Source organism: Megalops cyprinoides, chromosome 16 (assembly GCF_013368585.1).
Source record: "Megalops cyprinoides isolate fMegCyp1 chromosome 16, fMegCyp1.pri, whole genome shotgun sequence".
Taxonomy (NCBI): domain Eukaryota; kingdom Metazoa; phylum Chordata; class Actinopteri; order Elopiformes; family Megalopidae; genus Megalops; species Megalops cyprinoides.
Window position 1 is genome coordinate 9,231,143 of NC_050598.1, and position 126,358 is coordinate 9,357,500.

General features: G+C 43.9%; 1 protein-coding gene across 5 annotated transcripts; it reads right to left on the bottom strand.

The window, feature by feature from the left end:
- Positions 1–221: 221 nt before the first annotated feature.
- On the bottom strand, positions 222–72,591 carry gria1a (glutamate receptor, ionotropic, AMPA 1a). 5 transcript variants are annotated; one of them, XM_036548402.1, is made up of 16 exons: positions 72,186–72,591; positions 71,662–71,796; positions 53,937–54,176; positions 46,949–47,133; positions 43,521–43,574; positions 37,739–37,897; positions 37,133–37,300; positions 35,281–35,385; positions 34,671–34,781; positions 32,193–32,399; positions 26,657–27,093; positions 9,194–9,392; positions 8,596–8,843; positions 4,377–4,491; positions 2,249–2,383; positions 222–409 (listed from the first exon to the last, which is right to left on the bottom strand). In XM_036548402.1, exons 1-16 carry the CDS (start codon positions 72,265–72,267, stop codon positions 242–244), a joined length of 2,748 nt encoding a protein of 915 aa, XP_036404295.1. In that variant the 5' UTR covers positions 72,268–72,591; the 3' UTR covers positions 222–241. The 5 variants fall into 5 exon arrangements, with proteins under 5 accessions (XP_036404295.1, XP_036404290.1, XP_036404291.1 ...); XM_036548397.1 differs by lacking the exon at positions 4,377–4,491 and adding an exon at positions 5,122–5,236; XM_036548398.1 differs by lacking the exon at positions 4,377–4,491 and adding an exon at positions 5,122–5,236 and having other exon boundaries at positions 337–409; positions 2,119–2,383.
- Between the last annotated feature and the right edge of the window lie 53,767 nt (positions 72,592–126,358).

Consider the following 126,358-nt stretch of genomic DNA (forward strand, 5'->3'; position numbering starts at 1 on the left):
CTTTAGAAAAGTTTTTCCCCTCTCCCCCTCCCCCCCGGCAGTTCGTAGTGAGTAGTCCGTGAGTCCATTTGGCAGTATGTCTGGGGCCGGTTGGCGGATTGGCGCGGCGGGGGTGTGGCGTGGTTTCTGTCCCCTGCTCCCTCCTCCCCTTCCCCCCGCCCCGCCCTACCCAGGGGGTGGGGTGGGGTAGGGTAGGGTGGGGGGGGGGGGGTGTTGGGGGGGGTTCTCTCCGCCCCCCCCCTCAAATGCCTGAGGCACCGAGGCCCATGCCGGCCGCGTGGCTCATACACGGCAGAGTCTGCACCGCTTTGGGGAAGTCGTGCGTCACTATCCGCCCGTTCTCACCTCCGCTCCCGTTCCCGCTCATCCTGGTCAAGGTGGAGCTCCTCATGGCGTCGTTAATGGATTGCTGGACGGGGGTTGGAGGGTTGGGAGGGGGGAGTGGGGGTGTTGGGGGGGGTGGGGGGAGGGGGAGTGAAAATACGCATATGAGAAATGGGCAACGAAACAATCTCAGCACGTTTGCTTTCTGCACTTTTCAGAAGAAAAATCTTGGTCCAGGTCTCCCTTGAAAGAGAGACTTTAACCTCAAGGGGATAACCTGGTTAAATAAAGCTCAAACAATTAAATATATAAATAGTCACACTTTATTAGAAGGGCCCGTTACTCTGCTAGAAATAGCTCATGCTATGCTCTGCTGCTTTGTATTTAACACTGACTTATTTCTTAGAAGAACTAAACTAAGAACTAAAGAACTCATACATATTTAATCTGATTTACCAAACATTTGCTAATGATACATGAAGACCCTTAAAGAGTGACCCAATACATATATATTACATATATGCTACATACTGTATATACATTTTATAATTACACATTAAACATATTTATTTTACACATAGAACATTTGACATATGTGATGAGCAGTTAGTATGTTCTGCACTATACATCAGTTGACTGTGTTTGTATAATGGGATTTTCTATCTGACATGCTCTCAGTAGGCTTAAACAGTTTAGAATGCTGCTCTTCAGTTTCCTATAGTAGATCTAAAGCCTCGGTTGTAATGAAAGCAATGAAATTTTTTATTTTGCTTACAGCCTACTGAGTACATCGTCTTCTAATGAAAGTCAGTGGGTTTTGAAAGTTGAAAGTGTAGTTACTGATCTGTATGCTCAGTAGTGTGCCTTCAATCTGCAAATGATTTAGTTTCAGTTCACTTCAGTGGGTTTGAGGGATTATGTTCTTCGGCTGATACAGGCAAATTAGTTTATTCACAGCAACGATTATTGCTCTGATATTATAAGCAACGGACAGCTAATGTGACTCCCGTCACGCAGAGGAATTGAGCTTAAATATCATAAACACAGTTATGAAGCACTACAGCATATTCGCTGAAGCTGTAATGATCATAAAATGTTTTCAAGAACATCATGTAGATTAAAAAGTACATGTGTGGTAGGCCGTCATCACATATCAGCAGACATGGAATTATCTTTTTAAGCAAACGTAACAGAAATAAATGACAAAACAGAGTTTCATGAATGGCTTGTACATTAAGTTGGCACTTTGGTGAAGTTTTGGCTGTGGATGGCGGAGACACCGAATCCACAAAAATGCGCCTGAATCATATGCTGGAATACTCTTTACTGTACCTGCCACTGAACGCCACGCAGGGAAATGACAGGCGAACTAAAACATGTGCTCCTGAAAATAAATAAATTTGGTCTGTGGTGTGTCTTTTCGCTCTGTGGGAATCCCTTCACACCTCAGTGAGTGACTAACCAATCCACAGCTGCGCGGCTGTGTGATACCCGGGGCCGGCGTGGCGGAGCCGGCGGGGTTCACTGACGTTACGCATGGAGGGAATGAGCCCGGGGCGCTAGCCCTGAGGGGGGGTGGGGTGAGTCAGCGTGCTGTGTAGCTGGAGGACAGATAAAACAATGCTCATCTAAAATGGGCCTGCTTGGGGGAGGGGGGGGGGAGGAGGACAAGACAGCGCGGTTAGCAGAGGTATACAAACAGAGATACAGCGGAAGCCAGTGAGTGTGTTGCTCTACTGCGATCACGGTTAGATGGGCGGGGTGAGGCGGCTCCAGACAGTTCAGCGTTCCTACCCCATGGGCCTTAAATCTTAACACTTTCCGTTCCGTATAGGCTGTAATTCTGCAGCTCAGTATAGGGGGCGGTAGCACCCGAGCTGTCTAACGCGGAGGAGTGAAAGGCCTGAGCGGCATGCGCGGACACCTTCATTCGCCTGGACTCGGTTCTGGACTTGTAACAGAACTCGACCAGGGCCACGAGCATGGCCAGGCCCAGCCCTCCAATCAGGATGTAGAAGACTCCGGCCACATTACTGAGGCTCAGAGCGCTGGTCTTGTCCTAAAAGCACAGAGAGACAGGGTCAGGAACACAGAAACACACGCAGACACACAGCACATGAGTGCTAACCCTAAAACTGCTAGCAAAGAATAATCCTCAGCTACAACATTTTGCTGTTTTTGGTTAGCTGCTACTGTAATGATATCAAGTGCTTGGAAAAAAAATCTGTTGTTATAATCACTTGTTTTCCTTAAATCAAGAAAAAGCAAGACAGAATGAAACATTCAAACAAACAGAGCTAAACTGTGGCTGTCACTTTTGCCAGTCACATTTTTAAATGATACATCTAAGCTTTTACAATCATAATTTTCATGATACCTATGACAAGTTATAACTAAAGAACATTACAGGGCTATTAGAAAGGTTTGTGCTTCTATTATCTAAAAGATCAAACTAATTTTTATTCTTCAGATCCGACAAATACCAACAGGAACATGCAGTCATGCACTAATCACAGGCACAGAATCAACATAATTATTTTTCATCTGCAGATTATAGCTGGCTAGTTACCATTTATCTCTCCTCAAGTCATAAATCTCCAATCCATTTAAATTACTCAGACTGGTACAGATGAATTTTGCTCATATCTCTACGACAATACACAGAATTGGGGTTGTGGGATTAGGACATTGGGAGTTCTCAGTGGTTGGTACCATGCAGGAAGACAATAAAATATAGTATCAACTGATTTTGACTACAGCTCTGGGGTTTACTCGGGGTTCACACCAAATATCCAATCCATAAACAACAGAGAGTAGGGGGAGGCTCCTCTGGCACTTGTACGGACATGGCCACTGAGGCCATGAGGTCATGACATCACAAAAGAAAGGGGTGTGGTCATCATCAGATTCATGCAGTTGGGTTTGGTGACCGGGTCTTAAAAGGCTTTGTGGACGGTCATCAGAATCCGTAAGGGTGGCATCCAAAAGCATGCACAGAAAGAGGATACGGCACAGTGACGAGGGGAACAAAGGGTAGGCTTTTCACTTAGAAAGTGCCCTCATATCAGTGTCTTTCTCTCCACACTGACATTTAACCATCCGTTAGAAGATTACGCGAAGATGATTCCAGAGTCAAATCAATTACAGGGATGACTGCGTGCCTTGGATTGTTAGTTCACGGAATATTTCAAAGGATGTCCTGCGGATATACTGCTGACAGTGTAACTTTTTTAGAACTGTACTTTTGTTTCCATATCATAGTCTTGGAAATTGATGATAAATTGTGACCATTACATTATAAAAAGTGAAAAAAAAACAGGTACAGCTTCCTCCAAAAAGGAGCTTTTGAGTTTATTTCAGGAAACTACATCTTATGAACTTGCTTTCATATGAGGTAAATTTTCATATGGTTTGTTTACATATACTGCTACTTCAAATGCTACTTCAAATTTTCAAACAACATTGTTAGTAGGTAAGATACACATCACAAACAAAGTGATCGATTTAATAAAATTACTCTCTATAACATGGTAGGCTAATTTATTTTTCAGGTGTCTGTGTAATTCATTAACTTGATTCAAAAAGAGGTTCTTCAGCTAGCAATTCTTGGATACATAAGCCAGAAGTCTTCAAATTTCAGCTCTTTTTGGATTGCAACCACGTTTTTAACCGGACATCATATTTCTTTGGTAGTTTTGGCACCTGTAGGTTGTAGACATAACCATTACAGGAAGGAAATCTAGATGGATTTTTACACCAGGAAATGGATTAAATGAAGCGACTAATTTGGTAAATATTTATTCAAGCATGATTCAGGTTTTTTGCCAAGTAGTAATACTTTGAAAAGCTGTCCTTAGCAAAAATTTGAAACGATTCAACTCTGAACCATAATGCACCAGTTTACCTGGCCTGTGTGCCCACCAGAGGGCGATATGTCAGTTAAGTGACAGGCTGGAGAGAAAGCGGTCAAAGTGCCCAGTGCCAGGATGAGTGAGCCTCAGAAGGGTGTATAATTGATTTTGGTGTTAAGTAGGACCAACTTGTGGACTAACCTTTCTTCCGGAGTCCTTGCTTCCACACTCCCCCTTATCGTACCACCATTTGTTTTTCAGTTTGTCTAAGACGGCTTGCTCATTGAGTTTCAACACCGCTAGGTTTACAGGGATTCTTCAACCAGGGAAATAACATAAATAACATTATCCATGTTATTTTATGTTATTCAGCACATAGTAAACATACACCCATTAATAAGTATGTATTTCTTTTATAAGTATATCATTAGAACGATAGAAAGATAGCACAATCATAATTTGATAGTTCAGTGTCAAAGTGATATGCATTAATACTCCATCTAGCTTTGTTGCCTTTCTCCCTACTGCAAGATGTGTATTACTATATCACTTTGGGTAGCCGGCAAACTGCAAACACTTGGTTATGCAATCAGCATTTTAAATGTAAAGCTTAAAAGCAAGCGTCATAGAGATGCTCAAGTACAACTGGCCTCTAGGTGATGTACAACAGCCCATATTAACATAAGACTGCGTGTATGCTTGTATACTTTGTTCATAACACAATTTAAAAAACAGTGACAAACCAGATTTCTGTATCAGAATTTTGCAAATTTCTATGTTTCGATTGAGAAATTTGCTCAATGTTGCACATTTGGGCAAAATCTCCCCCCCCCCCCCGGCACACTGGCCGGATGCTGGGGCGTGGCCTAAGCATTTGCGCAGCTGATTTGCCGGTTACCCCCCCAATGGCGTGGTTACCAGCTGGGTCGCTCATACTGGGGCTGACCTTGGAATCACCTCCCCCGCTGCCGCACTCTCCCTTGTCGTACCACCATTTGTTTTTCAATTTGTCCAAGAGGCCCTGCTCGTTCAGTTTTAACACTGCCAGGTTTACTGGGTTTCTTGAAATGATAAAATAATACTGGTCAGTATTGATTGAGGTATGTTATGGTGAGATACAGCGTTATATGAAAACAGAATTGTTAGAAATTATCCTTGGTTGCTTGATTACATGTTTTTTACACAACACAGGCTGCTTCTACGGCTATGCATTACATATTAGAAGGCAGTTGTGTTGTATTGGGTCAGTACAATAATTTTACTGCTTTCAATGAAAAATAATGCTCTGCGGTCATACTTGAGACAGATTTTACCAAGAAAGACATGGGACACAGACTCTGAAGGAGGAGGCAGATATCAGCTATGTGTTGGATTCTGGGTGCTGCCTATTGGATATGTTTTCCCTTAAACTGCTACCAATAAGATTCAAATCCCCTAACTCCTTACAACTCCTTCATTGATTTAAAAGATAAAATAAACTTGAAAATATCTTCATCATTAAAAATTCCTACAAGCATTTTTCATCATCAGCAATACTATGTGTATATGTAGTAACACTCAAAATCAGACAAAATGTTTGTTTCTATTTTCTATCAAAAGATGAAGAACTTTTGTCTTCATTTAGGCCGATTGGATTTTTTTGGCTATCAAGCTTTTAAGATACATTACACAGCCCCTTTCAGTTGTTTACCTTTTATTTGTATTTCTGATCTGGTTCCAGAAACTTCTTGTTCTGGATAATAACATTAATGAATTCAAGACAGAGGAACTGAGATTATATTCACTGCAAGCATTAGGTTGTGTCTCTCATTGTCCTGAAAGCAAATTCTGCAAATACATACCAGCATACAAAAGAAAGTAATGCTGTGGAGTTGGAGTATGAAAGTTCTACACCAGAGGCAGAGGCTTAAAATGTCAATTCAAATGCATTAATGCACTGTTTAACAATATTAATTTTCTGATGTATACAATTTCAGAAGAGGGTGTAACTGTTAAATAGTTCTATCTTTCAAAAAATAATAGGACTGATGGACCTGAAAGGACCATAGAAAAAACAGCAGCAGAACCACTGAAATATGGTGCTGCTTGCAAGCCCAGAGAGGCTTCACTGTAGAGATCTCTGTGTCCTATCTTCCTGATAAATTTCTAGTTAAGTTCTGATGCTGAAATAATTCAGTCGTAACGTGGGCCCTCCCTTCCTTTCCCCCTGAGTTTGCAGTGGGTTGTAAATTTTCATGTAATCGGAAGGGAAACCCGGGGTAGCTCAGCCTCACCATCGTGAGCGTTACCCAGATATCAGCTCCTCTGGCCTCCTGGCCTTCAAGCCCTGCTTCAAGCCGGCCTGCTGTGGACAGAGCTTTCTTTGCATTGCGCTGGGCAGCAATACAAACAATCTTGGCCACGGTAGCTTTGCGCCGGCAGAAGTGTCTTTCTCAGTAAAACCCTCGAATTCTTTCTTATCCCGAGACAACCAGACAGAAAGAAGTCTTGGCGCGTTTATGGATGATCAACAGAAACCCACATCCAGTTTGGGAGAACTGATGAGAGCTTGACTTTGGAGGCGGCAGTGTTCTGGTGAGATGATTTTGTCAACTAAAAGAAGACATGAATGGGATTCGCAGAAAACACACAAGCCAGAGGATGGCTAGAGAAAAAGGCAAGAGAACCCATGCCAACATAATTTAATGTAGTCTTTCCTTACATTGATGTTGTGTTAAATCATGAACTATGAATGTTTTTCCTTTGCATATATTTGTATGCATGGCATGAGGGGTGTTCAGGACGTGCTGAGGCTGACAGAGAAAAGAAACACCTAACACTGTACTCGAAAATGTTCTCCATTTAAAAAATGAGATGAATTTTTCTCGCCTGCCATTTGCCCTTAGATAATAAGGGCAAAATCAGCAGTTCAGCATTGTCTCTTTGTTCACATCCAATACACTTAATCTCCAGCACACATTAGGAGTAAATGAAATCTGTCTTTCCTGGCAGCATCAGATATCACTGAATGCCCCCCCCATACTGTAAATGTATGTCATAATCAACAAATTAAATCTCAAATATGGCTGCTAACTGCATGCATTCATTCCCACCAGCCCCAGGGTGAAGTAGAATTACACATTAACAAATTCATCTTACGTTTTTTTTTTTCGCAATGGCTGATATAAAGATAGCAGTACAGTATTCTAATTTGAATACTGCCCTAGGTGGCATGTTGGATGTCTTTAATTTCCATTCACTGTCAGATGTTATCCTTCCTTTATGCTAACTGCTCAATAAGGTGAAAGACTGCACAGTAGTTTAACGGTCCTCTCCCAAGGAGGTTACATTATTATAAGCAAAGGGCAATTAAAGATTTGTCAGGTTGTTTTTAAACCTTTGACGCCCTATTCCATGCTCTGCATTGCATCTATGTATGTTTTGAGTCTATATAAGACAGATCACTGCAAGTGAAATCACTGTGTTGAGCTAGAGGGAAGAGGATGCAAGCTGTAGTGCCAGCATTCTCTCAAGTCATTCATCTCATTCACTTTTCAAAGCATGTTTCTTATGTCCATATTCCCCCATTGGCAGTGACCCTTAAACTAGATTTACATTTTACACACATTAATCACTGAAGGACTTGTATAAGTGCAAAATGTGGAAATATTAGATGCTAGCCCCCCTCATAAAGATCCTGGCTTGATTTTGATTGTGCTGTCCGTTTAGCCAAAAAGCGGCCTCTCCATTAAGAAGAATTAAGAACCAAGCACTAAGTAATTAAGCATGAAATTAAGAGCATACAGCTGCTCGTCACACTTACAACAGCCTTCAAAGGCCATGTCACATTTTACGTCTGCTATTCCTAAGGCCCTGAAATTCATAGGCGGTGAAAAGGACATTTCAAAACAAGTGAGGATGCTTTTTGAGAGGATAAGGATAGATAATATTTCCACCACCAACTTATGCAAGTACTCTAATGAAGCCAGCAGCAGCAGCAGCGGCGGTGGCGGCAGCAGCAGCAACTTCTCTAGGATCTGTGCACAAAGAGACTGGGGAAATATGCTCACACAAACATACAGATCTGCTCCGTGGTGAGGGAGGTTACGTTCCACACAGCCAGCCATGCAATTTGAAACAAAAAACTGTCGACTTCATATGGCACTGCTGCTGCTATGTTTAAGTTCAGCTCTACTCAGTTTCAGTTACTCCGCTGAGCAAAGGATGAGAAACAATTTCTACACCTAAGCTTTTTTTCACTTCGCTGCTGTTCCTGCAGATGGATGTTGCGACTGCAACTTTCAGCATAACGTCCCTCACCACTGAACCGCCCACATCGCGCAGGCGACATCATCAGTGATTTCATGTTTCAGTCGTTACATGTGAGTGAAGGTCATGCAAATATTCAGTGAGGTAATGACACCACCACAATGATATTTACCTTAACGGTGACCCTTTGGGGGTTGCGATGCCGTAGCCTTTGGAGTCCAGGTTGCCCCCCACCTTCATGGTGTCGCAGGGTTTGCGCTGCTCGATGTACTCGTTCATGGTGGACTCCAGCAGGTAGGCGTACTTTCCTTTCGACTTTCTCACCCGCATCACGCCCTCGTCTGTCGTCTTCACAAAGACCGAGGGGTCTGCGGACTTCATGTAAGACCACATCTTCTCGAACACCGCAATCTTCGACCTCTGGAGGGTGGACCGCGGCCGTCGACAAAGGGAGTGACAAGGGGATTTTAGCACGGTGGGAACCCTGCACCACAAAGCTTTGGGATGTCTGATCACCCAGAGTCCTGGATCTGTCCTAAAAGGCTTGCTGATCACTTTTTAGCTACAGAGAACATGACATGTCTTACATGTCATTTACTTAGACTTTGCATTTGGTGCTGTAATGTCAGTAATTTTCTAAGACAAATAAATAGGTTGACAGTAATGTATAGAGATGTACGACATGTGAAAAACAAAACATTCTATCCTTATGGGAAAAAAATCACAGATTTTGGTCACCACTGAAAGTGTGGGTCACCAGCACCCCTCACCCTGAAGAACTCCTTAGTGGAGCCAGCGTCCAGGGTGCCGTAGGCGATCTCTGTCTGCTTGGCTAGGTCCTCGGCGCTCTCAATTGGCGACACCATCCTCTCCACCGTGAGGAAGGCCGCAAGGTTGGCCGTGTAGGAGGAGATGATGATCAGGGTGAAGAACCACCAGACTCCCCCCACTATGCGGCCAGAGAGAGACCTACATAGAGATGAGTGCGTAGAAGGAGAGGTGATCAGAGGGACACCTACACACAGACAAGCTTGTAACAGAGGAACAGATGAGAGAGAGAGACGTACACACAGACAAGCACGTAACAGAGGAGCAGATCAGAGTGAAACCTACACACAGACTAGCACATAACAAGGAGCAGATGAGAGAGGGATATGCGCATCACAGAGGAATGGATCAGAGAGAAACCTACACACAGACACGCAGAGGGAGAGGAGGCAGATGGGCACTGTCTCAGCGCAGTGTGTGCTGGACACGAAGCTCAGACCTGAAGGTTCTCACTGTCCCCGCCAGATGGCATACATTGAGCAAAGCAAGCTTTTTAGGAGGTGCTGACACGAAAGTACAAAGAAGATTAGCTGTTTACAATGCATAAGGAAAGCGCAATGACCAACAGCACCTATTTATGTTTGGGTGACACCATATTGAAGCTAAACTACTTTTTCTTCTGGGTGTACTTTGTGCATTCAAAGACAAATTAGTGTGAGGTACCGCCTTACAGTATATGTTGTAAGACAATGGAAGGTGAAAGGTTTGTCGCGATACTGGGAAAATGGTACTATATCCTTGAGCTATATGCTGTGAAATTGAAGTGGTACAACTATGTTCCAGAATAAGTTGCTATAAATATAAAGTTACTTGGATGAGAGCATGCTATGGTGCAAAAAAATGGAATGTCGCATGAATTCAACAGTATGTTTGGCATGCAGTACTTGAGCAATATGAGAAATGTGTAGAAACAATTCATTTAGGGGACAGGAAATGACAATTTATTATCACTGTGATTTCCATCACTGAAAATGATCAAATGCAATAAAAGGAAAACGGTTCAGCATTAAAATGTGCAATTCAGCACGGCAACATCAATAAAGGGTTTCCCTATCAACACCACTTCATGACTATGTTATGGATTAATTTTTAATGTAAAAAAACATTTCGCCATTTAGTTTTAATCTTCCTTTACCTGCGCCCCATGCTGTTTCATTTGCTATTGCTGCGGTCTGGGTGTTTGTGGCATGCATTTCTGCGAGCATACAGCTCTCCATTCTCAGTGAAATGTGTTGAGACATGATAAGGAGGATCACAAAGGAAATTTGCAAGAGCATGTTAATCTCAGTTTCGGAAGAAACCCAATGAGTTTATGAAACATGCATATTAATTACCAGGGATTAATACCAAGGAGAGTGAGTACTCAGCTGCTACTGTAATTGCACTTAAAAAAAAAAAACAACAAATCGCCGATTTGTACAGTAATCCCAGAGGACCTGCTGCTTCTCCCTCGAGTGTGTACTGAACAACAGCAAAAAAGAGCCCGCACAAAGCCCACTGGCATGTGAAATATAGAGAAAAGGGTCTTGTAACAGAAATGAAATAACTCTCCTCAAATATGTTTCAGGCTTGTGTTAATGCTCAATTAGTATGACAAAATTGGGTCAGCAGGCTAGATGAGACAGATATGAAAGTCCAGTGTGAGATGATTTGGAGGTTTCTGAGAGAATGATCAGACCCTGGCAATCAGAAAAACAAAGGCAAAGATGCAGGAACCTGGAACGCACAGAAAGCAGGCCTTTGAATGTCCGTGAAAGGTTTTCCCTCTTTCAGAGAGTTGGGGGAGCACATGGAGGTATTGCAAAAATAGCAAACTGCTTTGTGCCAAGCGACCGGCTGCGGGTGCTGATTTTGTGGGTAAAACCAAAAAGTCCGCCAAGGACAACATTCTCACCCACGGGACATTCCAAATTGGGAAATCATGACAACATATGCTTTTGGAACGCTTCACCCCGCACCTTTTTATCGCTGTGAGTCACTACTGCACAAAGCAGCATACACAGACGTGCACACACACACAAACACACACACACACACACACACACACACACACACACAGGAATATAAAAAAGAGCAAGGAGAGTCAAGCCCTGGGGAGAGCATCTGAAAATCGCCTTTCCAATGCAAGCAAAGGACAACAACGGAAAGCACATTTCACGTTCTCCTCTGGTGCCTGGAAGGCAGCAGGCTCTGTCCTCTCTCAAGCTGGTACGCACACGCCAGCACTGCCTGCGAGCCAGTCTCTGGGGCAGCTACCTGGCAGTCTTAAGCCCCTCTGTGGCAGATGCAGGAAGGGAGTTCCCAGCATCCAGGCGGCTCTCTCCAGCCCACCTCTCCAGCTCCACTAGGGGCATACACACCCTGTGCTTCCAATCTCCTGGCTCTGGAATCCTCCATCCAACCACCCTCATCCATCTCAGCTGTCCAGCTCCCTGCACACTGACTTTCAACCTGCTTGTCCAGCCATTACACCCCCCCCCAACCCCCACCTCCCATCACGGGGGAGGAACAACCCCTTGTTATGGGAGAGGCAGTAAAAGCATGGGATTGACAAACAGGGGGAATCGTGTGGCGGCCAGCCCTGCTACGCCTGGCGTTACAGCTGCCATGAAAGCCTGTTTTTTGGATCCAGCCAGAAATGCTCAGGCTTACAGGGCTCTGGAGAAGCTGTGTGGGCAAATCCCCTGCATACTGGACACAGGCAATTACAGAGACATCACGCGGAAGCTACGAGAGGAGGAACATGCGGAGGGCCTATGCGCCATAAGGTCTACAAGGCTTTAAGCTAATCCGTCCAGCGCTGCGCTCATCACTTCTCTCCTTACCTGTCAAATTCCCACTGCCTCTTTTTCCTCGTCCGCACAATGCCTCATAAATATTCAATCCCAAACACGCCGGATGTCAGCTCATGTGTCCTCACCCACTCACCAGGCTTCATATCTTTAACTCTGATTCGATATACAGTAAGTCCTGCTTCACACCTTCTGAATATAACCTGACCTGTCCAATTTTCCGCATTCTCTCTTTCAAAGCATTAAAGAAAGTGTTCTGGTTGATTTAAGTCTGGAATGAATCTTTTGACCGATTACATACAATGCAAACAAGGAAAACTAACAGATTTCATTGTAAAATCAGATGTAATAGTATAATTACAATATACAATTCATTTTATTATAAATCATTGTTATTATATTTGTCAGCAACAAACTATATAGTGCAGGGTAACATTTTTATATTGGATTTTGTGGCAGTTACTTAAACAGACACACTGCTGCAGTTTTCATAATCCTCACTGAACACTGAGTATACACCCTGACAAGCGATGAGAGAGAGAGGGAGAGAGAGAGAGAGGGAGAGAGAGAGAGAGCGAGACAGAGAGATATATATATATATAAATTCTACATTATGCAGGGATGAGGGCAAGATCTCTTCCTAAAAGGACAATCCCAAGCACCGTGCATTAGATAAATACTCCCTGGGTGACTGATATGCTCTAGTAATTTTTTTTTTCCTTTTCCTTATTACAAAACAATGGAACCACAAGCATAGTAACCTGTCTAAAATTCTGCCTTGTGAGTGATTTTACTGGTTTCTCTCTAGGCAAACTGCAGGGCACTGTGCTGGCTCTTTGATTTCAGGTCTTCACTTTTCAGACACTTTTAAGCCAAATTCCCAGCTCCACACTATGAGATTAATTGGGGCCAGAGATGGGAGAAGTCAAGCACTTCCCTGCTCAGGGTCCAGTGTGTGGGAGTTTGTCATGCTGAACTACAGTGCCCCTGGTGACAAACCTCTCCACTTACCATGCTGTCAGTTGTGCTACGGACACTGTGATAATGATTCCCCGCAGTAATTGCAGTAAACATACTGTTAGGCATTTGAGAAGTGGGATGTTTGCCACAGATAGGATTACGTAACATCTTTCCATCACTGCATCTGTGCCACGTCTCAAAGGCCACAAGCTGAAGGAGAATTTTTTTCAGCCAAATGTAGCCTCCTTTTTAATGCCGTGCTGGTTCCCTGGCTCTACTCATTATATTTCCTATGATATAAAGAGGGCACTTCCTTCAGCACAGCAGCCAATCAGCCATGGAACATCATTCCATGCGATCAGCAGTAAACTTGGAATGAGTCCATAGTTAGATGTTATTAATTTAGGATAAATGATTTTAATTGCAATCTAACTCCACTAACTAGGCTAAAGAAGAGTACATATTGTGTCAGTGCTGTAACCCCTAAAACTGTGTATTACATTCACACAAGGATCAATGTTTATAATGGCATCTGAAGGCCTTGTGCCATCTTAGAACATGCGGGTCTTTATGTGTCATACATAAAGCATAAGTACAAGTGTGCTTGCTTGCTATCTGCATGCTGCTCATGTATCCTCTAATGCTCCTTATTCTACCTCTTGGACAAGTGTGTCAGGCAAATGAACACTCATCACTTTTCTTAGCCCTTGATTTTAGTATGTTTGGCTGAAGTACCATTGTGAGAAAAGCATATGTCAACGGGTCATGGATTTTGAGTGCTTTTTACAACAGTGGTGCCACTAACAGCGACAAGCCTGTCGTTGTTATTGGGTGATTGGCTGTGATTGGATGAATGTGCTCTGGTTGGTTGTTGTCACAGGGTCGGCAGTGATGTCACTTGCTGGTTCATCTACAGTACAATTACACACTCATTAGTGTGGTGATGTATGCCACTCTTGTTACGTCTTTGAGTTCACCTGGCGTGGAACGTTGTTAATACGTTACATATTACAATATAATCAATTATATAGCTTGCTTACTTGATCACTGGATACCACTGTCCAGACAGATGTAGCTAATGCATTTACATAGTATCCACTGATACAGGTGAATACTTTGCTGATGAGTGCAGCTATTTTATTGAATGTTTTTACTGAAGAAAAGTGACAAATCCACAAGTCCACAACAACTGTGCCTCGTCCATGTCTAGTTCTAGGTCTAGTCTATATCTGCAACCACTACATCACTCTACTGATGAATCAAAGATTTAAAAGTTCAGTTTTAATTTAAACACAAATCAGTTTTGGAGTTTGTTTTTTATTAGGAACCACTGGCATACAGACACATCTCCATGGTCCTCACTAATCTTTCTCCAGAACTCTGCAAGGGTAAATTAATCTAGAGCAAAGCACTACGTCAGCTGACGCTTAATTACATTGTATTTCCCAAGATTATCATGTTCCATTCGATATGTTAATTTGCATGGCAAATGACTGAACCAAGTGTAAAAATTAGCAATTAATGGAGACATTACAAGGGATTAGTCATTTGCTAAGTGCCGAAAACCGCGAAAAAGACGCTGATTCAGCTGATAACATCTTTTCTTTAGCTTTGCTTTTTATAAGTTGTTCCTAAAACCTATAAACAGATTTACCTATTATGCATTTGTAAGCTGTGCACTCTATATGGGTCTGCTTCCTGGAGGCTAAACAATATTGCTTCCTGCTCATTGTTATTGCGTCGCCACTCAGCTTTTACCTTATGACCCGCTTGAAAAGAGAAGTCTAACAGGAATTACTTGCATCATCAATCGGAGCTGTATGAAGTGCAAATGAAATACAAATTTCCATTAATTACTTGGCCTTTAAAATGCTAATTTCACACCGGCAGGTAATTGGGTGCGTGGTGCACTGGGGTGAGATGAGCCCTCCCTTCACTGTAAGTGAAGGGACTTTCCTCCGCCCCACAAGTGCTGCCTCTGCTATGGCAAAGGACAGGAGAATGAGGTGCAGGCAGAGACGCCGACCTGTGGTCAACACAAACAGCCGCCCCAGGCTGGTTTTTTGTGGTCTGACCAGAACAGGGCTCAGGGGGACAATGTCAATAAGATGCACTGAGCAGCCAAAGAATGTGATTCGGTTCAAATAAAATGTTCATGGTGTGGTTCACGTCACAGTACAAACACACACTTCAACTTTCACCAAACAGAAATCAAGGTGTAATGGCTGCAATTAGTATAAGGTAGCTTTGAAAAGAACATGCTGGTGCCTGTGTATACTGGATTAGGTCTTAGATCAGCACAGGGATTCCAGGGTGAAAGGAAGGATGGACAATGGAAGAGGGACCATTGCTTTGGATTTACAGGTTTCTCTGAGGGCAGAAAAATGTGGCCCAATTCTCTGAAGCCACGCGATTGTTTATCCCGTTTCTTCTGGCTGTGAGGAGGTCATCCAAGAAGTGACAGCATTCTCACTTACTGTGTCACACACGTCACTACATGCCTGGTGACATCCATGCTCACAAATGAGACAATTACTCATGTCCAGCTGTCATTTGTGGGAGGAGAGTTTCTGATTTAACCACTTTTTACTTAGTGTGGATTGCTCAATCATGTCATGATGAGGCTTCGTGTCAAGGTGGCCATTAATGCTGGAGGGTAAAGGTCATGTTCCATGTGAACAAATTTGCACAGTATTGCTTGCCATTTCCTGACCTTAGTTCAACACAGAAAACAATGGTCATTGCACTTGGCAATTGGCTAATTGGGATGCAGTAATACATAATTGTTTAATTGTTCATTGTTCTTGTATTACAGTTATTACAGCACACCAAAATAATTCATGTCCCATGCATGTGTGATTCATAGATCTACAAACAGAGCGGATGATGATGTTGAAGAGTGTTGTTTTTTTTTTCAAACCCAGCTTTTGAGAAACACAGGTAAACAAAGGCTAGCTAGGATAAAAATGAAGCTGTCAAGCAGAGAAGTCTAATGCAATGATTTTGTTATACATCTGTGTAGTGTTATCCGCTCGGGCAATCAGGCAGGCTAATGTTGGTAAATAGCATTCTGATTAAAAAGCTAACCTGTTAGCAAAACACACCTCTCAATTTCTCAACACTCCTTGTGTATGATGTTGTTAAGAGGCCAGCTTGCTAGCTAACAGATTCGCAACGGGTCACTTACGAGGTGTCTTTTTGTCAGATTCAACTTCACTATCTCACTTTCACAGGTGAATGACACAAGATTTCCCAGAAATAATTTAAAGACTAGTTACATATCCATGCTATGCATGCACATCATAATTTCCAATTTACATCTGTCAGCATGACTCAGCATGACACTTTGCATGGCAAAGTATAACTCTACATTCTGCATGCAAAGCGCTTTAATCAGATTGCAGTCACGCCTCCAAATTTTAGCCTCCAAAATCCGAGAAATAACTCTGCTGTTCCCAAAAGGTCAGTATTTACATTCTGCTCATAAAGGATCGAGTCATTATGCGTACGCTGTCTGCAACCAATGATGCCTTAAGCAAAGTCAGGTAATTACCTTTTTAAAGTGAGAGAGATTTTTTTTTACACTATGCTATGCTTTATACTTCTGATCGTTCCACTGCTTAGTAGAATGCCAAGAGCAATGTGGCTAAACTAACATTATTTTATGTGACAATCCAGGCGTATGGTTACGTGCCAAGACAGATGCATGATATTTTGACAAAAGGTCCTTTCTTAATTAAGGTCTAACTCTGTGTATCTTATACATACAAACACAGACTCACAAACGTCCTCTATACAAAGGCATGCATACTCTCTCTCTCTCTCTCTCTCTCTCACACACACAAACACAAGCACATATGCACACAGAAATATTATAAATTCATCCACACATGTACATACCCACTCACACACATGTAATAACAATAACAATATCTTCTCATTCTATTATTGATTACATTTCAATCATTTTATTGACGTCGCTATATGTAAGACTTATATTAAATCACCTCCAATTATACTGAGGGCCAGCTCTGTACAGACTCAGCAGGGACTGACAATTTGCGGGTATACCTCCCCTAGGACAATGGCATTTACAATTTAGCAAAGTAGGAAATTCTGAAATGTCATTTGATTTGTCATGATAAAAGTAGAACATCAGCTACAGTAAAAAATACTGGACATTCCCTCACCAATAACCTCTACTACATTTTTAATCCATAGACTAGGGCTGTCGCGGTGAAGGAATTTCCCCTGGGGTGATTTAGGGTGGCTCAACAGTGTGATATGCGGTAATATTACCTTTTTTTGCAAATAACTTCATTTATCCTGATTTTAGTGGTATATAACTAACCTTTATTGTTAGGCTATTATTAGGAATATTGTTGCTTTTTAAATGACAAAGATGACACAGTTTTAAAACAAATTAAACACTTGTTTATTGTTAAATGCAGTACACAGAAGGGCAATGAGGTGCAATAAGAAAGCAAGGTAGGCTACACGCCTTTTCTCCTTTATGAAAAAAAAGGATTAAGCCTAGCCTATAGCCTAGGCTAGATATATTGTCCCCCCCTTATCAGTTACCCACCGTCAACCGCGGTTCGAAAATATTAAATGGAAAATTCTAGAAATAAACAATTCATAAATTTAAAATTGCGTGCTGTTCTGAGTAGTGTGATGAAATCTCGCGCCGTCCCGCCTGGGACATGAATCATCCCTTTGTCCAGCGTATCCTCGCTGTATATGCTACCCGCCCGTTAGTCACTTAGTAGCCGTCTCGGTTATCAGATCGACTGTCGCGGTATCGCAGTGCTTGTGTTCAAGAAACCCTATATATTGTTATAATTGTCCTATTTTATTATTAGTTATTGTTGTTAATCTCTTATTGTGCCTAATTTACAAATTAAATTTTATCATAAGTGTATGTATAGGAAAAAACATTGTATATATAAGGTTTGGTGCTCTCTGCGGTTTCAGGCATCCGTTGGGGTCTTGGAACATATCTCCCGCGGATAAGGGGGGCCTACTGTAAATAAAGCAAATTGTTTAGGCTAAATCTTTTAAGTGCAAATCTACGGAGCCCCTAAAGGGACATGAGCAAAAAAAATTATTATTTTTTTTTTCAACCGAAATAGTTTCTCGTGCGTAGCGGTTATGGCTGTTGCTTGCCAACCCCTGTGGTTGTCTTGTCAATAGCGCGGTATTGCAATATTGTGGCTATTGCGACAGCCCTACCATACACAGCTGCATGCTTTACAGTATATACTTTGAAAGGGAATACTCTATAGGGTGTGGATGGAAGAATATCTGTTACAGGTATGTAGACTTTGCAAGTATGTACATGTATCCAATGAGACAGCACAGAAACAAATCCCTAAATAAATCCACTGGAAAAATCCAATTTCAATATGTTTGTTTCTCCCTCTCATTGCATTTGGCCCAGCGCCCTGATGATTCACTTTAGACAATGGCCTAGGGATTAATAACAAGCAAAAAGCATCTCCTTCACACACTGGGAGCACCAAACACGTCGAGGCCGAATGCAAAACGCTGCCAGATAAGCAATTAGAATGTTCGCCTTTTAGAAAAGCAGAAAATGTCCAGCTCGCCGCATTCAAAATCTGGACAGAAAATGGCCTTTGTACCATGCAATCTGTTAAAATATAGAATGGATAAAATGGTATATTACTATACCGGAACTTACTTCTGTTATTTATTTTAGAAAAAAAAACATTTATAGCCATGTTCTTATATGGCAATGCATGCATATTTTTTTATAATTTTCAGCAAGGAAGAATTACCTGTATTATTAGATATGCACACATATTTTCCATAATATGTGTGCATAATTCCACTTACTTATGTGCCGCAATACATCCTTGTACAGTAAAGTACATGCAAATGCCGACACATCTACACACACATACAGCAAGGCCGAACATGGTGCCCACTGCCCACAGTGAGTGCACGCTCTGAGTAAATTAAAGCCCCATGTCTTCTCATGTTGCCATGGCAGCACACCCTGCTCTCCAAACAAGCGTGTTGATCAGCAGAAAGAGCTTTCTGTTATTGCGGTCTCCTGTCTGCACTGTCTGGTGAAGTGTCTGTTCCAGAACCAGAAATGAGGGGGAGATCTCCCACCTGAGAGCCCCCCCGCCTGGACCCGGGTCTGCAGCATTGTTTTGGGAGGCTGAATACTATAGTGGAGGCTTCATGTAATTTATCCACCCAATCAATACTACTGCCATCTGAATTTTCCCCTTTGACTGTTCATGTGAAACAGTCGAGGCGGGGGCTGCTGGACATACATTTGTGCAAAGTGACACGGTCACGAATTACTAGAGCTGGGTGCCCCCAGGTGTGTGTGTGTGTGTACTGTTGTGGTGGAAGTGGTGTACGTAAAACTCAAGCTGAAGTGACAGACTGCACTTGGGGCAGAATGAAGGTGGGGGCGGGTAGGGGTCTGTGTATGCAGAGCTTTCCGCCTAAGGGCTGTTTGTCCCACAATCCCCCTCACCTCTTCATCCCACTCCAGCAGGATGTGAAGGAATGTCTCCCTGAGCCCTGCCTGCTCTGCCCTCTGCCCTTTCTCTACTGTACCACTGTGGCCCTGCCCCTTCACCCCGCGCCTCAAAAACACATTCAGTCACTGCTGCTCCAAGATGCAGTTTTAAAATTACCACCCTGTTGTACCACGGCAGTTTAATAATCACCAATCTCCTGTGCCAAGATACAATCTTAAAATTACCACCCTGCTGTACTAAGGTAGTTCTATGGTCTGCAATCTGCTGTGCGAAGATAGTCTTACGGTTACCACCCTGGTGTACCAAGATACAGTGTTACGATTTTTAACCCTGTAAAAAAGCAAAAAAATCGCAGCAGCTCTCCTTGAAACAACTCTCATCAAAGCCACCTTCCAAGCAGCCAGAGAACAAACTGCCATGCATAACATAACCATCTCCACCTTTCCTCATTAAATACCTCCACATCCCGCATATGCAGTTTGAAGTACATCACAGATGTGCGTCAAGGCACACGCATATATAGCTCCCATGATACAGTCCTGCAGTGGATCTCAGGAGGTACCATTAAAACAATGTGTGCGATCACAGCTAAGAATGGTTTATACTATAAGCAAGCCCAACATGGAGGTGCGCAGCATAGAGATGAATAGAAACAATGACTCTTAATAAGGGCACACTTGAATAAACCCTTACAGTATTGTAATACAGTACGCCTGTATGTCTCATTGTTTGCTGTGATTTATACACAGTTGCGCAGTGCTTAGTTGACTGTGGGTTCCGCTGGGACACTAGAATGCTTTAAGCAGCTCACATCATCACCATGAATCCAAACAGCATTTGAGGAATGTGTGAGAGCAGAGAAAGAGAGAGAGAGAAAGAGAAGAGAAAAAAAGCGCAAACACAGAGATGCCACCTAGTGCTGTCTCTCACAGTTGCCAAACTGTGTAATGCCGACCAGGTGCACTGGCTAAATCGTATGCAGATTTATTGTGACCTGAATTCATGCAGTGGGTGGTGCAGAGATACTCTTTGTCAGGTGGCAAGGAATAAATTAAGCTTGAAACTTGTGCCACGTTTGAGAGAAACACAGCACCCAGCTGGGGGGAAGGAGAGAAAGAGGGAATTAAACCTTTTGCAGGCACGCAATCATTGTCAATGTGGCGGTGCTTTGGATTCGGGTGTCTGTGGAAGGGCCGTTGCAGTAGGTGTGAGGATGGATGGCCCGGGAGGTACTTGACGAGAGACAGTCCAACAACAGATCATGGGTGGAGGCCAAGCAGTGCCTCGCACCCAGGTTTGGGGTGCTAACATCTGAGGATGTGCAGCACAAAGACTAAGCAGAAACCCCCTGGGATGGATCTACCAAGGGCAACATTTCCACTAATTCACACAAGGCCCCTGGGACAGCTCATCACACTGGTTGTTGAATTGTGGAACACACACACACACACACACACACACACACACACACACACACACACACACACACTCACAAAAAACCATGCATGTATGCTGTGCATACGCACAAAGACACATACACTAATATTCTCCCCCTCTCTCTTTCTTTACATAAACATGCACACACACACACACACACATACCAAAAATGAGTTACATATTCTTATATTTGTTAGCTCTACCGGTTTTGCAGTTCACATTTCCAGTCTATTTTCCACCAAATTATATAGTATATACAGTAAGTCATGGTACATGGACCATGGTGCAATTTTAATTCCACACAGCTCTCTGTAGCACGGTGCTACTCCTTTAGGAATAAAGTCTGGCAGATAATGTGTTACAGCCAAAAAAAGCTCTCAGAAGATATACAGAAGGTCTAAAACGCAATTTTGCAACATGTTCCCCTCAACCAACAAAAAACATTCCATATGCTGCCAACGCATTTCTGAATGCTTGAGTTAGCTTTGTACACAAAATCTGACACTGCCACTAAACCTCTCATGGATTACAAATGAAAATATATACCATTCAGCAAACCAGAAAGTCTGTGAAGGGAAAATTCGCTTGAGTGATTTCATTATGATTTTGCCCAGATAAAATATTAGATGTGATAAAATATTCAATACTGCATTATTTTGACCGATGAGCTGCAAAATTGTTGCTCTGACAGGTAGGCATGTAGACGACAACTCTGATTTATTTCGGGGGCCAGAAAAAGGGAGTCGATGGAGGAGAGGAGCCGAGGGAAAACTCCCCAGGGTGAACACAGCGGCGGCCGCAGATGGACGGACAGAGGCGTCGTCTCCCGCCAGCGAACCCCCGTCAGCGGCAGCGGCGTGTGTCGCCATGGGCAGCAGACACGGGGAGAGACACCGACCGCGATTAGAGTTAAAAATCGGTTTTCAGATGGACCCTTGTTTTGAAAAAGCATAATTAGAGGGGGTGAGCCAAGAAAAACCGAGGATCCCGAGCTGCTGACTAACAGACTGGTGAAATCGTCTGCAAAACCCCGTCCTGTGTGACAGCGAGGCGAATCGATCGTTTGGAGGGGGGGGCTGGGGAGAACGGGGACTGGAGAAAGGGGGGGGGGGGCGCGTGGCTGTGTGAGGGGGCCACCTGAGCCAGTGACCACCTGCCCGGAGAGATAAGCGAGGTGTGGAGTGGCACAAATTGCCGCAGGAGTGGCAGTCGTGACATTTGAGGAGACCGGAGTAAACAACAATTTGGAATGGGCAAATAGCATTGTGCGCACTGGGGCCAAAGCGCGCCTCCTTTCAGGGGAGCGTGTTTGATCCAGCCACCCCCCCGCCCCTTCATTAACCAGGAAGTGATGTCATGTCAATTTATGAGGAGCCCTGCTTTCTGGCATAATAACGCATAGAAGTGAACCTTCAGCCCATTAATCAGAGAGCCAGGGAGCTGTTAATGTTAATGTGACCTTTATAATTAAGTGCCGTCACACAAAACCGACGACTGACGCTAAAACATCTTGTAACAAAATGCAATGGTGTAATAAAATGAATTTATCCCTTAATCAGATTACAGTGACAACTGACAATTTTCATAGCTGTAATCACTCAAACTGTCCAAACAGTTGTAGTGACCCTAATACTAGGAATGAGCTTAACCATTTCCCTCTCTGCATCAAATTATAGAAATAAAGAGGAATTTTTTGCTCCATTTTCTGTGCGCCCAAACAAAGGGCCATATTATTAGGATCCTCCCATGCACATCTCACTTTCAGAGATGTGACCATTGTTTTTAGCTAACACCTAGTGTACTAAATAGCCAGAATCCAAGTCTAAGTACAGTAGCTTGCAATGAAAGTCTCTGAGTCAGACTGTGCCAACTTCTTGTTCAGTATTTTAACTCCAGTAAGGAACTAAGCTTTATCTGGAGGGAAGGAACACCGAGCTCAACCAGACCCAGAGGCCAGACCCAGAGACCCAGAGTCCAACCAAGGAGAATCACAAGCACCCACGCATGAGAAGGAACCACACCTCCCGTATACAGAGGGACAGGGAGCAACAGATCTAGCTGTAGCCTACACAGTAGAAGCAGACAAGAGATCCAGCCCTACCCACTAGGGCTGTCGCGGTGAAAGAATTTTCCCTGCAGTGATTTAGGGTGGCTCAACAGTGCGATATGCAGTATTATCACCATCTCTTATTGTGCCTAATTTATGAATTAAAGTTTATCATAGGTATGCATGTATAGAAAAAAACAGCATATTTAGGGTTCGGTAGTATCTGCGGTTTCAGGCATCCGCTGGGGGTCTTGGAACATATCCCGCGTGGATAAGGGGGGGACTACTGTAAATAAAGCAAATTGTTTAGGCTAAATCTTTTAAGTGCAAATCTATGGAGCCCCTAAAGGGACATAAGCAAAAAAATTAGGGGACATGAGAAAATTTTTTTGAAGTTTCTCGTGCACACAAGAAACTATTTGAATTTTTTTTTTTGCTCAACCGAAATAGTTTCTCGTGCGTAGCGGTTGCTTTCCATCCCCTGCGGCTGGCTTGTCAATAGCGTGGTTATTGCGACAGCCCTACTACCCACCTCACAGGGTGGACCAGGCCATATACAGCTTCCTGCTGTAGAGAAATGAGGAGGAATACTTTCAATGACTGGCTATAACACACCAGTTTGAAAGCTGGACAGTGTCTTTAACTGCTACTTTCTCTTTATTACGCTAAATACCAAACTGTGGTTTGTATTAATGCTATTATTACTTTTTTAACATAAGCTATTTACCACATTTCCACTTAAATTATATTTTGTATTTTTTTTTGCCTGAAAATAAACTTACTTTTTGTGTGTCTGAATTGTGTCGTTTTATTACTCGGTTGGCTGACTACAAATTCAATTTCCTCCGCCTTTAGATATGAATAATTTCTCAACAGAACAAATTCTTTAAATGTTCATGTAAAATTCCCAGGATGGTGCTTGATAAATTATAATGTGCATTCATAAGAGGAACAGTGCACTTAATTACACAAAAAACATCTTGCATTCTGAGATATCCACATTCACTACACGGTACAGGGTCTTTTAGGTGTAAACAAATCCACACTGATTATATACAATACTGAGTTTTAGCAAAACTTGAGATGTCTTTCAGACTGTAAATGTCCTCAGGGAACCTTCGTGTGGAAGCCCATTTGATACACCACGTCATCACCTGGTTGAGTCTCTCCATTATGAGCTGCCCCCCCCTCCCCGTAAGGATAGAATGGTGGTGACTCACCCCTCTGACTCAATCTACAGGATGAGCCTGGATCTCGAGCGCTCCCTTTGATGGTCTGATCCGGGCTTGACACAGAATGGCTGACCCAACACCTCTGAAGCTGGGAAATCAATCAATGTATTTCATCTGTGACTCAACCGATTCACGACGCCGATCCTTACTGTTAGTCTGAGGCCCGTCCGTAGCCCTGAGGCCGCTGCCGCCAGATCACACCGCCGCTGCAGTCACGGCTCGGGATCTGAGCCGAAGCAAAACTGCAAGCAGAAAAACTGCACGGGCTGATTTGCATATCTTTTACACAGAAAACTAGGCTACATGACAGAATATAACCGCGGGGCCTCCAAGCGCTCTAAGTAGCACTGCTGACATTTTACTACTATCGGATAGACTGCGAATTTGTCACTGGTGCATCAGCCAAAATCAATTCTTATTGGAGTTTCGTGATTCCCCCCGGGAAAAGAGTATACCTACCTAAATGCCAACTGCTAAATGCCAAACGAGCAATAACAGGAGCCAAGGCATGCATCGCTAACGAGGTGGCAGCTCTGGATGTCCACAAAGTTGACCTGCTTGAATTTGCAAGTAATGAATCCCAACAAAACAGACAAGTGGCCCCCTCGGCCTGAGGCTAAACGTGGCAGCACTGAAGCTACAGGAAAACAGCAGTGTGGTGTGCTGGTAAGGAGTGTGGCTCATAACCAAAAAGGGTTGCTGGTTTGATTCCCCACTGGGGCACTGCTGTTGTATCCTTGAGCAAGGTACTTAACCTCGGTAAATATCCAGCTGTATAAATGGATAAAATTGTAACCTACCGCACGTATGTCACTCTGGATAAGACTGTCTGCTAAATGACAATAATGTAATGTAACGTAATGAAAACATGGAGAGGAAACTCCAGGGAATACGTGGCTGTTGGCACAGAAGAAAGCACAGTTGAATTGCTCTATATAGTAATATAAAGCACAATAGCACAGTGAACCTGTTGAAGCTACACTGTAAACACTGCTCTGTCTTACTCTCACTCTGTATCCTGAACACTCTTGTGAGGAATAAGAGAACGAGAGGCCACTACATGGCAGTCTCGAACTCAAAGGTCAGCAATTAAGAATTCAATTAGCGTCAGGTGGGAATCAGTAACATTAAGTGGCTGACATTTACAACTTGTGTGAGTCTATGCTGTGTAAAGCATTGCTCTAAGAGAGAGAGGAGGCCTATGTTTTTGTGTTGCTGGCTGGTGCTATTGATAGTGTGCAACTCCAACAATCAAGGTAGCCTTGAGGCTTTACTCAACCAATCAATGAGAAATGCAGATAAAACATCCACACCACCCATGCCTTAGGCACTTTCGTATTCTGTATTACACCAACTCCACTTTGAGGCTTTATCATCCACTTTCCTGGATTACAGCACAGTAATCTTATGGCTATGTAACTGGCAGCATGGACAATTCAATATTCCTCAGATCGCTGCAGAAGTGACCAGGTGACCAGAAGGCCCTTACAGACTGGCGGAAATGGGTAGCAAAGATGCTGTGAGACCCCTGTGAAATTTCATAAACGGCCTGGTCGCTCTCTAAAATCTAGCAGCCTGGAAGACCCATGGCTTGCTGCCCATGAACTGGTTCCCTGCACCTGAAGAGTGGTATTCTTGATTCATGCGTAACCACGTTTGATCCCCTGATCTTCTTTCCTTGAAGCAGGCCTCCCTCACGTTAATTTTCCCGTTTGTCACCAGCATGCCCGAGCCCACGTGGTCGCAGCTTCCTGGCAAGGCCTGCCAGGTCTGTACTGTAACAGGCATACGAGGAATACAAATCCTCAGAGCATCAAGTTCAAAGTCACTACAGTTCCCCCCTCAGCAGTTCAATTCACCAGAGAATGTTCCATTATACAGACTTTCCCTCTCACTCTGCAGTGAGAGAAAGTGCACGTTCAATTACAGCAGTAATTCAGCATTAAAAAAAGCCCTTTCCACCAAGAAGAGAACTGCTTGTTGTGTTCAATGTCCCCGTGATTGCATGAAGTGTCATGCTGTGGCATGAAAGTGCTTACAAAATACAGAGCTCTTTACTCCCCAAGTTCAGTAAAAGCAGAACATCCTCTATGCAGAACTGGTTGGATAATGATGATGACTGTGGTGATGATAATAATGATAATGGTGATGATGATGATGATGACGATGATGTGGTAATGGTGACAATGATGCTGATGATGAGTTTTGTACATGATGGTGTCAGGGTTATGAAAATTGTGGTGATGATAACGATGCTGATTCTGATTTTGAAAATGTTAACAATTGTGAAGGTAGATGTAGAGGATGAAAATGATAATGTTGACATTGAAGACAAAAAACGACAAGGTTGTTCTTTGACGGCGATGAAGACAGTGGGTGTGGCGCCGGCAAACATGACACGGGCGACCCGCAGTACCTGGGCGAGATGTCGCACCCCTGCTGCATGAACGCCCCCAGGGAGAACCACAGGCTGTTGAAGATCCCGAACTCGTTGGTCTGCTCCAGTGCCTGCTGGGCTTGGTTGGGCTGGGAGGGCGACTGGCCGGGCTGGCCGGAGGTGGACGGCTGGGCCTGCTGTGGGTCCTGTCCGTCCTCCAGGTCCTCGGCGTGCCACTCGTACGGGCTGAAGCGGCTCACCAGGAACAGCACCACGCTCACGCCGATGTAGGCGAACACGATGCACATCCAGATCTCGTAGGCCAGCGGGTCCAGGAAAGAGAAGACGCCCGGCTTGGACTTCATGGGCTTCTTGATCATGATGGAGATGCCCAGGCTCATGAAGGGCTTGGAGAAGTCGATGACCTCCTCCCTCACCAGGGTGATGGTCAGGGGGGCCACTGCCACATCAGCTTTCTGCAGCAAACATGTGGGAAGCAACAATGCAAGGAAGTGAGATGTAACTGAGATACGTATGAATCACAATACAAAACCTCTGTGAGGGTAGCACAAAAAATGTTATTGAAATCTAGAATTGTTATTGAATTCTTTGTCTAGATCTTTGGTCATGGGCAATTTTGTACACACACAAATTTTTTACCTAGCATAACCATAAGGTCTAATGTACAAGGCTCTCTCGCCAAGACTGCTTCTTAGATGAACAATTGTGACTGTAGACCTACCAATAGTATACCAATGTATACTTCTGCCAATACATAATACTGTAAAACCAATGCAATTAGCAAATTCACATACATGTGTGGTGATTTCTTAGGACAGGTTTTAATCATGGTTTGTTTTTAGTTCTCTCCTTTTTAAATTTGAATTTAGGTATGGGAGTGCGCAGTGCTTTAAATTCTTCAACAGCCTATTATGAAAAAAGATGAACAATGAAAAGCTTTGAGATAAATATTCTGTTACACAATCCTGGAGACATCCCAAGTATCCCTAAGGGTACTCCTACGCCATTTTAGGAACCAATGATCTGTGGGAAGAGTAAAGTTTCTAAATGATATAATGTTAAAGTGATAGCCTGCATAAAATGTAGCCACTCAAGTCTTGCCTGGGTGATAAATATGCCTTAGCCTAGAGGTATTCATTTTTACTATTACCATCAAACTGAAATGACAGAATTAAATACAGCTTTTCAAGAAGAAATACAAGAGTTTAAGTCACTCTCCTGATGGTCATTCATTTGGCCAGTATTATGCATTGTTTATTTTCCCCCAGCTTTGAATCAGACTTGGATTGCTACTGCGGTTGCAAAGTTCCTGTTTTTTAAGGAAATGTGTGGCATTATGAATGGTTTCTCTGCCAACAGTGTATTTTATTAGGTTTATTAGTTTTTCCCTGGGCTTTTAATTTCCTGTTGCGTGGCATTCTATGAAATGCAAAGGTAATCTGTCACGTCAGTCACCATGGAAACCACCGATGATGTCTAGCATATGAAAAAAGTCTAACATTCTAACAGAGAGCTTGGGAGGCAGATACTGTTCTATTTTTCATTGAACCTAAACACCAAAATCCTTTTTTAAAAACAATAATGTATATTCATATATTTGTTCTTTTCAGACTCCTTTCAATTTAACTTGATTGAACTTAATTGTGGCAACCTTTGTGATTTCTGTGGTTTTAACATTCTCTAAAAATTCAGATTACTTGCATAGCAATTATGTCTACATACAAAGGTCATGATCAGTTCCTGAAATTTTAGCTCTTGATATGCTGCAATTATGATATTTATACCACACTTATTTCTGATAAACTTAGACTATTACAGCTAATAATAATAATAACAATAATAATAAAAGGATTTTGCGATGACAGGTAGGGAAAACAGAGTGTATCTGCTAGAAACACCACTTGCAATGGAATCAAAGATGTATTGAACCAAACTGGCTGAAGATTCTGTGGCCAGGCAGAGAGAGACAGTTTGGAAACTAAGTTAGGAAATGATGCAAATGTATTCCATAGCTACTGTGGGCTCTTATATGACCACAGTGAATGCGAACCTTAGTTTAATGCCTCATTTGGAAGTTGACACCTCCTACAGCACTTCATCCACAGGGAAGAGTACCCCCTACTGTTCCATACACAACATTTCCAGCAGCAATGGATTTACAACATTGTATCCTGGATATGCACAATTTTTGTCAAGCAACAAAAACTTGGCAAAAAATACATAACTAAAATGAAGCAAATAGAAAATGCATTTCCAAGGACATCAGTGCTTCTCTGAGGAAGGCATCTTATATAAACCCATAATCTGAGCACCGTAATAATCTATTCCTGCAGCATTATAAAACCTTCTACAGTAGAATATTCACAAAACCTAATTTAGTTAAATTCCAGGCAGCACTGTGATAAGTCCAAAAATGAGAGAAAAACAAATATGCTTTACACTTCTATTACACTCCTCTCTTTAAATGGGTTTAGTTAAATTGAAAAAACTGAAAAAGGAATCAAATCTTTGCAGGCAGTTCTGAAATACGTTACTGCGGATGTGACATCCATTTGGCCAATTATCATCCCTCTCTTCATAACGTGTCCTGGTGCACTTTTCAACTGTTAACAGCTATTTTATAGATAGAGTACAGATATGCCAGACCAGACACATGCAGTGGTAATGCTGTTTGATTGTACTGATGCTATTGGACATGCTGAGCACACAATATTGCCCTCACAATCCGGACACATTATGCCTGCTTGTTAGTGACACTGTGGCATACTTTGCCAACAATCCAGAATTATTTTTGCAACAGTTATTTGTCTACAGGATATACTTTGTCCTTAAAAATATTCTTCCTATCGGAAATTAAGCAATGTATGCATGGATGCCTGCCTCCAGACTTGATTATACAAGAGACAGAATTTCTGCAATCTGTTCAATTTCTGTAGGAAGTGAACAGGGGTTTTTGAAGAGAGAACAAAGTGGAATTTGATTTCATCACTTTGTCCAGATCATAAAAATGACTGTGAAAATTTACAAAACTCAGTACAGTAAATGAACAAGTCTGTAAGGACTGATGGAGCTCTGGGTTTCTGTCAGATACAAAAAGCTGAATTCAAAAGTGTGCCATGCAGGTATGGCCCACTCTGTCATTTACCAGATCCCTCACTCTGACCCTGGTGACCCTCAACTATAAATGAGAAGTGAACTCTGTCATATGGTATGGGTGCTGCATTCAAAATCATCAAAGACAGTCATTGTGCGTACTCAGTGCCTAACAAAGTTCCTCTTCGATTCAAACACTATAACTTTTGAAACAATAGATAAAAGAACAATAGATAAAAGTACCCCCCTCAAAAAAGAAGAAACAGCGATAAAGTTTTCCCTCCCTGAACAAACCAGCTCCCAAGCAAGGTGCATAGGCCCAAGGCCAAGAGGGTGACTGACTGGGCAATATGCACCTAGATAGACCTCTGTGTCCACCTGGTTTTCATTCTAAAATGATTGCATATACAGCGCAGGCATCTGTGCAATCAGTACAATTAGCTAGCTGTTTATACAGTGTAGCAAGGCATGTGTGAAAACACATCTGTATTTAATTTGGAGCACCTGAGTGGTGAGCTAATTATCAAAGGTGTCTGGATCGGTTTTGGTTTTAATACGACCTTCAGGTTACACAACAGCTTGCAGAAAGAGGCATGTTACATGAGCATGAAGCTCTATTAGGCACATTGTCATTTGAAAGAGTGCTGAGATTTAATTAACAGATATATTATGGGCTAACACTTTAGAGTATTGGTTGGCATATGTTGTTAGAAAGCCAGCTGGCTCTCCATGCCTATCTCCATGTGTAGTATTGAAACTTCTTGCAGGTGGTGTTGAATTATAGCGAAATCCATCAACAGTCAACTCAAGTTAAACTTTTGAATAACATTTGCAATAGAAATAGATTGTGCTAATATTTGAGCCTATTTTAGATGTTACAAACAGCAATGTGTAAATATGAGGCTAAAGGTTCAAATATTTCAGCATACTGCCTTTGTCAGAGAAATAGGGATACGTTGGCCATCTTTACCTAACTCTCATACATCACTACACATGTACAAATTAATTAGAGAGGGATTTCCAATCAGTACCAGTTTCCAAATCGGCTTTTAATGAGGTCCAGACTTGTGGCAACAAACTGAATTGTTCTCTTATATAAGCATATCAAATACATTTCTTTTTAATGCCATTTATGCATTTTATTTTAATTAATCTGTCCAGGATCCAGTCAACTTTGTCTAAAGGCTGATGTGATTATCAAATGTTGTAATTATTTCCCCCAGCTTCAACATCATTCCACAGATTTCTGCCACTAACACAAAACCGCATGAAGGATTCCAAAATACAATTATAGGTTCAGCATAAGAAATGATCTATTAATATATGTCCTAAAAGGCTATACATACTGGAGAACAGTACACATTGGAGACATCTTTTTTTGTAATTATTCATTTCAGGATGAACATTACTTCACTTTGCACGCCAAACTGTGATAATCTTTAAATTGACAGATTACAACTGTCAGCAATCATCATACAGGCCAATCCATCCTGACACTGAAGGGCGCTCGAGGAGAGTTAGCGCCCCCCCCCCCCCCCTTACAAAATACATGACCGAATGATAACAGTAAAAAACAGGACACAAAAGGCAAGCGCTCTGACTTTTTCACGTTGCCATGACGGTGTGACAAATGTAGTTTTCCTTTGCGGCGCGGCTCAGTAGAGCCCTGTTCGCGCAGAAATGATCTGTGTAAAATACTGGGCTGACTGTAATTGCTTTCACAGTGCCATTTAATAGACGTGTGATGAGATCTACCGCCATTGTCTGGGTGATGGAAAAATGTCACGCATGGCTTTATGACCGAGGGATATAAAAAGGAAATAATTCACCGCGCTCCAGAGCCTTCCCTTTTTACCACCGAGCGTCAGTTCCTCTCTCGAACTGCTCTTCCTCCCTTTTTAACCATGCTGGGGACCCTCCAGTGTCTCCATCTGCCTCGCGAGGGCTCTTTTTAAAAACCAATTTGGATTCTCGTGCGAATTTCGTCCTCTTTGGCGGAGGACGGTTTCCTGTGCTGTTCTTTTGTGCTCCCTTCGCGAGCTGCGAGGCTAAATAGGAATCATTAGGATGAAGGGGGACGGGTGTTGGTTGGGGGGGCTTTACCGGAAAATGAGCATGGAAATAATTCAGTTGCCTTTCCAAAATAGTAAATAAAGATGTCCCCATTGCCTGAGCCGCATGGGCTTTTTTCCACGAGCCGGTCTTCGCTAGCGGGGCGAAAGGAGCCGAAAACCAGCTGCCCTGGCAGCGCCGTGTCAGTGATACGAGTTAATAGGCAATGTTATTAACAGCCATAAATAAAGATGTGCTGGAAAAATAATAAACAGCAAAATCTATAGCGCAATTCTGGATGTCAAATGTAACGTCTCTTGTCCGCTGAAAGTATTTATTGCACCTAATTTATTATTAATCTGTTCCAATAAACGAAGATCCGTTTTATAAATCACGTGCGAGCGCTTACCCCGTAGACCAGCTCCCCCACCATGCCGTTCCACATCTTTGAGTCGGGGTCGCGGGCTCCGTACTTCCCATCACTCACGATCTCCAGCTTGTAGTTGTAGCCCACGTGCTTGGCGATCTCCGCCGCTAGCTCCACGCAGTAGCCTTCATACTTCTCATTCCCCACCAGCTGATCGTGGTTCTTCTTTAGCATCACATATGGAGACTCCTGTGCACGAGTGAAAAAATATATAAATATATTTGTAATATAAAGAACAGCACTTGACATGGACATTAGTCATGGGTTGCGTTGCGCAAGACTGTTCACAGTGTAACTGATGCTGTTTGAAACATATCCTCCACCACCCATCTGAAATTCACTAATACAAATATATTCAAAGTACAAAGATTGCGGTGCTGCAAACCTTCTTGCGCTGTTGGGGCACAACCAATACATTTCTGATGTTGTTAGGGTTTATTTATTGATTTCATTTCAAGGTACCAGCATCCCCAAATGCAGATGGACCGGTAGATGATCAATCAGAATAACGCTACTCAGTTCTATTTTTGCAAGGCAGACAGCGAGCGCCAGACAGACGCTCGATTGTTAGATTGGACGTCTAGAGGGGATTACAAACACCTGAGGTTCCCACACTCCAGGCTTGTTTAATAACACAACACATTTCACTTAGTCTTGCATTGAACAAAGCAAAAAATGGAAAAAAAAGGGAAGATGAAAAGCCGGAGTGGTTTGGACCGTTGTTTTCTGAGAAGGGAATAGGAAGGGCAGGCGTGTATTGCGTTACGGGCTACCGCGGTGTCGGAGCATGACATCTGGACCTTCACAGCACGGCGGTCAGCGAGCTGCATTATCATAGCTTGGAAATCCCGTTGGAAAACTGCTGTCAGACAACTGAATGTTGAGCTTAAACGTGAACGGATTCAGTAAATATACAATGGAATAGCTGAACAAGATATAAAGTGTTCCCTCTGACCGTTGAGTCTGGGGGAATGGGATCTGCACAACAAATAATTCAAGAAATAGGTGGCTTGCTTGTCTATTTTTCAGCAACTGACATCAGGTGTTCAGGAGGAAATAACGCCAGTTAATCAGGAATGTATGCCCTCATTTCATTAGTTGTTCCGCCCCTAGCTCAGGGACTCCTTAATAACAAATTCTGCACAGGAAGTGGTGAGGGAAAGGTCAGCCCCACAGGCAGCAGGCAGAAACCTTTCCTTGGGCAAGTCACGGACAGAGGTCCCACTGAGCAAAAATACGGCCTAATAATTGGTCCACTGGGAGCACCTGCAATGTAAGGAAGGAAGAATACCTGATCACTGAACCACTGTATGGTTACCTATTCAAAGCTAATGTATAGAGTTTCCTCCACATATCTTCTTTAGGAGGTAACCAATCTGAAAGGAAGTACAGAAGTGACTGCCTATTCCTAGAGCCCATATAGAAATAATCACAGCGCCACATATTTAGGTAATTCCTACTCCAATCCTACCAAACAACTAATATGGACACCATGGCTAGGGCTGGCACAGATATTAGTGGTGAACAAAACTCAGAAGAGCATGTGGTATTCCCAAACTACTTGTCAGAGAAACACTAGCGCATTTGCAAAGAAGGTGGGCTATGAAAAAAAAAGGGGGGGGGGGGATTAATTGGAGTCGTTGGTGAGATTTCATTCCCGCACTGTGCACAGCATGCTGGGAGAGCCCCTGAGAGAGAGATTAATGCCCTGGGTCTGAGCGCTGGAGCAGGGCTGTCATGCCAAAACATGCTGTTGTGTATGAGACTGCCTTTTCAGCACTACCCCCCATGCTCCTGTCTGTGAAGCCCCGCGGCTATTTTGTTGACGGAAACAAACCTATTGCAGACAGAGGGCAGAAGGCCAGCCAGACCCAAACATTGATCTGTCCACTTCATTAGAGGAGAGAGGCTATCTCAGAGTATGTTTGGCTTCCTTTACAACTAAGAAATTGGCAGTGGTTATATATAGTCTTTGGAGAGAAAGGCTAGACATCTCCAGCTGCATGTTTGCTATGGTTCGGAAGAACATGGGCTTACTTATAGATTTCCAGGTGGATAGTAAAAATAACTTAACTAAATGTAATGAAAAATGTTTCAGTTTTGGAACGCTACAACAGTGTGTGGGTATCTGGCACCTGGAAGTAAAAGATCATGTTCAACATTCATTTAAGTGGACACCGTTATAAAGGACAGCATACATTTTTACATGTAGACAGGTGGATGTCCACAGAAGCATTTCAGGAGCAATTAGGATTGAATACCTTACTCAAAGGCAGCAGGGACCCCACCCGAGATCTGAACCACTCACAGTTTTGTCACGTCCCAAACCGCCACACAGTACATCCCTCTACGCATGTGTTAGTGAAGCTTGTCAGAGCTGTTCTTATGCTTTTGTGGGCACAGGCTGTTCTATTGTTACAGTGTAATGGGCTCAATAGGAAAGAGTGATTCTAGACGTACAAGGATTGTGGTCACTATGTAGGTCCTGTTTTGCAGTCCGTAGGTGTCGTTACTGCCGTGCAGGTATGCCGCTGTGCTCCTGAACTTCTCATCCTCATTCCAGTAGCCAACCTAAGAACAGGAGACGAAATATTACTAGCACATAATAACAATAACAATGATAATAATAACACTAATAATAACATTGCATTCAGAAGATGCCCTTGCCCAAGGGGACTGACAGAGTAGAATGCCAACAGGAAATATGCAAGTGTAACTCCGGCCACTTGCATAACCCACAAGCACGTGAACATCATAAGGCAGCAAAGCAGTAAACTCAAATGTAAACTCAAACTGCCAAAGGCAGCAAATGTAATATACAGCAAAAAGACTAGCTGCCGTCTCTGTGCAGCAACTAAAGTAACTATAAGATACATTTTAACACTAGTCAGCAGACAGGAGATTTAGCAGACGTTCAGTCTAAAATCAGATGATCATGTGATATTGTTGCTGTTATAACACTGCTAATGTTGGGAAGTGAAGCTTACAATCCCCTGCTGGGAAAACATAGATGTAGATGTACACAACTGCATGTTGATAAAAGCTTCATTGCAAAGAGGACGTGACTCACTTTCTTTGGTCCGGTTGGTCTCAGCTCCATCACACTGACGGTGTAGTTGGTCCGTCTCCCTTTCTCATTAAACTGGATGTGTCCGGTTAAACCCTCTATCCGAACCTGAGACAGAAACCAGTTGAGTGGAGTTAATTAGCATGTTGGACTTAATAACACAGATCTCAACATTGCGACAGTGCTGTCAGACCAAATCCGCAGGCTTATCTATCCATTAATTCTGTTTATTTATTCATGTGACAGAGAATGTGTAAAATATTGAACATAAGTCGGAATACAGATGATACATTGTATTAGAATTAGCTGATATGAGAATAAGCATAGCATCACATTGATTAGCTTCACACATTGTTAAAAATGAAAGATGTACCTGCCACACTACTCTTTACTAAGGTATACTGCTATACTGTAAACAGTATTGACATATCAATGCACCAAATTGACCTGTACAGAAGAAATCACTGTAATTGACATTCTGCTGTAAATCTACACAATTCAAAGTAAGTGAGTGGAACTGAAAAAAGCTATAATGATGCTTCTCAAGTACTTCAAAATGTTTTTCAAAACGCAATGCAAGGATCCTCTCAGAGAATCTTGGCCCTGTGGAAAGGTCTAATGCGGTCAGAATGACCGCAGGGCACTGACTACATGCAATAGACAACAACAGAAGGCTGACAAAAATATGGTTTTATAACATTTATAACAACCTCGTTATGTGTCTCTGTAGTTGTTCCTGCCCTCGGAACAAAACACTCTCTAAAGCTGTCGGTAACGTTTCTTTTAATGATCCTTTTTTTTTCTCCAGTGAAGTGATCATTAATGGTCTCCCAGGGCTGTTCTTTGAAATATATACAATTATTATTCCAATCATTATTGCAATTGTTATATTTATTATAATTATTACGACTGTTTTAAATGTATGCCGGTCTAGTTCTCTGAGGGAACAAGGGAACAGTTCTATAAAGCACCTTCCCTGAGTTTTACTCTCTCAGATAATAACTTCTTGCCCTTTTTAAAACAAGACCTCATATCTCTGTCATGCATTCTCCAAATCTAACTGTTTCAATAAGTGTTTTTCTATCATCAATTTACTGTCTTTGCAGTCTGCAGAGCAGTACTGATATGGACTGATATCAATCAGGGACATAACCCAACATCAGCCTGCAGCAGGTAGTCCATAGTACAGAAAAACTCCTCTGAAAGAGGATATAATTGAAGAGATATAATTGAACAGAGGGTTTAAATTGTTTACTTTCCACGGATGCATGCAGCACTCTTCAAATGCAGCCTTATCTACACTCCACACATGAAAATATATTGATTTCGTGGTAAGACGCCACACAAAAATACGGCAGATATTGAGCATCGCTGTGGTTCTGAAGGTGATCCTGTGCAGTCCCTCGATGACCTGAGACCCAGATCTGACTGATTCCATCTGCACACACTGATAGAGAGCCTCAATTCATTCAGTTTTTTCCATTCCGATCAGGAAGATAGCTGCACACCCCGCAGCCAGAGGGATTGTTTAAATCCTGAAAGTGCTAGCCTTTAAGCCCTTTTTGCATTTCCCCTCCTCCTCAGCGCCGAGCAGTCCTAACTTAACTGTCGTGTTACATTTTACGGCCATTGTCAGCCGTCCCTTATTTCAATTTTCTGCTTGTGACCTCACATTTCGCCCAGCGAGTCTCTCTCTGTGGGACGTCGCCGTGAATGACAGTGCGCAGCATTGATATGAATTGATGGATTATGCTTTCCTGACTCTGTCGCCATAGCGCTCATGCCGCATTAGGGAACATGCCAGTCTCGCCGTGCAGATCGGTCCCTGATCCGGGCCCTCCCTGCTCCCGCTCACCTGTTGCAGAGCCCGCTGGATGTCGATGCCCTGGCCCCAGGGCGCCGGGGGGTTGGCCAGGCAGTCGCCGGCATTCCCCCGCCGGGAGATGTCGATCCTCTGCTTCCGGAGGTTCTGGAAGGCGGTGGACATCACGCTCACGCCGTCGTACGTCAGGGCTCCGGTGTACTGCGCAGACACGGCGATGAACAAGGTGTTTATATCAAAAGGAGGCAAGCAAGGCAAGAGTTCTCACATTCTGTCTCGTACTACATTACATTATTGTCATTTAGCAGACATTCTTATCCAGAGCGACTTATATTGGTTACAGGTTTTTTTTTTTTTTTTTTTTTTACAAAGTTATACAGCTTTACATTTTACTGAGGCAATTGTGCACCACCCTGGCCAGGAATCAAACCAGCAACCATTTGGTTATGAGTCCTGCGCTTTAACCACTATGCTACAGTGCCACCTTGATTTCTTCCTCTATTATTCAAAATCATAAAGGTCCTGAACGTGACTTAAACCCACAACCTTCAGGTTCACTTTCCATCACACTAGCCTTCACGCTACATGCTGCTCATTACGCCTTCCCGCCCGAGAGGATTGACGGCGGCCCCCTCGTACCTTCAGCCTCCTCTTGGGGACTTTGGCATCCTTGCTGTCGAACTCCAGCCACTGCTGCACGATCCTGGTTACGTTCTGGTCCGTGTAGTTGACCAGCTGGAACCCTGTCACATTGGCGCCACCGTTCTTAAAATCCGTCAGGTCAATGTCCAGAAAGCCCTGGGAGACAGGAGGCGGACACGTGTGGCTTAGAGACGAGCAGGAAGAGAAGCAGAGGACAAAGCGCTCGTCCGCAAAACACCATTGTTAAGGGTCCCCCTGGTATATAAAATTGGACTGACTGAAAAGAAAATGATATCTATTATGGCCTTTATGAACTCCATCACGAACTGTACCAAAAGTAATGATTGACAGGTGTTTGCTCAAACTTCCCTGAGATCATATCTGAGATGGTTAGCTCAGTGTAACGGACATCCAGGTAAATTTTGCCATTCAGAAACCACTGAGCTATAAATGATTGCTTTATAAAAGAACTCTGTTGCTCTGTTGCAAGTCAGTGTTTCCAGAATTTTGAGATGCTAGCTGGCATGGATTCTGCCCTGAAAAACCTCTCTAATGGCGCCAAGGCCAAGACGAGGCAAAAACCATTTCACACGTGGGCTTTAGGACTCTGAAGAAAAGCCGCCAACAAAAACAGCTTACATCTTGGGAGAGGTTATTTGCTATGTTTTGCATACGGCTGCACTGTGAAGTTGCGTGCAGATAGGTGCAGCTAATCCCCTGCAGCTTCACACAATCGATAACAGAGTCAAACCATTACTTGGACAGATAGTGGCACCTCAGAAAAAGATTCAGAAAGGAGGGGAATACACCTCTGCTGTAATTCAGCTGGAAAGCTAACTAGGCAGATGAACATATTTGGATCTTTACTACTAAAAAATGATTTTTACTCTGAATGGTGAAAGACATGGTCCAGAGATGAGGCCGCTACATCGAAGAGGAGAACATTGCAGCCCTGAGCTTGAAAAGAAGGGTAGTAGCAAGCCCGGGTCAGAACCGTAATGAAAAAGCTAATCTCGCTCATTCACTGAGATTACTTACCCAACAAGGCATGCCTTATCCGCAGAAAGCCCGAAAGGTTCTTACGGCTAGAATGGGGGAGTGAAAACAGGAAAACACCGGAGGGGGTAATGGAGCATGGATCTGTCCCTTCGGACTCCTTTGTTCCTCTAAGCTTTCTCCACATTGTAATTGCCCATCCAGAACAGGACATTACTGTACATTAGTTCTGCAACTTAAAGCCACTTCTCCCCTGCTGATACAGATCTACTCAGACCAAACGGACCGTATTGACAGTGCACACCGTGCTAGCCCGTGCTGTGAGAGCGCACTCTAGTAAATAGACCCAGCTGACAGTGCTCACTGACAGTGCACTATAGACTGGGGTCTACTAGACTGTGTTGAGAGACCAAGGTAACAAAAAGAGAACACAACCTCAGGGCACATTCTGATAAACAGGCTGTGATGTAACTTTTTGTTAGGTGTGCAAGAGGTTACCGGTGGTGTGCAACATCCAAGGGTTTAATAACGTCATGATTGATGGACCCATCTGGAAAAGTCTATTTTAATGGCCTTAGTTTTTACGTGTTCTCCAATGATATGCTTTAACTCAAAGCCGTGGTATTTAGAGCTGTGATGTAATAATAACACCTCACACAGCAGTGATGGGTGTGGTGAAAATGGCTTTGGCAGGTCTGTGTGTTGATGCCTCACACTCATGCTCACTCATACGCAGATATGCCCTGTTTAATCAGACCACCCTTTAGCATTTATTGACTTTTCTCCTTCTTATCCTATGCCCCAAAGATAAGATTTCACTACAATCATTTGTTGAACACACTGTGTGTGTGTGTGTATGTATGTGTGTGTGTGAGCCCTGCCTGCCGCTGCTCTCGCACCTCTCAGAGCTCAGAGTTCCTGTGAACATCTGCTCGACGGGGAACGGAACAAGCTGATACCCACAGAGAGCACACCTTCACAAGCTTTCCTCCGCTTCACCTGACTGCTGCAGAGCCGAGCCCAGCTCAGAGGGGACCCCAACTGTTAACACAGCACAACGTGCGCACCGGGAAAACAGACATGGGGAGACGCATTGCACAGTGCAGCGACGTGCCACAGACAACACACTGCAAAGTAGAGGAGTTTGGTCCCTCAAGATATGTTAATGACGGGTAAAAGACACCAGGGTCACACCATCTGCTTTCTCTCGAGCTGGGTCTACAGCATCAGATCCCTGAGACAAAGCATCGTCATTTTCTCTGCTTGCTTTCGGAATCCACACCCACTTTACTGTTGCATGTTGGGTGCGCTTTTTTTGTTAAATACTGTTAATGGGATTTTCATATTTCTCCAGATTATGGTTTATTTGAGTGAGTTCATTTCTTAAGGCCAAATGCTTGGCAACTACTGCATCTATGATCCGCTTTCTTCTAGCTCTTTCTACAGCCACATCGCTGGGCAATGTGTATGAGCAGTTGAACTGTAGCAAATGTAATTGTCTTCCTTCACAAAGAACAAAGATTCTAATCTACTCTCTACACGTATAGTAATTTTCTCGGTAAATGAAAATCTTCCCTTAGTAAAGGTAGGGGCCATATGCACTCACGTGGCCCACAGCTTAGCGCAAGAAGGCATTATTTACAAGCCATGGATATTTTATTTGGCTTGGATCCCAAAAAAGGGATAGCATCTGTCCGTGGGGCGAGGTTATTGACTCCCATGTGGATATTATAAACAGGGAAAGAAAAGGGAGGCGATGGGGTGGAGAAAGGATGTCGTGAACAGCTGACGTGGAAAGGGAGTGGTAAGCTGGATTGTTATAGTCATGGACGGGGCCAGTTTGTCTAGGTTCGATTAATTGCGTACGGGTTGTCTGAAAATTCTCCTCCCAAGTCTTAATTTGGACCTTCAATACATGACAGGTCTGGTGACACACGGTGTTGTGCAATATTAATACTGTCACAATTTGCGGGCAGCTGTGACCATTTGAAGTGACAGGCATGAACGCATCAATAATTACTAGGATGATGGACCTCATGCAGTCACTGCCAGCTGATGGAAGTTCTGAGTGGCCAATGCAATCTTTAGGTGACCACACCAACAGGGAAGATCTGTGTTCATTATGATGTGAGAGGCAGACATTCCTATGGACAGCTCTCTAGCAGGCGACTGGAGAGTCGCAGTACGCCCTTCTGAAGAGCACTTTTTTGAAGGCAACCATGGGAGAACAAGTATAAAGCAAAGCTAAGTGCTGCCTGCTTTGCCTCACTGCTCTAACACACAGATCAAGAGTGACACACATTGCCTGAGAAATGAGAGATAATAAGGAATCCCTTATGCAGCAGAAATTCTGAGGGTTGTAAAAAATGTTTAGGGCTGGAATTATGGCAGAGGAAATGTAAAGACATTAAAGAAAAATGAAATTGAAGTTCAATGCATTAATGGGAAACACTAGTAATTTACGAGCCCTCACTCTGATAAGAAAAATGGAACAGTGTTCCATTAGTTATGGCCTTAAGGGAAAAAAGACTTGGCAATACTAATTGTTTGAAGATTGGCAGGCAACTGGAAACCCGATGATGTACCAAGTACACAGCTGAGTCTTTCTGTAGCTCTCTGAGGATGCCTCAATGGCTGACCTACACATGCACATGCGTGCACACACACACACACACACACACACGCACGTTCGCACGCACGCACACACACATGCACACATGCAAAAACGCTCAGACACACATGCAAGAGCACACACACACACACACACACACACATCCACGTAGAGACTCCATCAACATGGCCCGTACTTTGATCGGGGGGGATTTGTGGAACAGGGGAAATTCCGAATGCGAGGAAAAGCTTATGGCTGCATTAGCATTAGAAAAGAAGCCCTCAGAGCTCGACGCCTCACAGGAGCAGAATCGCAGATTCAAAGACGCAGCTGTCTAAATGTTGCATCTCGGAAAAAAGGAAAGGAGCTACAAGACATCCACAAAGGAGGTGGATCAGCTGTCCTACTGATACACCATGCCACCTACATATTTGTCGGATTGGGGATGCGACCTCGTCTTTTCCCCTTCCTCTCTGAGACACTGCTAAATCACAGCGGCCGGCCACCACCATCACGCTTGGGTCTGTTCTCGCTGTTGTGCTTATCGAGTCATCTACCTCGGACCCCTTCCCCCTCCGCGGTGCCACTCGTGTAACACTCATGCCGATTTGCTGCTTCACGGTCTGCCGCCCCATGAGCCTCCCTGCTCTTGAACCAGGAAGTGAGCGTGTAATACGGCGGGCTGTGTCATGTGGAAAGCTGTCGAGAGATGGGATATCAGCCTTCCCGACAGCTTCCTCTTGCGGTGTCAGTTTACTGAACTGTGCAGAACACCCACAAGAGATGCACTGCAGGTTTCCTTACTTCAACAAGTGAGGTTTCCTCTTGCAAAGAATTGAATTTGCCACACACTTCTTTGCCGATTGGGTTCTGACTCCACTTTATACATTACCTTACCTCAGATGAAATGGAGAGATAACAGTCAGAAAGAGCCAGTCTTACTTCTCTCTCTCTCTCTTTCTCTCTCTCTCACACACAAGCATACTCACTCACTCCCTCCCTCACTTCCTTTTGCCTAATATACCTGTTACTGCAGGTGCCTGTATTCCTCGGATGAATGGATAAAGTTGTATCTTTTTCCGGTCCATGTGCTAGTAAGAGCAGCGCAGTGAGATGGGGAGGTTACTATAGAAACTGGCCTCCGCTGAAGCCTGGACTCGAGACGGTCACGCACCCTCTGCACTGCAGATAAGGCTTTGGAGTGGGTATGTAAAAGGCTGGAAAATGCAAACATATATGGATTTTCACATTGCTGCCAGAAATAAGTTCGAGCTATTATTGAAATCAGTTCATACTAATTTGTCACACTGTGGGGGGGAAGAAGCGGGGTGGGACTGTGATAATCTCCACACCCCAGCACCATCCCATTCACGCTGTTCTTTCCCCTGATGCTTTTCCAACATGGCGGATGCCTCAGCAACCATGTCTTAGCATGGAAGATTTGCACTGTGCCCTGTGCTGAGCTTGGACATACTCTCAGAGCCACTCCAAGCTTTCCTCAGTGGTTGGCAGTAATGACAGGTAAGGTGTGTTTTTACACATGTATATATAGGGCCTTTCAAGCATCTTAAAGCATTTTACAGTGATGTACATTTAGGTTAGAGCGGGGTGTGGTGCTGCTCTGTCGTCACAGTCACTGTTGTACAGCAGCCATTGAATGAGCAAGAATCCCCACATGGCAGATGAGACGAGGTAAGTAGGAGTTTCTTTAGTCTGTTAAACTGGCTGGTGTAGATGAGATGGCTTCATTTTAACTATAAGTGTCAGAACCTCAGTTTAATGCCTCATGTGAAATACTGAAATACAGCTTCTCCCACAACACAACCCCCCCCCCCCACAAATTATAAAGGGCCATCATTTTTCATCTTGGTTCAGAGGAAAGACTGCCCCCTACTGGCCTACCAACATCACCTCCAGCAGTATACTGGTTTATAGCAGAAGGGCTCCCAAGGGCTAACCAAGAACAACTTTATGGCAGAAAAATGCAACAGAGTGCCATAGCTTCTGATAAGAATATTCAGCCGGTTCACCACACTTTCTTCACCAAGTCAAATCTGTATTTTTCATGTGTAATCTACCATACCAGGGTGTTATCCTTGACCATCCACAGGCTAACTATGTCCACAGTGGATTTAATGGCTGGACATGATGTAAAAGAGGTTCTCTTCTCACCAGGTTCGCCAGGATGTAATGGTAGCTCTTCAGGTGCTTCCCTTGAGTGACAATCTAGAAAACAAAAGGAATACAGTTTAAATATTTAAAAAATTAAATATAAATATTAAATAATTAAATTTTTACATTTCTAAATAACCTACACAAACCAGAAGCACAACGCAACTGTGACCATGGTACACTGCACTATCCACATAATTTTATTTGACTAATGTTAATGGCCATTATCATCATTATCGTCATCAATGACAACATAAGAATAATGATCCTAATAAACACGATCTTTTCCTACTCCTATCATATCTGATGTTGCTGATATCATGAAGGGCTGTCAAATTTGATTCTGCGCTGGTGGAGAAGGTTCTGGCCAAGGTTGCCCTCCCCATCTTGATTAAATGAACTGGACTGTGGTGCAGTCGGAGGGCTCCTCTGAAGCTTGTGAGAGTGACACTCCACAGAGGGGTGATCACTGTCTTCCCCTCCTGATTTGTTCCCAGCACCCTTGTGCTCCCTCTCTCCAGAAATGAATTTCACACCTCCGGCACTGTCTGCCTCGCTGATCTCACCGCGAGTACTTGTTACTGGGGGGTGGTTGGGGAGGGGTGGGTAGTTGGGGGCAGAGGGGGGAGGAATGTGTGGAAAGGCCCAGTAACACCCATCCTCATGGGAGACCCATATATGGACTGAAGTACTAAAGTACTAAATTCAAGCAATTCAAGCCTTCATCTTAATAGCAGCCTCAGTAATCAGCACTGAGTTAACAGGCTTTTTTTTACAGTATACTTGTGCATCTTGCATCTTGTATTCTTGTTACAAATTTATTGAAATTCTAATTGTGTTATTTATTGGAGCTCCGTGTGAAGCTGCAGAATGAGAATTTTCAGACAATCCCTACACAATTAACATAACCTTGATAAAACGGTCTCATCATCAAGTATAAAAATCCCATTTACCACTTCCTTTCTGTGCCAGCTGTTCACGGCATCCCTCCTCCCCATCTCCCCCCTTTTTCCCTTTTTACTGTGTCCAAGTGAGGGGGGAGGGGGAAACAACCTCAGCTTTGTGTGATCCTGTCATCAGACTCCAGGGTAAAAATCAGTACCCCTATACCCACAGCAACTTCCACATTCTCCAACAGACACACTTGCACTATGTGGAAATTCATGTCTGCTGAATTTATGGTAAAGCTAGACTCCTAATGTATCTGCAATCTACTGCCTTGAACAATCACAGTAATAAGATCCTGCTACATATGACTGCACAAATGTATCTTTTGCTTTTTAATATGTTTAAGCATGTTATCTGTAATGGTATCTTATGACCTTTAACTGCGTCAGCATGAATTGCACAACACAGACAATATAGACTGAGGAGAGCACCTGTGGTGCTTAGTAAAATGGACAATACTTCATTTCACTATTCAAATTTGGCTAGAGATTAGTATTCACTATAAATTGCAAAACAGTAAAAGAACAAACTGAAAAAAAGCCCTCAGGAGAGTGTTTAGGTAGGTACAAGATTAGCAAACCCCAAATCGGCACCGTTTACTGGGCTGACTCATAAATGCATTGTACTTTAAACCAAATACTGTCTCATATTCTCTTACTGAGCCATAGAAGCACCATAGATACCTTTTAACAACTGTATTATACTCTTATTGCCTGATAGAAGCACCGTAGATAACTTTTAACAACTGTCTTATACTCTCTTATTGCCTCATAGAAGCACCATAGATACCTTTTAACAACTGTCTCATACTCTCTTATTGCCTCATAGAAGCACCATAGATACCTTTTAACAATTGTTTCATACTCTCCTACTGTCTCACAGAAGCAACACAGATACCTTTTAAGACCTACTATATCAGCATCAGAACCTGTGTCCAGATCAGCTGCCCTGTGGTGAACTACAGCATGAGTTGTAAGAGAATGGCGAGTGAATGAATGTGTCAAGCTCTAACGGAGGACAGCCACCCTGAGAGTGGCCACACAGTGCTGTGCTGCTGTGTCTTTGCGCAGCGATGCTCAGAAGTCTGTCACCGAGGCGTCTGTCTCGGCTCGAACCGGTGCCCGTGGAGGCGCGACGGAGTACCGTGCGACATACTTTAGCGCACAGCGCCGGGTAACTGCTCGTGAGGGTGTTGCATTATCACGCAGTAAGAGAATAGCGGCTGCGGCGAAAGTGCTCTCTCACAACAGACAGCAACAAAATAGCTGTGAAAACGGGCGTCAGCAGTTTATCCCCGAGAACCCAGAGCACCAGCTGGAAGCTGGGGAGTCTGTCGTGCGGGACATGATCTCTTCCCGCTGCCGTCACCGCGCCGGGGCCATCCCCGGGGCACAGCACAGCGACATTTGCTATTACCGGTGACCCCCGACGAAAGGCCCTCCCTGAGGTGCAGCCCTGGGCCGAGGGAATGAAATGGAAACACCTCTGGAACGACACGTCTTCCTGCTGCTAACGCATGCGTTCGCTCCCCGGACGACTCGCACAGAGACTGAACAGAGCAAGAGAAGCGGATCCCGCACTGAGTGCTTCTTGAAGCAAGCTGCTGGACGCCTTCTTGATCAGATTTTCAAAAAAACTCGGGAGCACCTTTGCAGCACAACCGCGTTACCTCACATAACACTTACCCCACACTTATACTGTCACGTGAAGCACTCTGTTGGGCAAACAGGTGCACAAGAGGACAATATTGACGGGAAAGTAAAGAGACAGGTATAAAGAAGCGCGCGAGGGAGACTGCGGAGAGCTGCGTGATGGACGACCGCTCTCCGGCAGGAGGAGAACCTCTCCGTCTCGAGTTTGACGCTGTAAATTGACAAAACAGGCGCAATAACCTTAACTCCGGACACCGGGCCATCAATAAAGATCCAAAAATGGAGAGGGCCCTCGTTCGCCGAGAGAGGAATCGGGGCAAGAAAACGCCTGTGCTGCCATTAATTACGGCCCCCAGAAAAGCGTGGTGCTCGACGCGGGAAGCCGAGCGGCAACAAAGCGGCGTTCACGTCAGAGCCGCACCAGCAGCTGTAAATGTCACAGCCATGTTATTTAGTCCCCCACTTGGAAGTCTCAGATGGTGTCTGGGATTGAATGCCTCCTTTAGATTACTGCTTTGTTTCTCTCTTTCTCTCTCTATTCCAGGCTACAGAGGAGATGTTCTGGGATGGCAAAGTGCCCGGGGGCGTGTCTAATTGCATTGCATGGAGCTTGGAGGCCGACTGCACCGGACACAGGGCTTCCAAGAAGTGACCAAGACAACCCCAGGCTGTGCGGAGCTGAGCTGTAATCATTAATGTGAGTATTTCGCAAGGTTGTGTGCTGAGGTGGTTCTCTTCTCCCTCTCCTTCTCCCTCTCTATCCCTCCCTCCCTTCCTTCCTCGCTCTCTGACTCAGATCAGACCAGAGAGGCAGGAGCCGGGGTTTACCGTCCGGAGGATGGAGGTAAGCTTCTCCACCTCGCAGTCGATAACGATCTGACCCTCTTTCTTCTTGTCCAGGTCCTGGAAGACCTTTAGGAACGCCGCCTCAGTCATCGTCTCCAGGTTGACAGAGGTGACCAGCCAGTTCTTCTCCGCCGCCGTGTCCAGAACCTTCTGCATCACCGACAGTCCTACGGCAAGAAAAGACGGGGTGAGAGGATGAGTGAGAGGATGAGAGAAAGAGTGAGAGAGTGCATTGCTTATTGATAGTCCTGTGTACTGTGATTCAGTCTGCGGTGTGGATTGTCACTACCACATTCCACATTCTCCAGCATTGGGACCACCACAAAACATCTATCTCACCAAACAAAGATAATAAATTAAATCAACTAAAATCTGGAATGTTTTGAAGGCTGTTGTCGCCATTTTGGCTCTGAACCAGAGGCATAAAAGGAAACCACAGGGGCACAATGTCCTCTGATGTGACTGTGACTGTCAACCTCGATATGGCTCGCGGCGCTCTCAGCATGCTTTTAATTCCCAGCCCAAATCTCTGTCCTCTCGGCTGCCATCAGGTGTTTAATCCGAGCTGGCACACTTATTGTGGGCAAATTTATGAGGACCTTCTCCTCCTTTGTGGCCATTAATTCCACTTGAATGAGGAGTCTATCTGCTCAGGGTTTTTTTAAGAGGACAGGAGGTTTTTATTTTTTGCCGGCTCGCCGCGGCCTGGTTCCAGGCCACGCGGTGACGCTCGCGGGGTTTAATTGGATGGTTGCCGGAGTCCGTCACGCCCGGGCTGGTTTACAGAGACTCCCTCTAACGGAGAGATGGACCTTTCCAAACACATTCCCTTCTGGTCCGCTGCGCGAGACGCGCTGTCACTTTACCTTCAGCAACGACAAAGGTGTGACAACCGGGGACCTGTGGCTCTGCTGTCTGATTGGCTTAACCTCAACCCGAGTTCAAAGCTCTGTCAAATCTCTGTTTGCCAAAGGCAGCATTTTACCTTTAGTGCTACACGCTCGTTTATTTTGACTGGTTGAGTTTTTCCTGTAGCTTAGCAGACATGACACAGGTCCTTAATAGAGAAGAAAAATTATATATTCTATTGTTTTATTATTTTCAATGGAAAGGGAAGGATTTAATACACTTTCACACCTATGTAACACTAGTCTTTAACACGTTCATGTAATGCAGTTGATTATGGTAAACCTAACCAGCTGTCAAGCTCCCATAAAGAATATGTCACCTATCAAACAATACACTGTATTCTGATTGGCCAGATTGTGGAGAGTAGGGTATAGGCCTGCTTTACAAATGAGTGACCTGCACCATGTGCTGTGGAGCCCTGAAATACTGTGAATATGCCTCTGTCGCCTTATGTAGTCAACAACACATTTACAAGTACCAACCAGCTGATCATCTACACAGTATATGCATTGAATAGGTCTCAACTCTATTGTATATAAGCAGCACTCTGAACCTATTAAAATTACCAGTGTATTACAAGCTTTGTTTTTTTTTTTTAAAAAAAAGACAGGCCTAATATTTAAAAGAAACAAACCTATAAACAACTAAACTAAGTCAGACAGACACCAGAGCTGCTCGAAGAAACATACCCATCTAAGGAGTAATGATTATGAGCAGTCGATTCAGGTGTCTTTAGCTGCTGCTAATGGACTAAAGTGCTGTTTTGACAAACAAAGATGCAATGGGAAAGCCAATAAGAGAGGCTTCCCGTGTACTGCAGTGAAATGAGACTTGATTAAGGGCCCATCGATCCCGGCGCTGGATTTACAGTTGGGCCCTGTTTAGGGCACATTACACCAGTCAGACTGCCTCCCTGGGGTTGAAGATAGCTGTTCCACAATGCACACAGTGGTGAGTTTTTACCACTGTGACTATCGCTGTTAATGACCCTGAGATGCACTGATGACCCAGACTTGCCACCACCCTATTACTGTGCAACCCTATTTTCAACTTGGCTTGTCCATGCTGTTGACATGGATGCACCTGTCTTTGAACTTTGGTCAGGTGCAGCAACGGGGGTAGTCATTAGAATCTGCAAGGAAAAACTTGCGGGCTGATTGTTTGAAACTTTACAATTTTAGTCACGTGACTGAAAAACATTCTGTTGACTGTATTTACTTGTGAAAGGCTGTGATGGCTTTTGAGAAGAAATATAACTGCCACGCCCCTGCCGAGACATTTTCAGGTTAACAAAATGTGGATCCCTCTGAATACACTGCATCAAATCAAAACTGTTCTACATCTACTAGCTATAGTCAGCATTCACTTGAAGGAGGGATGGTGTGAGCACCGTGGGGATGCTCTCCTTTTTAAGAGAACTGCAGTTGGATTACAGTGGCACAACATCATTTTCTTATTAAACAGGCCTCAAACTGAAATGTACTTTGTGGAGTACTAATCAATATGCAAATTAAGTGTGATATGTGGTGTGTATATTTAATATGACTATTGTCATAGTGTCCTATGTTGCATTATTTAGGGCTATCAAAAAATCAACAGAAACATCCATTGGCCTGAAAAAAATGAACAATGCTGAATGTGAATGGAGTTGTTTGCTGACGACATCGTTTTGACTATACCATTGGGTTGCATGCCTTCTATGTTATGACCGGCACTGTTTTATTTTTACAGTCTTACTGTGCAAGCCGCGGAAAGAATTTCCCCATTCTCACATTTTTTTTCTTTGATTAAGTGCCTCCGCGATACTGTTTTCACACCTTCTAGCTCACACAACGCACCAGCATACTTGGTGATGCACAGTGAAATAACATAAAATAGGTTCATATTTGATAGGGTGGGGGTTTGAGCCTTGAGGTTTCGCATCCGAAAGACTAACTGAAGCCTTTGTTATCTATGAATTATAAGGCAACTAGCTGTTTTCTTGTGTTTTGGCATGCATTGTAGGACACGAGTACAGAATATACAAATGAAAAAAAAAAAAAATGGGTTGCCCACTTTTTACTGTATGTTTCAAAGGCTGGATTCCCAGTGCATGCACAATGCGAATTGAACGTTGTAACAACACCCCAAGGAGAGGAGAAAAAAAAAGAACAACAGTGACAAAAGCAAGCAAAAAAAAAAAAAAAAACGTCCTTTTTAAACATTATTCCCTGACAGCTGAATCTCATTTCAGAGTGCATTCCAGAGAGATGAAGTGTAAAATTTGTTTGGATTCAACACGAGTCACTCCCACTATTGTTAAGACTGACCTTGTGTCACTTGAACATGAATTATGCATTATAATACGGCGGGAGGACACATGCCTAAACCACACGTCGCTCTCCCTCATTACCATTCCCTCGAAGGGCTCTGGAGCCGCTTTCCACAAAGACATAAAACAGTAAACAACATCAAGTAAGCACGCAAAAACGTAATTATCATAAAGGATAATGAGGAAATGATCTGACAAATAACAACAATTACATGAACGTTCTTGGAAATTGTTGGATTTCATTCAGAACTCCGGAGTGCACAGTCGCCAAGACAACAGATTTAAGCGGGACAATGACAGTCCCTGACACTATAGTCACCGAAATTGTAGTCTCTCTTATTATGGTCTGGGATGTTACAGTCATTGATGTTTTGCTTGTCAATTGAGGTTTCCGTAGAATCAAACTCGCTTTGTGAAAATAACCTAGTACTAGTCACTTACACTCCATCACTAACGTTAAGGGCGCAATGCCTATAGCCACTGACACTCCAATCATGACTGTCACAGTCACCCCAGCAACATAGTGACACAACAATGTTTAATGTCATGGTCGCTACAACAATAGTCAGTGACACAGCAATTATTAATATCACAGTCGCTATGCATACAGCCACTGACAATCCACTGACACTTGTCACGGTCACTATGACAACAGTTAGTGACACTACTATTATAAATGTCACGGTCATTATGACAACAGTCACTGACAGTACAGACACTGACCCCAAAGTCACTAGCCATAATCATTCCTTCATTAACTTCACAGATTCTGACATTGTGACTTTTTTTTTTGTCAACATTCACTAGACATTTATCACAAAATGTCTCAAGAGTCCTAAAATTTTGAGCTCCCAAAACGAGGAAATGTGTTGGAGGAGGTCAATCATGGAGGTGTTGTCAAAAGTGGTGCCTCTGGCTGAGAAAACAAATATTTATATTTATATGCACATGTCCCAGTGTGTTTTACCACTCTCCTGGCTTAAATTGTTTTCACAGTTATCCAGAATACACTTTTGGGAGACACATGCTTTTGTGATTGGTTAAAAAGTAACTATTATGCATTCCTGTGTGGCTTAGTCAGCAAAGGCATGCTGACAGCGCCAATGCTAACTGGCGATTCCTAAAACAAACAGAAGCAACCATCCCAGCTGTTTTACATACGCTGTTTCTAATTATGAATGTTCACATAAATCTTCCATATAAGTCAGCCTTCTTTTCATGTTGTTCATTTCAGAAGTGCTGCCTTGCGATCCCTCAGTGAAGGACTGCAATGATTATGTCGAGAGGGAATCATCAGCCTAACAGTGGCACATGTTAAATAAATAAATAATAAAACCGCATTTGGGTTACATGAGGCACCGAGAAGACATCATTTTGGCTTTTTTGACAAAATTTCATGCTGGGTAAGATGCTAATTCCAAAGCATCTGATGAAGCACTCAAATGAATATTCATAGCTCATGAATATTCAGATCATGGTACATACTTACCATATATATCCAGTTGTTACAGGGCCAGCTTTCACAAATGTTTCAAAACCCAAACAAGATTTTTCAATACTCAGAGAAGGCTCTCTGTTTCTCTCAGTGCATTAGTGTACATATACATAGGATTTCACCTTCCCCGCTCGTATAAGCGGCGAAAGAAGAGCGCTAAATAAAGAAAGGAGGCTAAGTGCATCTCCTGCCATCTAAAACAAAGATGAAACTGCACCCCCGTCCCCCCATTCACGCCCCCCCCCGAGTGGCGTGCGGAGGGGCCTGTTTGTTTCGGCAGCTGTGAAATCAGCTCAGGGTGGATAACAGAGCAGCTTGCGCGCTAAGAGAGCGGTACTAACTGCCAGACGAACCGGGGAGAGACGAGCGCTTCACGCTATCTACCCCGTATTATTTCTGACAGCGCCATGGCGCCGTGTTTCGGAGATAAGCGTGAGAATTGGGAGAGGCTCGCTTGGTTCCTTCCTCCGCCCCCCCCCATCACCCCCCCATCACCCCATGGTTTGCCACGCAGCTGCGGGTCTCACCTGTCGGCATGCATTCCTGTGGTGGATGCACGCCCCTGTCATTGCACATGACTTCATCCCGATACACAGCGGACAGCCAGCTACGCAGGCTTTGCCCAATGCAAAACAGGGAGAGGAAGAGACCCATGTACAGGAATTGAAAAAAGAAAAGTCTCTTCATATACAGCCCACACCACCCTGGCCATTCTAATATATTTTATAAATGCGCACTTTTGATTCTATACAAATTCTATACAGGTGTTCTCTTTTGAGTTGGGCTCTTGCTTGAAGACTGGAAGGGGAGAAAGAAAGAGAGAGGGAGAGAGAGAGTGAGAGAGGAGGGAGAGAGTGAGTGAGTGAGAAAGCGAGGGAGAGTGAGAAGGAGTGGGAGAGTGTGAGAAGATGAGGGAGAGAACGTGAGCCCTCCTTCACCTTCAGCTTCGGCCCTCTGCCACCTCCTGTGCAGAGACACTTCCTCCACCACTCACACATCCTGCCTGAGAACTACGCAGCGCTTCTTAAAGACAGCTCAATAATGAGCAAAATCCTACCCCTCTGAAGCCTCCCTGGGCGACCGCACACAGATTACACAATGGTCTGTGTAAACAAAGGGCCTGCATACATCAGTTTCTCAAAGTAACACAGAGTAGCATGAGGCCCACACAATGGGTAAAACACATTCAATCACACACATAAACACACACACACACACACACACACACACACACACACACAAACACAGATTTTTTCTTAAAGGGCTTAAAATAACCCCTAGGCACTACAGCTCTGTAACCAGGCAACAGGAGGCAAGTGGTATAGATTCTCAAGGTACCGGGCTTCTCCATCACAGAGAGTTAATGACCCCGCAGTCCCTGGCGGAGAGCAGAGCAGATCAGTAAGATAAATACGTCAATGATGCATCTGTCCCGCCGTATGAATCACACATTGGAATAACTCAATTCAGTAAATAAAATGTCTATTGTCACCATCCTGGTGAGCGTAGAGGGAGAGAGAGTGCATGTGCCTCTCCATTTGCTCGTCTGATTTTTTTCCCCCCCAGCACCTCGGTGGATGCAGAGGCTGTCAGCACACCGTTACGGCCCGCCACACATCACACCTGTGACAGATGGCAAGGCATCATGGGAAGGCTGCAGCTGATTGGCCGTGGAGAAGCTGGAGGACAGCGCACCTGGTGCTGACAGGTGCGCCGTGCTCTACCTGTGCTCACCCACATGGCAGGCATCCTGTGAGACGTGAGTACAAGAGTACAAGTCTTTTCAGCACCTTCGACGCCTTTCGTCTTTTCACCTGCTGCAGAATCATGGTGTTAAAACCCTCCAACACGTTTAAAGAGCAAGGCGTGCTTAACCCCTCAACGTGAGGCACAGGCAGGCCAAAATGGTGTACGGTTTCCGAGCTTGCTGAGCCCTCTGGGACATGACATCAGAAACAGATACAGTGTTCGGGGAACTGGCCTTCTGACTTGAGGTTTGCGGGTTTAAATCGTGAGTGAGGCACAGCTGATGCAGCATTCAGGGAGATACTACTACTGTAATGTAACAGAAGAAATGGGTGAAATTGTCAGCATTTATTACAACTTGGCTAGAGACTGAATCCCCATTTTATCGTTATTGTGTCAAGGGTAGATACAGTAACCACAGAGCCAATGATCCAGTTATTTTCACAGAGAGGCATAAATCTCAATGACAAACGGGCAGAACAGGGAGGGGGACAATGCCCGTGTCTCACCTGAGTCAGAGCTGTATATGTAGACGAACTTGGTCCACTTGTAGTGCTCGATGACCCCCACCAGGGCGTCCTGCAGCTCCGGCCGCAGCTGGATCACGAACTGGTTGGACGTCTCGATCGGGAAGCTGGGCGTGACGAAGCAGACGTGCAGGGCCCCGCAGAAGGACATCAGCATGTTCACCGTCTTCCTGTCGTACAGTCCGATGATGGCGTATACTCCTTTAGAAAACTGCGAACAAACTGAAGGGGGGGGGCAGATAAAAAAACGAATGTTAAGCGCTGTGGGCGGTTCCCTGGCGTACTGGGAGGAGGGTGAAGGAAGCTAAACCTTCCTGCCTGCTTTGCCGCCCGACATTTCTCTTTGTTGTACTCAATGGAGGGAGACGGAGACTTCGTTCTGGCGCCGCAGTGTAAAACGAGGTGACAGCGATGGACACGTGGCTGCCACTCTGAGCTAGAGGCCACCGAGCCGCGGGACAGAGGGGCTATCACAGGACTCTGAGTGGGGTCAGCCGGATCACAGAATATTTTAAACACTAATACTGGGTGGCGTGAACCTACTGCATAATAGGGTGAGTGTGCATAGGCGGTTTAACACATATGGGAGAGAGACCTTAGACAACCCTGCCTGGGACTGTGTATCTTTCCCAACAGTGAGCTACAGCGTGTGAGCCTGCATACATCCAAGAGCTCATAACCAGCTGCATTCATTACATTTTGTCGCTTTAATGATTCATTTATGAAGCTATTTAAGGTCTGTAATACAGAAATTTTCAGTAGTGAGTTGTTCAGTTTTATGGCCATGTGGATTCATTCATTTCTGTGCTGAACCAGCAATTCGCATTTAAATACTGTTCAAACGGCTCTTGCTGAGCGCCATAAATATCCACGGGAGTGGCGATGAACGTGCCCGAAAGAGCTTACATGATTCAAGGTGGGTTTACATGCAGACGAGAATGTCAAAAAAAGAGCACACATTCGTTGCAACAGAGTTTATCATACAAGGAGCTTTTACTTCTCTGACTAAAACAGATAGGCCCATCTTATGACCTCAAAGAAACATAAAAACACAAACAGTGAATCACCCGCTCTCTCGCTGCTTCGCTACGCATTTAAACCAGATGGGCCTTCAAGGTTCTCCGGAGGATATTACAAGAAGTTTTAGAACGACTGCTTGTGTTGTTTCTTCCTGAGTACTTTCAGATTGATTTTTAGATTGCGCTAGCTGCAACCCAGTTGGGACCGAGAAGAAAAAAATGTCTCACACACACACACACACACACACACACACACACACACATATACACACATGCACACCGGCACGCATACATCTTATTTAATTTAGAGGAAATGTTCACTGTTGTCAGGATGAATGGGGTACAAAGGAAATGGTCAAGTGCATGCACTGCTGTTGGGATGGATTACAGAGTTATTGTGCAAGGAACACAGTCTAAGGAGGGTAATCAATGCATCCACAGAGGGTTTCACTGGCATTTCAGCAACAGCGGGGTCTTTCTCACTATCTCACTTGTTCTCTCCCTCCCCTTCTCTCTCTCTCTCCGTCACAGTATCTCTCTCTGCCACCCCCACCCCTTCTCTCTCATTCTCCGCAGTACAACACTAATACCATGGTCCACAGGCCAGCTCTGCCACAGCATCCTGTCAAGCCAAAATGTCTACCATCTGTTTGCCTCCTGTTTCACTTCTCTCATTTGTCTCTCTTCTTTTTTTTTTTTCTCTCTCTGCAGTGGTATTGTTCCGTCATATCTCTGCCCTCCCTGGTCTCGGCGGGCCTCGTCTTCGCTTGCTATGGGTCTCACGTTTCGGCGTATTTACTAAACAGATTGAAATTCCAGTCTGTTCCCTGCCCTCGGCCCAAGTCTCAGCGTGAAGCGCGGCTTGGTGCAGGGAGAGGAAGACAGACAGGGATGGACGGCGCCCAGCACACGCGAGGCGTGGAGCGGAGCGGCACGGCGCGCCGGCCCCCGGCCCCGCGGATCTCCACCGCTCCGCACTCGCGGTGAGGGGGGGGGGGGGGCATGTCTCGAGGGCTCCAAGTTCACAGTGACTCACGCCCACGTGAAATCCGGCCTCGAAACAGGCGCAGCGCGGAGCTGAAACAGTGCAAAGGGCGGCACGCTGGCCTCGCGTCTCCTGGGATAAATAGTTGAGATTCGTGATTCCGCTAAGCCTCTCCTGCAGCCTGCCTCTCACACACAGTCCTGTCGGGGACTGGCTAGGTGACATGTAAAGGCTCGCTGTAAATTAATTACAGTGGTTCTGAAGTGCGCCTTACTACTTCAAGGCCACGTGGTTCTACATTCATTTCCCCTCATTCTCCCTCTGTATCCCCGCAAAACAAAATGTCAGGCTCTGAGACGGCATTCAATTCCTCAGCCCTTTTACCCAACTAATCATAAGATCAGCTGCGCATTTTTGCGGGCATTCGGAGCGCGTGGCGAAAACACTCTGGAGATGGATCTCCGAGCGCGGCCTTTACCAGCGTCAGGCGTGTGAAAATGCATTACGAATGCGGGTCATGAAGTAATTAAGAGGAGAACGCGGGCGAAAACAAACAGCGCACACTGTAACCTGAGGACAAGCTGAGCTTGGCAGCGGCTCCTTACATGCGAACGTGGCGGCATCCGGGGGGGGGGTGGGGGGGTTAACAGGCTGCTTTCTGCGGGGGCCTCCCGCATGCAGCTGTCGAAAGCAGGGCCGCATCACCCGGGCCTCTCGCCGCAGCGGGTTTTGACAGGAGCAGGTCGCCCGCCTGCGGCGGCTTTTATTTCGCTGAGCGCTCGGTGACGGGAGGGGTCGGGGCACGGCCAACCGTCGGACGCCCCCCGACCCCCCCGCCCCCCCCACGCGGACACTTAAGACCCCGGCAGCAGCTGTCCGTTCTGGCACGCGCTCCTCTTCCTCGTCGACCCTGCGGCGGCAGAGGAGCAGACCTGCTGTAAGCGGGGAAACAGGAGGGCCGCAGGGCTTGCTGCATCTGCCCTGGCTGTAGCTGTAGCCACAACCTACCTAAGGAGCAAATTCTGAGTCTGTGACCTACGCTTTATGTCACAGACGGCTAACACCATATTATACTGCACTTTCACTCAAGGAATTCAAAGTATTTATCTACTATTATGTCAAAACATTTACCATTTACCAAAGAGCTGTTGCCATTTTCAGATATGCAAATAAATGCATATGAGGTAGCATACACTGCAAGACTATAAATATCATTAAGTGCATACATATTCTAAATTATGCACTTACTGTTTACCTTAGTAATAAATGAGCATAAACTAGCCAGCACAGCATCCAGTTATGTTGATTTAAATGCTCGTGTAAGGTGTATAATGTTTGTTTTTTCAGATGTACCTCTCATTTCATGATTGTGACTTGTGACATATCTGTGGATTCTGACCCAAAGGGAACCCCTATTATAGAGGAACTGGACATCAGACTGCCTATGCCTCTATACACATTACATGGACTCCCTAGACATCCCATCTATCATCACGAGAGTGCTCTGTTCTGCTAAAGGAGTGAGCTCCGCTCAGTTCAGATCAGCTTCAAGTACATGACAAATGACTAGACAGACTCTCCTAGAAAATGGTCCAACATTGTCTCTCCAGATCATGGTGAAAATGTCGACAGGTGTAAGACTGCCATGAGGACCTCCCCCTCTCCCACTGTACCGACGTTAAGACAATATTCAGTTTGAAGGAAATGTTCAAGCTGCTCTGTGTGGAGGAGACATCATCATTGGAGGACTTCATGAGGGTGATCTATCAGATTTCGGGGTTAAAACTGTCTGGGTTTGGACCGTTGTTCCAGTTAAGGTCATTCTGTTTTCTCCTCTCCCCAAGCGAGGGTGCTGGGGGGGGGTGTTTCTGGGACCCCAGGTGTTCTTTCGCCGACGGTGCCGTCATGCGTGCTCATGAGGGATAATCCATCTCCCATACTGAGATGATGTACACAGGAAAAAAAACTGGGCCTGACAATCCCCGCGCAGCTCCCCCCGAGGGGCTCTTACAGCGTCTCCCCCTCGGGACCCCGCCGCTCCGCGCTCCTCTCCCGGGGGGCCGACCTCCCTCCGAATCCCTCCGCGCTCCCTCCGCTCCCTGAGCGCTCCCCCTCCTGAGACCCCCGTGCCGTTTAATCCACACACCGCCGCACGCACCTCCGAGCACTCGGGGGGGGGGATCAGCAGCGGCGAACGCTGATATCCGCCGAGAAGCCCAAACCTGATTGGACAGTTCTAGGTCACCCATAAATAAGCTGTAATTTCTAATAAAACATTGCCATTATGATTATACGCGGTTATTCTTAATAGGAGTAGCCAAATGAGAGAGAGAGAGAGAGAGAGAGAGAATCTGGCTACCTTGTTCACCAGAGCACTAAGGGAAGCCATTAAGCTGCCATCATTAACTTGCGTGTTCTGAGGTGGCTTTTACCCACATATACAGTGGGGTGATGACAGAAACATTACAGAGACAGCCGGCGGTGTCTCCCTTAATTGCCTGCGACCAAGCGGTGAGGGTGCGTGACTGCATACGTGCACGTGTGCTCGCGCGCATTTTCACGTGCATGCACGTGTGTGTCTTCACGAAGAGCTGTCAAAACACCTTTACAGTGGGTTGGCCAACAGTGGACAGAGGCATTATCTTACCCCACTGTCCCACTTGGAGGCCTGCGCTAAGGCCAGCTACCTGTGCCGACATCAGCCAAATGCCGTCAAACAGCCTTGTGACTGTGGTGGAGTTTCCAGTAGAGAAAACCTCTGGCTCAGGCTCCCTGTCGCGTGACTGTTCTTGTGGTATTGTTCTGTTTTTTTTTTTTAATGACATTTCCTTTTGATTACAGTTTTAGTGAGCATAGTTTTTTTCCATTCATTGCAACAAAGTGGGCACTGCTGAGTGCTAGCTACAAAGGTGGAGAAGCCATGCGCATGCCTAAAGTGGATTCATTCACTATTTTCTTCCATTGATCCACAGCCTGGTGTTGTTTCCCTACTGTCTGCTGAGAGATTCCACTGCCTGTCACCCTCTGCCTGTGCATGGTTTCAGGCAGATTCTATCGCCACCAGGGGTTTGTGGCCCTCCCCTCGATGGAAACCAGTTGTGCTGTCGTTTGAGGCTGAGTGTGATGTTGCGATTTGGATTGTACACTGCTACTACAATACCACAGTAAATTCTACAATCACTCAGTTATTGGCATTTAGCTGTTCTCTGTCAAAGCTGTTTAAATTAAGACACATTTACTCCCTATCAAAGCTCAATAAGGACATCTTTCATGAGAAGTGAACTGATTCACAGACCTGTGTGCCTCATTTCAGGTTCAGGGCACAGACATAACACAACAAAACACAAGAAGGACCATTGATGTTTGGACCATTGATGATTGCCCTTGATACCACTGTCACTGTCAAAAAACTCCAGACTATAACTTAAATCTGAGATTAACTAATAGAAAATGTCCCTAAATCAGCCAACAGATCAGCCCCTGGCATAGCCATTACTAAGACCTGACCTGTATTGCACATTTGCAAACTCCTCAAACAGGCTTTCCTGAGTAGGAGCACACATACACTGTATCAAGGTTATCAGTCATCAGACTGAGCAAATACTTACCACCCCTGGACACACACTGCATTATCCAATATGATACAACATAAAAGTGTGACAGACTATCATTGGCAACCTCTGAACATCCATTTTGATTATACGGCCCTATCACTCTGTTTTCTCTGACTGCGTGTCAGATTCTGAGTAATGAGGTTTGTTTTGCATTATTTTTCCATAAAAAAAGTTGACATCACAAATTATATTCACACCATATGACATGGCGTGTCTGATGAGCCCCTTACACCAGCTCTGGGCTCTAAATCTTCCCTAGTTACTTTGCCAGTCTAAATGAACTGATTCACAAGGTGAAACCTACCACCTGCTCCTTGGACCGTATCCCACCATCCTTTGCATCTTGTCTCTAGGCCCTCTGCCCATATGCCCTGTCTATAATCAATTCAGTTCTGTTCCTGTCCCTTTCGATTAAAAAACAGCTGATGCGCCACTCATACCTCAGAAAAAAAAAGCAAACCAATTCAAACACTGCCCCAGTGCCTGCAGGCCAGTCTCCAATCTTTGCCTTTTTCAGATAAAAATAGGTGAATGCACTGTGCCACAAGAAATTAAGAGCCATCTCACTGGACAAAAAAATCAAGATGAACCATGGCTTTAAAGTGGCTTTAAAGAAACCTCACAGCCCTCCCTTAAATGAATGATTCTCTAATCGCCTCTGACTCCGTCACCATCGCTGCCATGCTTTTGAATGACCTCGACTGTTGCATTTTAAAACAGTGTCAGGATCGTTAGTCTCAACAATGGCACACCCACGGCGGACTCGTTGAGAATTTAAACACCATTCTCAAACAGAGCTGGACATTTCCAAGTAGAATAAAAGACTGCTTGTGCCTCTCCATTGAAGAAAATATTTTAGTGAGTTTTGAAAATCTATTTAACCTTTGCTTTGGATGATAGTCGGAAGCCTACAGGTAATCTATAAAACTGAATATGGGTTTCTGAGGGGGCCAGATAAAGTGCTGAGTATTTTCCATGACACTGAATTGACACTGAATCTGAACTGGTGAGCTTTAAGACGTACAGTAACCACTTGCACATAAATGAAATATACTCATATTTGGACGGTTTTAAAAACAACAGTAAGAAAGATATACAGCACAGCACTCAGTAGCAGATGTGTTCCCTCTGGGTTGCACTCATGCATTCTTTTGATTAGCTAAAACTTTGATGCAGTACGTCAGCCAGTGGTTAATGAACGAAATTAGGAAATGGTGAATTGGCACTCCAAACAATCAAATTAATTGATACAGTAACAAACTTCCTTAATAGGCTTCTCTTTCATGCTGTGCAACAATCTGTACTAATAGACTTGTTTTTTTGCAGATGAGTTGTTAATGTTTCATTTGTTACAGAAAATGGTTCACCCTTCAATATCACATAGGTCCATTTCAGTTGGAGTTTAGTTGGAATGTGAAATTAGTGTAATGTTTTCTAAAAAAGGTCAATACATATTTGAAAAAGTGCCTGAGGAAAAATAGTGGCTTGACATACCAATCACATTCCAAGCCAATGGCCCTTGCAAGGCTCACTTGTTGAACAATTTCGTCAAAGAATTACCCAGAGTACCTTTTAAACAATTGTTACATACGTTACATACAACTCACACACAAAAGTACCAAGTGAAAACAGAGAATACAATTAATAAAAGTGGAAAATAGGGGAACTGACGGTATTTGTGAGCTGGTATTAGACTTTTCAAAAAGGCAAAACTGCCTAGAACTGGCTCAGTTCCTGCCTCCTATCTGTCCAAATACTACATGGATTGAAACTCGACTGGGGTAAGGATATCTGGAGCCCCATATTTAACCCCCTTGAATTCAGCATCCAGCCATGACTGTGATTTAGGATAAAATCAGGTGACAGATCCTATCATCACAGTGCACAATTTAGATGCATCTCTGATTGCAAATTTGACTCTGGAACTTGACATTGATGCTGTTGTTATGAACACATAACTACCACAAATGCATAACATCAGATTAAAACACTTAATCAATCAAACTTCTCAACTAATTCATTTTTCATTCCTGCCACTGCCACTGTGGCCCCTCCCTCTTTTTTGGAGGGGAACTGGTTTATTCTACTCCTGTTTAGGACAAAGTACATCATTTTGGTGAGCATATATTTAAATGTATCACCTCCTTACAAAAACAATTTATACTGCTTATACTATAACAAGAAATGATTCCACCGTTCTGCACTATCCAATCAGTTCTGAGTAGAGGCATGGATCAGAGGTCACGAAGCTCCCCTGGACATGGAAAGAGGGCACAACCAGATCTGACTGCCAGTAACAGACCACCACACCTGCTCATCTCAAACCAACCTCCAACACCCACCATGATCAGGCGGTTTCCCCCCTGAAGTGAGAGAGTGTTGCCAGTCCCATAACTTCTTCCCTGTTGTCTGTGGAAGGTTATCTATGCTAATGAGATATCTAACGCATGTCACCAGCTATGAGGCCCCCTTAGGCCCTTGTCAGGCCCCCTGCTTGTGTTTGATAACAGCTGTCCTTTAAGAATCCCAGAGGTGGCAGCCACGGCTCTGGGGTCTGCAGCTGGTCCTCGCTCTCCGCACCGTCACGCTGCCGCCCGTAGATGGCAGCAGACAGCGTGGGCCGCCCTGCCCATGGAGACGGGGCAGCTAGTTACCATGGGTCAGGAAATCAATATGAATAGTAACAGTAGGACGCCTGTCATCTTCCACATCAAAGCAAGATGCGTGGCTTTGTGGCTTAGGCCTCGGAGCGAGAGCCGGGAGTAGATCCTCGGTTCGTGAGGGGAGTAATAAAACAGAGCTTCCTTTCCCAGCTCCCTCTACACGGTCGGTAATCTGCGCGGCTTCCGCGGGCCACTGCGGGACAAGCTGAGCGACACTGCAGAGACCGCTCTCTGGGAACCAGAGCGTGCAGGAGGTGACCCCAACCGCAGCTGGAGGTGGAATGGAAATGGGCACACGCAGCTGTCTGATGGCTTCCTCCAGCCCTGCGGCCGCTCGGAGTTCGGAAAACGCCGGATAAACACTGTTCCGTCCTCTTGGCCTCGGAACATCACGGCGTGCACATTAGCGCAGATTAGCGCTGAAAAAAAGAGCTGATTCAAGGGGTGTCGGGGACAAAGGGAGCAGATGTTGGCATCAATCTAAGGTGATCCGGGCCACAGACCACGTCTCTCTATTGCGGCTCTCCCCGCTCCCTCGCAGTAATGGAACAATGCTACGTTAACACCTAATTAGCCCTGTAATTGAGAGCGCGGGGCCCTCCAGCTCCAATGGCTCTTCCTCGCGGCCCACGGACAGCCTGCTGTCGGAGGCAACATGTCGCCCGAGCCCGCAGAACAAGCCCCGCCTGGGTATCGGAGCAGAACCGGGACAAGACAGACGAGTCCCTCACCGATAATGGGCCTCATCATTATCGGCCCATATGTGCGCAATAACGCACAGGTGCGGAGGGGGGAGGGTCCATACCTCCCTTCCTAAAATAATGATGACTACTTTGGAGAACCCTGGCACTGTTTCCAGAGTGAAGCATGTGCTTACAGAGCCATTATGTCTGTACCAAAAGCAGACATGCTTGGGGGAGGGGGGTGATGGGTGGTGGGCTGAGCTACAGAAAAGACACTCAAAGATCTAAGTTGTGTGCACATCCCTCTGTCGTGAGCAAAATATGACGGTCCTTTATACGCCCTACATTTAAAAGTAGGACAGCTGAGAAGACGTGTTTCATATGGGGTGGAAACTCATTTTCATTACAGCAAATTAAATCTTAAAGAATTTGATTAGATAACGCAGCTGGGAAATATGGCCTGATGCGTCAGACTGCCTTTCTTTGAAAGAAGTTCTGTTTTAGCTGCTCATTTGGAACCGGCGACAGTGCTCTCGAGGCTTCACCTGATTGGCTGGGATAAGAGGAAGACCGCCAATTGCAGACTTTTGGAAAATTCACTTTGAAAAGGACAAATACATTTTCCTTTAATGGGAGCATCTTTCGGTGAGTGAGAAACTTATGCATTTTCACCAAGTCTAGTTAGTGGAAATAGCCGTAGTAATCATAGAAAATAAATAAATGTATAGGCAAACACTTGTCAACATACATACACACACACACACACAAGGAGGGGGGGAAGTAGAGAGAAAGAGAGAGAGAGAGAGAGAGAGAGAGAGAGAGAGAGAGAGAACAAGCTGCTTCTATCCCCCACTGTTGTTTCGTGTTTATTAATCACCTGACAAAGCATTTGCTTAGCCCTTTTTCTCGTCCATCCTGTGGGTGCTGAGAACTAATGAGAATTGCGCTGCGCTGTCACTTTAAAGCAGCACAGAGACATGCACGCAACCTGACGGCGACTGTGTTTCCCATTACTGTAAAAAGGAGCCTGACGGATGACAGAGGAGGGAGTCACAGCATGCCCCTCCTCCCACAGCACCAGCGCCATGCCTCCTAAATCCCCTACAGGCACTTTTGCCTACCTGCTCCCTAAGACTGGGGCTGGAGCGTCACAGCCCCTCCCTTTATTGGCTCCGCCCATCAGCATTTGGACACGCCCACGCACCACCAACAAGATATGAGAGAGCCATGCCCCAGCCAACTAAACAACAACGAGTAAGACACCCTCTAACCACCTCAGAATACTTCACAGCATGGCTGAAGATGATGAGGTGCTGGCTTAAGAGCTTGAAATAGAATAGGCACGTTTACAGTTAACATCACTCTTGTTTTAATTAACTGGAAAGTAGGTTATTTAGTGCAACAACTCCTACCCATTCTTTTTATTGTGGTAGGATTCTTTTTCTGTAAGCCATGCTAGGCATTTTAATAGTAAGCCAAATAAAAGGTACAACTTATTAGTGTTATTAGTTCATATAATAAGATTGTTGTATACTGTATGGTAAGATTGATCCAATCATGACAAAGACAGTACTAAGAGATAAATCATCATGTAGATCTTGCAGGATTGGAGGGAAACCAAACAAAGGGTAGCCAGCAACCTCCATACCGCAAAATGGCATATCTAAACTGTGCCCCCGTGCACAGATTGATCTTTACAGAGTCAACACGCCCCGCCTGCAGCTAAGAAGCACAAACAATAAATCTGCCCACACGGTCAAATAATCAGCAGACCTGCGCAAATGCTAAACAACTTCATGATATTAAGAAACAGAACACAACCAAGACATAAATTACAAAGAGAAAAAGAAGTGCCCCTAACTAGTATGGATTATTCAGATAAACAATGCCTTAAGTGTAAATCTAGCAAAAACAAGGAGAAGAACAAAAACAGGAAGAGAATGAAGATCGTTTAAACAGCGAATGAGATTTAAGCCCTTCCGTATGAAGCTCAGGAGCAACCATTTTTAGAGACAGCCCAGAACATCTTGTACTACCACGTTGTATGACTAGTAAGACACCCCCACACCAGCTCACAGTATGGGACTGTGGCAGGACATGCCTACCTCCCTTCTCCCTCAGCTCCACACCCTTGGTCTGTCACCCCCCCCCCCCCCCCCCCCCCCCTTTGTTAAGAAGCTTAAAATGAGGCCCGGCTCCCATTCTGCTGCCGGGGGAACCACCGGATCCTTTTGCAGAGCGTACCGCAGGCGACGCCCCTCCCCGTATTCACCTGCTCTGTTACAACAGCCACGAGGCCGATCAACACAGCGCCGACTCTGCCGTGGGCGTGAAATTATATTCTGTCCCCGCGTCCCCCGCGCTCACAATACCCAGCTGCTGCCCGCGGTACCGGTGTTCGTTATCTTCGCAACACCTTTCCTACCCCTCCTGATATTGTAGTCTAAACCGCCGCCTCCCTGGAGCAATCCCGTCTCACTCCTGCTAAACACTGTCAGCTCCCACCTGCTCTAAAAAAGCATTCTTAATACAAAGAACACCCCCCCCCCCTCCCCGCACCCCCCTCCACTTCCCCAAGTCAATAATAAATATTTATACCCACCAATTCCAGGGAGTAATGAGTTGAGTTATGATGTGATAAATAATAGATTACATGCTCCCGATGAAGCGGTGCTTCGCTAACCAATCATGCAAAAAGACACAGGGCTCCACAGGTCTGCCATTCTTTTTCAGCCTGGCCCTCTTGCATTGTGGGAACGGTTAGGGAGTCATGTGGGGAAGAATCAACAGGGGATGCGGGATGACTGACAACGCGATGCTCGTTTTATTTCTGCGGGACGGCGGGCTGCTGCTACGCTCGGTTTCGCTCCGCTCGCCCGTCTGCGCGGTCGCAGGGCTGGGTCTGAACCGGCTCATTGAGCGCTTAAGGAGTCTTCCGCCTAAAAGCGTGCCTCACGAGCGCGAGACAGGATCCGTGCTGGCTTAAAATGAGCGTATTTGCAAATGCGAACGTCTCTGTGCATGTGAGCGGGTGCGTGATTGTGCGTTTGTTCGTGTGTACTGTCCTCAGCGTGCACGAGTGTATGCGCGTGAATGCTGTTTAGTACGTTGTCCATGGATAGCTCTGGGAGGCGCTGTCAGAGTCTCTGTAACAAACAAGAGAACAGAACTCTACTGAACTCTACTGAGGCCAACAGGAATAATCATGAAGCATAATCATGGGCCATTAGTAGGCCTAATCTGGGCTGAGTGTTGATCAGGCTGGTGTGATCAAGGTACGTCAAAGGCAAAACCCCACCCCTACATGCTGGATCTATCTGGCCTTACATGCAAGCTCCCAAGCTCCAAAAGCAAAGGCCTGTGAGTGGTTCCCTCATTTTCCATGACTTGTTTTGACACGGGAAACAACTAGCAAACGCTAAGACTACTTCTCTACCTCAACGATCCTTCAGTCTGGTTTTTACAGATAATGCGCACCGCAGCACAGAAATTGGAAAAGACTATTTAATCTGTCAATGCTGCCAGAATGTAAATGTAACATATGAAAAGAAACTGGAATATAGTGGAAAAAAAGAGCAACGAGTCGGAAGCTGCCTGGCTCCGCTGCTTTGTTAGAGACAGTTTTATTTGTTCTGTCTGTATTTAAATTTTACTCAATAGCAGATTATGGAAATGTAATTTCTTCACTGAAGGGCATTGTGACTAATATTGCGATTTGCATAAGGTCTCCGGTGGCATCTCTGTTTGACTGTTAATCTTGTGCCCAGGGACCGAGTTGAGAGGGGACGCGCTGACAACCGTTTAAAGTACGCCACAGTTATCCACAAGCACGCGCGTTCCACACAATCACTGCACTGCTAGAACAGCACCAGCCTGTGAATTTGGATTTTAAAGAAAACAGGATTCTGCATCGTATCTGTCAGCTTCTCGCATCCCTGTTCTGTTCCCCTCCCCCCCTTTCTCTGAACCCCCCCCGCTCCCCCCCCCCCTCAGAAAGGGATGACTAGACCCAGCAGGTGTCGGAGAGGCAGAGGCGATCAGAGGAAGTGCCCTGCCGAGCTCTGACCAGCTGAGGGGTGCCAGTCCCTTCCGGACTCCTTTCACCCCCCGGCACAACCAGCCATTCAGTGAGCCATTCAGGGCTGAACACAATCAGTGCCGCCCAGAGCTTTTCGACGAGCTGGGGGTGGGGTGTGCCGGCCACAGGAGTATCTTTCATTCAGAGGCTGCATCGCGTATACTGCGTACGCGTACAGTATATACACACGTCTAAGCGCACAGGTACAAACTCGTGGTTCGTTCAAGCACGTATCTGATTCACTAGAACTATGGGTAAGATATTATTACTGCCAAAATAATTGCCAGCTCTGTAGCTTTCTTTTCCTGTGAAGCGATTCCATTGTAGAGAAAGAGGGGGAGTTGTGTGCTGAGGTTACCTCCATCAGTACATCCATAATGGTTCCTGCTGTTCCCCTGTTGTATGCCAGCATTCAGACATTTAACTATGGGATCAAACATGCATAAAATCTCTCTATGGCCTGTAGACTACTGTAGACTACTGTTATTGGCAGTCATAACATGGAAAATTACCATAAAACACTGTCAAATCAATAAATCAATACCTTTAATAATTCATGGAATAACACCTCTCCATTCTGCAAGCATTATAAAGGCACCTGGGCAGTCAGATGGGAATAGCAAGCATTGTAACCTCTTCTTTCCATGACATCACTACAGGCATGTAGCCATACACACCGTGGAAGGTACGTTTTCCTGTGTGCGCAGATGGTATTGCTCACTGACAAACCATTCCTTCTCTGTCCTCTCTCCACCATCTAAACACACAGACATACAGACAAATCTGTGGAAAACCCCAGTATCTCCCTTTTCCCCCTACCAGGATTCCCAATTGCCATGGGTGTATAACAGCACCAATCCCTTGCTCTTGATCATGGTAGCAGACACATCTGGGCTCCGCAACACGATGTTTTATCCTCCATGCCACACTCTTGCCCTCCACAAGCCCCGAAACCCAGACCAGATGTGTACGGGTGTGCCCGCATCATTCAGGCTCTGAGGTGTTAATGCTGCATGGCTTGCTATGAAAGGATACAGTTCCACACAACTGGAAGAGAGCGCTCCTTACGGAATCCAGCAGTGATTGACAGGGCATTCTGTTGCGGCACACAATCCTGCAATGACTCATTCTTTTTGAAAAAGCCATTTCTGTGAACGATGAGAATCAATTCGCCTGCCTAACTGCATTGATTCTTTTGATTGCGCGGCACCTACCTGACCCCGCAGTGCTGTTGTTTTTGACAATAAACTATCAGTGTTCCAGCGTTACGCACCCGGTTCAGCAGCCACTGCTCTATTGCTATTCTGAGAAATCTCTCCTCGGAGAGAGGAATTTTGTTCCTCTTTCATCTTTTCCTTCCACCTCCCGTCTTAGTGCTTATTACAGAAAGAGAAACCCAGTACGTGAGATATAGGCTCTGCATAAATCACAGAACTGCACTGATTCACTGAACTGATCTGACTCGGATACTGGCTCTTTTGACTCAACGAGTGAAAGGTTGCACAATGAATTCTTACAAGTATTAACAGTAAATGAGTAAGCTTGTAAGTACCGCTATAACAAAAAACTAAAAATTATTATGACCATGACTGACCCCATGTTGAACAAATCTGAAGTCTTATACAGCTGTGAATATGCTGATTGTATTGCACAGAATGTGCATTCTTACTTCACCTCTAACTATATCCTTATATTATCAATGAACAGAATGATGCTCAAAGTTGCCAGTTTTTATTCATAAATCATCACTGTCCTGTGCACATTTACAGAGCATGTCAGCAGAGAGGGGATGTGCATCCATTGAAAATCTATGTTTTATCCAACACGACCTGGCTGAATCACCCTACAACATTGCACGCCACCACCATGCAATATCATTCTGCAGCAGCAGAAGCAGCACCACGTTGCAGGAATCACCCATCGTAGTCACAGGACAAAAGTCACTCTGTGATACTGCCATATAACAGGAACCTTTATTGTCACCCAGCAATAAAGCCTGCATTAAAATGGGCCTTTCCTAAGTGGTGTCTTGACTGTGCGACTGCGTGACTTGAATGTACATTGGTGTGTATATTCTGTGTAAGCAGATGTGAAGTTCTTTTGGGTACATGTGGCTGTATATTTGTTTCTTAGAGGCACTACATGTGCATTGCTCTCATGGTTGTATTTCCTGGGGGTATGTTATGCTTTTAAAACTAATCCCAGCAGACAGCCTGACTTCACTGAATCCTGGGAAGTAGATTAATTATCACGTTTGATGACCTTAATACTCATTTTGCTATTATTCACATTATGAGCTTTATTAACGCGCGGTTATGATATAGGTTTCATTACAGCCTGTAACAGCGGGTGGAACGACGCAGAGGAGCCCTGGTGAGCGCTCGTGCGGTACAGACAAAGAGATTGCGCACAGCGAGACAGATCTAGGCACATCATTAAGATGTGATGTCACCACATGTCTGATTTTCCCGTTCGAGGTCGAGGTTTCCAGACTTTACAAACCAAAACCGTTACAGGCATAAGAGAACCCAGCCAAGGCTGCAAAACTTTTGAGATATAATTAATTCTTTTACGACTGCAGTTAATTTTCAACGACGGTGCATTATCACACAGATGTCCACGCTGCACTTATTTTGTCTTAAACACGAAAGCAATCACCTGTTTGATTCGATCCCTTTGACACACATTCTGCAGTTACACATACAGCTCATGAACGCAACGGCGTTTAAAATATTGGATTTGTTAGCTAAACCCACCGCCTCTGACAGAACTATCAGAGAGTGATATATCCGCTTCAACGGGGTGTGTACACTGAACATTTTCTATTTTCATCGTTTCGCCATTCGCAGTTTTATGTGACAAATGAAATGCCCGGCGCGTTCTTATTTTCCCATACTTCTCGCGGGGATTTATTCTTCCAGATGCGAACTCTCAGCAGAGTGAAGTCAGTGCGAGGAACGGAGCCAAACACAAAAACGACGCTTTAATGAGAACGGTACACATAGAGCTCCAAAGCGTCTACAGGAATCCTATGCAATTAAAGCCAAATTATTGAATGATAATGCAATGGAGGCAGAGATGGCCTGGTGGAAAACACGACTTGGCAGCACGAGGGAACTCAATTACAGGTGTTACAACTGACATCTGCACGCCATTAGGGAGATGTGATGTGTTGCCAGTTTTTGTAGATCTAGCCATTGCAATTAACCATTCCCTATTACATAACTCAGGGGAGACTGGAGCTGGAGAATTCCTCCTTGGAATTATGTTACTTCTGTTCTCGCGCCAGATGCACGCGCGCCATCCAAGCGCGCTGTCACTTTGTTATTTTGAGTTATTGGGGGCGAGAATAATACTAGAGCACAGGATGACACGCATCTCTGAGTCCCAAAGACTGGTGTGTTCGGTCAAGGGATGTTATTTATTTTAAACAGCAGCCCAATTCTGTGCATTGATCTGTTTGCTCCGGTATGAACAACGATGTCACAAAATATTGTCCCATTCCGCAGTTGTACGAAAAAATATCAACCATACTGCCGCAACGGCTACAATGTATGATTTGGATGTGATCAAGGCACCAATAAACAATGACATATGGTCGATTTTTTGTTGATGCGTTCATAAGTAAGTGGAGGATCTAAAGGCTTTCAGCAACATCTTTCCATTGATCCGTTGTCTTGGCAATAAGCAATAAAGTGAATGTGTCCCCAAGTGTTGGCCCATTAAACTCTACCTGTCAGTGTCTACCGCATCAAAGCAATTAATATGACTACATAATTATAAAGAGTTAACGCCAAGCACACGATATTGCAATGCTACCGTTTTATTTGTTGTGAATATTTATGTTCCTTTGGCGTTTTGGCACAATAATATTTAAGACCAGAAAGCACAACAGAGAGAGAGAGAGAGAGAGAGAGAGAGAGAGAGAGAGAGAGAGAGAGAGAGAGAGAAGTAGGCTAAGCTCTCAAGGCTCAATGTGATAATGTTCACCGTAATCAAAATAAAGTCCATCTTGCCATTAAAGTATCTGTAACCAGTTGATTCAAATCAAAAGTTAAATCAGGGCGAATGCTCCACAGTAACTGCATTTTACACGAACCGGGGACGAAAGCTATTTGCGACAAAGGAGCTCACAGTAAAATACCATCCGATGAATGCGAGTAATCTCCGGCGACAGAAATAACGTTGGAAAACAGGTATGTTTCGAAGTGGTGCTTGTGTCATCCTGTGATGACAAACGAGCTGAAACAGTTTTGATTCGGTGAGAGCTTCAGGATAGAACATGATGTGCATGCGTGGCACTGACGATATGAAGCAAATTGCCATCAAAGTCCCTCCATCTTAGTGTGTTCTGAGATAAAATAACATTTTCTTCAACTCGCGAGCAGGTAGGCGGAAGAACAAAGCATTTACGCCTACAACGGTCACAAATCACAGATACCTTCAAGAGAAGTCTAACCGACTGCAAATTAAATCACGGCATCTGAAAATGATTCTCTGACACTTGGCGACTTGAGGGACACCGAAAAAAGATTCCACTTTCCTTCTCAATAACATGTAGACGTTACAACGCTCTTCGCTCTCCTCGGTGCAGCAACACGTAAAACACATTTGCAACATGTACTTTCTGTTATCCAACAGAAGATAAGTGTGCACTTTACTTACAAGCATATGTCATTGCAAAGCTTTGTGTGATATTGACCATATCCACTTGAGGTACGAGTTTGGGGATGTCCTGATGGTGCGAGAGCGCAAACCGAAAAACCTCATATTCGTGGGAGCCGGTTGGAAACAGTCCTCCTGTGAATGAAACAGAGCCCATCATTAGCTTTCTGACAATATAACCTGTGGTAACAGGTTTTTTTTTCTTTTCCCCGAAATGTTAGAATTAATCCGTAAAATGACCACGGCATGACAAATCATAAACTGAGCAGAGAAACAACTTTCGAAATCATTTAAACTTATATTCGAGTGCTCTTTCGTTGTAGAAAAACAGGACCGTTTTTGTGAATTTACAGTGCGGTTCGGGTACGAGCCATCTCACCGATCTCACTGTTACACAAAGTGAACAAAGAACTGCCTATTATTAGCAGGTGTTCCGCGCAAAGCAGCACTTAAAACAGTTCGGAGTGAAAACCGTCGCGTTATTTAGCATTGGCGTTTTCTGTTTGTTTGTTTTTTTTACTCACCTATATTAATATTACTTGGGAAACTTGAACCTAAACACACCCCCAGAAAACTGGTGCAGAGCAGGGTGAAGCTTCGCTGCATATTTCCTTTTGCATTGGCGAAGAAAAAAATAGCCAAATTCCAACCATAGATTCTGTCCGTGATTTACTGTTTTTGTTTTTTTTTTTGTTTCGTTTTGTTCCCCCGTTCTTGTTCCTCCTCGCACCGCGTGCGTGTGCTCACACCGCTTTAACAGCGAGTGACTCGCTGGATTAGGAGAGCTCCGCACGAGACGCCCTCCCCTTGCTCCTCGCTCTCCGCGCGCAGTTAATGCTAATGTCCTTGGCTACTGAGGAACCGTGGCCACGAGCCCCCCTACCACCTCCTCCTCCTCCTCCTCCTCCTCTCCCCGGAGAGACAGCGACTCGCGGGTGTTCGCATTATGCGCAAGCGAGGGATCGAGTCACAAAGGTTTTCTTTTTTTTTTTTCCCCCCCCCGCTGTTCACCCAAAACCGTCGACAGCCCAGACTTTCCCCCCCCTCTCTAGCACATCTCCATTAAGACAAACCCCGACAACGTAACGCTATCAAAACCCGTTTCTGTAATGCGTGAAATGTTATAAACCTCCCTGGCTGTTTACTTACTTATTTATTTATTTCTCGTACCCCCGCAGAATGTACCATTTGCACAGAATCCATCTCGCGAAGTGTTGCGCAGATAAACAGTGAATACCTCCAGAAAAGCAATATCTGTTTGCCTTCAACATTAATCATTATTTTAGCCGTAATAACAAAATGAGAGATTACTAAAAGCCCTCTGCAAACATGGAACAACCAGGAAAAAATTAAACTCATAGTTAAAATAGGCATACTGTCTTTCAGCATTGGATCAGCTGTGAATGGTTTTGACAACGCTTATCAATAAGTCTTCGTGCATTGTGTATTTTGTACGTTACATGCTCACTCATTTTGTGAAAAAGATTAATTGCATGGTACTCTCACAGCTCCTGTTATGCCTATTATATCATGAATGATGCATATGTGATAGATAAATCAAGTGCTCAGACAAAAGATGTCAGTGATAACTGCTCACCAGTTTAAGGAAAATTTCCTTATGGGGTTGGAAACCCATGGGTTACACATAAACAATGCATGCATGTGCACTGTGCTAACAGTGTCACTACAGGAGGGGAATAAAAGCACATTGTGTTATTTTGGGGTCTCAGAGTGTCTAACCAGTATTAGTGCTGACTGGAAAGCTGCTGAATGTGTCTTTATGTTTTTGTTAGGTTTCAGGATGTCTCAGGGTCCACTTGTTAGCTATTATTATTTTCTATTCCTGAGAGGGTCTCAGTGTTTTTAATTTATTCTTTTATTGTCATTTCTTCAACCAGACTTGCTGACATCTCTAACGCATTCTATCTCTGGTTCAAGGTGGAAATAAGGAAAATGATGGTTATTGAAGACTTAGTGTGCCACTCCAAGACATACACTCTTTAGGAATGATTGCCATACTAATCCAGTTTTATTTTATTAAACAATAATAATTTAAGTGTGGTGATTTTTCATATCATTAGGTTCATGCAGATATGGACAGGCCTAAACCTGGATTATAAAAATTTGTGTTAGAATATCAGTGCCCTTTTTTTCCTCTCTCTCTTTTGGTCCACTTCACAATGTTAAGTGTAAGTCATCACACAATGGATTTGAACTGAATCCACTAGCCAATCGACTTGAATTGCTTTGCTGAACACTTGTCTTGCAATTTGCTTTTTTTTTTGTAGATGTGCCCATGGACAGTAAACCACCTAACAGCAGTCAGTTCAGTGCTATTGTAACCCCAGGCACTGTTCACCTGTCATCCAGCCTACACACGCACGGTGTGGTGGAAGCTTAGCCCTTTGCACAGCAGACCTGTCGCCATGCTTTACTAGGGACATTTGAGACACAAACCTAAAGCTCGTGACACAATACAAAAGATTGAAACGGTTCAAATGGGATTGCTGGCTTTGCTTTTGCTGTGTTTGCCATTGCAAAGTGGACTTTGTTTGTTGTGTTCTGAAGCAAAAAGGGAACTGACAGGATTAGTTTTCAGGTTGACTGTGAGCAACAATGGGCTGTTTCTAATCTCGCCTCTCCCTGTGAGATTACCTGCTACCTCACAGTTTGAACAATACAAGTCACTGGCACAGCTCAAAGTTTCCCTCAGCAGCATCAGCATTATGATTTCATTTCAAAAGATGAAATGAAAAGGCTCAAGAAGTTTGAAATTCCCTCCATCATATCCTGTATTTCTTTCTGTTTCTTTAACCTGCTTTGTTGACCCCTCTGGAGTATATCACTCTGCAGTTGTGTCAAAGATTATTACATGCAGCATGTGAAACATTTTTACATTGGATACAATTTTCACGTGAGAGCCTTTGCTTTTTATAAGGGGCAATTTCAATTTCAAATGGAATCCTCTTCGCTGTAACAAGCATTGCCTAGAGACTTAAGATCCCTTTCATATTTAGCAATTTTATAGTAGCAGTTGTGGCATTTATGTATTGTCATGGGATGCTACTTCAAATAGTGGAAAACTATTAGAACAGACTTATAGTTGTGGACCTGTGAACTGCAGATTTGTGACCAGATGTTGGTCAGCTGAAGTCTTGTGTTGTACAGAATGCTGCTTATGCACCTTAGAGAAACATACCAAGGCAAGGTCACCCTACAACAGCTCATTATATATCCATCTACACAGGATGGAAAGTATAATTTTTTTAAGTTGTTCTGGAGAATTATGCAATGTAGTATACTGGGCAAAGGCTGGTTTAGAAACAAATCCAAGAAATAATACATCTCTTGAACACTGACTCTATTTCAGCTAATGGTTTGGTTGTCAATGACAAGGCTAGCGTTGTATACAGCACAGTCAGGCCACACATGACAAAGGAAGGCACAGCTCCATAAGGAAATAGGCAGTGCTGGGCATTATCAGATGTTTGCCATGTGTTAAACAGCCAAGGAGTAAAACTGACAATGTGCACATTGAAATATGAGAGAATAATAACCAAGCTCCCGCAATGGCACTTAGGTGCATTAGCTGTGGAGGAAGCGTGCACGTTGACCTGTTGTAGGGCAGCCTTGATGCATATGCAGTTTTGCATTATGCATACCTCATTCCGGTTGCTGCAATCTGAAAGGTTTGAAATATTGGGGGAGACCTCGCAAATGAAGCTGTAAGTGCATTCATCATCAAAGAGAATGGTTACGTGGGCACCTCTTAGAGGTAATGACACCACGTGTTCAGTGCAGCTCTCATCATAGAAGAACGACCCTCCTGGAAATAAAAGTAAATTACTGAAGATATAGTCAATATATACAAGGGATACATTATTTTTTAAAAACCTTTCTAATTTATTGCACACGTTTGCTGTGAAAATTTTATAATGATGTGTGTTTCGTGTATTGTATATTACCCTGGCGTAAGGGATTCTTACTTTAATGTGAAAAGTGGACTTGCTTTTCGATTGCTATATGAGTGGAATTACAAGGTTAAACAATGTCTTTGATTTTCACAGTGGATTAATTCGAGTCCACATTATCACGGGCTGCCCCTGCGTATGTTTGTGGAATGAAGTTCCAAATCCTTTACTATAATACTTTGACTCAATTAGGATTAAGGATAAGCTCATTTATCAGACGGAAACAATTCGGTGTTTCTAGCTGAGAGTAAAATTACTTTTCCCTGTTATTGTTTCTAGCAAATAAAGAACAGCATTAACATATTTTGTCAGACAATTGGGTTTTGGTGATTAAACGTCCATAAAAAAGAGGGAGAAAAATCCTTTTATTGCCAGTATAGGAGGCTTGTTAAAAAGCACAACATGGCCGTGTCTTACAGCACTTCCTCATGTGGAAACTGAAGAGGCAGATGATAGCTGTGGGTGATCAGTAGATGTGTGTTTGCTGGCAAATCAAAGACTACAAACAAGATTCAATAAATTTGTAGTTATTATCTTTTAAAATAATGTATATTATGCTCAGGGTAACGGACAAAGACATGGAAGTAGCTGTTGAATTAATTGTTATTGTGATTAATTACAGGCCTAAAACAATTAACCATTGAGCTAATTAAGCCTAATTAACTGACATAGCTATCCTCAATGCATTTACAACATAGGATAATGTTAACTTGTTAAAGTGAAATAAAATTGACTGCATGGTCCAAGATCAATTTGATAACCTTTTCATAATAGTTAAGGTTAGGGTTGGGTGTCGGAAAGATGATCTTTGACCAATGCTGGCAGACCTGGCGGGAACAGCTTAGGTAGAATGGCATAGATGCCTTGTTAAAAGCTAATTTTCTGCAAAATGTTGAAATGTAACTATGTATAATTCTCGTACTCAGATGCAGCAGATCTTTTATGTAATCAATATATTTAAATCAAAGACCGTTGTGCATGAGATTGAATTGTTCTCCCATCAGTCTTTTCTAGGAAGTCTCTCCAAGAACTCTAGTTCAATGACATCATCAGTCCTGACACACAGTATTGAGCATTTCCATACACACTGAAAACCTCACTTGTTGTGCAGCTACGACTTTACACCTTTCTACGCAAATCAAATGATTTATTTTGACCCTCCCGCTTTGAACTTACTTTTATCCTTTTAACCACAGTGACATCTGCAGCATCACATCTCTTTCACAGAAATATTATAACAAACAAAATCAAGTGATGTCAAACTGAGATATTATAGACATTCCATTAACCCTCCAATCAAGTCTGATTAGCTGAGCTCATATGCAATGAAAACCAGACTGGTCTGCATTCCAGTGTCACATTTTGAATGCGCAGTATAGCTCTAGGAGGGTATGTTTTCATTAAGGAAATCTCTGTGTCACTGGGCAACGTTTTCACTCCCCCATTGAATTGCACTGTTGTTGATGAACTGCTGGTGTTGGTGACTGATCTGATGGTCTGTGGTCTGTGAAACATGCGTACAGTGCACAGACTAGGTCTGTTCTGGGCTATGGGGCAATACTCATTTGACCTGTAATTTAATTGCCTAAGTTACACCTAATAGCTGTTATTAACTGGACTAATCAACAAACACCAAACTCATTAAACAACTCACATCCAAGCATTTTGTCTATCACTCATCACGTCCTGAGCCCCTGGGGAAGGTGAGATGGGAGAGCCCTATATGTCCCTCTGAGTATTCCCGGTCCAAACGGGAATGTAATTGTCCATTGACTTCAGGACCGAGGATCTGGTGCTGCAGACTGGAATACTCTTCCTTGCGTATTTTTTCAGACCATCCACTGAATCCACTGAATCTTGAGAGACCGAAGTTTACAGTGCAGTAGGTTTTGACAGAAAGCCCTGTTATGCTGTGCAAAACACTTTAGGAGGCTTGTTTCTCACTGCCCTCACAAACAGGGAGCTAGATCTTGTTAACCAGCTCATGGAATGACATTGGCTCAAACAGAAACGCGCTCTGTCCTGAGCCGCCAGCAGACCCGTCTGCTAGCTACGAAGGTGCTGGGCATTTTAAAACAACTCTAGCTGTGAGGCTGAATGAGTTCCATTTCCATCTCCCCCTGTCATCATTCCCCCTGGGGGAGGTTTCCCGCTGTAGCCATTCATCACCCCCCACCGAGCGTGGATGCAAATGCACTAATCAGATGATTCGTATTCCACAAACTGAAGGAGGGAGACAGGGATGATCTGTTTGAGCAACGCGATGCTTCGTGAAAAGAGCTGGCTTTGAGTCATGTGAACCGCCTCAAGAATTTGAGAGTCAAAGAAAGAGAAAAAGTGTTTGACCGTTCACACACAGTCACCCCACTCACAGCTCAAAGTTCTGCATTCGTCTTCTAGAAGTTCCTAAGGCTGGAGATAATTTGTCTAATTTACACAGCCCTGGAGAATTGCAGAAGTCACTGTGTTATAAACAGAGAGCAGTGGCTCCATCAGAGTGTGAGACCTATCCAAATGAATACCCTTGTGAAAATAAGTTGTGTTGATGGATAAACATGGCTCATATAAATGATCTGTCATCTTTTTTTTTTTTTAATAAAATTATGGTTTGTGTTTATTTGTTAAATGGGGTGGGGGGTGTATGGAAAAATATATATACGTGTATGATATACACTGACTTCTCATTGACATTGCAGGAAGTAGCAGGCGTTTGGGAAAAGCAGAGCAAACCCTTCTTTTCATATTGATTTTGCCACGGCATCTCAGCTGTCATATCCTGTTACTGCTGGAGGCGAGAGTGGAGCCAAGAGTTGGTCTCTTAAAGTGATGGCAAAGCAAGCAGGCTTTTGACATGGAGATGGTGAGGACAAAAAAAATCACACTGTCAAATGTGGCTTTGAGAGGAGTGACTACATCAGGTGTGTGTGAGGGACAGGGGGAGAGACAGAGAGAGAGAGGGAGAGAGAGGGAGAGAGACAGAGAAGCAGAGACAGCGAGAACGACATAGAGAGAGAATAACTGCAAAATGCAGATTCAGAGAGAGGTAGAGAGAATGAGGGACACAGTAAGACAGAGAGAGAGAGAGAGAGAGAGAGAGAGAGAGAGAGAGAGTAAAAACTATGTGTCCTCGTATTATTGTGTCCATTGGCTTGATTACAGCACTTGGCTGACAGTAGATGAGTGGGGAAGTATAGCAGGGTTGGGACTGTGCCTAATCCCTGTTGATTTTTGCTAGTACAAAATCAATATGGTCCTGGAACGCAGTCCTCATTCCAGCTCTGGGCTTTAATTGTGATGTACTTCTGACATGTGGCTTAATTAGACACTGCCTCCCTGGACATTGATTTTTAACGCTTTTTCAGGGAGGGCATAAGAAAGAGGAATTGCAGGCTTTGAGGACAGGGAGACCGGCAGGGGTTCAAGAGGGATTTAGTAGCTTGCTCTCATTTAGAAAATGTTTATTTTTTTTATTATTTTTTTTTTTAACTAAGATATACAATAACACAAAGAGAGTCTTAATGAAAGATATTTTGTGTGTGCGTTTGTCTCTATGTGTGTATGTATCTGTGTCTTTCTCAGGGATTTTGGATTTTAAAGCAGGTAGAGTGGTTTCTGTGAGAAAGTGAGATGGCTACACCTTGGCTTTAAGACACTCTGGACCATAGTGCAAACATCTATAGTACTGCCACACATAGGATTATGTTTGATGGTACAAGAATGATGGAGTGTTTTTGGCTGCATAACCAGTTGAATAGAAGGTCCACAATTGTCCCCTTGATTTTATTTGTTTACATCGACAGAATAGCAAATGAGTTATCATTTTCAGCGACTCCTCTGAAAATAGTAAGACAGACAGTGATAGGGCTATCCTCCATGAGGAACCACTAACTATTGAGCTATAGCCTTGACGAGATACACAGACATCAGGTCATTTGACTAGTTTGAATGTTTACATTCCCCTGCACTGTTGAGCTAAAACAAATTGATAGCAGCTGGCACCCAAAGCACAAATTACCAGCTACACTTCCTGCATCTCAGTGCATTTCTTTCAATGAGAGACTTATATATTATTAAACCACACTTGCACTTTGGTAGACTGGTTTATCAACCGTAAAAAGTCTTTATCTTTTCACCTTATTAATTATCCAATAGCTCTATAAATTAATAAGGCTTTTTTGCTTTTTACTAATGGTTAGAAAAATAAAAGTGTAAAGCGCTGTTTAATTTTTTAGCAGTTCATTTTTATTATTTTTTCTTTACCGCTACACAAATTGGTCACATGATCTGGGCAACTCTGTCATCTCATTACTACAGATAGTGAGATTCGCCTTTATGACTGTACCATCACTCTATCTATGTTGAACCAAAACCCCCCCACTGCTGGATTCATATTTAACCATGAAAGTAAATTGCAGGTAGATCATGACACCCTCATTTGCTGACATTATATTTATATTTTTAATCATATTTATTCAATCACAACTTCCAGGCTGCCTTTTAATTCATTGTCTTATATATTACGCACTGTCAATATATTGTATAACCACTATGGTATTTTCTTAAAGCCTATGAAAATGTATGCCATTGTTTCTTACACTCATATATTAAACTCACTTGCGGGAGACCCAGGTGTTGGTGAAAAGTAATTTTGGCTTTCCAGACTGCATTTTTGCCACCCTACAATTTTAACTGATTGCTCCAAAGGCAACAACATTAACAGAAGTGTTGATTAAAGACCTTTTTCATTTTCCTACTCCATTTCTCACTCTGGTCCTACGGTGCTATATTTCCACCTTAAGCCATATTGTTTCAAAGAAATGAATATGAAAACACTGGCAGCCCTCAGTCAATCACAGCTCATTGAATAACATGCTCTTAACAAAGGAATTTCCATGAAATGCCTCACATTACAGGGAAGCAATGGCGATAATAACAGGTGCAACATGAAATGAAATTGAAAAGGAGCAATGATCCAATGGCAAAGCGGACATCATGTTTGAGAGTGAGGTGTGTTTAAGCCATGCTGATCTAAGAGATGTTCTGATGCTTATGGGCAGTAATGTATCATGTATGAGAACGCAAAGCTCCCCATAACAACCCTCCATTTGCGTAAATAAGCTAGTAGTGAGGAAAAAGAGATGTGAATTCTCATTTGTATGCACTTCTATGCATCAAGCTAAGCTCAGAGAGCAAATCCACTGCACCTTTGGATAAATCTGAGATTTAGCTACCCTAATACAGCGTGATGTAGTATTTGTTTTCTTGAGTGTCTAATCCTCATTTACATTCGGTCATTGAGTTAGCACGCTCCTTATATTTTTCTGATATGGCAACGCTGTTTCTGAGATAGCGAGAGCTTTTCCAGTCTCCTCACAACTGGCCCTGTTCTCAGTTCCATGTTCTGAATGTGTTGTTTGGGCTGCAGCATCAGCCTGCTCCTTTTTTATTTCTTCGCTTTTATTACCTGTCATATTTCCTGTGGCTTCTTCAGCTATCTTGCATTGCTTCCTGTCTGGCTGCCCACCCTCCCCATCCCAAGTCCTCTGGCTATCCCTTAATTAATTTCCCTCTACCTCACCTGTCAAATAAGAAATAAAAGAAACAATTAGGAGGTTATGGTTTGTCTGTTATCCCATGTGCACCGTGTCACTGTGATGTGTCCTTAATTGTTTTGCAATCTCTAAACTGCAGTGCCCATTACAGATTACTGGATTCTGTGAAACTCGTAACCTCTATATCCTGTCAGAGTGAGGCAGAAGAACAGTCAGAGCGTAACTGTCCTAAGTGTTTAAAGTGGGACCCAGGAAGGGGAATAGAGATAAAACACAGGGCCTGACACTAATAGGTGAAGGGGAGAGTGCTGGCTCCTCTCATCACCTGCACACCCAGGTAGCTGTGTGCAGCATTGACTCCCTCTCTCCCTCCCTCACTCTCTCGCTGGCTGTCTGCATAATTGCTTTTCCATCCCACTGCCCATGGCGGGAAGCAGGGCTCTGGTAGTGTTACCACGGTAATACTGATTGATGGAGTCGATACTCCACCGGCTCCAGAACATCAAGCACCTCCGTAACACAGACATGACGAATTTCGAGGAACAAATTATAATCGCCGGGCTCATGATTAATTCCCGCAGGGGGAAAAAATGGAAATATCGAGACTGCCTGTGCAAAGTGGCCGGGGATGCCGCTATCTGTGCGGCACCCGGGAAGAGGAAAAGACATGTCAGTTTCGCTCAGATGCCAGAGTGTGACGGACCCCTGGTCTGTCTGTGGTGGGAGCTAGGGACATGTGGTTATCACAGGGTATCAGAGATGATGATGATGGAGACCAAGCGATGAAGAGGGTGGTGATCACAGACAGTTCTGGCGACTGCATCTCCCGTAACTGCTGCTCAGGGTCAGAAGCCTGGCTGTATCCTTTCAAACTCTCATGTCTGCCTGTGAGAACTTTACGGTGAATTGGGGGTGGGGGTGGGGGTGCAGGTGGGTGGGGGGGGCGGGGGGGGTGACAGTGACAGTGATGGGAGCATGTCACCCTGAATGCACTGCTTGATGAGCATTATAAATCAATCAAAACAATTTGAGGACTGACAGTAATAGCCGCCGCTCCCGAAAACAAGATCGGACACGGTGACAGAGTGGTCGCAGGATTACTAATGAACGCCGATGACTGGACCTGCCATTCTCCAACCCTCCTTCATGTCACTGCACTTTGCAAACTCATCCGAGCGGAACGAATGATGGTGATGGTCGAGCCCGAGGAAAACTCCAGTGAAAGCTTATTGCGCGCAGGAGCTGATTTCAGCACAATCTAACCACGCTTTCGAAAATATTCATATTAAAATTGCCAAATGGCCCCCACTGAACTTCTATTCTCTGATGTTTGGGTGCGTTCTGCTCCGTCCCGACTCTTAACTGTCCTTGTCGAGTTGAGCTGCGCCCTAAGGGAGGGGTGCGGCGCATTGAAATTGGCTGGCTGTCCCCCCACTGTGTCACCTGCCGGTGTGGAAACGGGCGACAGCTGTGAGGACAGCACCCGGAGAATTCCGTCGCCTGGGTTCGATTTAGTTTAGCATTCTGAGAAACTTTATGCCTTTTTATTGAGCCCCGTTGCAGGCTGGGCTCGCGGCGTTCAGCCGGGACAGTAAATAAAGCGGAGAAGACGCCGCAGAGGAAGGGAGAGGGAGATATTGGGTTCATCCATCAGACAGAAACACGCCAGAGTTTCTCTGCAACGGGCGATAATTCTTCATTAATACCCCGAGTGGCGGAGGAGTTTTCCCTCAAATGAAGATTGTAGCACCATTTCAAAATGATGCGTGGAAGCAGAGAACCTGCCCCGGCACCGCGCCTCATCAGAGCGGGATTAGAGACTGCTGCTCTACCGCTGTGGAAACAAAGCCTCTCTGCAGACATCCCTCAGCATCCATATTCATCACTGAAGACGTCTAATATCAGATGCTACATAGACTTGGGGGTTTTAAGTCATGAACACGGGATTTGAAGAAAAACTTTTGTTTTTCTTTTGCCACTTTTCTTGGGCCCAGGATATTTCCCGAATGCGGCCTTTATGTTTCTCCCATTCCTTCTAAAATCTGCATGCAGTACAATAGCTCTTACAATAACAATACGGCGCAATAGTTATTACAATAGTACAATCGCAATTGATTGATTGATTGATTGATTGTTTAATTGACAGGATAACAAAAAAACTGCTGAACAATGTAGCAATGAATTCCAAAATATAAAAGATGTCTGCAAGAGGTGGTAATAGACCAATTTTACAGGACCTCCATTTGTGATTTCATTAAAGTTTCAGTTTACTCATGCATTTAGAAGCAAGTCAGTCCATTAGGACTACTCTTCTTGGGTTCATTCAAACATACATAACATACACATATTCCAAATCAGACAAGCATCCAAGGTCAGTCGTCCAAGTAGTAAGCAAACTTAATAAAGTCACTAAAACAGTATTATACACCACCAGACTATAAATTGTTTTTATTTATTCATTTAAAATTATTACCCTCTGGCAATAATAATCCAAATAGCACAGAGTTGTACATCAAGAGGTCACAGTCAATCAAAGATGTCATCACATATTTACAAAAACCTGATTCGTTATTTAACAAAACTCTTTACAATGTTTCATTTATTGATGCCTATTTGAGCACATTTTTAGAGTGCATTCCATTACAAAAGGAATAATTGAACAGTATATGTTCATTCATTGTTCACTCATCCTATACATCACAAACCTTTCTTCAGAAGTAGCCCATATGTCTTGATGTTCTTTTTCGTTACACTATAAATTCCTAATAATAATTTGCTGAAAGCAGGCCTGCCATGTTTTCCTTGTACTTCAGGTTGTGGGTGCTGCCATAGGCTGAAAGCAAAACATGCAAAGGGTGCTTGCCACCGATTGTTTTTTTATGTTTGGTGGATAAAAGTCCCACCTGCACCCTCCAGCTATGACAGCAACAGAGAAGAGCTGTGTGAGGCACTAGTTGAAATTCTGGGCTGGATATCAGAGGAATACTTCAGCCAAATGTGTTACCTTGAACACCTCAGGTGAAAAAGTAGAGTGGTTAAATCCATATATTGCTACCGTATTGACATCGGTCTGGTAAATGTCAACCTAATGCATTCTGCGTGGATGCACTGGCACAAAATTTACGGCCGCCTGAGCTAACGCCTTATGCTCCTCAGAGCCGCGTGAGCCAGCAGGCCATTGTACGTTTATCTGGGGAAATCAGCACCTGCAAAATCAATCTGGCTCCCTATTTATGTGGAGATCTCGCCTGCTGTGGCAGTGAAGGGCGCTCGCCGTCATTAAATCAAGCGGTCTAATGATCTCAATTCCTCGTTTGTCTGATTCTGCAAATTAACGAGGGGAGGGAGCGATGCAGAGAGAGGAAGGGGACAGAAGGTTAAACCCCAGAGCGATTGGTGAGATATTATGACATCGGATATGCTCGAACAGCTCGCCCCCCCCGGCGTAACGCCCCTATGTGCGCGGGCGCGCAAACACACACACACACACACGTGCGCGCACATACACACATGCTTCTCATCTTCTCCAGAAAGCTGCTCTTAATATCACTGGCCAGTGCAGGATGTGGAATTATGTGTGACTCTCAAGATTCTCAACCTGTGGCCTATTTCCTGTGATTGTAAATGACAGACAGCAGAGGAGGCTGTGGGTGATACCAGACTGATGACTGGCTTTGAAACGCACCTCTGGCCAAGTTGATAAGAATAATTGTAGTGGAGGCTGTTCAGATATTCCCAAAAATATTGTGAAAATACTGCCTTACAGTAAAGGCTAAGCAGTAATGGCCTCTGTGCACTGAAATTTCACTTGGTTCGATTGGTCACTCAACGTGATTGCCGGAGGAGAACGGATATTTCCCCAGAATGTCCTCTTTATGTCTCAGAGTTTCTTCTTCTATGTGCCATCCAAAACAACTCTGAAATAAAGGAATTTGGACAGAGTCAGAGACACTGAATCTTACATGAGATGAGAAAAGCTCCTGTCCCTCGTTACACCGTTGCTTAACCAAACACATGATTTCAGCCTCTGGGTCTAGCTAGTCATCATTGCAGAGATGAGGTTGTATGAAGATTGCATCACTGCGCTGCCCATGGCATTGTGGGTAGACATGGGAGGTTCGTGACACTCGCTGTGCAGTGAGCATTGGGGTCCAAGAGCCTGCCTGCATTTCCCATAACAAGGGATGGGTCTTCTGAGGACTTTGAATCTGTTGTTTGCTGAACACGACAGGAAACCGCCTGTTCTGCAGTCATTAATGCAATAAAAGCTGAAAACGTCTTTAAAAATAAACAAACTCATCAGACTAAACATTTCTGTGACCCCCAGGGCAAGAATGCTCACCAGGCTTTTTGCGAGCCTATTCCCTTACTCCCACAGTGTACTGACACAAGCATAATAACAGCCACTGAGGGAGAACCAGTAGGATCCCACAGGCAGTATACAGTAATCCAGACAGACATGCATATTGCCACAGTTAGCTTTTTAACTTTGGTGCTCTGAAGGCAGATAGAAGCTGAGCAGAAATGCATGCTGTGAGATGAAGATGGTGGTGATGATGTTGATGATGATAGATTGCATTTATTCATTGCCACTCAAGGTTTTCAAAGCCTTTTACAATGATGGGAGGTGGGGGGAACTCACCTCCACCACCACTAACATGTAGCACCCACCTGGGTGATGCACAGCAGCCATGTTACACCAGAACACTCACCAAACATCATCTGAGGTAGAGATGAAGGTAATTATTTGGCACATAAACTAGGGCAGTGGGCAAATGATCAGTTTGTTATTATGCAGCTTCAGGAGTTGATAATGAGTTGATCATTTAAATCAGCTGTGTTGGAGCAGGGAGAGATCTAAAACATGCAGGGTAGGGGGTACTCCAGGAGAGGGTTGAGAAACACTGAACTAGGGGATTATTAAGTGGCCAGATTGAAAGAGCTTGATGGGGAATTTAGTCTGGACACTAGGAAATGCCCTTCCTCATCCCTACATAACAATAATGAGGGCAAGAATGGCAATACATATCATTCTATGCAGGGCTGAGTTCATGGAGGGTGCATTTCTTTACTCCTTCAAAGGAGGGCAGGTATAGAAGTGGAAACCTGACAAATGCTTGGTCTCTGGATAGTTCTGCCTCACCCCTTGGTCACCTGCTGACTGGATGAGCACATAACTGGATGTAGTCCCTAAAGCTACAGGGTGATAGCAATGCTGCAAACACCTTGTCTGGTCTTTCTTTCAGTGTATGTGTCACTGCATTGAAAAGGACACAAAATCTCAACACCGGCAGACCATAACCTTGATTGCAAGTTTCAAAAGTTCCCCAGCCACGAACAATCCAGACCCCAGTTCACCGCTGGCGGCGTTCCAGAATCGAAAGTATTCCATGGATGGGCGCTCCATGAAAGCACACCGGAACGTTCCAAATCTCCGCAAGAGCGCCACCTCTCCGCCTGGGGTGCTGCTGGGCTTCAAACAAAAGCAGAGGGCCCCGGAAAAGGTCGCGGTGCGGCATCAAAGCCCCCCGGAATACCGCGGCTCATTGCGAGGACCCCAGAAGGTCACGTCAGAGAGGAGCCATTGAGAAATCAATTTCCTGTGAACTACAAACATCTTTCAGAATGTATTGACCCACACGTTTCATGTCGCCAAACCTATTATCCAAGAGTGTTCACCGCGGCTACGTAACAGAAGTGGAAAGCTGTCAAATTGCTCTGGTGATTGAAAAGGACCTGTGTAGCTTTGTCAGCATTATGGTCCCTTCAGACGGGCTGAGGGTGGGGGCCCTGTCAATGTCAGCTTTTGAAGTGCTAGAGCACTTGGTCCCGAACAAAACGCTTGCATAAAGATGTTCCAATTAACACAGGAGCAATAACCGGGGCTTATCAGGACACTATCCCTAATTTGTAAGATTTGAGCCACAAAGGATATTAGAGATGGCTGCCAGCACTAGAAAGACGAGGGAAATTAAGGCTGCCTTTGTTGTTCAATGCATTTTTTTTTTCAGCGTACAGCGTCTTGGGCTTCATAGCTCTGTGTGCGACCCATATGTTGTCTCCCCCAGATGGGATGTGTAGTCTATCAGGAATCTATCCCCCTGACAGATGATGTTTGTCATGCTGATATTCCATTATAGGTAAACAGTTGTTGTTTTCTGTGCCAGTTGCAAGTGATGTGTTTGTTAATGCAAGGATAGAATTTTAATGTGGATAAAGTGCGTGCATGCGTGTGTGTGTGTGTGTGTGTGTATGTGTGTGTGTGTGCACGAGTGTGTATATATGTGTGTGTGTGTGTGTGTGTGTGTGTGTGTGTGTGAGAGAGAGAGAGACTGCAGACACCAATCTTTCTGCAAGCCAGAATTGTTTTTTTTGCTTGACACGGTATGCTGCGGCACGGTGGCGTGCGCTCTGCAGCTCTGTCGGATTTGAAGAGCAGGAACCCCATCCTGTCTCTCTGCAGATTACCAGTGCTACACTTTCTCTCTCTGTATTTCTCTCTCTCTCTCTCTCTCTCTCCCTCTCTCTCTCCCTCTCTCCCTCTCTCTGCCTCTTACTGTCCCTAATGTCATCCTGCTTTTCTTTTCCCTCCTTTCTTATGGAATTCATACCGGCTAACTCTGCCTGTGCCTGTGTCTGAGGGAGCTATAGCAACCGGACCGAGCGCGCTCCTCTCCAAACTGCCTCTCTGAAGCCCACATTCAAAAGCCTTTTTGTGCAGACTGAAAGCAATGGGCAAAGATGACTAAAGCACTGTGTTGGGGACATACTTAATTCAGAGTCCATAAAAAAACCAGTGAATGTGTTTTTTTTTTGCCCCTTTTCAAAAGCACAAAAGGTACAGTGTTTTATATTCTATTTCCCCCTTTGCCAACCTTCTCCCCTTGTGGCGTTGAGGGACCAGGACATGTGGGCAGAGCTGCCCATTGTCCCCTGCCCAGTACAAGCAGTGACACAGGAGCTCACCATCTATTGAGCCACCGTGTGAGAATAGAGTTCCACCCATGCACAACGGGTGCCTTTCAAGGGCTCTATGGAGAGGCAGAAGAAGAGGGAGCTTCTACCACAGTCTACCAAGGAGGGGAGAGAGATAGCCAAGTCTCCGGCTTTCCCCGCTTTCATTAGCACTTTAAATGCAAATGAACAAGGACAACTCTTTGAAGACACAGATCTGTTAAATATGCATAGGGTGCCAAACGTAGCACGGACAGAGGGGGCTGAGAGAAGGGAAGAGGCCCGTTTTTGTTTCAACTGGTGAGAGATGCGCTGTGCCCTGAGATTATTAACTGCTTGAGGTCTGGCTCTGTGAAGCAGTGATGACTTCGCAGCTCTGCTGTATTCTTAAGGAATGTAGTGATTTTACATCCTGGAAACCATCGGCAGAAAGCATTTTGGAAGAGATACGTTTGGGAAATTTACACTGCTTGGTTTTACATCAGTGTGCGTATTTACCTGGTTATTCTTGATAATGTACAGATGCACAAAATGTCTGTTCCCAAAATAATGAATGTGAAAATGTGAACAAGAGGATTGTGAACTTCATGCGGTAGTAATTGGAACGCGTTTGCAGACTGACATGTCATAAGGGTGAGTAAATTCAGCCAGCAATCTGAATAAATGAGTTGGTAATTGCACTACATGGAACTAATGATCAGTGTAAGTTTGTCCTTAACAGGTTAATGCAGCTCTTGTGTTACCTTATGAATGCGGTCCAGAATGGAATCTATATTCTATCATGGATTTATAATGACCATGAATTAGCACACCACTGAGTTTTGATGTTTATTATTTGTAATTAGCAAAGGTTGTGTTTTTCCTATGTTGCAGACCGGAGATGAGGCAGAAGAAGAGCCAGGAGGATTGTTCAAAGTGAAATGGAACAAATGTGTTTTGGCTTTCAGGGTCAGGTCTGAACTTGGGGAGGGGGAAGGGGGGACATGACTCTTGAAACAACTTCTGACTCTGCTGTTTTGTAAATGAGTGGTAATACACTAGTGTCTGAGGGGCCTGGACACTTGTACTGTGTGTAGGACTCAATGGGACCCCTCTACTGGACCATACTGGATTGGCAGTTTGAACAGACCTTTATTTGGGGCTTTATGGGGAATGTGGATCACACCATAGTAAATGTACCTGTATGACTTCATATTGATTTTAATATGTATTAAAATCATCAGGTCTGACTAAAGATAAATTAGTATTATATGTGAACTAATTGAATCAGAGCCAATTATTTCGATGTGTGTATTAAAAGTGTATATGAATATGTGTGTGTGTGTGTTTGTATTTTAATTTTCATGTGTATAGCAGTTTTTTGCCTTTAATAACAGATCTCACACAAAGTAGTGTCTACACATGTCTTGTGGTGGTCTTTTAGCTGAGCCTGATGTTTTGTGATTATACTTTTTTACTGCATAGTACTGTTGTATTTTTTTTATCCATTTGGATTGAATTCATCTGTCAAAACTAAATTTAATTTAGAACCAAAATTTGTTGAGTTAGAACCCAAATTAACCCATGCAAAAGCTTTGATAAAGGGAATAGTTTGAAACATACAATGTGTATTTTAGATTATTTCAAACCGAGAAATTAACTGAAGCAATGAAATATAAATATGAAGATGTATGTAGACTTGTTTCAGGCTAAGCACAGAAATAGGATGATGTTCTTGATAAGCAGAAATTCTGTGCAGAGCAGTTTGAGGAGGTTCTCAACAGCTGTGTGTGCGAGACTCTCTTGTTTAGCTCTGAGTGCTCTGCACACAGATCTTTATATACCCGCGGTCATACGGAATAAACACAGGTCACGTGGGGATTTTATGTTATGATGTATTAAAAAAGCGGGAAAGCTTGCCTCTCAAATGGTGCGTCGCAAAATGGATGATCGGAGCAGCAGCCTCTTTGTTTTGACTAAATGCACATGAAGGTTTTGCTGTGGATTTCAAACAGAACAATCAAGCAATGAATGCCATTTTCCATGCATTTATATTGATCTTAATTTCTTCCCATTTGTCTACATGTCATTACCATAATGAAGGCGGACTCCTATCTCTGCCATGCATTTTACAAATAACGATCTGGAAATGTTTTTTTTTTTTTTTTACCCATGAAGCATTGCTGTGTATTGCCCCACGGAGAGGGTGTAAAATGTAAAATGAGTTCATTCCTAGTTCAGGTGTAGGCTGCAAACAGCACGGAGCATGCGATGCTATTATACAACAGCTTCTTTGCACTGTCAGTTTTGCCCCATGTGAGGGAGTGGGACGTGAGAGGTGTGAAAAGGTAGGCAAGTGTGCTCACAAAAGAACGCGTTCAGTGTGATAGTCACTGTGTTGCAATTAGAGCCCATACCAAAAAAGGAAAGCAATGTATTTCCATGTAACCATGATTGCATTATTAATTTAGAGAAATTATGTGAGAGGCAGAAATAATGTGGTCTGCCTGTGTTGAGATTTTGTGTCCTTTTCAATGCAGTGACACATAGACTGCAAGAAAGACCAGACGAGGTGTTTGCAGCATTGCTATGACCCTGTAGCTTTAGGGACAATCTTATGTGCTCATCCAGTCAGCAGGTGCTATTTGCTGTCTGTATGCTGCAATGGACCAAATGCAGTGACTGGAAATGACTTCTCTGTCTCGTCCTCTCCTCTGTCCAGCCTTTGACATCTTGTTGTTTTCCAAAGATATCTTCACAGCAGAGACACATAAAGACCTGGGGTTCCATAATGGCATAAAACTCAGGGAAAGTATTTGGTTGGATTTACCAAGATTTTACAAGCATCACTGGTAATGACTATTTCCTTGGTAAGTAAATTCATGTCCTGGTGTTTACTTTCAAACACTTCGTGACTTCATTGAATATGTATGAAAAAATCCCATCTATAACTCAATTTACTTTATAGTAGTAAAAAATATAAAATAGAAATATAAACAGAGTCCCATATACCCGCACATACGGTCCTGACAACAGTGACTAACCTAGACTGGTGATTCTCCGAGACTAATTACAATTTTTTCCCACAGTTGGTAAAATATTCACTAGTTCAAACAGGACCAGCGTGTTCCTTCCTGAATCCACTCTGAATTGTGCAGGAAGAAGAAATTGAATTGTACAGAAGGCATTGGAGATGATTTTCAGCTCATATTTTCACAATCCATGGTACATAAGTAAGTTTGGGTCAAACTTCATCCATATTTCGCATTCAGTGAACAAAAGATATAACGGCAATAAAGGAAGTCAAAGGGAAGTCAAAGGTCAAATTTAGCCTGAATACAATTCCATTGAATGGCAGTAATTTCAAATATGACCCTAACCATAGGTCAAATTTAGCCTGAATACAATTCCATTGAATGGCAGTAATCTCAAATATGAGCCTAACCATTTCACATTTGTTTTAGTTGACTGTCTATGGAAAAGTGTTTTGATTGATTTTATGATTAATTGCATGATAAATATTGGTCTTCATTTATAGATAGTGAAAGCAAAATTGTGGCCTGTACTTTTTGTATTACAATGTTTGCTTGACATGGTACATCTAAAGGTCCTTAAATTGCCCCCTCATGGTTTTAGATTGGGTATAGTGGTTAAAGGCCATTGGCTGATCAAGATTTTAGTCGTAGAAAAAGGCAAGATCTATCTGTTCAGGACCAACTGCCATGGCAGACCGGCATTTTCAGAGCCAACAGTCTGCTCAATTTGCAGTAGCCTACAAAAAGGAGATTGGGGGAGCAGGAGTGGTAATAACTGATGTGGAACAGCACAATAAGAGCTACTGAAACATTTCACAGGTGACAGAGGCAAGGAAATCAATCATTCATGTTCGATGAGGTGGAGAGAAGGTTTTGGCTGTCAGCTGTGCACCCTCATTGTTCAGATGTGAGGTAAGAGGAGGGGGAAGGGGGGGTGTCCACAATGAAACAAAGACTCTCCCATGAGCACCTATGACACTCGTCCATAATGAAGCCCAAAAAACATTATGCAAATATGCACTAATGGTCCGTAAATCAATGTGAAGAGGAAGGGGCCCTGAATCGTCTTATCCCCGATACAAAGGCTCTGCTGTGATTTCTCCCTTGCAGGAGACAGATTATGACAAATAATATAAAAAACCAGGGGCTGACTTAAATTGTGTAGGAGATGCACAGAGATGTTTGCTGCTTTTCGCGCAGAGAGGAGAATAGCAGCAAACAGCAACTCTGGCTCTGATGGAATTTCAAGGGCCATTCCAAAATGATAGCTCATCAAGCTCCATCCCCACATTTAATTGCTTTTATTTTGGTTTCTATGGAAACTACTGAACTCTTTGAAGCCATTACAGATTTTTTTTTCCAACCCTCAGAGGGGGAATTGGTGTCATGGTTCTCAGCCTGATAAACAGTCCGCAGAACACGGATATAAACATGCCATAATGCAGCTGCTAAGCTCACACAGAGCCCCCCCCGGAAGATAAAAGGGAGGGCAAGGGTCGAGGAGATGAATCAGATAAAAAAGTGTCAATTTTAACAATGATTACTATCTTGTATTACTGGTTTTGTATGTTGTATACAGTGGCTGAAATATATTCCAACTTGTATTATAACACATTTCCATCTGCAGATTTTTTTCATTTTGTGTAATTAGCAGCTATGTAGTAGCAACAGTTATGGAAATGTGTTGAACGTTTATTTTTGCACACATGCTTCCATTTATGGACCCACATGCACATGTATGCCCACACACTCACACACATACACACACACACACACACACACACACACACACACACACACATACAAACTCTTCAGCATTATGACATTGTCACCTCATGTTCACTCCGATCCCCCTGACAGCAGGAGACGCTCAGGAAGAAAAGTGAGGCTGGCAACCAGAACTGGATCACCTGAGTGTTGTATCACTGATGACTAAATCCTATTTAATATAGAAACACTGCCCTCAGCGCTCTTGCAGTTAAGACACAAATAAAAAGCTGTGCTTCCTCCTGTTTGTGTGTTGTACAGTATTGTCAAAACAGCCACTGATTGCTAAGAAAGGTCTGAGACATACACTAAGCATGAGCAATTTGCACACATTAACTAATAGACAACTGAGAACGGTGACTCACTGTGGGTTAGGGCTATGCATCTCAATGAAAGCAGGTAAATGCCACCCATAGCTGTAGCGTGTATAGTGAACATTAGCAAGAAAATAACACGCTACAGTTTACCAGAAAAAACTACAAGCACACAATTTAATTTGCAACGAAAACATCAATCACACTTGTTTTTTGAAAAAAAGTGCCTACAGTAATTATTTCTCATCATCGCTGTTTTAATGTCAACAATAACACAAGTCACCGCAGAACTGTATTACTGCAACTAAATATTGATTGAACTTCATGGTTCAGTGTTCTGCTGCCACAGACACATACGCGCATAAAGCCAGGGGTTTAATTTTGGACCGGATATAAGAGCACGTGCTACTACTGTGAAGGAAACTTATAGTATTGTAACAGACATGAAACCAGACTGTAAAACTAGTTCAAGTAATAGATCGGGGCCCTTCACATTACTGAAAACATTTAAGGTAAAATGATGCAAAAAATTAATTACAACAATGATTTCATGTTTTGTTTTATTGTTATGATCACTTTGAGTTTAATTTCCAGACAAATATAAAGCGTATACATAAAATAGCATATCATTTCGATGGCACTTTGGCTAAATGAAATCAGAGCAGAAAAGGACAGAATATCTTACAGATGTGGATTAATAATGTATGAGGCAAATTCTGTATTGATGAACATCCAAAAGAGGCTATCACAAGTAAACTGCAAAGTTATGAGGTAAGTTATACAAATAGCACTTTCCCATTCCCATTTATTTTGCATATAAATTGTTTAGTTATGACTTATTTTATGCACTGCACTTTATAATAGTCACTGATGGGTCTTGCACTCGGTGCCTGTCACAACATGATATATATATATTTTTGTGTATACTTTTGCTGTGCTTTGACAATTTGCCCCGGGGTGATGAAAACCTCAGTTGATTCATTGTAGTAAGGGCTGTAAATGATGGATGTGTGTGTGCAGTGGCGGGTAGCACGGAAGTGGCAATCATTTTAACCCTTGTGGCAGATATTCACACAGGCTACACTAGAGGCACATTGTCTGTGCTTATAGGTCAGTTCTCGCTGCTGCCCTGAATGTCTCTATTCTGAGGAGAGTGAGAACATGAGAGTGTCTGGGGCTGTTTTCTTTTCTTTTTTTTTCAGGAAGAGGGGATCGCGGGAGCATGGAAACAGCAGCGAGGGGAGAGCCGCCATCAGGCGCGCGCAATGTGCTGCGGATTAGCCGGCGCTCTCCGGTTTAAACATAAAGCGCTTCCTCATCCACCCCGGCTCTCTTTGGGAGTGATTCGTCCGTGCACTGCTCTTGTTTCCTAATCCTTTTCTTTGGATGCTGAGGGCTCACTTGGCCTGAGTCAGTGCTGTAAAGCATGTTTTCCTTTCACCAGTTCATTCTCCTCCGCTTCCCCCCCAAGACTACAAGTTGCATCTTTACTAACAGCAAGGCCCGGGGTCCGATGGGGGGGCTTACAGAACGACTGCATTGACCATCTAATAAGTACGAAGAGAACGAACATTAGCGTTTTTTACTAGCACACACTCAGCGAACATCTCCGTGCAACAGCTGCACAAACTGCTCTCCCCAATATGAATAAGTGATAGTGACGAGCCCTACGCGTGCAGCGCGAGTGAGGAGACTTGCTGAGGGATTTATATTAATCTGAGCTGCACTTTGATGAGATGGAGTCACAGGGGGTTGCTTATAAATCCAATATGCGTTTCTCTGCGGATCAATAAAATTAAGTGGAAAAATACGACAGAAGAAGCCGATTCATTATACGCGGAGGAATTAAGACGTCGTTAAGCGGTGCACTGTTCACGGTCTCTGTAACAAGCAGATAATGACACGAACTCCAGGTAACGCCTCATTGGGCCGGCACGCGGTTGCTTGCGGTTGTGTTAACACTGCACAAATATAAGTAGGCCTACTCTCTCCCTCTCTCTCTCTCTCTCTCTCTCTCTCTCCCTTTTCCATCTCCTCTGTCTCTGTACGTAAACAACATGTGTCAAGTGTCAAGTGATATTTCCTCAGTGTCTGTTTTTTTATATATATTTATTATTTATTTATTTATTTATTTATTCAACTCACCATAGTATACTGAGGTGGAAATATACTCCAGGTGGAAATCCTATACACACTTGTGATTGCATTTTTTGGTTGATTTTTTTGTGTCAGTTAACAAGATGTTGATGATACCCTTGATGTATGACACATGTCTAACATTAGATAAGACATGTATGTTATATATCTCTGGAACATATACCCTGAAATGGAGGCTGTCAGTGTAACTTGCTTCAGTGCCCACATCAGATGAGATCAGATAGATCAGACACCCACTCAGAACCTGTCAAGTCAAGAAGAAGTCCAGGGTGGTCATCTTGCCTAATGCTTATTACACATTTAGTACATTGTAGAGCAATAATCACACCCAATGACTTCCATGAGATGGCTGCCCTTGCCGTCTCGTGGCAGGGGCAGCCATGTATAATTACATCACTGCTTTGAATCAGAAAATATATTCTAATGGTGAGTGGGCGTCTGGAGATGGAGAATGTTCCCTCATTTCACTGGATGATTTACTATTGGAATTCTGGGCTTTGCATCCTGGACAGGAAGTTCTACCACCCAATCATTGCTAGTGATGCTGTTTGTTCAAAATCAATTTCTTGTCCTTCAGGATAAGAAAAAGACAGATACAAATTGTATTTCCTGCGACACACTCAGTAAAACCAGAATAAGACCATTTCAAAAAAGTTGTCTTGACCGTGTTGTTTAAGCTATAATAGAGCTCTGAAAACACTGCATGGTGTTGAGTAGCTGAAGATGTTTATTTTTCAAGGCCAGATTCATCAAATAAGCCATTAAATACAAAGTGACAGACCAAGAGGCAAGAGGCATGTGTGCATTTGTGTCTGCACACGGAAAATGAATTTACCTGTAGTCACAGGCACCATTACTCACTAAAACACAACTCAAGGTTTCGGTGGAGATATGGAGCCAATGCATAATGCACATAATAATGTGCTGAATAATTTGTGGATAGACTATTAGTAATGTGTTGGAGGTTTCCCACTCAACCTCAGAGGAGAAGAACATGCCATATGACATGACATGCCATATGTTTTTCATTCCAGGAAAAATGCTTCAGTTTTTCATGTCTGAAAAGAACTTGGAAGATGACTCTAAAATATGAAACCTGTTTAAACGTCCCAGAATGCCTTGATAAGCTTGAGTGTTGACAGACGTAGGGGTTCATGGGCAAACATATAAATTGGTTTATTCAGTTCCTAATGCAGAGATACAGTCTCTGAAGTATGAAAAGGAGAGTAGTGAATAAACCCAAATGATTGTTTTGTGCATACAGTGTTGTGTACCGTGCCCCATACGTTGTATGATAGATACATGAATATAGCTCTCAAGGTCAAAAATGAATGTGCACAAAGCAATAACTAAAATAACAATCTCACCTGTCTGATATTTTAGCTTGTATTTTTAGCCACAACACAATGAAATCCTCTGCAAACCATTGCGGAAGAACCAGGTGAGTTCCTACAGGAAAGAAATCAGGGTCCTGGGGGGGGTGAACCACAATGCACAATGCAATGAGAAAGTGCTGGGAGAAAACCACATACATATTCTCAGCCAGCCATGAACATCCACCCGCCTTAAAGCGCAGCATAAATACCGAGCTGTTAGTGAAATGCATGCATCCATTTCAAAGGGTTACCCAGCAGCTTGTGGTGCTGTCCCTATGACGTATTGCTCCTGGTGTACTATTCTGACCCACACCAGCACAATTCAGCAGAGCATTTGCAGCAATGCCATCATAGCACCTGAGCACACCTGATCCAGTGTAAGTAGAAAACAGTACATTAGACCCTGAAGTGGGTCACTGCTCATTAAAACTGAAGTTACGTAAGTTTGTTGCATAACATGGAATTGGAGCTATTGGTGCAAACACCCTAAAATATTTGGGCTGGTTCCTCGAGAGAATAAAAACATCGTGAAAATGTTTGTGCAAAAGAAGAATTGTTTTCCGTGCTTCCAGTTGGATTTGCGGAAACCTGTTCCTCATTTTCTCCCATACTTGTTAAGCAACAGAAAAGGAAAACTCGTCTTGTTAGTTTCTTTCAGAGCACAGCTCTGTACATAAATAAATGCCGCATATTCAGAATAGTCACATTGCTTCCATTCAACAGCTCACACTAGCCCTCACATTGAGTGGTGTGAAATGTGAAGTGATTGATGCCATTTAAAACGAGGGGTCCAGGTCGTGCTTCAGCCCACATCATTGAGAGGTGGAGCCACGTCAACCCCCGGAACTCTAACACGCTCCTTAAATTTTCCCCCTGAGCCTCACAAGCTTCATCCATCCATCATCACTACGATGCTAACAAAGGCAACATCAAGCATTCAGGCTATTGATCAGGAATATTTATTACAGAATCAATAAGTAGAGAAAAATCCGTCAGGTCTCTGAACTGCGCTCTGCATTCAGCCCGTCTGGCAGGTGCAATAGTCCAAATTCTCTACATTCCTTCTGGTGTGGGCTGTGTGGAGTTATTTTTTAATTGTCTGTGTAAAAGAAAACCCCCTTTGAAGTGAGGTTTAGTTACAGTGCACCCCCCACCACCACCACCACCACCACCACCACAAACTCCCTTGCCCTCTCTGCTAGCCCTCTTTCAATCTGCAGTCAGTTGGCTGCTCAGATAAGCCCCTGTTTAAATTCCCACAAGGCTGGTGCTACAGCAGGCAGCTCAATGGCTTATCAAGGTCAGGAGTGTAAAGTGGAACACTTACAAGCTTTTATCGCTGTTTTATCGCCTCCATGGCCCCTGAAAAACAGAGCCAATCACGTGACAGAGCCGAGCTTCATTCAGCCGCTCCAGCGAAGGAACAGAATGCAAACATGGGCTAACTGATGAAGACTGTCAGAATGCAAAAGATAACTAATGGATCCATGCTTTGGTGTGCTACTCGCTGTAATGGCTTACCTTACACTTCTTTACCGATTCCTAGACCCTTGATTCGTTCCTCTACATTTGGCTGTTTGAATATAACAATAAGATACTTCCTATTGTGAGCTTCTTATTGTCAACTTTTTTCTTGGCTATATATGTGTCAATACTCCCAGAATAACCCACCAGTTATGAGGAAACTATTCATGATGCATGTTTTTTCCATGCAGTTTGTATGTACTAATCCATTGTTGTCATACAAATCAGTGGGATGGGTAGTCTTTTTCTTTTTTTCAGTATACCTTCAACAAGATATGTTAATGAAATGGTATTGTCTGTTTTGTGAAAGAGTTTTTTTTCTTTGAAAAGAGCTGCAATTGTTAATGAAAAAGACAATGGAGGACAATATAATATTTCCAGTAATATGGATACAATGATCGCCTTCATTACTGCTGACCAATGAATGGTCGAAATATAGTATTTATAGCCTACCCTGCTGTTCTTAACCGTTTGAACTTAGGTTTGGCATTACATGCCCACTGTTCTGATTAGCAAAGGCAGATTTTGGTCATTTTTCAAAGGGGAGGCACAATCATTTACAACCAAAAGACAGACAGTGAAATCATTGCACACCAGCATTTTGCTTCAATTGTGTGAAAGCGAAGAGAGCTGAAGTTTCAGTAAGTCTGGCAGCCCTCTTGGGCCAATGTAATGGATTGGCACTGCAGTGGATTGGTATTGACTTGGGTATTTTTTTCTCACAAGAAGAAATTCAGATGGACTTTCTATAGACGGGAGGAGGCCAGTCAGAGTATGATAGGTAGAGAATAAATAAACTTGAAAAATGTTTAAGCTTTGTCATTTTTTAGGTTGGCTGAGCTGCAGCATGGCCTTATGATTCCTGTTCTATTTCACTCTTTTTTTGCTCTTACTTTTGCTTGGTCACAATCTTGAAATGGCATTTGTATATAATAAACATTCCTCTCACTATCTCCATTACTATAGACAAAAAAATATATATTCACTATCTAGTGCCTGACATCATAGGTTCCCAAACTGGGGTACACTTACCTACAGTTGTATATGGGTTAAGGTAAGGAGAGATACAGAGAGATACATTGTTTATTTGTTTATCTACATTTATAACATGCTTTTCAAAGTTTTAAAACCTGCTCTGGTCCCACGAGTAAATGATAAGCTCAAAAACAGTATGTGCCTGTTGTGCAATCGTCATGCGCTGTGATTTTAGACTCTCTCCCCTTGTCAGGTTCATTAGAGCCCAGCATGAATTTCACACTAACGTGCTGGGAGGAGTGTACGGAATGTAGATGCAGTGACTCAATAAAAACAGCATTTGAGAGCTGCATGCTGCCGTTGATCCATCCTCTTTTTGTAAGCTGTGATTGGAGACAAAGTGGTGAAAGGTTGATTAGTTGCATCATTATTGGTGGAAAGGAAGATGAAGGAGGAGCCGTGGCTTGTTTGAAGCCTGACCTTTTTATTACTTGAGGCCCATCAAACATTAAAATAGATCTCTAAATGAATATTTAATTAGACTATGTGTTCACTACTCACAGTAATTGCCAGCTTTACTGAGCTGATGAACAGTTTGTAGTGGTAAGCCGAGACAAATTAATACAAATGGATGCTTTTGATGTCTGAGTTCTTAATCCATTCAACTAAATGCTAGAGGATGAGGGTTGCGGGGAGTGCAAAGCACATTACAGCTGATGAGTCCAAATACCCACAAGTGTCCAATGTCAAAAGGGGAAATAAATCCAGCAACAGGAGAAACAAGAAATCAGAACAGAATTACCTGCTTAAAATATTCAGTGCAGACAATCTTTTATCATCAGCCGCAGGAATAAAAGAGCCAAAATGCACAGTGAATGATAGCGGTCCTTCCATAAGAGCGCATTAATTTGTTTTTTTTTTCAAGGCTCAGTTTCTTCTTCCACTGTATTGAGTTGGCGCCTGTAAGTTTTTCAATCTTCTCATAATTTCCACGGCATGCCATTTGGCATAAAAATTCAGAACCTGTGATTAAACGCGATCGTGAAAAGGCAGGAGGAAGGAGCTCAGCGATGGAATGACAGGACGGTACACCGGTCATATCGACAGACCTCTGTAATTATTTGAAAACCCGGGGATTACGAACATTCTCATAGTTCCCTCAGAATACAATCATGGGCGGTGTTTTGCCTTGAGAGCTGAGAGTGGAGCCTACCTGAACCACATGAAGGTGTGAAGTGTGAGGAATTATAGGCTCCTGCTAGGAGAGGAAAAGACCGATTTCTCACTTCGTCTGTGGAAAATAGAAGAATGGGAAAAAGGCAGCAGGAGCAGCCTGATCTGCAGCATTGGATCTGCAGCTTGAGACAAAGCAATCCGCTGTTGAACAGAATCTCATTTAATCAGAGGCAAAGTGTCTGAGCCAAAGGGCACCAAAGATGCTCCAACTGGTGTGTAAAAAAAATTACGCCCTTGTCATATCCACATTGCACTCCAGCTCATCTTTATCGCAGCTTTGATTGTCATGCTACTCTGCTAAAATGCCCTGTTAGATTTAACGTAGCACAGAATCCTGCAATGTGGTATTACAAAGCGATCTGATGCAAACAAACATGATTTCTGAATTGTCTCATGCTGAACTCCATTGCTGGAGAAGGCAGAGGAGGATGTTAATGGATCAAGGAACAATTCACTTCCTGCTGTGATACTTTGGAGTGCTGCCACATGTTTGCACAGACCTATTCTCCAGGCTTCTCCAGCAGGGTTTTGGGGGATGTGGGGGTGGTGGTGAGTGGGTGGGTGGGTGGCAGAGGGGGGGGGGGGGGTGCAGTGAATGAAATGTCAGATGTGCAATGCTTTAGAGTTACACAGTCCATGGCTTCATTCTCAGGATTTACTTATTTTACAGGCACTCTTATCTAGTCTAGAGCAATGTACAAGGCCATTGTAGCAATGTATATTCAATGTGAGCATTTAGACATAGAACTGCCAATAAGACTAATGAGTGTCAGGCTGAAAACTAAAAAGTGATAAGATATGAATACCTAACAGCAATGGCATCAGAACCCATTGGTGTATAACATAAGGCATAGAGCAACACATTTACTTCATACTAACATAAAAACAGAGCCTAATAAAAATCTATGAGAGAAACTTTAGCTCATTCAGTTGTGTTTGCAAGGTGACAAAAAATGATTAATAAGAAAAACGTTACCTTAGGTAATACTAACAAAGTCATAGTGCCCAAAAATGACCTGTCAGAGCAACATTGCTTCATGTATTTCACTGAGGGTTTGGAATGATCAGACACTGTTCAGGCATATTTCCCATGTGAACCCCAATGGAGGTTTGTACCCAGATCATAGTATGCTTGGACTCGATTGCTTCTCGATTGGGCTCTGTCTTTGTATTTTTACAGCTCTACCTTCTTCTGCCTTTCTTCTTTCAGTTTCTCTTCTCTTGCTCCGTTTCTCCTTTTTTCCTCACTCCACCCCATCCTGTGCTCTGCAGGACTGTTAAATCTTCAGTGTCAGATAGCATAGCGGCAGAGTGGAGAAAGGTCAACAAGGGCGTTTTATCACAGCGTGAGCGGCATCATGGGAAGGCGGTTAGCGCTTCAGTCCTATGGCAAAAGGGCTGCATCTAATGCAATGGTCCATTGCTTGGATCAAAGTGTCATTGGTTGGTGTCACTTCATAATTCCCTCAACTGAAATCAATCCAGTGTTTGTTTACAGAGCGGTTGCTTGTGATACCACACTTAATCTGTGCATCGGTTCCCTTAAAAAGGACTGCAGATAGCATTAGGGCTGAGAAGTCAGAGTGTGCCCAGTTTGCTGGAGGTGGGTTGGGGTTTGGATTGGGGTTGACTGCCCTGCTGGATTATTAGCAACCAAATTTATCTCCGTGAGCAATGCAAGTGCGTCTGCGGGGGATGACTCAGCCCCAGTGATGCGGCAGTCCTGGCCGTCACTGTGACAGTTCAGTATTACCGTCCAGCCTCTGCTTTGCTCCAGTAGCTCCTTGGCCCATTGCCCGCCGGCCACCATGCCACACCCGTTTGCTTGTCTGACATGGAGCACCGCGTGGGGTGAAACAGTACAGCGGCTCATCCAGCATTAATGGTGAGATTTGTGAGGCGTTGCAATACCAAAATCGCACTCGTCCTGGAATGTACGCCCGCACTTCAAGTTCAGGAAGGGCTGGAGGACAGGCAGGGAGTGACTTAGGCCGCGGGCCGGTGGCTGGCTGGCCGCTCCTGTTTTGGCCTCTGCGGCTCCCCGGCTGTCAAGCCCGTGGCTACAGTACGACTCACTCCTGACCCCGATGATGAGGCTCTAAACACGGCCATAAATCAGTGGGCCTTGGCGGCAGAAGGTCCTCCGGCCGCAGCGCTGTGGAGAAGCGTGATGGATCGGTCTCCTCGGCGAGGTCTCGCCTCTCTCCCCGCTCCCCCGCCACAGAGTCCCCCCTGCCTCAGGGAGGAGAGGGGTAAATCACAGGAAATTAATAAACACGTGCTGTCGCTCACGGTTACCCTTATAACCGGGGGTATGTTAGTGGCCTGATGGCCATTAAGTAGATAAACGGTCACTTGGGAAATGTAGGAGGGATGGGGGGGTCCCTTGTGTGTGTATATTAGGGGAGGGGGGTGTTGTAGTTGCTGTTGCTTTTTTCCCATTCAGTCATGGTGAAGTGATGGCGGTGTGGCTCTGCTATTTAATAACACAACAGATCCAGGTTCATAGCCCTGATGCAGCACTACTTTTGTACCCTTGAGCAAGGTACTCACCCTGAATCTCTTTGAAAAAAAATCCATTTCTACATGGATAACATATATAAATGTACTTTGTGTAAGTCACCCTGAGTTGAGATAAGAGTACTGTCTGGACAAAATAAATCATGTAATAATAGGAACAGTTTCTTGCACTCTGCAGCTGTTGGCAGGTGAATAAAATTACTTGTCAAACTTCAGGCGCTATTTTACAGTGTTAATGCATAAGAAGCAAACAAAAGACCAATCTTAATTTTCCTCTGAGCTTTAACTGCAGCGAAACACAACATGGTTGCCCGATACCCCCCAACCCCCCCCCCCCCCCCCCCCCCCCCCCCATGGCTAATAGCAAACCACACCAAGATTTTTATTACTGTTGTCCCATCGCTGGGTAAGGTAATTAACGTCGGGCCGCATCGGGCGCGGTAGCAATGATAATCGAATAGCAATCCCAACGCTCCGACCGCATCAGCGATTTAATAAGCAGGAACGGCGAGCGATTACGGCGCCCCTTCTTTTCATTTCGTCTGCGACTGTGTTTGTGCTTAATTATGTTTTCCGCCCTCGCCTGCATTCAGAGCCGCTTGCCTTTAAGTTACCGCCGCCGTTTCATTTGTAACATTCCAGTTAGCGTCGCGCCGCATTCTCACCCCATTTAACCAAGCGCTGGCTGAAATCTAATTTCTGGCAGTTTGCTTTGTGCGGGAAAACCAAGAATACGCGCTGATAGCGGCGGCAAATAGGCATTATGTAAACAGCACATTAACACATAAATTATTCAAGTTAAAAGGGAAATTAGCAGGAGTGCGACAGAAGGGTCAGTCTCTGTGTGCTTACACAGGTATATTCATGGAGACGTATACATTTCATATTCATAGCGGAGCCTTCTTCTTCAGCGTTTTCTTTGCCATTCGTTAAATTTTAATTGAGCGATCTTTCAGCCAACACCTCTCCCGCCACCTGCAGTGTCCATCACCCACGAAGCTCTGCAAGCTTGACGTCCCAATTCTCCAGCTAGGTGCAATCCCCATGCAATTTCCCCTGTGTAAAATGGACGCCTGTACCACTGCATCATGGGCACGAAGTAAAGAAGAGGATTAGTGTATTCCCTCCATGGTCTGGTTTGGAAACATCACAGAGATCTACTCCGTCCTCCCCCAGCTCTCTCGTGTGCTGTACCAGGTCGGCGCTAACGCTCGACACCAGCGCACAAACAGAGCGCGCATAATCAACGCCGCGAGACATCAAAACCCCGCGGACGCCTCCTGACACTGAAATCATTATCAATTAGGCCGGGCTGCGGCACGCGGGGCCCCACGGAAGGTGCGCTTCAATTAACACGTTGTCGCCGGGGTTGTGATGGATACCGCGGGGTTCAGGGGGTTCGGGCTAACAGGTCTTATCTCGCCCTGCCAGCTGGACGCGTTCGAAATGAGTCAATTTAATATCCATCGTGGCCGTCGCGATAATGGTCCCCCTCCTGTCACGGCGCGAGATTCCCGCTCACATTAACCCCTCCATCTTTGTCTCTTATAAGCATAATTTTTCACCACTTAATTTTACACGCAGTAACCTTACAGCCCCCCCTCCCTCCCCCGCCACCACCTCTATCCGTCTTCTACCAGGCACGAGGTATTCCTTTTCCTTCCCTTAAGATGCGGTGCAGAAACTGCTGTAAAACTGGAGAGAGAGAGAGGCTTCAAGGTCATAGCTCATCTGCCTCTTTGAGGTGTTGACAGTAACACCCTTCCCCGGATGAAAACGCCTGTCCTTCTCAATTCAGGTCTGCCGCGCCTGCTGATAAATCAAGGTGGTACAGAAGAGCAACCTTCACTGGAACGTAAAAGGATATATTAGACCTCTTTATGAGGCTGAGTTAGTAAAAGCCTGTGCAGTGCACAGAGCAGACAGAGGAGGACAAAGAAAAGGTTTCGATATCTGTGCACCAGTACCGACAGGTAAACTCCACTCAGGAACAGGGCTGAATGATCGCTGGTCCCCAGGTGACTTCCCCAGTCTTCTATAGTTCAGGCTTGAGTTACAAACCAGCATGAACAGAAAATATTCTGAAAATCTAATGGGCTCCTTAGATCTGTGTTTCAAAATATACCCTGGTAATGAATATATATGCAGTTGCTCATTATATTGAGTGTGGCTCAATAAAATCCTCAATGAAGCATATGTGGCGTGTTTGTAAGCGTGTCATTACTGCTTTATAAGCCAGTTATAAGCGCGTGTGCTTTGTGGTGGATGGCTGACAGAAAGGCTACATTTTCACAATCATGGCTTTGTTTTTAACACAAAAGGTATCACTCTGTGTCAGCCATAAAAAGGCCTTGTAAATGTTAATGCTTTTAAAATGGTAATTATGCACTCAGAAGGGTTACAAATAAGGTAAAAGTGACTGTAAATTTCATTTAGCTCTATCTCTCGTCTGAACCCATTTGACTTTGCATAGAATGTCAGAATGTTCGAAAATCATCACAAACCTTGAGACTGAGTGGTGTCAGAATAATGATCTTGGTTGAATAAGGTGAGCTCTACTTTTAATCTGAAAAACTGATTCTCTGTTGACATGTTTTGTAATTTGGTAATGGAGTGATGGGTTTAGCATTGTCATTTAATCTGGCCCTTGCCTTATGTGTTGATGCAGATAAATGGACATTATGAGCTATTAATCTCCATCCATTCTTTGACACCATCTAATTTTTGTGGCTGGGGCAAATTGAAAATAATAATACTGATCTATATTTTAATTATTTCTGTGTAAACATTTGCAAACATCAATACCTTTCTTGTCACTGGTGTATATTCATGAGTGGTGTTTCAGAGACATTAATCATTAACCTTGGCTTGTTTTCAGCCGTCCCTTTGCTTAGTCTCACCGGGTTTCTTTCAGATTAAAGTTATTAATAATGATTGCAGTTCGGTGTTCCAATTTGAGACCATAAGTGGAAAAACAATAATCACCCAATTTAGTTTCACATTTGATACTGATATTAAATTTGGTGTTTATTGATTTTTTTTCTTTCCTCAGTAAATACGTAGCAGGAATTTGTTTTCTTTACCTTGTAAAAAAAAAAAAAAAAGCATTGTGACTTGACATTGTGAAGCAGGAGAGCGGAAATAAATTTAATTACATTTATAGGTGTGGTGTGTGTGAACAATATGTGAATAACCATTCCCACCACCTGTCAAAGCTATGAGGTGTGTTGCTGTGAGTTGTCTTTCATGTGGAATAGGACTGCATGAGATGGACTGTGACCTCTGTAGTGTCAGGTGTCCTGTTCCAACGGCGCTGGGTGGACAGGCCGGCAATGCAGTACAATGGCAGTGACTCAGATCTTGGTTGCACATCTACAAGGACGTGAGATGGCCTCCCTTTGATTGTCGGCTGGGTTTCACAGCTGCGGGTTTTTTCTTCGCCACCTACAGAGGAGAGAGAGGAAAAAAAGGTGCTGGGAAAAATAGCTAGGATGTTTTCTGAGATTTCCAAAGTGTAAACGCACCTCGGCTTTGCTGGCTGCGGTGTCATGTGGTCGGGTGCGCAAGGCGGAAAGCCTGTGAAATCTGAAGAAAGGGAAGTTCTTCATCCGGGGAGTATCTCCACATCCTGCGTCTCAGCGTGATACCGCTGGTTATAAGGCACCTTGCGTTAGGAAGGCTGTGGCTTTACTTTAGTGCCTTGGAAAAAAAGTGAGCGTTTTTTCAAGACAAAGGCAAGATTTTCCTGTCATGGCTGTGAGTCGTTTGATCTGCAACTACACAAGGCATCTAAGCTGGCAAAATGAATGATGGGTTTGATTGAAAACGGGGTTTCTCTTAGAACACCAACTCACACACTAGCTGAAGGTCCCCTCTGTAAAACAAAATGGCTTTTGCTGACATGGACAGACTTATCACACAGACACACATGTTTATGTGTGATAAGTCTGCAGAGGAAAATGTAACATTTTTTCCTGCAGCAGATTATGTATGTACCAGGGCCAGGCAGCCAAAGAAAGTCGCCAATTTTGCTGCTCTGCAGCAGCATAATGTTGCAGATGGTTGGCATGTATTGTGCTGGCTCTAGGCCACACCATCACTCACCCATTAGTATCAAATGCTCAGGGTTGTCATACTTTTGAGGTTCCTGCCTCTGAAGAAGTATCTGGAAGGGAGTCCTACCCATAACCATTAGGCTGTGAGGCCCTTTTCGGCTTTCAGAATGATGTACTCTCTCAGAATGCTGTACTAGCTCTGTAATTCAGTGCACACCATGGTGACTGTGGAACCGTTTGTTGCAACTGCCATAAAGCATCTGTATTACTGTAACACTGCTGCAAGATTTTTAAGTTTTGTTTTGTTGCCTGTAAAGATGCCATGGGATGAGTTTTGAAAGAAAACATCCCCTTATCCCATCTGAGGTTTTTGTGAATATATATTATAATTAGCCAAGTTTGATTTAGCGGCACTGTATTCCATGACAGGATGAAGACACAGGAAGGCAGTGAATGGCAGGGAAAATGGATAAAGCAACTCCTATGGCAACATGGGTATTTAGGGTAAGAGCAGAACTTACAAACAGAACACAGTATTTTAGCTGTGTGTGTAATCATAATAGTGATCACAACTCTTGCAGCTTATTGCACCCCAAGTCTTGTCTCTGTCTCAGGTATGGGATCGCCTCACCAATGTAGCTCCCAGGTCCAATGCCGGACCACACCTGCTCACGTGGATCCTTTTTAAAGGTAATCAATATTGAGGACAGGTCAATGAAAGTAAATATTACTCAGGGTAAAAGCCCCCATGAAACATTTCCACAGCGGAAAGGGTCAGACGAGCAATGCGCTGCCTAATGCAATTTCATGCTCCACGGCAGCTTCCACAGAAATTATATCAGAGCCCACCTGAGAGAGACGGTGAAAGGGAGAGGGAGACAGAGAGGTGAGAGATTCTTGTGGAAAAATGAACATTTATCAGACCAGATGATTTTAAGAGGATTTTTGTCTTGGGTAAATGTCATTTTATTTTGTATAAATATGGTTTGTCACACGTCAATATTGTTTTTATGTTTATAGCTGTATATCTAAGCTATACATTTGTGTGTGTGTTTGTGTGTGCATGTGTGAATGTATACACATACGCGCACACACACACACACACACACACACACACACACACACACACACACACCCACAAACACAAAAGTAACACCACTCCACTGTACTTTTTCTACAAATCTTCATAATTGATGAAGTAAAAACAGATGAATTAAAAATAGCCCTATCTGCCATTGTGTCATGTCAGAGCGTCTTTATAGAACTGTACGCTCTCAGTGGCGCTGCCTTCAGAAAGGCTGTATTTATGACCCTCCCCAGCCCTGCTCAGAGCACCGAGCGGGAACATATAAAAGGTGGGAGCGATTCCCCTGGCTCTGCTCAAGTGTTTGGTTGTAAAATTGGATGACTTATCTTGATCAGTGTTCCACAGAATGGGTTTGCAGGGATCAAGAGGCATGCAATCATGAAAAGACTTTTGCAGTGTTTTATCTCGAAAGCGCAAGGATGAAATGTGATACCGCCTGCAAAGCTCTCGGTTCCAAAAAAAAAAAAAAACTTTGCTCCTTGATAACCACATCGCTCTGCGTTAAAAGACCGGGGGATAAACATGTATGCTTCAGCTGAGGAATAGCCTTCGCCAGCCTGAGATAGATCATCCATCAAAATTTTCACTGCCATCAATGGCAAGCAAACCCAAAGACAGCCAAATGCATGCTGAGAGAGTGCTTTAAACAAATTCAGCGTCAGTAATTGTGTGGCCAGTGACACAGACAGCAGACAGCACTACCTGAGCCCTGCACACACACACACACACACACACACACACACACACACACACACACACAATCTATGTTTGTCTTTATCAATCTCTCCTCAACTTTTACACACATTAACATACTGTATTTTGATATTACATTCTTGCTACAGCCTGGATATTTGACGTACTGTGAAGCAGTTGATATACACTATATGGACAAAAGTATTTGGTCACACCTGTTAATTATTGAATTCAGGTGTTTCAATCAGACCCGTTGCCACAGGTGTATAAAATCAAGCACCTAGCCATGCAGTCTCCATTTGCAAACATTTGTGATACAAAATGGGTCGTTCTGAAGAGCTCAGTGACTTCAAGCATGGTACTGTGATAGGATGCCACGTTTGCAATAAGATGGTTTGTGAAATTTCATCCCTGCTGGATATTCCACGGTCAACTGTAAGTGATATTATTAGAAAGTGGAAGCGTTTAGGAACAACAGCAACTCAGCCACGAAGCGGAAGACCACGTAAAATCACAGAGCGGGGTCAACAACTGCTAAGGTGCATGGTGCGTAAAAGTCACCAATGCTCTGTTGATTCCATAGCTGAAGAGTTCCGAACTTCCACTGGCATTAATGTAAGCACAAAAACTGTGCGGCGGGAGCTTCATGGAATGGGTTTCCATGGCTGAGCAACTGCATGCAAGCCTCACATCACCAAGTCCAATGCCAAGCGTCGGATGGAGTGGTGTAAAGCACACCGACACTGGACTGTGGAGCAGTGGAAACATGTTCTATGGAGTGACGAATCACGCTTCTCTGTTTGGCAGTCAGATGGGCGAGTCTGGGGTTGGCGGATGCCAGGAGAACGTTACCTGCCTGACTGTATTGTGCCAACTGTGAAGTTTGCTGGAGAAATGGTATAGGGCTGTTTTTCAGGGTTTGGGCTAGGCCCCTTATCTCCAGTGAAGGGCAATCTTAATGCTTCAGCATACCAAGACATTTTGGACAATGCTATGCTTCCAACTTTGTGGCAACAGTTTGGGGAAGGCCATTTTCTATTCCAACATGACTGTGCCCCAGTGCACAAAGCAAGGACTATAAAGACATGGTTTGATGAGTTCAGTGTGGAAGAACTTGACTGGCCTGCATAGAGCCCTGACCTCAACCCCATTGAGCACCTTTGGGATGAACTGGAATGGAGCAAGCCAGGCCTTTTCGTCCAACATCAGTGCCTGACCTCATAAGTGCTCTATAGAATGAATGGGCACAAATTCCCACAGAAACACTCCAAAATCTTGTGGAAAGCCTTCCAAGAAGAGTGGAAGCTGTTATAGCTGCAAAAGGGGGGCCAACTCCATATTAAAGTATATGTATTTGAATACAATGTCATTACAGTCCCTGTTGGTGTAATGGTCAGGCATCTGAATACTTTTGTCCATATAGTGTAGTTATTGGTATAAATGTGGATGTGATGTGTGTCACATACACAAACACACTGATTCTCCCCTGCATTCATGTATTCTCTCCTCTAATCTACTCTCATAATTCAGTAAATGTGCCTCAGTCACTTGTACTGCAACTGGAATGCAAAGGCTGCTAATGTTGTCTTACCTCCTACCTGTAGTATTTGATGTCTATTTTACATGTAGTATTGTTATGCATTTTTGATTCTGTGTGCTAGTGACTGATGTATCAGACTATACTTGGCTTCCATTACCTAGTCAGATAGCACAAGTTAACTTGTGGTAGGGCTTGAATGGTGTCATGCTCAAACTGGTCTGGGAGTGTTGTTAGTCTGGTCTGACACTGTCGCTTATTTAACTTGAATGGATACATTTAAATGGATACACTGTTCTATTGTGCTGGAAGTCACTCTGGAAAAGAGCGTCTGTTAAATGCAAGTAATGAAATGTAATGTTTGTACGAAGCTGTAGTGTGGAGCTGACTAGTACATCTGAGGCAGTCTCCAGCCTCACGGTGTACCAGGCGGATCTTGGCTGCAGTGGTCTGGGCACATGCAGTGCTGGCCTCCTTTCTCCCGCTTCCCCGGAACAGCCGATGCACACTGCCGGGGGGCGAGCCTCATCTGCTTGACAACATTCATTTCACAGCCAAAGGGAAGCCTTCCCTCTTTCCTTACATCTTTGTTTGCCGCTGCAGTTTTCATTTGGTTAATATTATTGTCGACAACAGAGAAAGGCATTGAGAGAAATCAAATGGAACTCTTGTGACACCTTTAATTTGGCTCTGAGTATTTAATTTGAGGGTTGTCTTTCTTCTTCTTTTATCCTTACACATCATCATAGGGTTGGAGACTGTAGAAATTATGGAAGACAATATTAAGAAGCTTAAAAGTGAAATACCTGTTTAAATGAGGAAATAGTCAATAGTTAAAGGTCTGCATAGTGGTCAGTCTGAAGGTCTATCCTGTCTCATTTTGACCTTGTCATTGACACTGTGATTTTCAGAGCTTGCAAATCAGATCAGTTGAGTGAAGAAGACTTCAAAGCCCTGCTGCTGTGCCCTTGCCTAGCAGGTAGTAGGTAACATAAAGTGATGAACATCAACCTGATCATTCAATCTTGTCTGCACCTCTGGGGACGTTGGGGGAGATAAAGGGAGATAGAGGTGCAGTAAAATAAAATTCAGGGCAGAAATACAGTTTGTTCCCATGTAATAATAATGATGTTTGTGCTATTAAGCCTTACCCTGGCTGGAGGCGTTCAGGGCCTGCATGCGGCATACAGGATGGCCAATGTCCCCTGCCATCAGGCATGCTTTGCTGACTCCACTCCACTTGTAGTGATTGCACCGGGTCATGTTCAGAAACAGAGGCAAATTGTAGCCTTTGGGGATGCACCATAGACTGCCCACCCCCCACCCCACAATACAGACAGTGGCAGCTAATTCAATGTGAACAGTCATACTGCTTTCTTTCCCTGAGTAATGCAAAACACAGGCATTCTGCAAAGGACCATTGGGAAAAAAAGAATCTCATTCTAGTTTCCCCCGGAATGTAATTGATTACGGAATTATATTGTAATTATTTTAAAATTGATTTACGGCTCCCGTTCATTCGGCGTAACGGCTCCGGTAATGGCAGCGGCGGCGAGGCTGATTTTGTGAGGGACTAAGGACTTGCAACAAGGCATTCATTACGCACGAACTTATGTTGCAATTACGGCTGCTGCTGATTCTGGCTGCGGGGAAGGGAAGCAACAGCTGTGAGCCCGCAGTGGACTGTCAGGATCTCTTGTCTCGGAGCGGCGGGGCCGTGCCTTCGGCCAGCTCTGCTCTGGGGGGAGTGCTGAGCTACCCCGGGTGATTAATCACCCTCTCCCTCGTTACGCCAGGATCGTCTTATTCCCGCTGACACCCAGGCGCGTCCCCCTCCAGTTTGACAAACGGACACGGCGGCAAGCGCTGCGGTTCTCTGTTCGGGCCCGTGCACCGGTTTTCGCCCCAACACCCCCCATTATCTTCATCTAGAGGGGGAAATAACCCAAAGAAATTTGGAGCAAAACACAGCACTGCATGAGAAGAGGAGAGAAAATGCCCTTTTAACTGCCTCCAACTCAGACTCTAGGTCTCCTGATGATTCTGTAATTATTACAGCCGTCGTGAAATTTGAAATCACGTCAGGCCCCTTTTACCCGCTAAACCCCGGCCCCCGCCACAGAACCGCTTTTCTCCATTACAATTCCCCGGGGGCCTCGGTCTGCTGGCTGCTGCATTTATGGATGGCTGCAGGGAGACCAGGCGACGAGCGGCAGCGCTCAGTGGCAATGCCCAACTCCCAAGGGCCGCAGTGTTCGGCACGGAGCCCTCATACGTAGCCAGCGTTCGGCCACAGTCCATCAAATCTGTCACGCGTGATTTATGAATCTCTCTGATTCAGTGCGTCACTCCCAGATTGCCACTCTTCAGCAACGCACGTCAAGTCTACTTATTTATTTATTAATTTATATATACATACACACACACACACACACACACACGAGAGAGAGAGAGGAATTTCACAGCATGCTGCATAATGTGGACACAACAACAATCACAGGAGAAAACACATCCTCGAGAGCGTCCTTGATTGGTTGGGGCTCCCGAAAGGAGCGTATACTGTACGTACAGCCGTCCAGTCTCAAAGCCCCATTAATCATCCCGCGCTGGGTGGCGGCGACAAAAAAAAAAGGCAAACTCCGGAATCTTGCGAAGCGTTGATGCCGTTTCGCCCTGACAGCCCGCCCGTGACAGAGATTTATGGAGAACATCTCGCAAACACCTAAAGGTTGCCGTCTGAGTTCGCACCTCTCCCCACAGCTGCCTTGTAGTTTTGCTGGGCTTGGCAAAGCGGAGCAGAGGGGGAGCGGCTCTGGGTTTAATAAAAAGAGTGACTAACCTGAGGAGAGTGAAATCTGCGGCGTGTCACCTGGGGCAGTGGCAGAAGTCTCTGTCACTCTGTGGTGTACTGCCAAAATCTCCATCACCTCCCTGTAAGAAGCAAAGCCCCCGTGTCAAAGAAAACTTTTACGTTTGCTCAATTTCACTGTTTATCATCAGCTAAGCAATATAAGTGCACCTTAATAAAACCAACCCAAAACACCCAAGAACTTAATTGTCTGAATCAAACAATACTGTTTCCATTAGGCTAAACTGGGCTCTGGCAGTCTGTTCTTCCTTTTGCTGTGTTGTACAGAAATCTCTCTAACATGACTAGAAAATGAACCCTCTCCTTTGGTATTTATGGACAGACATCGCTGTTCAGGTAAGTGGTTTCAATGACGGTAAGAATTTTGACCTTGCTCGAAGTAGGAGGAGGTGATAGTGGCTAATATGTGGCGGGGTAGAGAGGCAGGCACTGTACGTGCCAATTTGTCTCATTTCTTGAGATCACCCTGGGAGAAACTCTTCCGTGGTCACGTGCGCCTGGAACGGCACTCACTCCAGGTGAGTTTATTCAAGGATAAAGAGTGTCGTTAGGGCCGAACGGTTTTGTTCCTCTAAGTCTCCAGCTGCTGTAAATATTAAGAGCATCAGTGTGAGATGGCCTTTGCCATCAACGTCATATAAATCCATTTTAAATGCTGGCCACTCTGAATGGAGAACTATCATAGCAGCAAGGCAGGGAATGATTTTATGGGGCTATGAGGGGTGACCTGAGTCATAATCACCACAGAGGTTATATGAGAGAATGAAAATAAGTAAGACAAATTCATTCTTTCATAATTCATTTTCTCATAACCGGGTTCACTCCAAGACAAATCATTTTCTCCTGGGCTGCACAGCACACTGAGTTTGGAAACATGAACAGTGTCTCCGTCACACTTGTTCCATGCAATTAAAAAAAACAAAAAACTTCTTTTTTTAGTCATGAGAGAGACCTTTCTGAATGGCTGCCACCAGCATTCAGCCAGGAAACAGGAAATGAGATTTGAGGCACAGCTTTGCTGCCAAGAGTTTCTCCCATCTTTGGACTCCATACCTGCGCTCGCCTACAATATCCTCATATAGATGATGACCGTATGGTCACCACTTTTTTTAAAATCAATTACAGTTCTATCATGATGAATCATGTGGCAAAACCCAGTAAGCATAGAAAAACATAGATCATATTATAAACTGTGGGATTTGCTGGATATTTTGTACAAAATAAGTCCAAAATATCCAGCAAATCCCACAGTTTATAATATGATCTATACTTACAGCATTCCAAATAAGTGAGGTTCATTAAAGTGTTAATACAATTTTTATACACACTGTGAGTGACTAATTCAGTTTCAGTGAATTAACTTTTAAAAGCATTTGTGAAACAGAGGTACTTTAAATTCCCTGATTTCCCTCAGTTGCTGCTAATATGATTGTTTGAAAATGCTTAGCAGTCCAGTATAATACTTGGTTATTTCATAAGCAAGCTCAAGGGACACATTTATAAAGACACGATAAAAAACAGCTCTAATTACACATAAATAGCTATCTGAGAGACATTTGAGAAATTCGTTTCTGCACACAACACATAAACTAAAACAGCAGAACAATAAAACACATCAATTTGATTTCCAGGATAATTAAATTTGGCAATTTCATGTTAATCTTAGACATCTGTTGGTCAGCAAGAGTATGATGCTGTCTAAATTGTATAAACAAATGGTATCATTCTGAAAACAAGAGAGGATGAATATTGCGAATATGCTAATCAGTACAACAAAATATGGTCTGGATTTAGCATGTGATGTGCTTACTGATAGCTTTAAAGCAGTCAGATATGTTTGATCAGTCCAGTTGTGTTATAGCACTTTCATACCCAGCATGCCTTGAGCCGTCACCTCCCTCCAAGGTAGTCTTGCACATAATGCAATTACAAATTACACATATGTGGAAAAAACAATCTAGTTCAATTTTCTAGTTCAATATATCCTTTAAGAAAAAAAAGAAAGCATTAGAAGATTCTGGAAATGTAACATATGTCATACTGGCGCCTGCAGTGAGGCGCTACACATGCCATGAGATTGCATCCTTCAACAAAATACCTGCAACCATTTCAGATGACTTCCTCCAAATAAAAGCTCGCTGCAGATTGCTTCGTCTACAACAAACACCTGCAGCCATTTCAAACAGCATCTTACAGACATAAGTTCGCATTGGCTTTTTGTGCCTAAATGAACATGTCATGACTGGTAGCTTGTGGAATGACAAAGATCCCTCTGGATGCAGACTTTCACGTATGAAAAAAACCCAATTTGGATTCCCCACCCCAATCTGAAATGGTCCCTTCATCACGCAGAGGCTAATCTCTCTTTCTCTCTTTCCTCGACTTGTAATGCTATAACAGCTAATTTGAAACAGCTTCACATAAAGAAGAGCTCACTCTCTGTAGTAGGATATGTCATGGGAGCAACATTTGGAATTTTTACTGAGGCAAGTGTGGGTTAAGTACCTTGCCCAAGGGTACAACAGCAGTGCTCTGAAAGAGAAATGAACTAGCGAACTTTTGGTTACTAACAGTACTCCTTACCACTATGCCACACTGATCCCCCCAATTGCAATTACAGTACTCATTTGTTTTCCATGTTTGTGCTTAACAGAGTGTCTTTAACAGAATGCATTCACAATCTTGGCATTTGTATTGAAGCTCTTGGTGTGCCCTGATACATTTGTGACCTTGGAGATTTGGTTAGAATTTCCATATATGAATGTTGAAATTTGAAGAATATGGGATAATCCAGCAGCGTCAACAAGACAGAGAAAACGTTGATCCTGTATCGAGGGAACCCTGCCTATGTTCGCTGAACAAATAAACAGGCAAGGAGCATAGACTTCTTTAACGCATTGTGGATTTTGTATTTTGTGTTATGCAGTGCTACAGCAACGTTTGGAACGAGCACATTTTGACTCATTCATTCACCCATGCACTCATTTATTAATTTATTAATTTTCCATATATGAAAAACGTGAGCATCACTGTGGAGCTGTGTTTATTAGCCTGCCTTGGGAAACAGCTTCTCATCTTTGGTGCCATTGGAGGTGTGGACTGTTCTGATTGGCTTAGCAGGGGCTGCGGGATTTATGTCAGCATTTTGCTGATGGACTGTGAGGGCAGATCAAAGCTGATCCATCCCAGTTCTCCACTGGGAAGCAAGCTTGCTTCAGCTGCTCCGCTTCTTGTAGTTGCTCCTTCCTCTGTGTGTGCGTGAGAGTATGTATATGTGTGCGTGTTTGCATATGACTTCACCAATCAAGCTATGAAACAGACACTATGCTGTCTTGAACATCCGGAAAGCTCAATGCTCCACACTGCGAGGTCCACAGAGGTTCTGTATGAGAAACCTGCGCCCCGTGATCCCAGCTCTGGTGCCAGAGCTCTCCATCTCGTGTGCAGTTTGCCAGCCCCATGCGGGACTAATATCCCAAGCACACCCTGGTGGGTGCAGGACTCAGTCCAGCTGTGGGGGGTTCGACACAGCCTGCCCTCATTCGGTTGGCTCAGAGGATGAGTGGTGAGATTTGGCCGTGTCCGGCGCGGGCACGTGGTTTATCTCCTCTTGCCATCCCCACAGACACTGTGGCAGCTCTAATTAAAGATGAGTCCATCCTCCGGCTCTCGCTCTTTGAACCCGCAGCATAAGTGATAGTAATTTAATTACTTCCCGCCAGGCCTGCGTACGCTTTACACTTAATAAAAATGTATCCGGTAGCTGCTCTTCTGAATGAAGGGAGATGAGCTCTGGTCACTGCAATACATGTGACTTTTATGGTAAAATGTCTTGCAACATGAAAGGTAAAGCAGACTTGAAATATACCACTTTTAAATGACATGGTGGGGGTATATGTGTGGTTGGGGGGGGGGGGGGGGGGGTGGTGGTTGGGAGGTTGTGGTGTATTTTCCATTACTCATGAAAAAAAAAGTCCTTTGATCAAAGCCATGACAGGTTTTTTGTGGATTTAACAGCCGCCATGTCTAGAGATTTTGCAATCAAACTTTTAAACTTTTTTACATGGGTGCCTCCATCACGCCATCACCCCCCCCCCCCCCTTTTTTTTTTTGATGTCCCGGCCCTCTCCCAGTGGCTCCGAGGCGCTGCGGCGTGGAGATAAGGCTGCTTTTGGCTTGGCCGCGCGAGGCATTGAATCATGCTGACCCCGGTGCAAGGCTGCGGCCCACTCGGCTCATTCGCACGTCTCTCTCACCCCAGGCATCATGGGATTTTTTCTGGATCATAAAGCTAAATACGAAGGAAAAGGAAAAAAAAACACACATACACATTTTTATGATAATGCTCCACGTGTATTAATAGACATTTAAAATGACATTCCCTGCTGTTAATGTGATTCACATTGCTGTTCAAGCTTGCTGTTATATTGCAGATAATTTAGCAGGGACATTTCTGCTGGTGGTATTTTTAGTCTTTTCATGAGCTGCAGGTGGGGTGTACCCTAGAATGATGGCTATATATAACGAAAACATTTCACCAGAAAAACAATTAACTAATGAAAAAATGCAATTAATTTCCTCAGTTCTGCAGTGCTACCTTAGGGTCAGAGTATTCCATTGATCAGAGGGATGTAGGTGGCTATAAAAGTAGAGTGCTGGGTATTATCAGCTATTCAGTTGTATAATTTAGTACAGAGTCATGCTGAAGTACTAATTTCTGTATCAAATTTCTGTATTAAGGGCAACACAGAATGTTTTATGCATGATATGTAATATACAAAAGCAAATTACTTTGACGATCTAAGACTGGTAATACATATTACTCAACATTTAAAACTTGATTTTCTAAGGTACAGCCGTTTATAGGTCAATTGGAGTAGTAACTGTCCCAGAGTGAATAGAAATGCAATAGACAGATTTATGCCAGGGGAACTCAGGTACATTTTGATGAGGTGAGCCTCTCCAAAGATAAAGGAAAAAGGTGAGGCACTCGCTTGGTGGCAGGTAACCAGTTTTGCCTCTGAGTAGGGGTATGTCTGTGAAAACTGGCCAGACTGCAGGGCAACGGAGGGGAGGGGCAGAGCACAGTGGTTCGGGGTGGTGACCAAGTGAACAGATAAGAGTAACAGCAAAAAAAGTGAATCACTGTCCAGTGCTCTGCATGGGACACACCGCTCGAGCGCTAGTGAGCTTTTGTCATCATTAATCACATATCACAGAAGCTCAAATACAAGTGTGTACTCTATTTGTGAGGGAATGTCGGCCACGTACTATCCTCGGGACAGTGATCGGGAACGGGGCATCAGTAGCGATCAGAGCGTGAATTCCGCGCACAGAGAGAGGGCGTCGGGGCGCGGCGGCGCACAGGTGCGTGCGCGATAACAGCTTGAGCTCCGGCGGAGCCAGGTGCCGGGAGACATTCGGAGAGTGCGCGGCGCGGACATAAATCACAGAGGGATAAAGGCAGGAATGATGCCGCTGCCAGGAAGCCGTCAGCTTTGACAAATGGACGTCCCGAAGATGAAGCAAGTGAGACATTAAAGCGGGGGCGACGCGGCGAGTCGCCGTCCAGGAGACGCCGCCGCTTACAGTGGCCTCCAGAGATGAGCGCCGATACCCCACTGAATCATGGGAAAAGAATTTATTCAGCACTCGCCGGCGACAGAGATTAATTCCGCATGCCATTTAAAGAGGAATAGCCAAAGCAACCCAATGATTAACAAATAAATAAATAAAAAAGGTAAGATAAAGCTGAGAAAAGAAATATAACATAGAAAAAAGGTGTGTCTGAATCCAAATAAAAAAAAAACATAAACTCTTATTTGAATTTACAACGTGTTACTCATTTATTATAGCCATTGCAAAAAAAGTGATTTGAATGAAAACACGTTCAAACACAGTGTTCACAAATACCTGGTGAAATTATGACATCATATTCCTGCAAAATATGGTTATCAAAAATGATTGTACGCTTCGTCTTCCAAAAGACAAGTGACAAATGCAAATTTATGCATTTTAATATTTGTTTTTTTTTCTTTGTCTGACTAAAAGCAAATTCATTCAAGCCTCGAATGCTACCATGAATACTAATGGTGTTTTTTCCACAGCAAATAAGCTCTTTCATGAGAGAATTTGTTTAGTTAATATGAATACTGATGGTCTGCATTAAGATGATTTATTCTGCAAGTTAGCATGTTAAAGACGGAAAATGAAAGATTTTTCACTTTAATACCATCTCCATAGACAGGCAATTTCCCGACCTTTGATTACTCTTCTAATGTTTGAGGGGTGGGTTTCTCGCGCTGGCCGCGATAACTCAGATTGCGCGGCCCCTCACGTTCCCCCCGCCGTCTGCGGATGCGCGGCAAATTAACGAGGTCAGCGGAGGATGGTCTGCGCAACTGCCGCTGGAAAGGGCTGCAGTCGGCCTGCAAATAGAAGAACATCAGGCCCCATCTGCTGCAGCGAGCGAGGGTGCTTCTCTGGCTCTCCGCCTCTCCTCCTCCTCCATCTGTCCAAAGGATCAGCCCAAGCATTAGCAGCGGCGTGCATGTTTCCCCTAAACCAGTATGCGGTGCTGAAACACTGGCCACCTCTTGCCACAGACTGAAGACCCACCTCTTCAGGCTGCGCCACAACCGACAAACCCTCCGACCCAAACGTGCTCTTTTGTTCCTCTTATGTAGTACAGTATGTGGAAGTGTATTTCAGAGTTTGATGTAAGTGGGTATGTCGAGGTTTACTTGCACGGTTGTGGTATGTGCTAGCATTACATTTGGAATGGTATAGCCCTTAAGTCATAAGTATTGCTTTGTAATTGTCGGTCTGCGGACACCTTTGTGATATCACCACCATGTTTGGCGCTGACACTCATGTTCACATGTGGTTAGCTGTGTCTTGTTGGTGTGACTCTTTCGTGCTCTTTTATTCGCTGCACTGTGTAAATTGCTCTGGATGACAGCATCTGCTAAATGACAATAGTGTAATGAAATGTGATGAAGTGCCAAGGCTTGCCTTCAACGCACCCGCACAGACTGTTTTGCGCATGTTAATGACCGGAAGGTTCCCAGGTGAAAGTGCACGTTTTGAGCACTGTGAGTGTCCGTGTCGTATGAAACGGACAGATTTCCAGCGGAAGCCTTCACCTGGGGTGGTGAGTGGTAGCGCTGAGAGCGTAAAGCGTAGAGAGAGGATGGTAATTACCCCGTCTTCTCTCCGTGGCCCAAATTAAACTGTCTCTCCAAACAACAAACCCAGCATAAAAATAGATGGAAAAACAGCCCACCCAAAGTGGGCAACAAGACTGCATTAATCAAAGTGACTCTAAAGCAGGATGCTCTCACTTTGTTGAACATCTGGGGTGTGAAAAACGGAAAAGGTGTTTATTTTTTGCATGTGTGTGCAGAACATTACAGCTGATGGCCACGGAAGGATTTCTCTCTCTCTCTCTCTCTCTCTCTCTCTCTCTCTCTCTCTCACACACACACACAGCTTCGGCGATACTGTACCCTGCATTCATGCAGATAACAGGTTGGGCAGAGGTAGGTTTTAATGACTTATTTCTTGGATTGATCAGGACAGGAAAGTTCTCTTTTTATTGAAAGTAACTCTCTCAATTTTGTCCTCTTCTGGCGGATGTTGAGTTCTTGGCAAACTCAACATCACAGGTTCCTTGACCTGCTTTAGTCTGATTTTGGGGTTCTTTCTTAACCAAAACTATTCATTCACTCATGTGCCTAAGCACATGCAAACACATGTACACACATCCAGTACCAGTCAAAGGTTCTCATCTGCTCATAGAAGGGTTTTTTCTTTATTTTTACTATTTTCAAATAATAGTGAAGACATCAAAACTATGAAATAACACAAATGGAATTATGCAGTGACCAAAATAGCGTTAAACAGATCTAAAATATCTTATATTTTAGATCCTTCAAAGCAGGCAAAAAATATATATTTTTTAAATTAAATTCATACATAGGCATCAACTTTAAGTATGTCTTTAGATCAATATGTCTTTGGATGCATGTTTCCCATTACCTTAATTAGACTCGCACTGCATGTGCATTCACACACACACACACACCTCATGCGGTGCCTGTGTGCCTCCATTCCCAGTATGCCAGGAATTCCAGCTGTGCGTACAGATAGACAAGGCAGCCTGGTGCATCATGGGACTGTAAGTCTGGATAGGATGTGGATAATCAAATAACAAGGCAAAACTGTCGGAGCATCCATCAAACATTAGTTTACAATAAGGATAATTAATTTAACAACACTTAGAGTTCTGTTTTAATTACTAAAGCACCTGTGGATCATTTAATTAGGATCCAAAGACTGTATGTGCCCTGTATTTGTTTTTGAAATAAGAAAGCTGTGCCAACAACAAAGCAAAGCAAATACAAAAAGCAATGACATAATGAGTCTTATATTTAATATAAAAACACATATATTTCAATTGATAAGTAAAATGTTATAAATTCACATGTCCCCGAGATGAGATTTTATTGAGCACTTAGTGGGTTAACAGGCGCAATTTGTAAAATTATTTCTCGAACACAAAGCAGAAATACTGTAGAGTTGAGGACTGTGTAATCTATGTGCTGCTGACTTGCATTAATAACTCAGCAACTACAACACAGCAATAACACTTCTGCTTGCAGCAACTGATACATTGCTTATATTAATATTTAACTGAGACATTTTTCATAGTCTGAGATCATTTGTCTCCTACTTACAACCATCCCCTCGATGAATAAACATGACTTGTAATCAGAGGAGAGAGAGGCTACACACATGCATGCATATGCTTACTCACTCATATGCATGCACACACACACACACACACACACACACACACACACAAAATCTCCCTCCATCACTCACGCTCTCACTGACTCACTGTCACACACATAAACATATTATATTTTTGGGCTACTTTCTTGCTGTCCCCTGAGTCTGTGACACAGTGTAGCGGGACACTGTGTGACTCACCCATGGGATGAGTCTGCATTTATAAATATGGATTCAGAAACGGAAAGGGGTTGCCAAGGGATGAGCCTCACTCATGGCCCTCCCAGAAACTGCGACCGGTGACTGAGGCCGAACTCTAAGCAACCTTACAGCCCTGGCCATCTCCGCCATCCATGCCGGGCCACTTTCTCGCTGCCGTTGGGGACCAGCGGAAAGGCACGTTTCGCACTTCAGACGCTGCTGTCACGTGTTCTCTATAGCGAGAAGGTGACACTGTCACACAGAGCTCCTCCAGTCCCCTCCAGCACATGGCACATACCTGAGGCTCAGCTCTCACATTCCAGGACATGTGTCATTACACACCTCTAACAACAGCCTTTGCATTTTATTTCAGGTCTTCTCCATGTGACACAAGCTTGTTGATTAGTGTTAGCTAAGCACAAGTCCTACTTTCTCTCTCACTCTCTCTCTTTCTCTCTCTCTCTTTCTCTATTTCCCTGTCTATCTGGAAATATAGCTACAGAGAGAATGAGGTAGGGGGAAAAAAAGCAGGATGGAGAGAGGGTGAGAAAAAGAGGAAGAGGAGAGAAAGAGAGTGAGAGACAGACAGATTTGCAGGAGAGTGGTGAAAGTAAATGAGACTGAAAGCGTAGCAGGGGCCATTGCAAACATGATGGCTCTCTCTCCTCCTCCTCGGGCTCCAGCGGGCCTGGGCTCATCTTCCCCATTCGACACAGCCTCAGGGCTCGCATCTGGGGGCCGCTTCTGTTTACCCCGGGGCCTCTCCTGGAGGTGTCAGCTGTGCCCCTGCACCCACGCCAAAAACAGAGACGAGAGAAAAAAAAAGATTGGGGAAAAGATTTTCTCTTCCATATTGCTTGGAGCAATATATGACAAATGACAAAAAAATGTGAATATATAGCAGTTGCAGGGGTGGGGGGTTGAAATCTAGAACATTCCTTTTTCGATCCCAAAGTAATTTTGTTGTATTCTCCATTTTGTTTGTTTTTTTGGCCGGACACTTATGAATTCTAATACAAACATGCGCGAGGGTTTGTCTGAGCAGGTAGGTGCGTGAGGCAGATTCAGGAGTCAAAATATTTATTTATTGGCTCATATTTATGAACTATTTACAAGAACAATTCACAAAACAACAAGCAGGTAACACTTTGAGAGTGGTTCTTGGACTATAACAGCGACTGCTGTGCAATGCGGAGGTCAAGGATGTCAGTATTCCCCTACAGTACACATAGGAAATGAGGCTGGGCCTTGCCATGTAACCTTTTGCAGGTAAAACTCACATAAAGCAGTTCTGAATAAAGAAATAAGAAGGTTCACCCTTGGTCCACTGCATTCTGATTCTGATTCTGATTCTGGCTTCATTTCAAATGGGGTGCCTGGGTAAAAGAGCATGTCACACAGATGAATAAAATAGATTAAACTGAGAAACATCAATCAACGCATTCCCCCCTCTCATAGAGTTTTCAAATACATACTTCCTAAATATAGCTAGGGTGTCCAGCACGTAGTGCAATGTTCATGCATGTGCTTTAAACCACCACACACAGGGATGAATCCTTTAGGGGAACCCTCCATCTACAGTTACGTGTTCATGTTGATGTGCACTCATCAACTGGGCGAGAAAAACATTGCTGGATTCTGTCCACAAGAAGATATTCAGAGCTGTGAAGCCTGAATTACACCGGTTTGGTGACATAGCAGGTAGCTCTTATCTGACTCAAGACTGCCAACATCTACTGACTACTAGGCTTTGCAATAGCCAGTCACACAGCTCAGACTAGCAGATATCAGACACATCCAATCGATATCAGATTGATATGGACCTGGCCTAAAATGTCTGGGAAGAGCTCTGTGAATCTTTCTGGAAATTGATTTTGCTGAAGATGTTTCTCCAGAGGTTCGGATGCTTAAATCCGTCCAGAGAAGATGGGGTGAACAGTCAGTTTGTCTTGATAAATGGCAACGGGAGGACAAGCACACACACACAAACACACACACACACACACACACACACACACACACACACACACACACACACACACACACACACACACACACACATTCTACTTGAATTCTACTTGATTTTAACATAACTTGTTTCAACAGCTAATTGTTGATCAATTTCATACATATTCAATTTACAACCCAAATTATGCCTCTGAAAAACATTTCGAGTCATCAATAAGATTAAACTTGAGCTGGGATTTAAAACATTTTTTTTTCTGAGCCCCTCAGTGGCTCAGTCAGCAAGATGTTTGTCTCAACTGCAGGTAGAGCCTTATGGCCCGAGTTCAATGCCAGCAGTGATTACAGCCATCAGTTACCGAGAGCCCACAGAGGTGGAACAAATTGGCCTCAATCTGCTGGGGTAGTGGTGCGTTTGTAGGTTTCTTTATCTTACCTCTCTCAGGCACTCTGTGAGATGTGCCCGCCCTCCAGTTGGCGCCTTCTTCACTGAGGTGCACTGTGGGACTTGGGGTGTGAAAAATAGCCATTGGCTCCATGTGAGTGTATTGGAGGGTGGCATTTGTTTCACTTCAGTAGTCCTGTGTGACTTCACAGGTTGTTGCAGTGAGACACACAAAATGTACAATTGGCAAAAATATGGCTGGATAAAAGTGGAAAAAAAACATAAAAAAAGAACAATTTTGCTGTAAATGTTGGATGTGGAAAACTGAGACCATCGAAGACTTTTGAAGGCAGCTTTGGTGTTGAAATTAGTCTCTCATTTAAATAGTCCTATTTATGCATTATGCTATAATTGCAGAATGCATGTCTTGCATGCAGAATGCATGCATGTCATATTAATACAAATGGACAAACGATTGTCACAGTGGCACTGGCCAAGTTACTGTCCATAGAAACAGCAAAAGGAGCACTTTATCAAAAAAAAAAGTATTCAATAAATAATATAGAACAAACGTATTTGAAGGATTTGTTCTGTTATAGGTAAGACTGTAAGTGTAACCTGAGAGTCTTTGAAACACACTTAAACAATTATTCACTACCATATTCATGATGTTACTGATTACCTTGACAAACATTGTTTAAATCAGCACAGTTACATGCTTTGATTGATAGTTGAAGGTTAATTCTTCATATGCATTTTAAAACCTTCTGGATAATTCCCAATAACAACATTTCTGTTACAAGCAAAGAATCGTTCTACAATTGCATTGTATTTTATACCACAAATTAACACCTGTCGCCTCCACATTGATACAATGAAATAAGAAGATCGCCACACTTGTTACACAGGTGGTGTTGGTATCCTGCAGAACTACCAAGGGCAAGATCCGAGGCAAGTCTGATGGATTAACCGCAATGATGCAGGTGCCAATGATCACTGACAAACTCAGGAAACTGTTTAACATAAGCAAGGCAAACAGATTATGACCTATTGCCTTTAATGATTACTGTCACAGCAGCCACAGCTACCAGGGCGATTTTTAAAAAATGACAATTAAAAATGGCACCAGTAATTAAGCCATGATAATGATGGACATGTGTGATTCCAATTAGTATTCCAGGGTACTTTGCAGAGTTATCAATTGCGAAATGGAACCAATTAGTCCAAATTACCGTGAATCAACTACGTCCAGAAATTAATCAACTAAAATTTTTCTCTGAAAGCGAAATAAAAATGAGCTGATGAGCTTGGGGGGCTTAGCTTCCAGTGCTCAGAGGCTCTGGCGCTGCAGAGGAATTTCTTCCCCAGCCGTAACAGAGCAGAGAATTCACCGGAAACCCCTGACTGAACCCTCCGCCCGAACCTCCGAAGTCTCCAAAGACCCCGACGTGCGCAGCCATACTGGGAACCACCAGACATATTTTCTGTTGCTTGACAGATCCAAGAGCACGGGACAAGAGAACGCCCCTCGCGGGACTCATTGATTTGTTAAAGTCGTTTAACTCTGTCAGCCGTAAAGCCTTTTAGAAATCCCTCCAGAGAAGCCTGTGTCCTGCCTTGTGTGCGTCGTCCTGCGGACTCCCGCTTAATGGACTGGCAGCAACAGCCTTAGTGATGGATCAATGGCCGAGCCGCTTCGCGAGCCGCGTGGACGTTATGAGGGGCTGTGCAATCGCACCAGCTTTCTCCATT

Coding starts and splice junctions, on each gene's coding strand:
- gria1a (XM_036548402.1), bottom strand. CDS start 72,267: ATGCAGCGAAGCTTCACCCTGCTCTGCACCAGTTTTCTGGGGGTGTGT. Junction 43,575..46,948: donor TTACCTCCATCCTCCGGACG/GTAAACCCCGGC, acceptor TTTGTTTTCTAG/ATTGTCACTCAAGGGAAGCA. Junction 37,898..43,520: donor ATTACATCCTGGCGAACCTG/GTGAGAAGAGAA, acceptor CCTGTCTCCCAG/GGCTTTCTGGACATTGACCT.